Source organism: Phyllobates terribilis, unplaced genomic scaffold (genome assembly GCF_046119375.1).
Source record: "Phyllobates terribilis strain yellow unplaced genomic scaffold, ASM4611937v1 Scaffold_12__6_contigs__length_324123572, whole genome shotgun sequence".
In the NCBI taxonomy this organism is placed as follows: domain Eukaryota; kingdom Metazoa; phylum Chordata; class Amphibia; order Anura; family Dendrobatidae; genus Phyllobates; species Phyllobates terribilis.
Genome location: NW_027362772.1, coordinates 97119883 through 97264061, shown reverse-complemented (window position 1 = coordinate 97264061; position 144179 = coordinate 97119883). Strand labels below are relative to the sequence as shown.

The 144179-nt window shown below is 48.3% G+C and overlaps 2 protein-coding genes across 3 annotated transcripts; one reads left to right on the top strand and one right to left on the bottom strand.

Annotated features, from left to right (window-relative positions):
• The first annotated feature begins 80284 nt into the window (after positions 1-80284).
• On the top strand, positions 80285-92775 carry UBXN10 (UBX domain protein 10). The gene is made up of 2 exons (XM_073656217.1): positions 80285-80413; positions 89129-92775. Exon 2 carries the CDS (start codon positions 89144-89146, stop codon positions 89864-89866), a length of 723 nt encoding a protein of 240 aa, XP_073512318.1. The 5' UTR covers positions 80285-80413; positions 89129-89143; the 3' UTR covers positions 89867-92775.
• Positions 92776-95907: 3132 nt separating this feature from the next.
• LOC141172229 (ATP-dependent RNA helicase DDX19A) lies at positions 95908-113966 on the bottom strand. Of its 2 annotated transcripts, none has more exons than XM_073656215.1 (12): positions 113807-113966; positions 104499-104556; positions 104166-104240; positions 100446-100581; positions 99672-99764; positions 99466-99568; positions 97947-98061; positions 97568-97745; positions 97152-97389; positions 96785-96947; positions 96510-96701; positions 95908-96215 (listed from the first exon to the last, which is right to left on the bottom strand). In XM_073656215.1, the coding sequence occupies exons 1-12, from the start codon at positions 113861-113863 to the stop codon at positions 96154-96156; spliced, it is 1470 nt and encodes a 489-aa protein (XP_073512316.1). In that variant the 5' UTR covers positions 113864-113966; the 3' UTR covers positions 95908-96153. The 2 variants fall into 2 exon arrangements, with proteins under 2 accessions (XP_073512316.1, XP_073512317.1); XM_073656216.1 differs by lacking the exon at positions 113807-113966 and adding an exon at positions 113607-113696.
• Between the last annotated feature and the right edge of the window lie 30213 nt (positions 113967-144179).

The following is a 144179-nucleotide window of genomic DNA, read 5'->3' as shown; positions in this document are numbered from 1 at the left end:
GTTATATTCTTGTACATAGGGGCAGTATTATAGTAGTTATATTCTTGCACATAGGAGCAGTATTATAGTAGTTATATTCTTGTACATAGGGAGCAGTATTATAGTAGTTATATTCTTGTACATAGGAGCAGTATTATAGTAGTTATATTCTTGTACATAGGGGGCAGTATTATAGTAGTTACATTCTTGTACATAGGGGGCAGTATTATAGTAGTTATATTCTTATATATAGTGGTAGTATTATAGTAGTTATATTCTTGTACATAGGAGCAGTATTATAGTAGTTATATTCTTATATATAGGGGTAGTATTATAGTAGTTATATTCTTGTACATAGGAGCAGTATTATAGTAGTTATATTCTTGTTCTTAGGGGCAGTATTATAGTAGTTATATTCTTGTACATAGGGGCAGTATTATAGTAGTTATATTCTTGTACATAGGAGCAGTATTATAGTAGTTATATTCTTGTACATAGGGAGCAGTATTATAGTAGTTATATTCTTGTACATAGGGGCAGTATTATAGTAGTTATATTCTTGCACATAGGAGCAGTATTATAGTAGTTATATTCTTGTACATAGGGGCAGTATTATAGTAGTTATATTCTTGTACATAGGGGCAGTATTATAGTAGTTATATTCTTGCACATAGGAGCAGTATTATAGTAGTTATATTCTTGTACATAGGGAGCAGTATTATAGTAGTTATATTCTTGTACATAGGAGCAGTATTATAGTAGTTATATTCTTGTACATAGGGGGCAGTATTATAGTAGTTATATTCTTGTACATAGGAGCAGTATTATAGTAGTTATATTCTTATATATAGTGGTAGTATTATAGTAGTTATATTCTTGTACATAGGAGCAGTATTATAGTAGTTATATTCTTATATATAGGGGTAGTATTATAGTAGTTATATTCTTGTACATAGGAGCAGTATTATAGTAGTTATATTCTTGTTCTTAGGGGCAGTATTATAGTAGTTATATTCTTGTACATAGGGGCAGTATTATAGTAGTTATATTCTTGTACATAGGAGGCAGTATTATAGTAGTTATATTCTTGTACATAGGAGCAGTATTATAGTAGTTATATTCTTGTACATAGGGGCAGTATTATAGTAGTTATATTCTTGTACATAGGGAGCAGTATTATAGTAGTTATATTCCTGTACATAGGGGGCAGTATTATAGTAGTTATATTCTTGTACATAGTGGGCAGTATTATAGTAGTTATATTCTTGCACATAGGGGGCAGTATTATAGTAGTTATATTCTTGTACATAGGGGCAGTATTATAGTAGTTATATTCTTGCACATAGGGGGCAGTATTATAGTAGTTATATTCTTGTACATAGGAGCAGTATTATAGTAGTTATATTCTTGTACATAGTGGGCAGTATTATAGTAGTTATATTCTTGCACATAGGGGGCAGTATTATAGTAGTTATATTCTTGTACATAGGGGCAGTATTATAGTAGTTATATTCTTGTACATAGGAGCAGTATTATAGTAGTTATATTCTTGTACATAGGGGCAGTATTATAGTAGTTATATTCTTGTACATAGAAGCAGTATTATAGTAGTTATATTCTTATATATAGGGGCAGTATTATAGTAGTTATATTCTTGTACATAGGAGCAGTATTATAGTAGTTATATTCTTGTTCTTAGGGGGCAGTATTATAGTAGTTATATTCTTGTACATAGGGGGCAGTATTATAGTAGTTATATTCTTGTACATAGGAGCAGTATTATAGTAGTTATATTCTTGTACATAGGGAGCAGTATTATAGTAGTTATATTCCTGTACATAGGGGGCAGTATTATAGTAGTTATATTCTTGCACATAGGGGGCAGTATTATAGTAGTTATATTCTTGTACATAGGAGCAGTATTATAGTAGTTATATTCTTGTACATAGGGAGCAGTATTATAGTAGTTATATTCTTGTACATAGGAGCAGTATTATAGTAGTTATATTCTTGTACATAGGAGCAGTATTATAGTAGTTATATTCTTGTACATAGGGGGCAGTATTATAGTAGTTATATTCTTGTACATAGGGGCAGTATTATAGTAGTTATATTCTTGTACATAGGGAGCAGTATTATAGTAGTTATATTCTTGTTCTTAGGGGGCAGTATTATAGTAGTTATATTCTTGTACTTACGGGCAGTATTATAGTAGTTATATTCTTGTACATAGGGGCAGTATTATAGTAGTTATATTCTTGTACATAGGGAGCAGTATTATAGTAGTTATATTCTTGTTCTTAGGGGGCAGTATTGTAGTAGTTATATTCTTGTACTTACGGGCAGTATTATAGTAGTTATATTCTTGTACATAGGGACAGTATTATAGTAGTTATATTCTTGTACATAGGGGGCAGTATTATAGTAGTTATATTCTTGTACATAGGGGCAGTATTATAGTAGTTATATTCTTGTACATAGGAGCAGTATTATAGTAGTTATATTCTTGTACATAGGGGCAGTATTATAGTAGTTATATTCTTGTACATAGGGAGCAGTATTATAGTAGTTATATTCTTGTACATAGGGGCAGTATTATAGTAGTTATATTCTTGTACATAGGGAGCAGTATTATAGTAGTTATATTCCTGTACATAGGGGGCAGTATTATAGTAGTTATATTCTTGCACATAGGGGGCAGTATTATAGTAGTTATATTCTTGTACATAGGGGCAGTATTATAGTAGTTATATTCTTGCACATAGGAGCAGTATTATAGTAGTTATATTCTTGTACATAGGGAGCAGTATTATAGTAGTTATATTCTTGTACATAGGGGGCAGTATCATAGTAGTTATATTCTTGTACATAGGTGCAGTATTATAGTAGTTATATTCTTGTACATAGGAGCAGTATTATAGTAGTTATATTCTTATATATAGGGGTAGTATTATAGTAGTTATATTCTTGTACATAGGAGCAGTATTATAGTAGTTATATTCTTATATATAGGGGTAGTATTATAGTAGTTATATTCTTGTACATAGGAGCAGTATTATAGTAGTTATATTCTTGTTCTTAGGGGGCAGTATTATAGTAGTTATATTCTTGTACATAGGGGCAGTATTATAGTAGTTATATTCTTGTACATAGGAGGCAGTATTATAGTAGTTATATTCTTGTACATATGAGCAGTATTATAGTAGTTATATTCTTGTACATAGGGAGGAGTATTATAGTAGTTATATTCCTGTACATAGGGGGCAGTATTATAGTAGTTATATTCTTGTACATAGTGGGCAGTATTATAGTAGTTATATTCTTGCACATAGGGGGCAGTATTATAGTAGTTATATTCTTGTACATAGGGGCAGTATTATAGTAGTTATATTCTTGCACATAGGGGGCAGTATTATAGTAGTTATATTCTTGTACATAGGAGCAGTATTATAGTAGTTATATTCTTGTACATAGTGGGCAGTATTATAGTAGTTATATTCTTGCACATAGGGGGCAGTATTATAGTAGTTATATTCTTGTACATAGGGGCAGTATTATAGTAGTTATATTCTTGTACATAGGAGCAGTATTATAGTAGTTATATTCTTGTACATAGGGAGCAGTATTATAGTAGTTATATTCTTGTACATAGGAGCAGTATTATAGTAGTTATATTCTTGTACATAGGAGCAGTATTATAGTAGTTATATTCTTGTACATAGGGGGCAGTATTATAGTAGTTATATTCTTGCACATAGCAGCAGTATTATAGTAGTTATATTCTTGTACATAGGGGGCAGTATTATAGTAGTTATATACTTGTACATAGGTGCAGTATTATAGTAGTTATATTCTTGTACATAGGAGCAGTATTATAGTAGTTATATTCTTATATATAGGGGTAGTATTATAGTAGTTATATTCTTGTACATAGGAGCAGTATTATAGTAGTTATATTCTTGTTCTTAGGGGGCAGTATTATAGTAGTTATATTCTTGTACATAGGGGGCAGTATTATAGTAGTTCTATTCATGTACCTAGGAGCAGTATTATAGTAGTTATATTCTTGTACATAGGGGCAGTATTATAGTAGTTATATTCTTGTACATAGGGAGCAGTATTATAGTAGTTATATTCCTGTACATAGGGGGCAGTATTATAGTAGTTATATTCTTGTACATAGGGAGCAGTATTACAGTAGTTATACTCTTGTACATAGGGGGCAGTATTAAAGTAGTTATATTCTTGTACATAGGGGCAGTATTATAGTAGTTATATTCTTGTATATAGGGGCAGTATTATAGTAGTTATATTCTTGTACATAGGGGGCAGTATTATAGTAGTTATATTCTTGTACATAGGAGCAGTATTATAGCGGAAGGAGGCGACCGGCTGGCAGATGTCTCGGAACCTTGTTGCGGGCGCAGGACACACAGGCAGAAACAAAGTCTATTATGTCCTTGTGCAGGGTAGGCCACCAGTAGTGCCGGGTAATAAGCTGGAGGGTCTTTTTCTGACCGGCGTGGCCAGCTAGTTTAGACGAGTGACCCCAGTGTAGGATCTTCTCCCGATCAGGTACTGATACGAACGTCTTACCGGGAGGGAAACGATTTAGACTCACGGGAGCCACCTGCATTACTCTGGCGGGATCGATGATGTGTTTAGGCTCCTCCTCAAGATCAGACACCAGAAAGGATCGAGACAAGGCGTCCGCCTTGATGTTTTTGTCAGCCGGGCGAAAATGAAGAATAAAATCAAAGCGAGCAAAAAACAATGACCACCGAGCTTGGCGCTGGTTAAGTCTCTGGGCATGCTGGAGGTAAGCCAAGTTCTTGTGGTCAGTGTAAATTATTACCGGGTGAAGAGCCCCTTCGAGCAGGTAACGCCACTCCTCCAAAGCCAGCTTGATGGCCAATAACTCTCGATCTCCTATGGAATAGTTGCGCTCAGAAGAGGAGAAGAGTTTGGAGAAGAAGCCACAAGTTACCATTCTCCCGGAAGATGATTTTTGGGTAAGTACCGCTCCGGCTCCAGAGGAGGAGGCGTCAACCTCCAGGAAGAACTGCTTGTTGCCATCTGGGCGATGCAGCACCGGGGCGGAAGAGAAGGCCTGTTTTAAGGAAAGAAAGGCCTCCTCTGCTTCGGGCGGCCACTCTCTGGGATTAGTGCCCTTACGGGTGAGCGCGGAAATTGGGGCAGTCCGGGAAGAGAAGTGCGGAATGAAGAGGCGGTAGTAGTTGGCGAAGCCCAGGAACCGCTGAATGGCCTTCAACCCCTCCGGTCGGGGCCATTTCTCGATGGCAGACAGTTTCTCTGGATCCATTCGAAGGCCGGTCTGAGAAATAATGTAGCCCAAAAACGGAAGCGAGGTCTGCTCAAAGAGGCACTTCTCATATTTAGCGAAGAGGTGATTCTGCCTGAGCCTGAGCAGGACCTGACGAACGGTGAGTCTGGAGATCCGGAGAGAAGACCAAGATGTCGTCCAGGTACACCACTACGCAGGAGTAGAGAAGGTCCCGGAAGATGTGATTGACCAACTCTTGAAAGACGGCAGGAGTGTTACAGAGACCAAAGGGCATTACCAGATATTCATAGTGGCCGTCCCGGGTGTTGAATGCAGTCTTCCATTCATCCCCTTGACGGATACGGACCAGGTTGTACGCCCCACGGAGGTCCAGTTTGGTGAAGATTCTAGCCCCCCTCAGACGATCAAATAATTCTGGAATGAGCGGAAGGGGGTACTTATTCTTCACCGTGATCTGGTTAAGGCCTCTATAGTAGTGTTGAGCCACCCCCGTAGTGTTCGACTTCGGTTCGGTTCGTCGAACACCCGTGTGTTCGCCGAACTGTTCGTCGAACTGTTCGTCGAACACCTTCGAACACCGTTAAAACCAATGGCAGGCAAACAAAAACACATAGAAACACATAGAAAACACCTTCAAAGGTGTCCAAAAGCTGACAAACTGCTCAGAAGACACAACTAACACATGGAAAAGTGACAAGTACATATAGTCATGCGAAAATAAAAGAGGTGGAGGAGTAAAAGGAGGGGGAGACACAGATATAGGCATGTCATGCCCTTCTAAAATCCAAAAAGTGAGAAGCCGACACGGCCAGTCCGTTCCTGCCCGTGCCACCTCCGTGTCGCCGGGTTTGTGCCAGAGCCGCAGTGGACCCTGACGGCCAGCCCCCCTCTCCTAATACTGGTGCCTGTCCGCTGGTGGGTCGAGCCCTCCGCGGTGGGGGGGGAGTAACATCTGCAGAAGAAAGACCATCTTCCAGCCAAACTAACATGTCGACTTCTTTTCGTGGACAATGTGATACGATCCCTTTGTTACAGACACGCCCATCGCTACAAATTCCAGATGAGGCACAAAAACAGCAGGTGCTTCAGCGGATATCAAGTGCTCCTTTAAGTGGGCTCTCCTCCACATCAACTTCAACATCACAAATACTCCAGTCCTCAAAGGTGTCACCCCAATCGCACTTGCTTCCTCACAGCTCCCAAGTCTCCAGCTGCCCGTCTGAGTATGGCTAACACAGATGGTTGAGTCTGCCCAGCTGTTTACTCATACTATAGCCTGGGAAACGGAGGTCTGCTCCAGAGCTTCTGTTAATCCAGACGAGGAAATGATCTGCACTGATGCCCAGAATCTTTATAAGTCGGATCCAGGACCAGATGAAGAAGGTTCTGAGCATAATGTAGACCCTCATTCCCAAACTGTAACTCCTGTTGGTGGAGACAATGATGAAGACGATGATGAGACTCAAATACCTGATTGGAGCGACAACTTGACTTTTCGGTCAGGGCAGGAAGAGGTTGGCTTTGAGGACGACGGGTGTGATAACACACAGGGTGATGATGACAAGGTTGGAGATCCCACTTACTGTCAACCCACAGTCAGCCAGTCGATGAGGTCACCCGGGCCTTTGCCTGGCCTTTGGGATGTCGCGGTGGTCGGCTCCCTGGCCCGTACCCTGGGGTCACTCTTTAAAAGGGTGGATAATTGTTAATTTTATAAGAGTTTGTGACACCACCTGTGGTATCTGGTGAGAAGCACCAGCGCTGCAGCAGTCCACTGAGGCCCGTGATAAGGCAGCTCGATGGTATAGCTCCCCACAGGTGGAGCTAGGTCTCAGGGCAGCGTATGCAGGGGGAATGCAGGACAGGCGAGACCCAGCTGGGTCAGAGCAAGAACGGAAACGGACACGGTAGTCACTTCAGTACCTTTTACTGGAGGAAATTCAGGCACATCCTGGAGCACTGTAGGGTGAAGGGTGCATATCAGGATCCTCCCCAATGAGCGGGTGTAGGGCCTCCTGTTTCTTGCCTCTGCGCAGTAAGTTTCTGACCTGCCTGGAGCTAGGCCTAACTTTGTCTCTGTCCTGCGCTGGCTGACTTTGTGGTAGGGCCTTCTCTTGAAGTTCATGCTCCCAGTATGCGGGGCCTAAGCATCTCCTGGCTCTGTTACGTATCAGCACCTTAGCGATCCTGGGACTTGTAGTTCTCCAGGGATTCCGGTTATGCCTTACTGGGTCATAGAGATCCCGGTAAGCTCGGATCCGGTGTCCGGTAAATGCTTCGGGGTGAGCTGGTTAAGCTCCTCTGCCCCTTATGTACTAACTCGCCACTCGCCTTCGGCCTACTCGGGCCCTCAATAGGCTATACACACTAACGGCAGCTTGCCGCGCTTCACCGATCTTATGACGCCGGCACACCTTAAGCTCTATCTGGGCTCCCTGAATCTAGCTAGCAGGAGCCTCGTGCTCAACTGCTGAACTATTAACTGAGTTCTCTAGACTAGACTGAGCTCCACTGCAGACTGACCTCTCTTAGGCTTCTCTACTGCAGGAACTCTTCAGAGGAACTGAACTGCCTAGCTCCACCTTCTCTATTTATATCCCTAACGGGCTCCCTCTGCTGGTCTGAGGTGGAAGGTGGAGATGTGTGAATGTTTATGGGGGCCTCTTGTGGAGGATTCCATCAATACACTCTTCTAGGATCTGTGATACCAAGCGCAGCGGGGCGTCACAGATGCTATTGACGACGAGGTTAGGTTGCGCCTTCCTGGACAGAGACGGAGTACTGGAAGCACGTCAACAACTGCATCCTCAACCACAACTCCGCCTCTGACCACAAGTCGTAGTGGCTTTTCAGGTCGCATGGGCTCTAAGCCTTGCATAGCCTGGGCATTTATTCAGATCGATAAGGATGACCCAACTCGTGTTATCTGTAATATTTGTCACCAAAAGCTAAGTAGAGGCCAAAAAATCCATAGTTTGAGTACTTCATGCATGTACCGTCACATGGATATGAAGCATAAGTTGCAGTGGGAAGCTCACTGTGCTACAATGCTGCCTAGCAGGCTGGGCCAACCACCGTCTGCCCCATCTTGTGCATCCGCGGCCTCTTCATCCTCTGTGACTGGGGGGACAGCAGTCACACATGTTTTTGGACGCAGACCTGCCACCTCTTTACCTGCAACAGCCAGTGTGATTGGCAGGTCGTCAGTTCATTGGGAAGTGGAAACACCTGCTGGTGTTGAGAGCTCTCTGACATCGAGAGCACCACCTTTGGATCAAGGCAACCTAACATGTCCGCCTGCATCTTCCTCACAGACCGGCAGTTTGCCAGGGACACCCTACTCAACCCCGTCAAAGCACAACAGCCAGCCCTCGGTCCCTCAGATGTGGACAAGTAAAAGACCATTTCCTCCTAGCCATGAGAAAGCTAAGAGGTTGAATTTCACCATCTGCAAGCTGTTCGCTACAGAAATGCTGCCTTTCCGCCTGGAGGACACAGTGGATTTTTGAGACCTTATGTCCGTCCCAGTGCCCCAGTACCAGATGCCCAGTCGGCACTACTTCTCAAAGAAAGGTGTGCCTGCGCTCCACCAGCATGTCGCACACAACATCACCGCTTCTTTGAGAAACTCTGTGTGTGACAGGGTGCATTTCACCACAGACACTTGGACGAGTAGGCATAGACAGGGGCGTTACATGTCGCTGACAGGGCACTGGGTAACTATGGTGACAGCAGGACAAGGGGCTGCTGTCCAAGTCTTGCCGTCCCCGCGAGTTGTACGTCAATCCTCTTTATCTAGAAGTTCCTCCACTGCTTCTGCCTCCTCAACCTCCTCTCGGTCCTCCACCTGCACCCAAAGCCTGTCTGGTAATGCCACCTGCTTTCTAACTGCGCACCTCCTTACTATGCTGGCAGTAGGGCTCAACGGCATCAGTGTTTACTTTGAAATGTCTGGGAAATGTGAGTCACACAGCTGAGGACTTGTGGTCAGCTCTGGAGACCCAGTTTCATGAATGGTTGTCTCCACTGGACCTGCAACCAGGGAAGGCCGTGTGCGACAATGCTGCAAACCTGGGTGCGGCCCTTCGCCGGGGCAATGTTACACACGTGCCTTGTATGGCTCACGTGTTGAACCTGGTTGTCCATAAATTTTTAGCCCACTATCCCAGACTAGATGGCCTTCTGCAGAGGGCACGGTCGCTGTGTGCTCACTTCCGCCGTTCGCATCCCGCAGCTCAACGACTTACATCTCTACAGAAGTCGTTGGGCCTGCCAGTTCACCGGCTGAAATGCGATGTGCCGACACGGTGGAATTCAACTCTGCACATGTTGCAGCGACTGTGGCAGCACCGACAAGCCCTGGTGCAATACGTTCTGACGTATAGCCTGGGCCAACGAGATCCAGAGGTGGGGCAAATCACGCTGCAGGAGTGGTCTCAGATCAGGGACCTATGAAGTTGACGCGCCCCCTGGGCCGTGGGGTACCCGGAGCCGGGCCGGTAGACGCTGGGGGTTGTAGTCACTGTGGCGGTGACCCGGTCCGTGACCCAGGGCGGTCAATCCAACGGTAATTTGTATATATGGATTTTATAATGTCCGACTACGCCACCTGTGGAGTGCGGCCAAAGGGGCCGCCGCTGCGGAACAGTCCTCTGAAGCTGGTGGTTTTGCTGCAATGGTATTATTACTCACCACAGGAAGAGTGTAGCTTCAGGGCAGTGTGGGTGGATGATGGTGGTTGTAGTGCAGGGAGTCAGTAATGAACACAGAGTCCGTGTGATGCAGTCCCAAGATCTTTACTCACAGTTGTTGCAGTCCAGATTACAGGTACCAGAGCTATCTCACCCGTCGTGCTGTGCGTACTCAGTGAGGGGCTCAGTCCACCCCCAGATAGCTCCGGAGTACTTAGCAGGACCCCCTTCTGTGTGTCCTTTCTCTGGCCTTCTCCCTGCACCTCACACCCAGTGACACTTCTATCCGGTATCCTCGGGCCTTGGCGGGCGACTTGTGTTCCGTCCCCTGGGTCCTATGTGGCTACCTTCTTAGTGAGACTGGTGTGGACTTTTGCCTGCAGTACATGAAATGCAGCAGCCTCCGGTTTCTAGTTGAGCCTTGCTGCTTCTCCTCTAGTTGAGGGACCGGTTCCCCTTATCTGGCCTGATCCCTCTACCTCCTGGTAGCAGCGGGAGTACAGGTGGCCTTCTGCAAGGCCCGTAGCCCTAGGGTCCCTTCGGTTCCTGGAGCCTTCCTGCTCCCACTCCTCTCTTCTCTCCTTCAGTCCTGGGCCTCCCAGGCTAGGCCTGCCTCTGGAGCAGAGCTCATGCCGAGCCTCTGCTCCTGTCACTTTTCCTCCTCTGACTGGCTTGCTCTTTCTAAGATGGCTTCCTATTTATACTCTCCCTGTCATGTGCTCCCCTAAGCTGCTCCCCTAAGCACCCACTACATAGGATCCTCCCACTAGCTAGGGACCTGGGACTGTGCTCTCCCTTAGGAGCAATCTCGCCCTACCCCCACTGCGGGTATGTGTTGGATGCAGGTGTTAGGGTCCCGAGCCATACGCCTTCCTTACCTGAGGGTGAGATACCACACCTCTGGGTGAGATGCAGTAACTCTGTGGTGACTGCACCCTCAGGGGCGCCACACACCTTTCTGCACAGTTTTGAAATGGCGACGAAGATGTTTAGTGCTGACGACGATGCCATTATCAGCATGACTATTCCGGTGATTTACATGCTGGAGCACACATTAAACAGAATTCAGAGTCAGGTGGTCGGACAAGAGGAGGTGGAGGAAGTAGAGGAGGAGTCGTATGCGGAAGGGATAACATCTCCAAGGTCCAGACGGTTGGCAGCACCAAGGAGGCAGGCATGGGAGGGTGGGGGAGAGGGATTAAACAGGGCGCATGGTAGCAGCCAAACTGTTGAGGAAGGTGCAGGAGCCGAGGAAGAAGTGGAGGATGAACTGGCGATGGGCATGGAAGACTCATCAGATCAGGGAGACCTTGATCACATTTCTGTTGTGCGAGGTTGGGGGGAGAGGGCAGAGGAAAGAAGCATGATTCTTACCTTGCTACCAACACAACAAGGACTTGGTCCTCCTGGATGCGCAAGACACATGAGTGCCTTCTTGCTGCACTACCTGCAACATGACCCTCAGATTGCAGAATTCGAAGTAATCTCGACTACTGGGTTGCCACACTCTTAGATCCCCGGTACAAAAGTAAATTTGCCGAAATAATTCCTGCCATAAAAAGGGATTGACGCATGCAGGAGTATCTGCAGACGCTGTTGCAGAATCTTACATGTGCTTTTCCACAAAACACCAGTGGTGCACGAAGTGAATCTCACAGTTCTAACTTGCCAACCGTGGGACCGTCAAGTGTTCAGCACTCAAACCGTAACAGAACCACAGTATCTGCTGGTAACATCAATTTTGCGGAATCATTTCACCACTTTTTTAGCCCATCCTTTGCAAGGCCACAGGAGACAAGAAGTCTGACACATAGTCAATGCCTAGAGAGGATGGTGCAGGAGTATCTCCAAGTAAACATTGAAGCCACGACTGTGTCACTGGACCCTTGCTCTTTTTGGTATTCCAATCTGGATAAATGGCCGGAGCTAGCCACTTACGCCTTGGAGATCTTGTCATGCCCCGCAGCCAGCGTTCTGTCTGAACGTGTGTTCAGCGCTGCTGGTGGTGTGCTGACAGATAAGCGCACGCGGCTCTCCACTGAGAATGTAGACAGACTCACGTTCATAAAGATGAACAAATCATGGATTCGCAAGGACTTTTCTAATCCTGTGTTATCCTTGGGAGGCTAAAAGCTTGAGGATTTGGTAATATCACCTCACCAACCATTTTAAGCAACTGTGGGGCAATTGATGCCACTTAACCCTAGAACGCATGACCATAAAAATCTACACTTTCATATACCTGGGGCCTTTTAGGCCCGTGTGCAAATAACATTGAATAACTCAAACTCAAATGACAAACAACTATATACATGAAGAATACCTAGAGTTTCAAAATTCTAACTAAAGTAATCTTGCAGAAAATAGAAAACAATTAACAGGGCGGGACTGCGAGGCCCCAGGTATGCGTTCTAGGGTTAAGTGGTGTCTGTGCCACAATTTTGGGAAAAAATGGAAACTCTTTTTGGAGTCCCCTTGCTGTGTCTTACGTGACGTTGGCATCGTCAATTCCAGGTGGGTTGGGTCGCTCCCCCCCCCCTTTTAACTGTAAGAAACTACATACACTATGGCTTGGGGTAACACAGATGATTGAGTCTGAAGAGCTGTTTACTCAGAGGTCTGCTCCAAATCTTCAGTGTCTGCTAGTCAGCGTAGAATTTTTAACTGCATCTAGCCTAGGCAATACTTTGGGCGTAGTAGCCCAGCTGCGAAGCAAGCTGCACCGCCTGTGTATCTAATAAGAATTTTTAAATGCATCTAGCCTAGGCAGACTGTGGGGACCCCCAACCAAACCCAGACGCTCAGCCCCCCTACCGCCCCCCTTTCCTTGACAATACAATAATGTAACTCTTACAACTGGATGGGTGAGGATCGGTCACAGCTTTATTAACTCTTTATACTCATTCCATTAGAAAGACATTTTATTTCTAAAATAATTCAGCTTGTTGCAGCATGCCCTGGGTCTCCACTCCGGCAACTTGGCCAACAAGTGTAACTCTCCAACATGTCCTTTCTATTTCCAGGCCACGGAGGATCCTGCATACTCGTATGCAGGACTCTGACCCCCACCCATCACTCTTAACGCTTGTTCCACTCCGTCCTGGAGTCCTGACAGGAATATGTCCAGTCCAATATCCATTAAGTGAACACCATCGGGCCGTATGAGGCCTGCTTTATCTCCTTCCAGTTGTCGGTGTTGTACCACTACACCGCCTCTGTCTCTTCTAAATTTTGCCATCCGAATATTTATTACCCGCCTTGTCCGTTCGATGGCCGTGATGTCTCGCGCACCTTGCCATACCGCTATCGGCACAATCTCTGACCATACTATAGCTAGTTTTGTGAAAAATTCTCTGAAGCGCTCAGTGTCTAGTTTCATTATTGCCATTAGTTATGCGCTCTTGTGATGACCTAGGTTGTTTCCCCCGGCCTGTATAACTAAGATGACCAGACATCTTGCCTCTCTCCCTACCTTGATTACCTCCATTAGTACCTGTGGCCATAGCAGGCCTCTAATACCTCTCCAGTTGAAATATGTGTTATGAAACTCTAATTTCCTCCCGCCTGGGCGGACTTTCGCCCTTTAATCTGCCCAATATATATACGAGTGGCCTATCACCCACACTGTTGGCTTAGCGTCACCTGTAAAAGAAACAAACCACGTTAGGATAACAAGTCCGGTCTTATGTATCTTGCCAAACACGTGGATCACCATCTCTCTATCCTCTGAACTTCCGTTTCAGACAGTCCTGCTCTTGCTGCTTCTGTGGCCGCGCCTATGCGGAATGAGTGTGTCCCGTAATCTTTGGGGTGGTTCCCTGCCGATGTTATGCATTTATTAAATATAGCTTGGAACTGGTATCTTGATAATGGCGTCCCATCAATGTGTGATAGGAACAAATTACTTTGTGATCTGATGGTTAGATATGGTTTTACTATTGTTACCCGACTCAGTGTACCGTTTGTGGGTTGTAGAAGTACCCAAGTGCCCCTGCCCGCTGGAACCATTTTCGATTTGTGTATGTGACGCACCCCTGGGCCTGTGTCGCGCTGCGTTGCGCACGCGGGAGCTTACCCGGAGCCGGATCTCTTGAGGGTTGTAGTCTCGTGGCGGTGACCCGGTCCATGCCCAGGGAGTCAAACTGAGCGGCGATGTTTTAGCAGTAGATGTAGGACGACTACGCCACCCGTTGAATGCAGCTATGGAGCTGCCGCTGCAGGGCAGACCGCTGAGGCCGGTGGTAGGATAGTGCAGCGTAGATGGTATAACCCCCAACGGGAGGGGTATGGCCTCAGGGCAGCTGACGTGGATGATGGGGGTAGCAGGAACCACTCAGAGACGGTGCGGTGTAGTTCAGGGTCTTTACTGGTGACAAAGATAGACCCTCCCGGAGTACTGGCTAGCGATTGGGGCCTGGTCAGTCCTTGAGCAGATGGGATCTCCCCTGGCCAGGCGGAGTTGTAGGCCTCCCAAACTGACTGTACTCTTCTGGCTACCTTGCTAGAGGCGGGTATAAGTAGCCCACGTCCCTGAGTGTACCGTGTGGTGCTCACCCGTATGGCCGGTGACTCGGGGCCTTCGGGTTTCTGGGCCAGAGGACCTGCAATCCCCTGCCGGTCGGTTTCTGCTGCTGGGTAGGAGTTAGTCCCCACAGCCTCGGACTCCGGGTCCGGTGATATCTTCTCAGTCAGGGCGAGCTCTGCAGCTGCCAGCCCCTGACTCCTTGTAACACTGCTCCCAAGGAGCTCCTGATGTGCTTTTCCTATAGCTGCTTCTCTGTCTCTACTCTTCAACAACCTAACCCTGCCTCAGGACTAAGTTTATATAGGGGAAGTTCTTCCTCTCCCAGGACTGGGCAGGAGGTGTGGCATACACAGGATCCCTGACCAAGAGACCTCCCACCTGCTCTCAGACATAACATTGCCGTTACTGTGGAAACCAGACCCCTGGGGTGCCACATATGCGTAGACGTATTGCATTATTGGCTATGACTACGTCCTGGTGTAATAAGCCTCCACTGGTGCTAATTTTGGATTGAGGGACTAATTCGCTTATGCATAGCGCCCCGAAGAAGGCGATCACAAATGCAGTAGACAGTAGTGTTGCTTCAAATTGTGAGTGTCATGTTAATGGTGTTAGGGATATGATGTGAGAAATCAGTTTTAGTGACACGGGACGGGACGTCTACACTCCTGACTTGGCTGACCCCTTTTCCACCCTTTTATGGATTGTCTGATGATGAATCTTTGTCACATCTCCCCAATTCAGTAGTTGGAAGTGAAATGCTACTCCGGTCAGACACCGCTGCGCTGACGCCCCTGATATGCCCCTCATCATTAGCTGGTGGAGAAATTCTATGGTGACTTGTGATCTGGCTTGTTCACATTGGTCAACCCGTCTGCCTGCTACTAGTCGTGTCCACTCTTCCCATGCCTTAACGTATGCTTGCCACGTCGACGGGGCAACTGACGCTCTGATTAATGGCATCAACTATTCGCCACTAGATCCCATAGGGAAGGTGGGCAACTGTTGTCCCGATGGGTGGGCGTTGTGGAAGAGCTCTGTGAAAATCTGCCAATTGAATTGTTATAAAGCGTTAGCAGCAGCTTTAGACCCCTCAGCATAGTGGCTAGCGCGGACCCATACATTGTGTTTTAGGCAGAGGAATGCTAGCCTGGGTAGTAGGCCTAGCACTGGGAGAGACGATGATGCCATCTTATTAATGCAGTGCGCTAAGCTGGTGTTTTTTGTTATGAAGCGTATATTTTTGTAAGCCAGGAGCGCGCCCCATATTTCTATTGCTACCACTATTGGGAAGAAAAATTATTTTCAGGGCTAGATTCAGCGAAAAATTATTATTAATTGAAAAGCTGGTGGAGCTTGGTATAGATGGCCTAATACAATGAGACCCACACACTGCTAGAAGGCCAAATATTTTTTCAGAGTTAGATGCAGAAAAAAATTATATTCAGTTTGCAACCTGATGGAGGTCAGTATAGATGGATTAATAGACCAAGTCCCACACACTGCTAGAAGCCCAATATTTTTTCAGAGGTAGATGCAGAAAAAAATATATTCAGTTTGCAACCTGATGGAGGTCAGTATAGATGGACTAATACAACAAGTCCCACACACAGCTAGAAGCCCAATATTTTTTCAGAGGTAGATGCAGAAAAAAATATATTCAGTTTGCAACCTGATGGAGGTCAGTATAGATGGATTAATAGAACAAGTCCCACACACAGCTAGAAGGCCAAACATTTTTTCAGAGCTAGATGCAGAAAAATATTATATTCAATTTGCAACCTGATGGAGGTCAGTATAGATGGACTAATAGAACAAGTCCCACACACAGCTAGAAGCCCAAATATTTTTTCAGAGGTAGATGCAGAAAAAAATTATATTCAGTTTGCAACCTTATGGAGGTCAGTATAGATGGACTAATAGAACAAGTCCCACACACAGCTAGAAGCCCAAATATTTTTTCAGAGGTAGATGCAGAAAAAAATTATATTCAGTTTGCAACCTTATGGAGGTCAGTATAGATGGACTAATAGAACAAGTCCCACACACAGCTAGAAGCCCAAATATTTTTTCAGAGGTAGATGCAGAAAAAAATTATATTCAGTTTGCAACCTGATGGAGGTCTGTATAGATGGATTAATAGAACAAGTCCCACACACAGCTAGAAGCCCAAATATTTTTTCAGAGGTAGATGCAGAAAAAAATTATATTCAGTTTGCAACCTTATGGAGGTCAGTATAGATGGACTAATAGAACAAGTCCCACACACAGCTAGAAGCCCAATATTTTTTCAGAGGTAGATGCAGAAAAAAATATATTCAGTTTGCAACCTGATGGAGGTCTGTATAGATGGATTAATAGAACAAGTCCCACACACAGCTAGAAGCCCAATATTTTTTCAGAGGTAGATGCAGAAAAAAATATATTCAGTTTGCAACCTGATGGAGGTCTGTATAGATGGATTATTAGAACAAGTCCCACACACAGCTAGAAGCCCAATATTTTTTCAGAGGTAGATGCAGAAAAAAATATATTCAGTTTGCAACCTGATGGAGGTCAGTATAGATGGACTAATACAACAAGTCCCACACACAGCTAGAAGCCCAATATTTTTTCAGAGGTAGATGCAGAAAAAAATATATTCAGTTTGCAACCTGATGGAGGTCTGTATAGATGGATTAATAGAACAAGTCCCACACACAGCTAGAAGCCCAATATTTTTTCAGAGGTAGATGCAGAAAAAAATATATTCAGTTTGCAACCTGATGGAGGTCTGTATAGATGGATTAATAGAACAAGTCCCACACACAGCTAGAAGCCCAATATTTTTTCAGAGGTAGATGCAGAAAAAAATATATTCAGTTTGCAACCTGATGGAGGTCTGTATAGATGGATTAATAGAACAAGTCCCACACACAGCTAGAAGCCCAATATTTTTTCAGAGCTAGATGCAGAAAAAAATTATATTCAATTTGCAACCTGATGGAGGTCAGTATAGATGGAATAATAGAACAAGTCCCACACACTGCTAGAAGCCCAAATATTTTTTCAGAGGTAGATGCAGAAAAAAATTATATTCAGTTTGCAACCTTATGGAGGTCAGTATAGATGGACTAATAGAACAAGTCCCACACACAGCTAGAAGCCCAAATATTTTTTCAGAGGTAGATGCAGAAAAAAATTATATTCAGTTTGCAACCTGATGGAGGTCTGTATAGATGGATTAATAGAACAAGTCCCACACACAGCTAGAAGCCCAATATTTTTTCAGAGGTAGATGCAGAAAAAAATATATTCAGTTTGCAACCTGATGGAGGTCTGTATAGATGGATTAATAGAACAAGTCCCACACACAGCTAGAAGCCCAATATTTTTTCAGAGCTAGATGCAGAAAAAAATTATATTCAATTTGCAACCTGATGGAGGTCAGTATAGATGGATTAATAGAACAAGTCCCACACACTGCTAGAAGCCCAAATATTTTTTCAGAGGTAGATGCAGAAAAAAATTATATTCAGTTTGCAACCTTATGGAGGTCAGTATAGATGGACTAATAGAACAAGTCCCACACACAGCTAGAAGCCCAAATATTTTTTCAGAGGTAGATGCAGAAAAAAATTATATTCAGTTTGCAACCTGATGGAGGTCTGTATAGATGGATTAATAGAACAAGTCCCACACACAGCTAGAAGCCCAATATTTTTTCAGAGGTAGATGCAGAAAAAAATATATTCAGTTTGCAACCTGATGGAGGTCTGTATAGATGGATTAATAGAACAAGTCCCACACACAGCTAGAAGCCCAATATTTTTTCAGAGCTAGATGCAGAAAAAAATTATATTCAATTTGCAACCTGATGGAGGTCAGTATAGATGGACTAATAGAACAAGTCCCACACACTGCTAGAAGCCCAAATATTTTTTCAGAGGTAGATGCAGAAAAAAATTATATTCAGTTTGCAACCTTATGGAGGTCAGTATAGATGGACTAATAGAACAAGTCCCACACACAGCTAGAAGCCCAAATATTTTTTCAGAGGTAGATGCAGAAAAAAATTATATTCAGTTTGCAACCTGATGGAGGTCTGTATAGATGGATTAATAGAACAAGTCCCACACACAGCTAGAAGCCCAATATTTTTTCAGAGGTAGATGCAGAAAAAATTATATTCAGTTTGCAACCTGATGGAGGTCTGTATAGATGGATTAATAGAACAAGTCCCACACACAGCTAGAAGCCCAATATTTTTTCAGAGGTAGATGCAGAAAAAAATATATTCAGTTTGCAACCTGATGGAGGTCAGTATAGATGGACTAATACAACAAGTCCCACACACAGCTAGAAGCCCAATATTTTTTCAGAGGTAGATGCAGAAAAAAATATATTCAGTTTGCAACCTGATGGAGGTCTGTATAGATGGATTAATAGAACAAGTCCCACACACAGCTAGAAGCCCAATATTTTTTCAGAGGTAGATGCAGAAAAAAATTATATTCAGTTTGCAACCTGATGGAGGTCTGTATAGATGGATTAATAGAACAAGTCCCACACACAGCTAGAAGCCCAATATTTTTTCAGAGGTAGATGCAGAAAAAAATATATTCAGTTTGCAACCTGATGGAGGTCTGTATAGATGGATTAATAGAACAAGTCCCACACACAGCTAGAAGCCCAATATTTTTTCAGAGGTAGATGCAGAAAAAAATATATTCAGTTTGCAACCTGATGGAGGTCTGTATAGATGGATTAATAGAACAAGTCCCACACACAGCTAGAAGCCCAATATTTTTTCAGAGCTAGATGCAGAAAAAAATTATATTCAATTTGCAACCTGATGGAGGTCAGTATAGATGGACTAATAGAACAAGTCCCACACACTGCTAGAAGCCCAAATATTTTTTCAGAGGTAGATGCAGAAAAAAATTATATTCAGTTTGCAACCTTATGGAGGTCAGTATAGATGGACTAATAGAACAAGTCCCACACACAGCTAGAAGCCCAAATATTTTTTCAGAGGTAGATGCAGAAAAAAATTATATTCAGTTTGCAACCTGATGGAGGTCTGTATAGATGGATTAATAGAACAAGTCCCACACACAGCTAGAAGCCCAATATTTTTTCAGAGGTAGATGCAGAAAAAAATATATTCAGTTTGCAACCTGATGGAGGTCTGTATAGATGGATTAATAGAACAAGTCCCACACACAGCTAGAAGCCCAATATTTTTTCAGAGCTAGATGCAGAAAAAAATTATATTCAATTTGCAACCTGATGGAGGTCAGTATAGATGGACTAATAGAACAAGTCCCACACACTGCTAGAAGCCCAAATATTTTTTCAGAGGTAGATGCAGAAAAAAATTATATTCAGTTTGCAACCTTATGGAGGTCAGTATAGATGGACTAATAGAACAAGTCCCACACACAGCTAGAAGCCCAAATATTTTTTCAGAGGTAGATGCAGAAAAAAATTATATTCAGTTTGCAACCTGATGGAGGTCTGTATAGATGGATTAATAGAACAAGTCCCACACACAGCTAGAAGCCCAATATTTTTTCAGAGGTAGATGCAGAAAAAATTATATTCAGTTTGCAACCTGATGGAGGTCTGTATAGATGGATTAATAGAACAAGTCCCACACACAGCTAGAAGCCCAATATTTTTTCAGAGGTAGATGCAGAAAAAAATATATTCAGTTTGCAACCTGATGGAGGTCAGTATAGATGGACTAATACAACAAGTCCCACACACAGCTAGAAGCCCAATATTTTTTCAGAGGTAGATGCAGAAAAAAATATATTCAGTTTGCAACCTGATGGAGGTCTGTATAGATGGATTAATAGAACAAGTCCCACACACAGCTAGAAGCCCAATATTTTTTCAGAGGTAGATGCAGAAAAAAATTATATTCAGTTTGCAACCTGATGGAGGTCTGTATAGATGGATTAATAGAACAAGTCCCACACACAGCTAGAAGCCCAATATTTTTTCAGAGGTAGATGCAGAAAAAAATATATTCAGTTTGCAACCTGATGGAGGTCTGTATAGATGGATTAATAGAACAAGTCCCACACACAGCTAGAAGCCCAATATTTTTTCAGAGGTAGATGCAGAAAAAAATATATTCAGTTTGCAACCTGATGGAGGTCTGTATAGATGGATTAATAGAACAAGTCCCACACACAGCTAGAAGCCCAATATTTTTTCAGAGGTAGATGCAGAAAAAAATATATTCAGTTTGCAACCTGATGGAGGTCAGTATAGATGGACTAATACAACAAGTCCCACACACAGCTAGAAGCCCAATATTTTTTCAGAGGTAGATGCAGAAAAAAATATATTCAGTTTGCAACCTGATGGAGGTCTGTATAGATGGATTAATAGAACAAGTCCCACACACAGCTAGAAGCCCAATATTTTTTCAGAGGTAGATGCAGAAAAAAATTATATTCAGTTTGCAACCTGATGGAGGTCTGTATAGATGGATTAATAGAACAAGTCCCACACACAGCTAGAAGCCCAATATTTTTTCAGAGGTAGATGCAGAAAAAAATATATTCAGTTTGCAACCTGATGGAGGTCTGTATAGATGGATTAATAGAACAAGTCCCACACACAGCTAGAAGCCCAATATTTTTTCAGAGGTAGATGCAGAAAAAAATATATTCAGTTTGCAACCTGATGGAGGTCTGTATAGATGGATTAATAGAACAAGTCCCACACACAGCTAGAAGCCCAATATTTTTTCAGAGGTAGATGCAGAAAAAAATATATTCAGTTTGCAACCTGATGGAGGTCAGTATAGATGGACTAATACAACAAGTCCCACACACAGCTAGAAGCCCAATATTTTTTCAGAGGTAGATGCAGAAAAAAATATATTCAGTTTGCAACCTGATGGAGGTCTGTATAGATGGATTAATAGAACAAGTCCCACACACAGCTAGAAGCCCAATATTTTTTCAGAGCTAGATGCAGAAAAAAATATATTCAGTTTGCAACCTGATGGAGGTCTGTATAGATGGATTAATAGAACAAGTCCCACACACAGCTAGAAGCCCAATATTTTTTCAGAAGTAGATGCAGAAAAAAATATATTCAGTTTGCAACCTGATGGAGGTCTGTATAGATGGATTAATAGAACAAGTCCCACACACAGCTAGAAGCCCAATATTTTTTCAGAGCTAGATGCAGAAAAAAATTATATTCAGTTTGCAACCTTATGGAGGTCAGTATAGATGGACTAATAGAACAAGTCCCACACACAGCTAGAAGCTCAAATATTTTTTCAGAGGTAGATGCAGAAAAAAATTATATTCAGTTTGCAACCTGATGGAGGTCTGTATAGATGGATTAATAGAACAAGTCCCACACACAGCTAGAAGCCCAATATTTTTTCAGAGGTAGATGCAGAAAAAAATATATTCAGTTTGCAACCTGATGGAGGTCTGTATAGATGGATTAATAGAACAAGTCCCACACACAGCTAGAAGCCCAATATTTTTTCAGAGGTAGATGCAGAAAAAAATATATTCAGTTTGCAACCTGATGGAGGTCAGTATAGATGGACTAATACAACAAGTCCCACACACAGCTAGAAGCCCAATATTTTTTCAGAGGTAGATGCAGAAAAAAATATACTCAGTTTGCAACCTGATGGAGGTCTGTATAGATGGATTAATAGAACAAGTCCCACACACAGCTAGAAGCCCAATATTTTTTCAGAGGTAGATGCAGAAAAAAATATATTCAGTTTGCAACCTGATGGAGGTCTGTATAGATGGATTAATAGAACAAGTCCCACACACAGCTAGAAGCCCAATATTTTTTCAGAGGTAGATGCAGAAAAAAATATATTCAGTTTGCAACCTGATGGAGGTCAGTATAGATGGACTAATAGAATGATGCTATGCCCAAAAGATTTTACTTCACTAGGTGCAGTAAAAAAATTGGTATTCTATACACAGGTGGTATATCTTGCAACACAGATAGGCTACTCCACTGACTAACACACTCTGCAATAGGCCAAAAAGGATTAGCTTTGCTAGATTCAGCCAAATGCTGTGAAAAAAACTTGCACAGCACTGGCACAGACCTGCCTGGCAAAAACTGATAGGAACTGATGTAACCTAGTCCTGAAAAGGACTGCAATTACAATTAGTCTTTACTCCCACAATCTATCTATTTAAGAGCACAGACCTGCCTGATAAAAGTCGTAGGAAATGCTGTAACCTAGTCCTTAAAAGGACTGCAATCACAACTATTCCCTACTCCCAAGCTATCTGTAGATTTGTGCGAAAATTGGCTTGAAATTAACAAGGTATAGCGCACACAGCAACAGCGGTGCCGTCTAACACGCAGCTGCAGCAGTGAGAAAATGGTGGCGACGGGGAAAATGGCTTGGTCTTATAGGGCAAGGACATGTGACATACACTGCCAATGACACATGCCCTTGCTTGTGTGAAAAAAAGCACTTCGCTCCGTGTGTGCGCTGCTGATAGGCTGACAGATTGCACCTCCCCACTGTAAATGCGGGAAAGAGAAAAAAAAATGGAGATCTTCATTGTTCCTGCAGAGATCCATCCCCTGCCCCACCCCCACCCCGCTGTACACTCAAACTGCGTATTAACATTAATTTTCATCATTACTGAGAAAAAATCCAGTTATGATTTTGGTGCACGAACAGTTATCGAACATAACCTCGAACAGCCGAATTTTTCTCAAATTGTTCGTGTTCGCCGAACGGCTCGAACACCGCCCAAAACAGCTCGAATTTGAGATTGGCAAACAGTTCGAGTAGAACACCGCTCATCTCTACTCTATAGTCTATACAGGGACGGAGAGAGCCGTCCTTCTTTTTTACGAAAAAGAAGCCTGCTCCCGCCGGGGAGGTAGATTTCCGGATGAATCCCCTGGCCAAATTCTCCTCAATATATTCGGACATCGACCGGGTCTCAGCAGCGGACAATGGGTAAATACGCCCACGGGGAGGCGTAGTACCGGGTAACAGGCCGATAGGACAGTCGTATGGTCTATGAGGGGGTAATGTCTCTGCCTCCTTTTTATTAAAGACATCAGCAAATGACCAATAGGGAATCGGAAGTCCAGGTAGATTAGTTGGGGTAAGGAGAAGGACAGGCGGGATGAACAGGAACCAAACAAGTCTTATGACAGTCCTGTCCCCAGCGAAGGACCTCTCCGGTCTGCCAGTCAAGCACGGGTGCATGTCTCTGGAGCCAAGGTAGACCTAGTAAGAGGGCGTGAGAGAGTCCAGGCAGAACATGAAAAGAGATGCTCTCAGAATGCAGCATTCCCACCTGCAGAGTTACAGATTCGGTGATGAGTTGGATGGGACGTGGTAAGAGGCCCCCATCCACAGCAGCGACAGATAATGGTATAGCCAGAGGTTTGGTGGGAATGCGGTATTTTTCTACCAGGGCCTGTGAAATAAGATTCCCGGCCGCTCCAGAGTCAAGTTGGGCTAGTTCGAAATAACGATTCTCCCCGCAGATAATTGAGACTGACAGCAGCAGAGATGGAGAGGATTTATTCTTGTCTAGGTCGACCTCTCTGAGCGAACCTAGACACAGGCGTTTCCCGACCTCTCCGGGCAGGTACGGATCCGGTGCTCCTTACTGCCACAGTAGAAGCAGCTCCCCTCGGCACGGCGTAAGTCCTGACGGGTTTTGACCATCTTGGTCTGGTCGACCTGCATAGGCTCAGGAGAGTGTACCTGGGGAGAAACGGAGGGAGTGACGGATTTCTGAAAAGTAGGAGCTAGACGTGGAAACCTCCTCTCACGGGTGACTTCTTTGGCACGCTCCTGGAACCGTAGGTCAATCCGGGTGGCAAGAGTTATTAGGTCATCGAGAGTGGTAGGAATGTCTCGACCGGCAAGTTCATCTTTAATACGGCCGGACAGACCCTCTCAGAAGACGGATACCAGAGCGTCGTTATCCCAGGCCAGCTCCGAGGCAAGGGTACGGAACCGTATGGCATATTGGCCCACGGTGAGACTTCCCTGACGGAGGCGTAGCAGAGATGACGGGGATGAGGTCTTCCGTCCAGGTTCGTCGAAGACTTTCCGGAAAGCCGTGAGAAAGGCAGGCAAGTCGGATACCAGGGGGTCTCCTCTCTCCCATAGAGGATTTAGCCAGGCCAGGGCCTCCCCGGTGAGATGGGACATGATGAAGGCAATTTTGGCCCGGTCGGAGTTAAACTGGTGGGACAGGAGTTCAAAGTGCAGGGTGCACTGATTTATGAAGCCCCGAGCCTGAGCGGGGTCGCCTCCGAAGCGAGGAGGTGCGGAAAGCCGGGGTCCGGGGTAGGATACCATAGTATTGGTGGGCAGCGGAGCTGCCGGATTGCGAGTCATGGCACTAGCGGTGGTTGCTGGTGGAGCAGTCAGAGTGTCCAGGCGAGTATTGACATTCCGCAGGTGACCCAGGATGGACTCCTGTTGGGACCTCTGACGGGACAGTTCATGACACAGGTCCGAGAGTGAGGGAGCTTGGGTGCCACCGGGTTCCATGGTGCCCGAGCAAACTGTAACGGGTCTGGGAGGCGGAACCTCTGAGCTACTATACAAGGGGGCGGTCCTTGTAAGGGAGCGGGTGGCGACCAGGGAAGACGGGCAGGCAGTCACAGCAGGTGACCGGGACAGTCTCTGAGTGAACGGGCTGGAGGTCACGGCAAGTGACCGGGGCAGTCTCTGGATGAACGGGCAGGAGGTCACGGCAAGTGACAGGGGCAGTCTCTGGATGAACGGGCAGGAGGTCACGGCAAGTGACCGGGGCAATCTCTGGGTAAAGGGTAGGTACGACCTGTGATGGCAGAGCCTCCAGGTAGGCTAGCAGGCAGATGGTTGATGTGTGCTCCCAGGTGAGCAAGCGAGAGTCTCTGGAATGGCAGGTGGTCACAGCACGTGACGGCGGAGCCTCCAGGTAGGCTAGCAGACAGGTAACAGGTGTGCGCTCCCAGGTGAGCGGGCAAGCTGGTCCATAGACAGACTGACAGGAGTCGGTAGGCAGACCGAAGGACCTCAGGCTAGTAGGCAGGTAAGCGGAATATCAGGCAGGAATCAGACAGCAAACTGGCAGGAATCTGGCAGGTAACTGGCAACGGGACCTGAGGGCTGAAGCAGAGTAGTGAACAGTGCAACAACATTGCTCGGGCACCTCCATTTTGGAGGAGGTGCCTTATATATGGTGAAATCCTCCGGCCATTGGCCGGGGACTCCTTAGGACGGCGCACGCGGCCCCTTTAAGAGGGAGGGAGCGCGCGCGCCCTAAGCACAGTGACCGGTGGAGAGCGGGCGCTGCCAGCAGAGCGGGAGGAGGACGCCGGGCACGGAGCAGAGAGGTGAGGGGAACAGCGTCCCTGCCTAGCAGAGGGCAGGGACGCCGGCGCTACATATAGTAGTTCTATTCTTGTACATAGGAGCAGTATTATAGTAGTTATATTCTTGTACATAGGGGGCAGTATTATAGTAGTTATATTCTTGTACATAGGAGCAGTATTATAGTAGTTATATTCTTGTACATAGGGGGCAGTATTATAGTAGTTATATTCTTGTACATAGGGGGCAGTATTATAGTAGTTATATTCTTGTACATAGGAGGCAGTATTATAGTAGTTATATTCTTGTACATAGGAGCAGTATTATAGTAGTTATATTCTTGTACATAGGGGGCAGAATTATACTAGTTATATTCTTGTACATAGGATCAGTATTATAGTAGTTATATTCCTGTACATAGGGGGCAGTATTATAGTAGTTATATTCTTGTACATAGGAGCAGTATTATAGTAGTTATATTCCTGTACATAGGGGGCAGTATTATAGTAGTTATATTCTTGTACATATGGGCAGTATTATAGTAGTTATATTCTTGTACATAGGGGCAGTATTATAGTAGTTATATTCTTGTACATAGGAGCAGTATTATAGTAGTTATATTCTTGTACATAGGGGGCAGTATTATAGTAGTTATATTCTTGTACATAGGGGCAGTATTATAGTAGTTATATTCTTGTACATAGGAGCAGTATTATAGTAGTTATATTCTTGTACATAGGAGCAGTATTATAGTAGTTATGTTCTTGTACATAGGAGCAGTATTATAGTAGTTATATTCCTGTACATAGGGGGCAGTATTATAGTAGTTATATTCTTGTACATATGGGCAGTATTATAGTAGTTATATTCTTGTACATGGGGGTAGTATTATAGTAGTTATATTCTTGTACATAGGAGCAGTATTATAGTAGTTATATTCTTGTACATAGGGGGCAGTATTATAGTAGTTATATTCTTGTACATAGGCGCAGTATTATAGTAGTTATATTCTTGTACATAGGAGCAGTATTATAGTAGTTATATTCTTGTACATAGGGGGCAGTATTATAGTAGTTATATTCTTGTACATGGGGCAGTATTATAGTAGTTATATTCTTGTATTTAGGAGCAGTATTATAGTAGTTATATTCTTGTACATAGGGAGCAGTATTATAGAAGTTATATTCTTGTACATAGGGAGCAGTATTATAGTAGTTATATTCCTGTACATAGGAGGCAGTATTATAGTAGTTATATTCTTGTACATAGGAGCAGTATTATAGTAGTTATATACCTGTACATAGGGGGCAGTATTATAGTAGTTATATTCTTGTACATAGGAGGCAGTATTATAGTAGTTATATTCTTGTACATATGGGCAGTATTATAGTAGTTATATTCTTGTACATAGGAGCAGTATTATAGTAGTTATATTCTTGTACATAGGGGCAGTATTATAGTAGTTATATTCTTGCACATAGGGGGCAGTATTATAGTAGTTATATTCTTGTACATAGGGGGCAGTATTATAGTAGTTATTTTCTTGTACATATGGGCAGTATTATAGTAGTTATATTCTTGTACATAGGGGGCAGTATTATAGTAGTTATATTCTTGTACATAGGGGCAGTATTATAGTAGTTATATTCTTGTACATAGGAGCAGTATTATAGTAGTTATATTCTTGTACATAGGGAGCAGTATTCTAGTAGTTATATTCTTGTACATAGGAGCAGTATTATAGTAGTTATATTCTTGTACATAGGAGCAGTATTTTAGTAGTTATATTCTTGTACATAGGAGCAGTATTTTAGTAGTTATATTCTTGTACATAGGGAGCAGTATTCTAGTAGTTATATTCTTGTACATAGGAGCAGTATTATAGTAGTTATATTCTTGTACATAGGGACAGTATTATAGTAGGTATATTCTTGTACATACGGGCAGTATTATAGCAGTTATATTCTTGTACTTAGGAGCAGTATTATAGTATTTATATTCTTGTACATAGGGGCAGTATTATAATAGTTATATTCTTGTACATAGGGGCAGTAGTATAGTAGTTATATTCTTGTACATAGGGGCAGTATTATAGTAGTTATATTCTTGTACATAGGAGCAGTATTATAGTAGTTATATTCCTGTACATAGGGGGCAGTATTATAGTAGTTATATTCTTGTACATATGGGCAGTATTATAGTAGTTATATTCTTGTACATAGGAGCAGTATTATAGTAGTTATATTCTTGTACATAGGGGCAGTATTATAGTAGTTATATTCTTGTACATAGGAGCAGTATTATTGTAGTTATATTCTTGTACATAGGGAGCAGTATTATAGTAGTTATATTCTTGTACATAGGGAGCAGTATTATAGTAGTTATATTCTAGTACATAGGAGCAGTATTATAGTAGTTATATTCTTGTACATAGGAGCAGTATTATAGTAGTTATATTCTTGCACATAGGGGGCAGTATTATAGTAGTTATATTCTTCTACATAGCGGCTGTATTATAGTAGTTATATTCTTGTACATAGTGGGCAGTATTATAGTAGTTATCTTCTTGAACATAGTGGGCAGTATTATAGTAGTTATATTCTTGTACATAGGAGCAGTATTATAGTAGTTATATTCTTATACATAGAGGGCAGTATTATAGTAGTTATATTCTTGTACATAGGAGCAGTATTATAGTAGTTATATTCTTGTACATAGAGTGCAGTATTATAGTAGTTATGTTCTTGTACATAGGAGCAGTATTATAGTAGTTATATTCTTGTACATAGTGGGCAGTAATATAGTAGTTATATTCTTGTACATAGGAGCAGTATTATAGTAGTTATATTCTTGTACATAGGGGCAGTATTATAGTAGTTATATTCTTGTATATAGGAGCAGTATTATAGTAGTTATATTCTTGTACATAGGAGCAGTATTATAGTAGTTATATTCTTGTACATAGGGGCAGCATTATAGTAGTTATATTCTTGTACATAGGGGGCAGTATTATAGTAGTTATATTCTTGTACATAGGACCAGTATTATAGTAGTTATATTCTTCTACATAGGGAGCAGTATTATAGTAGTTATATTCTTGTACATAGGGGGCAGTATTATAGTAGTTATATTCTTGTACATAGGGGGCAGTATTATAGTAGTTATTTTCTTGTACATATGGGCAGTATTATAGTAGTTATATTCTTGTACATAGGGGGCAGTATTATAGTAGTTATATTCTTGTACATAGGGGCAGTATTATAGTAGTTATATTCTTGTACATAGGAGCAGTATTATAGTAGTTATATTCTTGTACATAGGGAGCAGTATTCTAGTAGTTATATTCTTGTACATAGGAGCAGTATTATAGTAGTTATATTCTTGTACATAGGAGCAGTATTTTAGTAGTTATATTCTTGTACATAGGGAGCTGTATTATAGTAGTTATATTCTTGTACATAGGGACAGTATTATAGTAGGTATATTCTTGTACATATGGGCAGTATTATAGCAGTTATCTTCTTGTACTTAGGAGCAGTATTATAGTATTTATATTCTTGTACATAGGGGCAGTATTATAATAGTTATATTCTTGTACATAGGGGCAGTAGTATAGTAGTTATATTCTTGTACATAGGGGCAGTATTATAGTAGTTATATTCTTGTACATAGGAGCAGTATTATAGTAGTTATATTCCTGTACATAGGGGGCAGTATTATAGTAGTTATATTCTTGTACATATGGGCAGTATTATAGTAGTTATATTCTTGTACATAGGAGCAGTATTATAGTAGTTATATTCTTGTACATAGGGGCAGTATCATAGTAGTTATATTCTTGTACATAGGAGCAGTATTATTGTAGTTATATTCTTGTACATAGGGAGCAGTATTATTGTAGTTATATTCTTGTACATAGGGAGCAGTATTATAGTAGTTATATTCTTGTACATAGGGGGCAGTATTATAGTAGTTATATTCTAGTACATAGGAGCAGTATTATAGTAGTTATATTCTTGTACATAGGAGCAGTATTATAGTAGTTATATTCTTGCACATAGGGGGCAGTATTATAGTAGTTATATTTTTCTACATAGCGGCTGTATTATAGTAGTTATATTCTTGTACATAGTGGGCAGTATTATAGTAGTTATCTTCTTGAACATAGTGGGCAGTATTATAGTAGTTATCTTCTTGAACATAGTGGGCAGTATTATAGTAGTTATATTCTTGTACATAGGAGCAGTATTATAGTAGTTATATTCTTATACATAGAGGGCAGTATTATAGTAGTTATATTCTTGTACATAGGAGCAGTATTATAGTAGTTATATTCTTGTACATAGAGTGCAGTATTATAGCAGTTATGTTCCTGTACATAGGAGCAGTATTATAGTAGTTATATTCTTGTACATAGTGGGCAGTATTATAGTAGTTATACTCTTGTACATAGGGGCAGTATTATAGTAGTTATATTCTTGTACATAGGAGCAGTATTATAGTAGTTATACTCTTGTACATAGGGGCAGTATTATAGTAGTTATATTCTTGTAAATAGGAGCAGTATTATAGTAGTTATATTCTTGTACATAGGAGCAGTATTATAGTAGTTATATTCTTGTACATAGGAGCAGTATTATAGTAGTTATACTCTTGTACATAGGGGCAGTATTATAGTAGTTATATTCTTGTAAATAGGAGCAGTATTATAGTAGTTATATTCTTGTACATAGGAGCAGTATTATAGTAGTTATATTCTTGTACATAGGGGCAGTATTATAGTAGTTATATTCTTGTACATAGGGGGCAGTATTATAGTAGTTATATTCTTGTACATAGGAGCAGTATTATAGTAGTTATATTCTTCTACATAGGGAGCAGTATTATAGTAGTTATATTCCTGTACATAGGGGGCAGTATTATAGTAGTTATATTCTTGTACATAGGGGGCAGTATTATAGTAGTTATATTCTTGTACATAGGGGCAGTATTATAGTAGTTATATTCTTGTATATAGGACCAGTATTATAGTAGTTATATTCTTCTACATAGGGAGCAGTATTATAGTAGTTATATTCTTGTATATAGGGGGCAGTATTATAGTAGTTATATTCTTGTACATAGGAGGCAGTATTATAGTAGTTATATTCTTGTACATAGGAGGCAGTATTATAGTAGTTATATTCTTGTACATAGGAGCAGTATTATAGTAGTTATATTCTTGTACATAGGAGGCAGTATTATAGTAGTTATATTCTTGTACATAGGGAGCAGTATTATAGTAGTTATATTCTTGTACATAGGAGCAGTATTATAGTAGTTATATTCTTGTACATAGGAGCAGTATTATAGTAGTTATATTCTTGTACATAGGGGCAGTATTATAGTAGTTATATTCTTGTACATAGGGGGCAGTATTATAGTAGTTATATTCTTGTACATAGGACCAGTATTATAGTAGTTATATTCTTCTACATAGGGAGCAGTATTATAGTAGTTATATTCTTGTACATAGGGGGCAGTATTATAGTAGTTATATTCTTGTACATAGGGGGCAGTATTATAGTAGTTATTTTCTTGTACATATGGGCAGTATTATAGTAGTTATATTCTTGTACATAGGGGGCAGTATTATAGTAGTTATATTCTTGTACATAGGGGCAGTATTATAGTAGTTATATTCTTGTACATAGGAGCAGTATTATAGTAGTTATATTCTTGTACATAGGGAGCAGTATTCTAGTAGTTATATTCTTGTACATAGGAGCAGTATTATAGTAGTTATATTCTTGTACATAGGAGCAGTATTTTAGTAGTTATATTCTTGTACATAGGGAGCTGTATTATCGTAGTTATATTCTTGTACATAGGGACAGTATTATAGTAGGTATATTCTTGTACATACGGGCAGTATTATATCAGTTATATTCTTGTACTTAGGAGCAGTATTATAGTATTAATATTCTTGTACATAGGGGCAGTATTATAATAGTTATATTCTTGTACATAGGGGCAGTAGTATAGTAGTTATATTCTTGTACATAGGGGCAGTATTATAGTAGTTATATTCTTGTACATAGGAGCAGTATTATAGTAGTTATATTCCTGTACATAGGGGGCAGTATTATAGTAGTTATATTCTTGTACATATGGGCAGTATTATAGTAGTTATATTCTTGTACATAGGAGCAGTATTATAGTAGTTATATTCTTGTACATAGGGGCAGTATTATAGTAGTTATATTCTTGTACATAGGAGCAGTATTATTGTAGTTATATTCTTGTACATAGGGAGCAGTATTATAGTAGTTATATTCTTGTACATAGGGAGCAGTATTATAGTAGTTATATTCTTGTACATAGGGGGCAGTATTATAGTAGTTATATTCTAGTACATAGGAGCAGTATTATAGTAGTTATATTCTTGTACATAGGAGCAGTATTATAGTAGTTATATTCTTGCACATAGGGGGCAGTATTATAGTAGTTATATTTTTCTACATAGCGGCTGTATTATAGTAGTTATATTCTTGTACATAGTGGGCAGTATTATAGTAGTTATCTTCTTGAACATAGTGGGCAGTATTATAGTAGTTATATTCTTGTACATAGGAGCAGTATTATAGTAGTTATATTCTTATACATAGAGGGCAGTATTATAGTAGTTATATTCTTGTACATAGGAGCAGTATTATAGTAGTTATATTCTTGTACATAGAGTGCAGTATTATAGTAGTTATGTTCTTGTACATAGGAGCAGTATTATAGTAGTTATATTCTTGTACATAGTGGGCAGTATTATAGTAGTTATATTCTTGTACATAGGAGCAGTATTATAGTAGTTATATTCTTGTACATAGGGGCAGTATTATAGTAGTTATATTCTTGTATATAGGAGCAGTATTATAGTAGTTATATTCTTGTACATAGGAGCAGTATTATAGTAGTTATATTCTTGTACATAGGGGCAGTATTATAGTAGTTATATTCTTGTACATAGGGGGCAGTATTATAGTAGTTATATTCTTGTACATAGGAGCAGTATTATAGTAGTTATATTCTTCTACATAGGGAGCAGTATTATAGTAGTTATATTCCTGTACATAGGGGGCAGTATTATAGTAGTTATATTCTTGTACATAGGGGGCAGTATTATAGTAGTTATATTCTTGTACATAGGGGCAGTATTATAGTAGTTATATTCTTGTATATAGGAGCAGTATTATAGTAGTTATATTCTTCTACATAGGGAGCAGTATTATAGTAGTTATATTCTTGTATATAGGGGGCAGTATTATAGTAGTTATATTCTTGTACATAGGAGGCAGTATTATAGTAGTTATATTCTTGTACATAGGAGGCAGTATTATAGTAGTTATATTCTTGTACATAGGAGCAGTATTATAGTAGTTATATTCTTGTACATAGGAGGCAGTATTATAGTAGTTATATTCTTGTACATAGGGAGCAGTATTATAGTAGTTATATTCTTGTACATAGGAGCAGTATTATAGTAGTTATATTCTTGTACATAGGAGCAGTATTATAGTAGTTATATTCTTGTACATAGGGAGCAGTATTATAGTAGTTATATTCTTGTACATAGGGGCAGTATTATAGTAGTTATATTCTTGTACATAGGGGCAGTATTATAGTAGTTATATTCTTGTACATAGGAGCAGTATTATAGTAGTTATATTCTTGTACATAGTGGGCAGTATTATAGTAGTTATATTCTTGTACATAGGGGCAGTATTATAGTAGTTATATTCTTGTACATAGGAGCAGTATTATAGTAGTTATATTCTTGTACATAGGGGGCAGTATTATAGTAGTTATATTCTTGTACATAGGGGCAGTATTATAGTAGTTATATTCTTGTACATAGTGGGCAGTATTATAGTAGTTATATTCTTGTACATAGGGGCAGTATTATAGTAGTTATATTCTTGTACATAGGAGCAGTATTATAGTAGTTATATTCTTGTACATAGGGGCAGTATTATAGTAGTTATATTCTTGTACATAGGGGGCAGTATTATAGTAGTTATATTCTTGTACATCGGAGCAGTATTATAATAGTTATATTCTTGTACATAGGAGCAGTATTATAGTAGTTATATTCTTGTACATAGGGAGCAGTATTATAGTAGTTATATTCTTGTACATAGGGGCAGTATTATAGTAGGTATATTCTTGTACATAGGGGCAGTATTACAGTTATATTCTTGTACATAGGAGCAGTATTATAGTATTTATATTCTTGTACATAGGGGCAGTATTATAATAGTTATATTCTTGTACATAGGGGCAGTATTATAGTAGTTATATTCTTGTACATAGGGGCAGTATTATAGTAGTTATATTCTTGTACATATGGGCAGTATTATAGTAGTTATATTCTTGTACATAGGAGCAGTATTATAGTAGTTATATTCTTGTACATAGGAGCAGTATTATAGTAGTTATATTCTTGTACATAGGGAGCAGTATTATAGTAGTTATATTCTTGTACATAGGGGGCAGTATTATAGTAGTTATATTCTAGTACATAGGAGCAGTATTATAGTAGTTATATTCTTGTACATAGGAGCAGTATTATAGTAGTTATATTCTTGCACATAGGGGGCAGTATTATAGTAGTTATATTTTTCTACATAGCGGCTGTATTATAGTAGTTATATTCTTGTACATAGTGGGCAGTATTATAGTAGTTATCTTCTTGAACATAGTGGGCAGTATTATAGTAGTTATATTCTTGTACATAGGAGCAGTATTATAGTAGTTATATTCTTATACATAGAGGGCAGCATTATAGTAGTTATATTCTTGTACATAGGAGCAGTATTATAGTAGTTATATTCTTGTACATAGAGTGCAGTATTATAGTAGTTATGTTCTTGTACATAGGAGCAGTATTATAGTAGTTATATTCTTGTACATAGTGGGCAGTATTATAGTAGTTATATTCTTGTACATAGGAGCAGTATTATAGTAGTTATATTCTTGTACATAGGGGCAGTATTATAGTAGTTATATTCTTGTATATAGGAGCAGTATTATAGTAGTTATATTCTTGTACATAGGAGCAGTATTATAGTAGTTATATTCTTGTACATAGGGGCAGTATTATAGTAGTTATATTCTTGTACATAGGGGCAGTATTATAGTAGTTATATTCTTGTACATAGGAGCAGTATTATAGTAGTTATATTCTTCTACATAGGGAGCAGTATTATAGTAGTTATATTCCTGTACATAGGGGGCAGTATTATAGTAGTTATATTCTTGTACATAGGGGGCAGTATTATAGTAGTTATATTCTTGTACATAGGGGGCAGTATTATAGTAGTTATATTCTTGTACATAGGGGCAGTATTATAGTAGTTATATTCTTGTATATAGGAGCAGTATTATAGTAGTTATATTCTTCTACATAGGGAGCAGTATTATAGTAGTTATATTCTTGTATATAGGGGGCAGTATTATAGTAGTTATATTCTTGTACATAGGAGGCAGTATTATAGTAGTTATATTCTTGTACATAGGAGGCAGTATTATAGTAGTTATATTCTTGTACATAGGAGCAGTATTATAGTAGTTATATTCTTGTACATAGGAGGCAGTATTATAGTAGTTATATTCTTGTACATAGGGAGCAGTATTATAGTAGTTATATTCTTGTACATAGGAGCAGTATTATAGTAGTTATATTCTTGTACATAGGAGCAGTATTATAGTAGTTATATTCTTGTACATAGGGAGCAGTATTATAGTAGTTATATTCTTGTACATAGGGGCAGTATTATAGTAGTTATATTCTTGTACATAGTGGGCAGTATTATAGTAGTTATATTCTTGTACATAGGAGAAGTATTATAGTAGTTATATTCTTGTACATAGGGGCAGTATTATAGTAGTTATATTCTTGTACATAGGGGGCAGTATTATAGTAGTTATATTCTTGTACATCGGAACAGTATTATAATAGTTATATTCTTGTACATAGGAGCAGTATTATAGTAGTTATATTCTTGTACATAGGGGCAGTATTATAGTAGTTATATTCTTGTACATAGGGGGCAGTATTATAGTAGTTATATTCTTGTACATCGGAGCAGTATTATAATAGTTATATTCTTGTACATAGGAGCAGTATTATAGTAGTTATATTCTTGTACATAGGGAGCAGTATTATAGTAGTTATATTCTTGTACATAGGGGCAGTATTATAGTAGGTATATTCTTGTACATAGGGGCAGTATTACAGTTATATTCTTGTACATAGGAGCAGTATTATAGTATTTATATTCTTGTACATAGGGGCAGTATTATAATAGTTATATTCTTGTACATAGGGGCAGTATTATAGTAGTTATATTCTTGTACATAGGGGCAGTATTATAGTAGTTATATTCTTGTACATATGGGCAGTATTATAGTAGTTATATTCTTGTACATAGGAGCAGTATTATAGTAGTTATATTCTTGTACATAGGAGCAGTATTATAGTAGTTATATTCTTGTACATAGGAGCAGTATTATTGTAGTTATATTCTTGCACATAGGGAGCAGTATTATAGTAGTTATATTCTTGTACATAGGGGGCAGTATTATAGTAGTTATATTCTAGTACATATCAGCAGTATTATAGTAGTTATATTCTTGTACATAGGAGCAGTATTATAGTAGTTATATTCTTGCACATAGGGGGCAGTATTATAGTAGTTATATTCTTCTACATAGCGGCTGTAATATAGTAGTTATATTCTTGTACATAGTGGGCAGTATTATAGTAGTTATATTCTTGAACATAGTGGGCAGTATTATAGTAGTTATATTCTTGTACATAGGAGCAGTATTATAGTAGTTATATTCTTATACATAGAGGGCAGTATTATAGTAGTTATATTCTTGTACATAGGAGCAGTATTATAGTAGTTATATTCTTGTACATAGAGTGCAGTATTATAGTAGTTATATTCTTGTACATAGGAGCAGTATTATAGTAGTTATATTCTTGTACATAGTGGGCAGTATTATAGTAGTTATATTCTTGTACATAGGAGCAGTATTATAGTAGTTATATTCTTGTATATAGGAGCAGTATTATAGTAGTTATATTCTTGTATATAGGAGCAGTATTATAGTAGTTATATTCTTGTACATAGGGGGCAGTATTATAGTAGTTATATTCTTCTACATAGCGGCAGTATTATAGTAGTTATATTCTTGTACATAGTGGGCAGTATTATAGTAGTTATATTCTTGTACATAGGGGCAGTATTATAGTAGTTATATTCTTGTACATAGGGGGCAGTATTATAGTAGTTATATTCTTGTACATAGGGGCAGTATTATAGTAGTTATATTCTTGTACATAGGGGGCAGTATTATAGTAGTTATATTCTTGTACATAGGAGCAGTATTATAGTAGTTATATTCTTGTACATAGGGGCAGTATTATAGTAGTTATATTCTTGTACATAGGGGGCAGTATTATAGTAGTTATATTCTTGTACATCGGAGCAGTATTATAATAGTTATATTCTTGTACATAGGAGCAGTATTATAGTAGTTATATTCTTGTACATAGGGAGCAGTATTATAGTAGTTATATTCTTGTACATAGGGGCAGTATTAGAGTAGGTATATTCTTGTACATAGGGGCAGTATTACAGTTATATTCTTGTACATAGGAGCAGTATTATAGTATTTATATTCTTGTACATAGGGGCAGTATTATAATAGTTATATTCTTGTACATAGGGGCAGTATTATAGTAGTTATATTCTTGTACATAGGGGCAGTATTATAGTAGTTATATTCTTGTACATATGGGCAGTATTATAGTAGTTATATTCTTGTACATAGGAGCAGTATTATAGTAGTTATATTCTTGTACATAGGAGCAGTATTATAGTAGTTATATTCTTGTACATAGGGAGCAGTATTATAGTAGTTATATTCTTGTACATAGGGGGCAGTATTATAGTAGTTATATTCTAGTACATAGGAGCAGTATTATAGTAGTTATATTCTTGTACATAGGAGCAGTATTATAGTAGTTATATTCTTGCACATAGGGGGCAGTATTATAGTAGTTATATTTTTCTACATAGCGGCTGTATTATAGTAGTTATATTCTTGTACATATTGGGCAGTATTATAGTAGTTATCTTCTTGAACATAGTGGGCAGTATTATAGTAGTTATATTCTTGTACATAGGAGCAGTATTATAGTAGTTATATTCTTATACATAGAGGGCAGCATTATAGTAGTTATATTCTTGTACATAGGAGCAGTATTATAGTAGTTATATTCTTGTACATAGAGTGCAGTATTATAGTAGTTATGTTCTTGTACATAGGAGCAGTATTATAGTAGTTATATTCTTGTACATAGTGGGCAGTATTATAGTAGTTATATTCTTGTACATAGGAGCAGTATTATAGTAGTTATATTCTTGTACATAGGGGCAGTATTATAGTAGTTATATTCTTGTATATAGGAGCAGTATTATAGTAGTTATATTCTTGTACATAGGAGCAGTATTATAGTAGTTATATTCTTGTACATAGGGGCAGTATTATAGTAGTTATATTCTTGTACATAGGGGGCAGTATTATAGTAGTTATATTCTTGTACATAGGAGCAGTATTATAGTAGTTATATTCTTCTACATAGGGAGCAGTATTATAGTAGTTATATTCCTGTACATAGGGGGCAGTATTATAGTAGTTATATTCTTGTACATAGGGGGCAGTATTATAGTAGTTATATTCTTGTACATAGGGGCAGTATTATAGTAGTTATATTCTTGTATATAGGAGCAGTATTATAGTAGTTATATTCTTCTACATAGGGAGCAGTATTATAGTAGTTATATTCTTGTATATAGGGGGCAGTATTATAGTAGTTATATTCTTGTACATAGGAGGCAATATTATAGTAGTTATATTCTTGTACATAGGAGGCAGTATTATAGTAGTTATATTCTTGTACATAGGAGCAGTATTATAGTAGTTATATTCTTGTACATAGGAGGCAGTATTATAGTAGTTATATTCTTGTACATAGGGAGCAGTATTATAGTAGTTATATTCTTGTACATAGGAGCAGTATTATAGTAGTTATATTCTTGTACATAGGAGCAGTATTATAGTAGTTATATTCTTGTACATAGGGAGCAGTATTATAGTAGTTATATTCTTGTACATAGGGGCAGTATTATAGTAGTTATATTCTTGTACATAGTGGGCAGTATTATAGTAGTTATATTCTTGTACATAGGAGAAGTATTATAGTAGTTATATTCTTGTACATAGCGGCAGTATTATAGTAGTTATATTCTTGTACATAGGGGGCAGTATTATAGTAGTTATATTCTTGTACATCGGAGCAGTATTATAATAGTTATATTCTTGTACATAGGAGCAGTATTATAGTAGTTATATTCTTGTACATAGGGAGCAGTATTATAGTAGTTATATTCTTGTACATAGGGGCAGTATTATAGTAGGTATATTCTTGTACATAGGGGCAGTATTACAGTTATATTCTTGTACATAGGAGCAGTATTATAGTATTTATATTCTTGTACATAGGAGCAGTATTATAATAGTTATATTCTTGTACATAGGGGCAGTATTATAGTAGTTATATTCTTGTACATAGGGGCAGTATTATAGTAGTTATATTCTTGTACATATGGGCAGTATTATAGTAGTTATATTCTTGTACATAGGAGCAGTATTATAGTAGTTATATTCTTGTACATAGGAGCAGTATTATAGTAGTTATATTCTTGTACATAGGAGCAGTATTATTGTAGTTATATTCTTGTACATAGGGAGCAGTATTATAGTAGTTATATTCTTGTACATAGGGGGCAGTATTATAGTAGTTATATTCTAGTACATAGGAGCAGTATTATAGTAGTTATATTCTTGTACATAGGAGCAGTATTATAGTAGTTATATTCTTGCACATAGGGGGCAGTATTATAGTAGTTATATTCTTCTACATAGCGGCTGTAATATAGTAGTTATATTCTTGTACATAGTGGGCAGTATTATAGTAGTTATATTCTTGAACATAGTGGGCAGTATTATAGTAGTTATATTCTTGTACATAGGAGCAGTATTATAGTAGTTATATTCTTATACATAGAGGGCAGTATTATAGTAGTTATATTCTTGTACATAGGAGCAGTATTATAGTAGTTATATTCTTGTACATAGAGTGCAGTATTATAGTAGTTATATTCTTGTACATAGGAGCAGTATTATAGTAGTTATATTCTTGTACATAGTGGGCAGTATTATAGTAGTTATATTCTTGTACATAGGAGCAGTATTATAGTAGTTATATTCTTGTATATAGGAGCAGTATTATAGTAGTTATATTCTTGTACATAGGAGGTAGTATTATAGTAGTTATATTCTTGTACATAGGGAGCAGTATTATAGTAGTTATATTCTTGTACATAGGAGCAGTATTATAGAAGTTATATTCTTGTACATAGGAGCAGTATTATAGTAGTTATATTCTTGTACATAGGGGGCAGTATTATAGTAGTTATATTCTTGTACATAGGAGCAGTATTATAGTAGTTATATTCTTGTACATAGGGGGCAGTATTATAGTAGTTATATTCTTGTACATAGGAGCAGTATTATAGTAGTTATAATCTAGTACATAGGAGCAGTATTATTGTAGTTATATTCTTGTACATAGGGCTCAGTATTATAGTAGTTATATTCTTGTACATAGGGGCAGTATTATAGTAGTTATATTCTTGTACATAGGGGCAGTATTATAGTAGTTATATTCTTGTACATAGGAGCAGTATTATAGTAGTTATATTCTTGTACATAGGAGCAGTATTATAGTAGTTATATTCTTGTACATAGGGGGCAGTATTATAGTAGTTATATTCTTGTACATAGGGGGCAGTATTATAGTAGTTATATTCTTGTACATAGGGTCAGTATTATAGTAGTTATGTTCTTGTACATAGGGTCAGTATTATAGTAGTTATATTCTTGTACATAGGGTCAGTATTATAGTAGTTATATTCTTGTACATAGGGAGCAGTATTATAGTAGTTATATTCTTGTACATAGGGGCAGTATTATAGTAGTTATATTCTTGTACATAGGGGCAGTATTATAGTAGTTATATTCTTGTACATAGGAGCAGTATTATAGTAGTTATATTCTTGTATATAGGGGGCAGTATTATAGTAGTTATATTCTTGTACATAGGAGCAGTATTATAGTACTTATATTCTTGTACATAGGGGGCAGTATTATAGTAGTTATTTTCTTGTACATAGGGGGCAGTATTATAGTAGTTATATTCTTCTACATAGCGGCAGTATTATAGTAGTTATATTCTTGTACATAGTGGGCAGTATTATAGTAGTTATATTCTTGTACATAGGGGCAGTATTATAGTACTTATATTCTTGTACATAGGGGGCAGTATTATAGTAGTTATATTCTTGTACATAGGGGGCAGTATTATAGTAGTTATATTCTTGTACATAGGGGCAGTATTATAGTAGTTATATTCTTGTACACATGAGCAGTATTATAGTAGTTATATTCTTGTACATAGGGAGCAGTATTATAGTAGTTATATTCTTGTACATAGGGGCAGTATTATAGTAGTTATATTCTTGTACATAGGAGCAGTATTATAGTAGTTATATTCCTGTTCATAGGGGGCAGTATTATAGTAGTTATATTCTTGTACATAGGGGGCAGTATTATAGTAGTTATATTCTTGTACATAGGGGGCAGTATTATAGTAGTTATATTGTTGTATATAGGAGCAGTATTATAGTAGTTATATTCTTCTACATAGGGAGCAGTATTATAGTAGTTATATTCTTGTATATAGGGGCAGTATTATAGTAGTTATATTCTTGTATATAGGGGGCAGTATTATAGTAGTTATATTCTTGTATATAGGGGGCAGTATTATAGTAGTTATATTCTTGTATATAGGGGGCAGTATTATAGTAGTTATATTCTTGTACATAGGAGGCAGTATTATAGTAGTTATATTCTTGTACATAGGAGCAGTATTATAGTAGTTATATTCTTGTACATAGGAGGCAGTATTATAGTAGTTATATTCTTGTACATAGGAGGCAGTATTATAGTAGTTATATTCTTGTACATAGGAGCTGTATTATAGTAGTTATATTCTTGTACATAGGAGGTAGTATTATAGTAGTTATATTCTTGTACATAGGGAGCAGTATTATAGTAGTTATATTCTTGTACATAGGAGCAGTATTATAGTAGTTATATTCTTGTACATAGGAGCAGTATTATAGTAGTTATATTCTTGTACATAGGGGGCAGTATTATAGTAGTTATATTCTTGTACATAGGAGCAGTATTATAGTAGTTATAATCTAGTACTTAGGAGCAGTATTATAGTAGTTATATTCTTGTACATAGGGGCAGTATTATAGTAGTTATATTGTTGTACATAGGGGCAGTATTATAGTAGTTATATTCTTGTACATAGGGGCAGTATTATAGTAGTTATATTCTTGTACATAGGAGCAGTATTATAGTAGTTATATTCTTGTACATAGGAGCAGTATTATAGTAGTTATATTCTTGTACATAGGGTCAGTATTATAGTAGTTATATTCTTGTACATAGGGTCAGTATTATAGTAGTTATATTCTTGTATATAGGGGCAGTATTATAGTAGTTATATTCTTGTACATAGGGGGCAGTATTATAGTAGTTATATTCTTGTACATAGGGGGCAGTATTATAGTAGTTATATTCTTGTACATAGGGGCAGTATTATAGTAGTTATATTCTTGTACATAGGGTCAGTATTATAGTTATATTCTTGTACATAGGGTCAGTATTATAGTAGTTATATTCTTGTACATAGGGAGCAGTATTATAGTAGTTATATTCTTGTACATAGGGGCAGTATTATAGTAGTTATATTCTTGTACATAGGGGCAGTATTATAGTAGTTATATTCTTGTACATAGGAGCAGTATTATAGTAGTTATATTCTTGTACATAGGGAGCAGTATTATAGTAGTTATAGTCTTGTATATAGGGGGCAGTATTATAGTAGTTATATTCTTGTACATAGGAGCAGTATTATAGTACTTATATTCTTGTACATAGGGGGCAGTATTATAGTAGTTATATTCTTGTACATAGGGGGCTGTATTATAGTAGTTATATTCTTGTACATAGGGGCAGTATTATAGTAGTTATATTCTTGTACACATGAGTAGTATTATAGTAGTTATATTCTTGTACATAGGGGTCAGTATTATAGTAGTTATATTCTTGTACATAGGGGGCATTATTATAGTAGTTATATTCTTGTACATAGGGGGCAGTATTATAGTAGTTATATTCTTGTACATAGGGGGCTGTATTATAGTAGTTATATTCTTGTACATAGGGGCAGTATTATAGTAGTTATATTCTTGTACACATGAGTAGTATTATAGTAGTTATATTCTTGTACATAGGGGTCAGTATTATAGTAGTTATATTCTTGTACATAGGGGGCAGTATTATAGTAGTTATATTCTTGTACATAGGGGCAGTATTATAGTAGTTATATTCTTGTAAATAGGGGCAGTATTATAGTAGTTATATTCTTGTACATAGGGGGCAGTATTATAGTAGTTATATTCTTGTACATAGGAGGCAGTATTATAGTAGTTATATTCTTGTACATAGGGGGCAGTATTATAGTAGTTATATTCTTGTACATAGGGAGCAGTATTATAGTAGTTATATTCTTGTACATAGGGGCAGTATTATAGTAGTTATATTCTTGTAAATAGGGGCAGTATTATAGTAGTTATATTCTTGTACATAGGGGGCAGTATTATAGTAGTTATATTCTTGTACATAGGGGGCAGTATTATAGTAGTTATATTCTTGTACATAGGAGGCAGTATTATAGTAGTTATATTCTTGTACATAGGGGGCAGTATTATAGTAGTTATATTCTTGTACATAGGGAGCAGTATTATAGTAGTTATATTCTTGTACATAGGGGCAGTATTATAGTAGTTATATTCTTGTACATAGGGGGCAGTATTATAGTAGTTATATTCTTGTACATAGGGAGCAGTATTATAGTAGTTATATTCTTGTAAATAGGGGCAGTATTATAGTAGTTATATTCTTGTAAATAGGGGCAGTATTATAGTAGTTATATTCTTGTACATAGAGGGCAGTATTATAGTAGTTATATTCTTGTACATAGGAGCAGTATTATAGTAGTTATAGTCCTGTACATAGGGGCAGTATTATAGTGGTTATATTCTTGTTGTAACGGGTCTGGGAGGCGGAACCTCTGGGCTACTATACAAGGGAGCGGTCCTTGTAAGGGAGCGGGTGGCGACCAGGCAGGCAGTCACAGCAGGTGACCGGGACAGTCTCTGGGTGTACGGGCAGGAGGTCACGGCAAGTGATCAGGGCAGTCTCTGGAAGAACGGGCTGGAGGTCACGGCAAGTGACCGGGGCAGTCTCTAGGTAAAGGGTAGGTATGACCTGTGATGGCTGAACCTCCAGGTAGGCTAGCAAGGCAGATGGAGGATGTGTGCTCCCAGGTGAGCAAGCGAGAGTCTCTGGAATAGCAGGTGGTCACAGCACGTGACGGCGGAGCCTCCAGGTAGGCAAGCAGGCAGGTAGCGGAGAAGCGCTCCCAGGTGAGCGGGCAAGAGTCTGGAATAGCTGGTGGTCACAGCACGTGACAGCGGAGCCCCCGGGCTGGCAAGCAGGCAGGTAGCGGAGAAGCGCTCCCAGGTGAGCGGGCAAGTTGGTCCTTAGACAGACTGACAGGAGTAGTAAGGCAGACCGTCGGACCTCAGGCAGGCAGGCAGGTAACTAACAGGAAATCAGGCAGGATTAGGACAGCAAGCTGGCAGGAATCTGGCAGGTAACTGGCAGGTAACTGGCAACGGGACCTGAGGGCTGAAGCAGAGTAGAGCGGTGCAACAACATTGCTCGGGCACCTCCATTTTGGAGAAGGTGCCTTATATATGGTAAAGTCCTCCGGCCATATATTCTTGTACATAGGGGGCAGTATTATAGTAGTTATAGTCTTGTACATAGAGGGCAGTATTATAGTAGTTATATTCTTGTACATAGGGGGCAGTATTATAGTAGTTATATTCTTCTACATAGAGGCAGTATTATAGTAGTTATATTCTTGTACATAGTGGGCAGTATTATAGTAGTTATATTCTTGTACATAGGGGCAGTATTATAGTAGTTATATTCTTGTACATAGGAGCAGTATTATAGTAGTTATATTGTTGTATATAGGAGCAGTATTATAGTAGTTATATTCTTCTACATAGGGAGCAGTATTATAGTAGTTATATTCTTGTATATAGGGGCAGTATTATAGTAGTTATATTCTTGTACATAGGGAGCAGTATTATAGTAGTTATATTCTTGTATATAGGGGGCAGTATTATAGTAGTTATATTCTTGTATATAGGGGGCAGTATTATAGTAGTTATATTCTTGTACATAGGAGGCAGTATTATAGTAGTTATATTCTTGTACATAGGAGCAGTATTATAGTAGTTATATTCTTGTACATAGGGGGCAGTATTATAGTAGTTATATTCTTGTACATAGGGGGCAGTATTATAGTAGAGATATTCTTGTACATAGGAGCAGTATTATAGTAGTTATATTCTTGTACATATGGGCAGTATTATAGTAGTTATATTCTTGTACATAGGAGCAGTATTATATTAGTTATATTCTTGTACATAGGGGGCAGTATTATAGTAGTTATAGTCTTGTACATAGAGGGCAGTATTATAGTAGTTATATTCTTGTACATAGGGGGCAGTATTATAGTAGTTATATTCTTCTACATAGAGGCAGTATTATAGTAGTTATATTCTTGTACATAGTGGGCAGTATTATAGTAGTTATATTCTTGTACATAGGGGCAGTATTATAGTAGTTATATTCTTGTACATAGGAGCAGTATTATAGTAGTTATATTCTTGTACATAGGGGCAGTATTATAGTAGTTATATTCTTGTACATAGGGGGCAGTATTATAGTAGTTATATTCTTGTACATAGGAGCAGTATTATAGTAGTTATATTCTTGTACATAGGGAGCAGTATTATAGTAGTTATATTCTTGTACATAGGGGCAGTATTATAGTAGTTATATTCATGTACATAGGAGCAGTATTATAGTAGTTATTTTCCTGTACATAGGGTGCAGTATTATAGTAGTTATATTCTTGTACATAGGGGGCAGTATTATAGTAGTTATATTCTTGTACATAGGGGGCAGTATTATAGTAGTTATATTGTTGTATATAGGAGCAGTATTATAGTAGTTATATTCTTCTACATAGGGAGCAGTATTATAGTACTTCTATTCTTGTATATAGGGGGCAGTATTATAGTAGTTATATTCTTGTATATAGGGGGCAGTATTATAGTAGTTATATTCTTGTATATAGGGGGCAGTATTATAGTAGTTATATTCTTGTATATAGTGGGCAGTATTATAGTAATTATATTCTTGTACATAGGAGGCAGTATTATAGTAGTTATATTCTTGTACATAGGAGGCAGTATTATAGTAGTTATATTCTTGTACATAGGAGCAGTATTATAGTAGTTATATTCTTGTACATAGGAGGCAGTATTATAGTAGTTATATTCTTGTACATAGGAGGCAGTATTATAGTAGTTATATTCTTGTACATAGGAGCTGTATTATAGTAGTTATATTCTTGTACATAGGAAGTAGTATTATAGTAGTTATATTCTTGTACATAGGGAGCAGTATTATAGTAGTTATGTTCTTGTACATAGGGTCAGTATTATAGTAGTTATATTCTTGTACATAGGGTCAGTATTATAGTAGTTATATTCTTGTACATAGGGAGCAGTATTATAGTAGTTATATTCTTGTACATAGGGGCAGTATTACAGTAGTTATGTTCTTGTACATAGGGGCAGTATTATAGTAGTTATATTCTTGTACATAGGAGCAGTATTATAGTAGTTATATTCTTGTATATAGGGGGCAGTATTATAGTAGTTATATTCTTGTACATAGGAGCAGTATTATAGTACTTATATTCTTGTACATAGGGGGCAGTATTATAGTAGTTATATTCTTGTACATAGGAGCAGTATTATAGTAGTTATATTCTTGTACATAGGGAGCAGTATTATAGTAGTTATATTCTTGTATATAGGGGGCAGTATTATAGTAGTTATATTCTTGTACATAGGAGCAGTATTATAGTACTTATATTCTTGTACATAGGGGGCAGTATTATAGTAGTTATATTCTTGTACATAGGGGGCAGTATTATAGTAGTTATATTCTTGAACATAGGGGCAGTATTATAGTAGTTATATTCTTGTACACATGAGCAGTATTATAGTAGTTATATTCTTGTACATAGGGGGCAGTATTATAGTAGTTATATTCTTGTACATAGGGGGCAGTATTATAGTAGTTATATTCTTGTACATAGGGGGCAGTATTATAGTAGTTATATTCTTGTAAATAGGGGCAGTATTATAGTAGTTATATTCTTGTAAATAGGGGCAGTATTATAGTAGTTATATTCTTGTACATAGAGGGCAGTATTATAGTAGTTATATTCTTGTACATAGGAGCAGTATTATAGTAGTTATAGTCCTGTACATAGGGGCAGTATTATAGTGGTTATATTCTTGTTGTAACGGGTCTGGGAGGCGGAACCTCTGGGCTACTATACAAGGGAGCGGTCCTTGTAAGGGAGCGGGTGGCGACCAGGCAGGCAGTCACAGCAGGTGACCGGGACAGTCTCTGGGTGTACGGGCAGGAGGTCACGGCAAGTGATCAGGGCAGTCTCTGGAAGAACGGGCTGGAGGTCACGGCAAGTGACCGGGGCAGTCTCTAGGTAAAGGGTAGGTATGACCTGTGATGGCTGAACCTCCAGGTAGGCTAGCAAGGCAGATGGAGGATGTGTGCTCCCAGGTGAGCAAGCGAGAGTCTCTGGAATAGCAGGTGGTCACAGCACGTGACGGCGGAGCCTCCAGGTAGGCAAGCAGGCAGGTAGCGGAGAAGCGCTCCCAGGTGAGCGGGCAAGAGTCTCTGGAATAGCTGGTGGTCCCAGCACGTGACAGCGGAACCCCCGGGCAGGCAAGCAGGCAGGTAGCGGAGAAGCGCTCCCAGGTGAGCGGGCAAGAGTCTGGAATAGCTGGTGGTCACAGCACGTGACAGCGGAGCCCCCGGGCTGGCAAGCAGGCAGGTAGCGGAGAAGCGCTCCCAGGTGAGCGGGCAAGTTGGTCCTTAGACAGACTGACAGGAGTAGTAAGGCAGACCGTCGGACCTCAGGCAGGCAGGCAGGTAACTAACAGGAAATCAGGCAGGATTAGGACAGCAAGCTGGCAGGAATCTGGCAGGTAACTGGCAGGTAACTGGCAACGGGACCTGAGGGCTGAAGCAGAGTAGAACGGTGCAACAACATTGCTCGGGCACCTCCATTTTGGAGGAGGTGCCTTATATATGGTAAAGTCCTCCGGCCATTGGCCGGGGACTCCTTAGGACGGCGCGCGCGGCCCCTTTAAGAGGGAGGGAGGGCGCGCGCGCGCCCTAAGCACAGTGGCCGGGAAGGAGCGCGCGCTGCCAGCAGAGCGGGAGAGGGACGCCGGGCAAGGAGCAGAGCGGTGAGGGGAACAGCGTCCCTGCCTAGCAGAGGGCAGGGACGCCGGCACTACACTTGTACATAGGAGCAGTATTATAGGAGTTATATTCTTGTACATAGGAGGCAGTATTATAGTAGTTATATTCTTGTACATAGGGGGCAGTATTATAGTAGTTATATTCTTGTACATAGGGGGCAGTATTATAGTAGTTATATTCTTGTACATAGGGGGCAGTATTATAGTAGTTATATTCTTGTACATAGGAGCAGTATTATAGTAGTTATATTCTTGTACATATGGGCAGTATTATAGTAGTTATATTCTTGTACATAGGAGCAGTATTATATTAGTTATATTCTTGTACATAGGGGGCAGTATTATAGTAGTTATAGTCTTGTACATAGAGGGCAGTATTATAGTAGTTATATTCTTGTACATAGGGGGCAGTATTATAGTAGTTATATTCTTCTACATAGAGGCAGTATTATAGTAGTTATATTCTTGTACATAGTGGGCAGTATTATAGTAGTTATATTCTAGTACATAGGGGCAGTATTATAGTAGTTATATTCTTGTACATAGGAGCAGTATTATAGTAGTTATATTCTTGTACATAGGGGCAGTATTATAGTAGTTATATTCTTGTACATAGGGGGCAGTATTATAGTAGTTATATTCTTGTACATAGGGAGCAGTATTATAGGAGTTATATTCTTGTACATAGGAGGCAGTATTATAGTAGTTATATTCTTGTACATAGGGGGCAGTATTATAGTAGTTATATTCTTGTACATAGGGGGCAGTATTATAGTAGTTATATTCTTGTACATAGGGGGCAGTATTATAGTAGTTATATTCTTGTACATAGGAGCAGTATTATAGTAGTTATATTCTTGTACATATGGGCAGTATTATAGTAGTTATATTCTTGTACATAGGAGCAGTATTATATTAGTTATATTCTTGTACATAGGGGGCAGTATTATAGTAGTTATAGTCTTGTACATAGAGGGCAGTATTATAGTAGTTATATTCTTGTACATAGGGGGCAGTATTATAGTAGTTATATTCTTCTACATAGAGGCAGTATTATAGTAGTTATATTCTTGTACATAGTGGGCAGTATTATAGTAGTTATATTCTAGTACATAGGGGCAGTATTATAGTAGTTATATTCTTGTACATAGGAGCAGTATTATAGTAGTTATATTCTTGTACATAGGGGCAGTATTATAGTAGTTATATTCTTGTACATAGGGGGCAGTATTATAGTAGTTATATTCTTGTACATAGGAGCAGTATTATAGTAGTTATATTCTTGTACATAGGGAGCAGTATTATAGTAGTTATATTCTTGTACATAGGGGCAGTATTATAGTAGTTATATTCATGTACATAGGAGCAGTATTATAGTAGTTATATTCCTGTACATAGGGTGCAGTATTATAGTAGTTATATTCTTGTACATAGGGGGCAGTATTATAGTAGTTATATTCTTGTACATAGGGGGCAGTATTATAGTAGTTATATTGTTGTATATAGGAGCAGTATTATAGTAGTTATATTCTTCTACATAGGGAGCAGTATTATAGTACTTCTATTCTTGTATATAGGGGGCAGTATTATAGTAGTTATATTCTTGTATATAGGGGGCAGTATTATAGTAGTTATATTCTTGTATATAGGGGGCAGTATTATAGTAATTATATTCTTGTACATAGGAGGCAGTATTATAGTAGTTATATTCTTGTACATAGGAGGCAGTATTATAGTAGTTATATTCTTGTACATAGGAGAAGTATTATAGTAGTTATATTCTTGTACATAGGAGGCAGTATTATAGTAGTTATATTCTTGTACATAGGAGGCAGTATTATAGTAGTTATATTCTTGTACATAGGAGCTGTATTATAGTAGTTATATTCTTGTACATAGGAGGTAGTATTATAGTAGTTATATTCTTGTACATAGGGAGCAGTATTATAGTAGTTATATTCTTGTACATAGGAGCAGTATTATAGAAGTTATATTCTTGTACATAGGAGCAGTATTATAGTAGTTATATTCTTGTACATAGGGGGCAGTATTATAGTAGTTATATTCTTGTACATAGGAGCAGTATTATAGTAGTTATATTCTTGTACATAGGGGGCAGTATTATAGTAGTTATATTCTTGTACATAGGAGCAGTATTATAGTAGTTATAATCTAGTACATAGGAGCAGTATTATTGTAGTTATATTCTTGTACATAGGGGGCAGTATTATAGTAGTTATATTCTTGTACATAGGGGCAGTATTATAGTAGTTATATTCTTGTACATAGGGGGCAGTATTATAGTAGTTATATTCTTGTACATAGGAGCAGTATTATAGTAGTTATATTCTTGTACATAGGAGCAGTATTATAGTAGTTATATTCTTGTACATAGGGGGCAGTATTATAGTAGTTATATTCTTGTACATAGGGGGCAGTATTATAGTAGTTATATTCTTGTACATAGGGTCAGTATTATAGTAGTTATGTTCTTGTACATAGGGTCAGTATTATAGTAGTTATATTCTTGTACATAGGGTCAGTATTATAGTAGTTATATTCTTGTACATAGGGAGCAGTATTATAGTAGTTATATTCTTGTACATAGGGGCAGTATTATAGTAGTTATATTCTTGTACATAGGGGCAGTATTATAGTAGTTATATTCTTGTACATAGGAGCAGTATTATAGTAGTTATATTCTTGTATATAGGGGGCAGTATTATAGTAGTTATATTCTTGTACATAGGAGCAGTATTATAGTACTTATATTCTTGTACATAGGGGGCAGTATTATAGTAGTTATTTTCTTGTACATAGGAGCAGTATTATAGTAGTTATATTCTTGTACATAGGGAGCAGTATTATAGTAGTTATATTCTTGTATATAGGGGGCAGTATTATAGTAGTTATATTCTTGTACATAGGAGCAGTATTATAGTACTTATATTCTTGTACATAGGGGGCAGTATTATAGTAGTTATATTCTTGTACATAGGGGGCAGTATTATAGTAGTTATATTCTTGTACATAGGGGCAGTATTATAGTAGTTATATTCTTGTACACATGAGCAGTATTATAGTAGTTATATTCTTGTACATAGGGGGCAGTATTATAGTAGTTATATTCTTGTACATAGGGGGCAGTATTATAGTAGTTATATTCTTGTACATAGGGGGCAGTATTATAGTAGTTATATTCTTGTAAATAGGGGCAGTATTATAGTAGTTATATTCTTGTAAATAGGGGCAGTATTATAGTAGTTATATTCTTGTACATAGGGGGCAGTATTATAGTAGTTATATTCTTGTACACAGGAGGCAGTATTATAGTAGTTATATTCTTGTACATAGGGGGCAGTATTATAGTAGTTCTATTCTTGTACATAGGGAGCAGTATTATAGTAGTTATATTCTTGTACATAGGGGCAGTATTATAGTAGTTATATTCTTGTAAATAGGGGCAGTATTATTGTAGTTATATTCTTGTACATAGGGGGCAGTATTATAGTAGTTATATTCTTGTACATAGGGGGCAGTATTATAGTAGTTATATTCTTGTACATAGGGGGCAGTATTATAGTAGTTATATTCTTGTACATAGGGGGCAGTATTATAGTAGAGATATTCTTGTACATAGGAGCAGTATTATAGTAGTTATATTCTTGTACATAGAAGCAGTATTATAGTAGTTATATTCTTGTACATATGGGCAGTATTATAGTAGTTATATTCTTGTACATAGGAGCAGTATTATATTAGTTATATTCTTGTACATAGGGGGCAGTATTATAGTAGTTATAGTCTTGTACATAGAGGGCAGTATTATAGTAGTTATATTCTTGTACATAGGGGGCAGTATTATAGTAGTTATATTCTTCTACATAGAGGCAGTATTATAGTAGTTATATTCTTGTACATAGTGGGCAGTATTATAGTAGTTATATTCTTGTACATAGGGGCAGTATTATAGTAGTTATATTCTTGTACATAGGAGCAGTATTATAGTAGTTATATTCTTGTACATAGGGGCAGTATTATAGTAGTTATATTCTTGTACATAGGGGGCAGTATTATAGTAGTTATATTCTTGTACATAGGAGCAGTATTATAGTAGTTATATTCTTGTACATAGGGAGCAGTATTATAGTAGTTATATTCTTGTACATAGGGGCAGTATTATAGTAGTTATATTCATGTACATAGGAGCAGTATTATAGTAGTTATTTTCCTGTACATAGGGTGCAGTATTATAGTAGTTATATTCTTGTACATAGGGGGCAGTATTATAGTAGTTATATTCTTGTACATAGGGGGCAGTATTATAGTAGTTATATTGTTGTATATAGGAGCAGTATTATAGTAGTTATATTCTTCTACATAGGGAGCAGTATTATAGTACTTCTATTCTTGTATATAGGGGGCAGTATTATAGTAGTTATATTCTTGTATATAGGGGGCAGTATTATAGTAGTTATATTCTTGTATATAGGGGGCAGTATTATAGTAGTTATATTCTTGTATATAGTGGGCAGTATTATAGTAATTATATTCTTGTACATAGGAGGCAGTATTATAGTAGTTATATTCTTGTACATAGGAGGCAGTATTATAGTAGTTATATTCTTGTACATAGGAGCAGTATTATAGTAGTTATATTCTTGTACATAGGAGGCAGTATTATAGTAGTTATATTCTTGTACATAGGAGGCAGTATTATAGTAGTTATATTCTTGTACATAGGAGCTGTATTATAGTAGTTATATTCTTGTACATAGGAAGTAGTATTATAGTAGTTATATTCTTGTACATAGGGAGCAGTATTATAGTAGTTATGTTCTTGTACATAGGGTCAGTATTATAGTAGTTATATTCTTGTACATAGGGTCAGTATTATAGTAGTTATATTCTTGTACATAGGGAGCAGTATTATAGTAGTTATATTCTTGTACATAGGGGCAGTATTATAGTAGTTATGTTCTTGTACATAGGGGCAGTATTATAGTAGTTATATTCTTGTACATAGGAGCAGTATTATAGTAGTTATATTCTTGTATATAGGGGGCAGTATTATAGTAGTTATATTCTTGTACATAGGAGCAGTATTATAGTACTTATATTCTTGTACATAGGGGGCAGTATTATAGTAGTTATATTCTTGTACATAGGAGCAGTATTATAGTAGTTATATTCTTGTACATAGGGAGCAGTATTATAGTAGTTATATTCTTGTATATAGGGGGCAGTATTATAGTAGTTATATTCTTGTACATAGGAGCAGTATTATAGTACTTATATTCTTGTACATAGGGGGCAGTATTATAGTAGTTATATTCTTGTACATAGGGGGCAGTATTATAGTAGTTATATTCTTGTACATAGGGGCAGTATTATAGTAGTTATATTCTTGTACACATGAGCAGTATTATAGTAGTTATATTCTTGTACATAGGGGGCAGTATTATAGTAGTTATATTCTTGTACATAGGGGGCAGTATTATAGTAGTTATATTCTTGTACATAGGGGGCAGTATTATAGTAGTTATATTCTTGTAAATAGGGGCAGTATTATAGTAGTTATATTCTTGTAAATAGGGGCAGTATTATAGTAGTTATATTCTTGTACATAGGGGGCAGTATTATAGTAGTTATATTCTTGTACACAGGAGGCAGTATTATAGTAGTTATATTCTTGTACATAGGGGGCAGTATTATAGTAGTTCTATTCTTGTACATAGGGAGCAGTATTATAGTAGTTATATTCTTGTACATAGGGGCAGTATTATAGTAGTTATATTCTTGTAAATAGGGGCAGTATTATAGTAGTTATATTCTTGTACATAGGGGGCAGTATTATAGTAGTTATATTCTTGTAAATAGGGGGCAGTATTATAGTAGTTATATTCTTGTACATAGGAGGCAGTATTATAGTAGTTATATTCTTGTACATAGGGGGCAGTATTATAGTAGTTATATTCTTGTACATAGGGAGCAGTATTATAGTAGTTATATTCTTGTACATAGGGGCAGTATTATAGTAGTTATATTCTTGTACATAGGAGCAGTATTATAGTAGTTATAGTCTTGTACATAGGGGCAGTATTATAGTGGTTATATTCTTGTACATAGGGGGCAGTATTATAGTAGTTATATTCTTATATATAGGGGCAGTATTATAGTAGTTATATTCTTGTACATAGGGGGCAGTATTATAGTAGTTATATTCTTGTACATAGGGGCAGTATTATAGTAGTTATATTCTTGTACATAGGGGGCAGTATTATAGTAGTTATATTCTTGTACATAGGGAGCAGTATTATAGTAGTTATATTCTTGTACATAGGGGGCAGTATTATAGTAGTTATATTCTTGTACATAGAGGGCAGTATTATAGTAGTTATATTCTTGTACATAGGGGGCAGTATTATAGTAGTTATATTCTTGTACATAGGGAGCAGTATTATAGTAGTTATATTCTTGTATATAGGGGGCAGTATTATAGTAGTTATATTCTTGTACATAGGGGCAGTATTATAGTAGTTATATTCTTGTACATAGGAGCAGTATTATAGTAGTTATATTCTTGTACATAGGGGGCAGTATTATAGTAGTTATACTCTAGTACATAGAGGGCAGTATTATAGTAGTTATATTCTTGTACATAGGAGCAGTATTATAGTAGTTATATTCTTGTACATAGGGAGCAGTATTATAGTAGTTATATTCTTGTATATAGGGGGCAGTATTATAGTAGTTATATTCTTGTACATAGGAGCAGTATTATAGTACTTATATTCTTGTACATAGGGGGCAGTATTATAGTAGTTATATTCTTGTACATAGGGGGCAGTATTATAGTAGTTATATTCTTGTACATAGGGGCAGTATTATAGTAGTTATATTCTTGTACACATGAGCAGTATTATAGTAGTTATATTCTTGTACATAGGGGGCAGTATTATAGTAGTTATATTCTTGTACATAGGGGGCAGTATTATAGTAGTTATATTCTTGTACATAGGGGGCATTATTATAGTAGTTATATTCTTGTAAATAGGGGCAGTATTATAGTAGTTATATTCTTGTACATAGGGGCAGTATTATAGTAGTTATATTCTTGTAAATAGGGGCAGTATTATAGTAGTTATATTCTTGTACATAGGGGGCAGTATTATAGTAGTTATATTCTTGTACATAGGAGGCAGTATTATAGTAGTTATATTCTTGTACATAGGGGGCAGTATTATAGTAGTTATATTCTTGTACATAGGGAGCAGTATTATAGTAGTTATATTCTTGTACATAGGGGCAGTATTATAGTAGTTATATTCTTGTAAATAGGGGCAGTATTATAGTAGTTATATTCTTGTACATAGGGGGCAGTATTATAGTAGTTATATTCTTGTACATAGGGGGCAGTATTATAGTAGTTATATTCTTGTACATAGGAGGCAGTATTATAGTAGTTATATTCTTGTACATAGGGGGCAGTATTATAGTAGTTATATTCTTGTACATAGGGAGCAGTATTATAGTAGTTATATTCTTGTACATAGGGGCAGTATTATAGTAGTTATATTCTTGTACATAGGAGCAGTATTATAGTGGTTATATTCTTGTACATAGGAACAGTATTATAGGAGTTATATTCTTGTACATAGGAGGCAGTATTATAGTAGTTATATTCTTGTACATATGGGCAGTATTATAGTAGTTATATTCTTGTACATAGGAGCAGTATTATATTAGTTATATTCTTGTACATAGGGGGCAGTATTATAGTAGTTATAGTCTTGTACATAGAGGGCAGTATTATAGTAGTTATATTCTTGTACATAGGGGGCAGTATTATAGTAGTTATATTTTTGTACATAGGGGGCAGTATTATAGTAGTTATATTCTTGTAAATAGGGGCAGTATTATAGTAGTTATATTCTTGTACATAGGGGGCAGTATTATAGTAGTTATATTCTTGTAAATAGGGGCAGTATTATAGTAGTTATATTCTTGTACATAGGGGGCAGTATTATAGTAGTTATATTCTTGTACATAGGGGGCAGTATTATAGTAGTTATATTCTTGTACATAGGAGGCAGTATTATAGTAGTTATATTCTTGTACATAGGGGGCAGTATTATAGTAGTTATATTCTTGTACATAGGGAGCAGTATTATAGTAGTTATATTCTTGTACATAGGGGCAGTATTATAGTAGTTATATTCTTGTACATAGGAGCAGTATTATAGTGGTTATATTCTTGTACATAGGAACAGTATTATAGGAGTTATATTCTTGTACATAGGAGGCAGTATTATAGTAGTTATATTCTTGTACATAGGAGCAGTATTATATTAGTTATATTCTTGTACATAGGGGGCAGTATTATAGTAGTTATAGTCTTGTACATAGAGGGCAGTATTATAGTAGTTATATTCTTATACATAGGAGGCAGTATTATAGTAGTTATATTCTTGTACATAGGAGCAGTATTATATTAGTTATATTCTTGTACATAGGGGGCAGTATTATAGTAGTTATAGTCTTGTACATAGAGGGCAGTATTATAGTAGCTATATTCTTGTACATAGGGGGCAGTATTATAGTAGTTATATTCTTGTACATAGGGAGCAGTATTATAGTAGTTATATTCTTGTACATAGGGGCAGTATTATAGTAGTTATATTCTTGTACATAGGAGCAGTATTATAGTGGTTATATTCTTGTACATAGGAACAGTATTATAGGAGTTATATTCTTGTACATAGGAGGCAGTATTATAGTAGTTATATTCTTGTACATAGGAGCAGTATTATATTAGTTATATTCTTGTACATAGGGGGCAGTATTATAGTAGTTATAGTCTTGTACATAGAGGGCAGTATTATAGTAGTTATATTCTTATACATAGGAGGCAGTATTATAGTAGTTATATTCTTGTACATAGGAGCAGTATTATATTAGTTATATTCTTGTACATAGGGGGCAGTATTATAGTAGTTATAGTCTTGTACATAGAGGGCAGTATTATAGTAGTTATAGTCTTGTATATAGAGGGCAGTATTATAGTAGTTATATTCTTGTACATAAGAGCAGTATTATAGTAGTTATATTCTTGTACACAGGGAGCAGTATTATAGTAGTTATATTCTTGTACATAGTGGGCAGTATTATAGTAGTTATATTCTTGTACATAGGAGCAGTATTATATTAGTTATATTCTTGTACATAGGGGGCAGTATTATAGTAGTTATAGTCTTGTACATAGGGAGCAGTATTATAGTAGTTATAGTCTTGTACATAGGGAGCAGTATTATAGTAGTTATAGTCTTGTACATAGGGAGCAGTATTATAGTAGAGAAAAAATGGTAATCCAGCTTAAATTCTTCCTTTTAAAAGTCTTTGTCTTTATTCAACAAAACCAACATATAAAAAGAGAAGTCGCAGCTTCAGTTCCAAAAATAGACCAAATTGTGAGCAAACGCGTTTCGGTCGTCATTGTATGGAATGTGACACAAACATAAAGTAACAAGCATTTGTGAAGTGTAAAGGAAATGATACAATGTTTTCTAATTATTTTACAAATATAAGGCTGAGTTCACACGATGCTTATTTCATGCATTAGAATTTCATGCATCTGTACTTGCGTTATTGGCGCGTTCTAATGTGCGGATGGTACCCGGGTGTAGAGGAGAGGAGACTCTCATCCACACCCAGGTATCATTAAAACAAGAATAAAATAAAAAATCTATATATATACTTACCATCTGTCGGCCCGCGCACCGCTCCTGCTTGGTTCCCGGCACTTGCAGTGAGTTGTAGGACCTGCGCTGACGTCAGAGTCATGTGACGGGTCACGTGACGCTGACGTCGGCAGGTCTTTCAATTCAAATATGCCGGCATCCGGGAGAACGGAGTGAGCAGGACAGCGCGGGCCATCGGAGGTAAGTATATACACTCTCTCTGGTCACACTATATAAATCCATGCTGTTTGCATGGATTTATACAGTGTGACCTAGTTGTCAAGCACTTTCCAGGTGATGCTCAAATTGCCTGGAAAGCGCTTGTCAATCTGCATGCGTTTTTTCTGCCAGGGAGATGCAGAAATGATGCAGAAATTTTCTGCTTCATTTCTGCATCGTGTGCACATACCCTAAATCTGACAATTGTTCCGTGCATTTGCAGTCTTTTGGGGTCTGTCTCTCCAGCTTTCTCTGCAGTCTTTTGGGGTCTGTCTCTCCAGCTTTCTCTGCAGTCTTTTGGGGTCTGTCTCTCCAGCCTTCTCTGCAGTCTTTTGGGGTCTGTCTCTCCAGCCTTCTCTGCAGTCTTTTGGGGTCTGTCTCTCCAGCTTTGCCCCCTCGCTCTCGCTCAGTGATTGGACGGAGACGTCTGTGAGCAGCGATTTTCTCGTCTTGTCGCAGATTCTCTGGGATTTGGGTTTGTTCTGTATCTGGGCCGTTCACACACATGAATATGCGCTGGTGTTGGTGGTCCCCACCTCCCGCACGGGTGTGACCAAAATTGTTACACCCCTGCGTGTCGCCATGTCCACTCACATTGAAAGAAAGGTAGTACATATAACTTTGGCCACATGAGGGCGATAAACAGCACATCTCTGTGATAATCAATTGCATATGGTTGAGGTAGTATCAAAGATTGGCCACAAGATGGCGACAAAAATGGAAAGATGATGGGAAACGGTATAAAAATTCTGCATAATATAACAAAGAATACACCATCACGTGTGAGAAAAGAATATATTTGCACCATAAATATGACAAAACTAATGCACAATCCATTGATAGTACAGTTAGTTACATACAAACATAATACCTTTGCCAATATCGTAAAAACAGACACATATGACAAAAGTCACACAAAAAAAAATAATAATGATGAATAAAGATTTATATGGAAAGAATATGAATAGATGAAAAAAAAAAGAAAATAATTTGTAGGGCTGTGCAATATAAAATATGAGAGAGCCAAAATATATCATATCTGTGTAATGATGGGGTTAGGGTTAGGAAGAAAGCACAGCAATGTACTCTGGTCATATAATGGAGCATTAAGTCCTGATATCTCTATGATTTATCATTCTCCATCTATTCGATACGTTATAACCCAATAACAAAACCTGTTTCCATTCCGTGGACAGGGAGGGACTCGCACAGGAGCAACTAATAAAGTATTCCCGTGTAATATACATTGTGTCACATTGACTTTTTCAGTCTCGCCGTTTCTCTTTTGTTTTTTCTCGTGTTTTTCCGACTTATCCCGTTTGCTGCTATTGTCCATGTGTTCGTATATCTTATACTTTTATATTTAGAAGCAGATCTGTATTTCATATACCTCCTGACATTCATAGACATTTTGCTTTTCCTTTGTTTTTTTTCGGTTTCTATTTAAGTTTGTGGGTGTAATGTGGAAAAGTTCACAGGGTATGAAAACTTTTTCAAAACAACATCAGTACTACAGCAGTTAACTGTTTATTGCCTCCCGCACATCCGCGCCGTCGTGCCCCTGCATTGTTCACCCCTGCACTTTGCATTGCATGTGATGGCTGCACCACAGGAGGATGACTGAGCACGGATTGTAGCGCTGCATCCGAAAAGTCAGGTGGAGGCAATGGAGGACGAGCACAGAAAAACTGGACGGCAGCCTGTGTGCAGCGGGCTCCCCGAAGGACAGACAGCGCTGGCATCCATGCCTGGGAGGATAGTGAAGGCAGCATACGGCTAAGTTGCATGTATGAAAGTCACAGCTGCAAGAGGTGATAAGATCCGTCTGTGCCCCCCTCTATGCACCCTCCGACCCGGCCGAATGGTTGACTCAGTGCAAAGGTGCGGGGAGATCACAAAGATAGTGAGGCGCTGAGCTCCACCTCTGCTCGCTGCAGAGTTGTAGCAGGGGATGCACCAGCTAAAAGCTGGACAGCCGAGCGGTCGAGCAATGGTGATGGGGGTCATTCATTGATGGGACGGGTGCCAAAAGCAGATGTGCTACATTGGCAACTTTGGAGTCTCCCATCCTGATGCTGAAAAACCTAAAGAAAAAGTGTCATTTCTTGTAAAATGTCGCAAGGTAATGCTGATAATGCAGAGCACAAAATTCAGAGCAGGGTCCAGATTACCTCTGGAAAAAGCTCTCGGACCCCTGCACCCAGGGATGTTTGTTGTCACCTGTTGTCACTGGTCCCGCAGGCTTCATTGTGACTGTGGACGGGGCTCTGCTTGTGGGGGAAATGTAGCAAAATGATCAGCATCTATGTCATGGGTGTGAGTATTGTTACGGGGGCTGGTGTGGAGCGGAGTAAGGGGGACAGAGGAGTCTAGGAAAGTGTGAAGAGGTCCTGAGAAGGAAAGAGGAGTCTGATGGGGCACAGGGGGGTCTGTATGGGGACAGAAGAGTGAAGGAAGGAGGGAGTCTGTATGGGCACAGAAGGATCAGTAGAATTGGACAGAAGGGTCTGGATTGGACGGAGGACAGAGGCGCATGGAGGTGTAAAGGGGAGTCTAGAGGGGAACAGAGGGGTCTGGGAAAGTGTGAAGAGGTCCTGAGAAGGAAAGAGGAGTCTGATGGAGCACAGGGGGTCTGTATGGGGACAGAAGAGTGAAGGAAGGAGGGGGTCTGTATGGGCACAGAAGGATCTGGATTGGACGGAGGAGTGCGGGGGAGGACAGAGGTGCATGGAGGTGTAAAGGGGAGTCTGGAGGGGAATAGAGGGGTCTGGATGAGGAGGACAGGAGCAGTCTGGATGAGAAGTCAGAGGATTCTTGCTTGTACAGAGGGGTCTGGATGAGTCTGGGGTTACTGTCACTGTGTCACCATTGGATCTTTTTGCTGGAGTTTGGGATTGTGCTGCTCCACTTTACATTACACACTTGTGTTGGTTCCAGGCTCCAGATGATCAGACTATTTTTTTTATACCAGATGTAACTTTTATGTTGCTCTTATGAACAAGTTCAGTTTTATCTTTGATGTTTTTTTTTTTTTCAACTTTATCACAGCAAATAGCGCCACCTTGTGGAAGCTAAACGGTACTGCTAATACTCTGTAGAAAGTCAGGACCACAGCCCTGAGGTGGCAGAACTATGGTCATCAGGGGGTCGGATGCACTGTCTGGGATATGACAATTTGCTCGTTCTTGCATTTTTCCTTCCAGGCTTCACATCGGCGTCTGACATTAAAGTGGATGAAAATGGGCGATTTGGGGTGAACGGCAGACAGTTGCTTTAGAGACCAAATACAGATTACATTACGTGCAAAACTACGAAAGGTAGTTAAAAGTTCAGAAAAAGATAGAAAATAAGGTAGAAGCTTAGAATGTCAGAATGAGCTCACTGGTGGATCCTCAGTTAACTCATTCTGCAGCCAGCGATAGACCTTGCAGCACAAAGGCAGTAGAAGGCAAACGGTGCAAAATTTTTAATGAAACCGAATTGCAAAAAAATATTTTTAGCCTCAGATACTTAAAATTCATGTAACAAAAAAAGTTCCTAAAGTTATACAACAAAACTCCAATTATAAAAGTTAATTAACCCCTTATTACTGCAGCCATATTTTGCAGATACAGTATAATTTTTTGCAGCGATGCCAAATGTGTGTATTTTTTTTTTTAATGGGGCAAAAGGAGGATTTTGCTTTTTTTTTTTCATATTTTTAGGATATATATGAGGTTCATATTTCCTGAAGGGGTTAATACTATAACTTATGGGCTAATGGACCAGGTCCCTATGAGGGTTTTAATACTAGACCTGGGGGTCAAAAATCCACCATGACTCAGAGAACGGAGGCCAGACCGAGCACGGGCGATGCTGCTGCTCAGAGAACGGAGGCCAGACCAAGCACGGGCAATGCTGCTGCTCAGAGAACGGAGGCCAGACCAAGCACGGGCGATGCTGCTGCTCAGAGAACGGAGGCCAGACCAAGCACGGGCGATGCTGCTGCTCAGAGAACGGAGGCCAGACCGAGCACGGGCAATGCTGCTGCTCAGAGAACGGAGGCCAGACCAAGCACGGGCAGTGCTGCTGCTCAGAGAACGGAGGCCAGACCAAGCACGGGCAGTGCTGCTGCTCAGAGAACGGAGGCCAGACCAAGCACGGGCAGTGCTGCTGCTCAGAGAACGGAGGCCAGACCAAGCACGGGCAGTGCTGCTGCTCAGAGAACGGAGGCCAGACCAAGCACGGGCAGTGCTGCTGCTCAGAGAACGGAGGCCAGACCAAGCACGGACGATGCTGCTCAGGGAACAGAGGCCAGACCAAGCATGGGGGCTGCTGCTAAATTTCTGTGTTGCTGTATTGTAAAATACATGGTCAGTGAGATCTTTAGGATTTATTGCAGGCCCACATGTGAGAACTTTGCGGTTTGTTGGGGAAACAATCGGCAGCAATGTGTGAACACACCCCAACACTGATCCAATGTGCAGTTACTCTTCACTAACGTCCCACCGAGATTTATAGTTATTAGAAATGAAAATTCGGCCCACATTTCTCAAAGAGTTTTATTAAAACACAAATATAAGTAATTCCAATAAAAAGGAGAATGATCAATATATTCATACATACAAATGTATAACCATGAACTTTACAGATCAATATGTAGAATTAAGCCATGAAGGAGATTAGGGCCAATGAAAGCAAAAACTTTTTGCACCCGAGTCCCCAGCGCTTTAGTTGTAAAAATTGGTATTTACCATCAAATTCCTTTCTCGTTGAATACATAGGAGGACACAAGAGTGTGAGTATAGATCCTGCCACTAGAGGGCATTCCATCTTATAACCCCCGACATATACCAGGGTCAGGTGATGTCCACATAAACCATCCAGGAGAGATGTGCCCCCAAGCTGAAATGGAGAAATGACCACAGGAGGTGACCTGCGGGGCTCCCAGTAAGATGACAAGGGGTCTGGAGGGCTCCTACTGCCAACCAGCAAAATGTGCAGGAGCTGTGGAAACCATACTGTGTTCCCAAATGGCAACAGTGACAGAAGGCACCTGGTTCTCATGTCTGAATACTTGCTTAGGAAAGGAAGAGTGCAGGACAGGAGAAAAAGGCAGCAAAGGGAAAGCAGCAGTGCAAACACAGGCTGGAGCCCAGGAGAAGAGAGGAGCAAGGGGCCGGCAGTGCAAACACAGGCTGGAGCCGAGGAGAAGAGAGGCAGCAAGGGGTCAGCAGCAGTGCAAACACAGGCTGGAGCCCAGGAGAAGAGAGGCAGCAAGGGGGCCGGTAGCAGTGCAAACACAGGCTGGAGCCCAGGAGAAGAGAGGCAGCAAGGGGCCGGCAGCAGTGCAAACACCGGCTGGAGCCAAGGAGAAGAGAGGCAACAAGGGGTCAGCAGCAGTGCAAACACAGGCTGGAGCCCAGGAGAAGAGAGGCAGCAAGGGGCCGGCAGCAGTGCAAACACCGGCTGGAGCCAAGGAGAAGAGAGGCAACAAGGGGTCAGCAGCAGTGCAAACACAGGCTGGAGCCCAGGAGAAGAGAGGCAGCAAAGGGGCCGGCAGCAGTGCAAACACAGGCTGGAGCCCAGGAGAAGAGAGGCAGCAAGGGGCCGGCAGTGCAAACACAGGCTGGAGCCGAGGAGAAGAGAGGCAGCAAGGGGTCAGCAGCAGTGCAAACACAGGCTGGAGCCGAGGAGAAGAGAGGCAGCAAGGGGTCAGCAGCAGTGCAAACACAGGCTGGAGCCCAGGAGAAGAGAGGCAGCAAGGGGCCGGCAGCAGTGCAAACACCGGCTGGAGCCAAGGAGAAGAGAGGCAACAAGGGGTCGGCAGCAGTGCAAACACAGGCTGGAGCCCAGGAGAAGAGAGGCAGCAAGGGGGCCGGCAGCAGTGCAAACACAGGCTGGAGCCCAGGAGAAGAGAGGCAGCAAGGGGCCGGCAGCAGTGCAAACACAGGCTGGAGCCCAGGAGAAGAGAGGCAGCAAGGGGCCGGCAGCAGTGCAAACACCGGCTGGAGCCAAGGAGAAGAGAGGCAACAAGGGGTCAGCAGCAGTGCAAACACAGGCTGGAGCCCAGGAGAAGAGAGGCAGCAAGGGGGCCGGCAGCAGTGCAAACACAGGCTGGAGCCCAGGAGAAGAGAGGCAACAAGGGGTCAGCAGCAGTGCAAACACAGGCTGTAGCCCAGGAGAAGAGAGGCAACAAGGGGTCAGCAGCAGTGCAAACACAGGCTGGAGCCCAGGAGAAGAGAGGCAGCAAGGGGCCGGCAGCAGTGCAAACACAGGCTGGAGCCCAGGAGAAGAGAGGCATCAAGGGGCCGGCAGCAGTGCAAACACAGTCTGGAGCCCAGGAGAAGAGAGGCAGCAAGGGGCCGGCAGCAGTGCAAACACCGGCTGGAGGCAAAGAGAAGAGAGGCATCAAGGGGGGAGGCAGCAGTGCAAACACAGGCTGGAGCCCAGGAGGAGAGAGGCAGCAAGGGGCCGGCAGCAGTGCATACACAGGCTGGAGCCAAGGAGAAGAGAGGCAGCAAGGGGGGAGGCAGCAGTGCAAACACAGGCTGGAGCCCAGGAGGAGAGAGTCAGCAAGGGGCCGGCAGCAGTGCATACACAGGCTGGAGCCAAGGAGAAGAGAGGCAGCAAGGGGCCGGCAGCAGTGCATACACAGGCTGGAGCCAAGGAGAAGAGAGGCAGCAAGGGGGGAGGCAGCAGTGCATACACAGGCTGGAGCCAAGGAGAAGAGAGGCAGCAAGGGGCCGGCAGCAGTGCATACACAGGCTGGAGCCAAGGAGAAGAGAGGCAGCAAGGGGGGAGGCAGCAGTGCATACACAGGCTGGAGCCAAGGAGAAGAGAGGCAGCAAGGGTCGGCAGCAGTGCAAACACCGGCTGGAGCCCGGGAAAGAAAACCCAGGAAAAACACTGTGAAAACTGCTTGAGGGGAGAAAAATCCTACTCTCCAATCCAGTCATCCACTGACCCCAAGCTGGTTGGGGGAGGTCGGAGTGCTACAGGCAGAACAAAATTTGCTGTCTAGTTGCAATAAAAACCTCATTTTGTGAGACTATCCGGAAACTCAGCACCTTAGAGCAGAAGCCAGAGGAGGTTGACCAGAGGCTAGAAAAAGAAGAGGCTACCGGTCAGAAGGAAGGGACCTGGGTGGGCCCAATACCACTGCTAATTCTAGGAAGGTGCAGAAAAACGCCATAAAGAAGCGTCAAGAAAGTACAGAAAGGGGCTGTAAATCAGAAGACGGGAAAGGGGGGAAAAGACTTGACCAAAAGACATAAAAAGGTGAGAGACCCCCCCAAGAGACTTAGCCTAGCAACCAATAGAATTGGAGAGGGGGAGGGGGGTTTGGAGGAATTATACACATCTGATATCAAATGCCGGCAGTGTTGCCCTTCAGTGATCTCATACGGATTGTGCGGACACCAGCGCTCCACATGGTGAAGAGACGACCAGTGAGGACATCAGCAGGGAGGAGACGACTATGGAGGCACCGGGAGAAGTGATGGGGAATCCACAATACAGAAACCATCCTGCACAGACGCGATACAAGTCGCCTGACTCCTGTGCACACCAGGCTGAAGCTGAGCAGCACAGGGTCTGAGGACAGGACATGGCCCACTATGTGGGGGCAACAGGATGGAGCCTCCTGGTGGCCGGGCGGAAAACTGCAGTTCAATACTATTAATGAGAAAAACACCTCTATGTGCAGAACAGACCTCAGCGAGCAGTGACGGCAGGGGGGAGTCATGTGAGGAATATCAGCGAGATCCCAACATCACCCCCTCACCTGATCAGCCCCCACCACACAAGAAACACTACCCCCCCCCCCCGATGCAGCACAACATCACATATGATCCTGCGCAGTACCATGTAACATTGCCCCCCTCCCCACGCAGCCCCACACAAGTAACAGCACCCCCTCCTTCCTCACACAGACCCTCCAGCACGCAGCCCCATGCAAGTAGCAGGACCCCCTCCTTCCCTCACGCAGCCCCATGCAAGTAGCAGGACCCCCTCCTTCCCTCACGCAGCCCCATGCAAGTAACAGGACCCCCTCCTTCCCTCACACAGACCCATGCAAGTAACAGGACCCCCTCCTTCCCTCACGCAGCCCCTACAAGTAACAGGACCCCCTCCTTCACTCACGCAGCCCCATACAAGTAACAGGACCCCCTCCTTCCCTCACGCAGCCCCATACAAGTAACAGAGCCCCCTCCTTCCCTCACGCAGCCCCATACAAGTAAAAGGACCCCCTCCTTCCTCATGCAGCCCCATGAAAGTAACAGCACACTCCTTTACCACGCAGCCTGAAGCCCCATACAAGTAACAGGACCCCCTCCTTCCCTCACGCAGCCCCATACAAGTAACAGGACCCCTCCTTCCCTCACGCAGCCCCATGCAAGTAACAGGACCCCCTCCTTCCCTCACGCAGCCCCATACAAGTAACAGGTCCCCCACCATCCCCACGCAGCCCCATACAACTAACAGGGCCCCCTCCTTCCTTCACGCGGCCCCATACAAGTAACAGGACCCCCTCCTTCCCTCACGCGGCCCCATGCAAGTAACAGGGCACCCTCCTTCCCTCACACAGCCCCATGCAAGTAACAGGGCCCCCTCCTTCCCTCACGCAGCCCCATGCAAGTAGCAGGACCCCCTCCTTCCCTCACGCAGCCCCATACAAGTAACAGGACCCCCTCCTTCCCTCACGCAGCCCCATACAAGTAACAGGACCCCCTCCTTCCCTCACGCAGCCCCATGCAAGTAACAGCACACTCCTATACCACGCAGCCTGAAGCCCCATACAAGTAACAGGACCCCCTCCTTCCCTCACGCAGCCCCATACAAGTAACAGGACCCCTCCTTCCCTCACGCAGCCCCATGCAAGTAACAGGACCCCCTCCTTCCCTCACGCAGCCCCATGCAAGTAACAGGACCCCCTCCTTCCCTCACGCAGCCCCATACAAGTAACAGGTCCCCCACCATCCCCACGCAGCCCCATACAAGTAACAGGGCCCCCTCCTTCCCTCACGCGGCCCCATACAAGTAACAGGACCCCCTCCTTCCCTCACGCGGCCCCATGCAAGTAACAGGGCACCCTCCTTCCCTCACACAGCCCCATGCAATTAACAGGGCCCCCTCCTTCCCTCACGCAGCCCCATGCAAGTAGCAGGACCCCCTCCTTCCCTCACGCAGGCCCATACAAGTAACAGGACCCCCTACTTCCCTCACGCAGCCCCATACAAGTAACAGGACCCCCTCCTTCCCTCAAGCAGCCACATGCAAGTAACAGCACACTCCTATACCACGCAGCCTGAAGCCCCATACAAGTAACAGGACCCCCTCCTTCCCTCACGCAGCCCCATACAAGTAACAGGACCCCTCCTTCCCTCACGCAGCCCCATGCGAGTAACAGGACCCCCTCCTTCCCTCACGCAGCCCCATGCAAGTAACAGGACCCCCTCCTTCCCTCACGCAGCCCCATACAAGTAACAGGTCCCCCACCATCCCCACGCAGCCCCATACAAGTAACAGGGCCCCCTCCTTCCCTCACGCAGGCCCCATACAAGTAACAGGACCCCCTCCTTCCCTCACGCAGGCCCCATGCAAGTAACAGGACCCCCTCCTTCCCTCACGCAGGCCCCATACAAGTAACAGGACCCCCTCCTTCCCTCACGCAGCCCCATGCAAGTAACAGGACCCCCTCCTTCCCTCACGCAGCCCTATGCAAGTAACAGGACCCCCTCCTTCCCTCACGCAGCCGCATGCAAGTAACAGGACCCCCTCCTTCCCTCACGCAGCCCCATGCAAGTAGCAGGACCCCCTCCTTCCCTCACGCAGCCCCATGCAAATAACAGGACCCCCTCCTTCCCTCACGCAGCCTCATACAAGTAACAGGGCCCCCTCCTTCCCTCACGCAGCCCCATGCAAGTAACAGGGCCCCCTCCTTCTCTCACGCAGCCCCATGCAAGTAACAGGGCCCCCTCCTTCTCTCACGCAGCCCCATACAAGTAACAGGACCCCTCCTTCCTCATGCAGCCCCATGAAAGTAACAGCACACTCCTTTACCACGCAGCCTGAAGCCCCATACAAGTAACAGGACCCCCTCCTTCCCTCACGCAGCCCCATGCAAGTAACAGGACCCCCTCCTTCCCCACACAGCCCCATACAAGTAACAGGGCCCCCTCTTTCTCTCACACAGCCCCATGCAAGTAACAGCACACTCCTTTACCACGCAGCCTGAAGCCCCATACAAGTAACAGGACCCCCTCCTTCCCTCACGCAGCCCCATGCAAGTAACAGGGCCCCCTCCTTCTCTCACACAGCCCCACGCAAGTAACAGGTTCCCCACCTTCCCCACGCAGCCCCATACAAGTAACAGGGCCCCCACCTTCCCCACACAGCCCCATACAAGTAACAGGGCCCCCACCTTCCCCACACAGCCCCATACAAGTAACAGGGCCCCCTCCTTCCCCACACAGCCCCATGCAAGTAACAGGGCCCCCACCTTCCCCACGCAGCCCCATACAAGTAACAGGACCCCCTCCTTCCCTCACGCAGCCCCATACAAGTAACAGGACCCCATACAAGTAACAGGACCCCCTCCTTCCCTCACGCAGCCCCATGCAAGTAACAGGACCCCCTCCTTCCCTCACACAGCCCCATGCAAGTAACAGGGCCCCCACCTTCCCCACACAGCCCCATACAAGTAACAGGGCCCCCTCCTTCCCCACACAGCCCCATGCAAGTAACAGGGCCCCCACCTTCCCCACGCAGCCCCATACAAGTAACAGGACCCCCTCCTTCCCTCACGCAGCCCCATACAAGTAACAGGACCCCATACAAGTAACAGGACCCCCTCCTTCCCTCAGGCAGCCCCATGCAAGTAACAGGGCCCCCTCCTTCCCTCACGCAGCCCCATGCAAGTAGCAGGACCCCCTTCTTCCCTCACGCAGCGCCATGCAAGTAACAGGGCCCCCTCCTTCCCTCACGTGGCCCCATGCAAGTAACAGGACCCCCTCCTTCCCTCACGCAGCCCCATGCAAGTAACAGGGCACCCTCCTTCCCTCACGCAAGTAGCAGGACCCCCTCCTTCCCTCACGCAGCCCCATGCAAGTAGCAGGACCCCCTCCTTCCCTCACGCAGCCCCATGCAAGTAACAGGACCCCCTCCTTCCTCATGCAGCCCCATGAAAGTAACAGCACACTCCTTTACCACGCAGCCTGAAGCCCCATACAAGTAACAGGACCCCTCCTTCCCTCACGCAGCCCCATGCAAGTAACAGGACCCCCTCCTTCCCTCACGCAGCCCCATACAAGTAACAGGTCCCCCACCATCCCTACGCAGCCCCATACAAGTAACAGGGCCCCCTCCTTCCTTCACGCGGCCCCATACAAGTAACAGGACCCGCTCCTTAGCCACACAGCCCCATGCAAGTAACAGGGCCCCCTCCTTCCCTCACGCAGCCCCATGCAAGTAGCAGGACCCCCTCCTTCCCTCACGCAGCCCCATACAAGTAACAGGACCCCCTCCTTCCCTCACGCAGCCCCATACAAGTAACAGGACCCCCTCCTTCCCTCACGCAGCCCCATACAAGTAACAGGACCCCCTCCGTCCCTCACGCAGCGCCATGCAAGTAACAGGGCCCCCTCCTTCCCTCACGTGGCCCCATGCAAGTAACAGGACCCCCTCCTTCCCTCACGCAGCCCCATGCAAGTAACAGGGCACCCTCCTTCCCTCACGCAAGTAGCAGGACCCCCTCCTTCCCTCACGCAGCCCCATGCAAGTAGCAGGACCCCCTCCTTCCCTCACGCAGCGCCATGCAAGTAACAGGACCCCCTCCTTCCCTCACACAGACCCATGCAAGTAACAGGACCCCCTCCTTCCCTCACACAGCCCCTACAAGTAACAGGACCCCCTCCTTCCCTCACGCAGCCCCATACAAGTAACAGGACCCCCTCCTTCCCCACACAGCCCCATACAAGTAACAGGGCCCCCTCCTTCTCTCACACAGCCCCATGCAAGTAACAGCACACTCCTTTACCACGCAGCCTGAAGCCCCATACAAGTAACAGGACCCCCTCCTTCCCTCACGCAGCCCCATACAAGTAACAGGACCCCTCCTTCCCTCACGCAGCCCCATGCAAGTAACAGGTCCCCCTCCTTCCCTCACGCAGCCCCATACAAGTAACAGGTCCCCCACCATCCCCACGCAGCCCCATACAAGTAACAGGGCCCCCTCCTTCCTTCACGCGGCCCCATACAAGTAACAGGACCCCCTCCTTCCCTCACGCGGCCCCATGCAAGTAACAGGGCACCCTCGTTCCCTCACACAGCCCCATGCAAGTAACAGGGCACCCTCCTTCCCTCACACAGCCCCATGCAAGTAACAGGGCACCCTCCTTCCCTCACGCAGCCCCATGCATGTAGCAGGACCCCCTCCTTCCCTCACGCAGCCCCATACAAGTAACAGGACCCCCTCCTTCCCTCACGCAGCCCCATACAAGTAACAGGACCCCCTCCTTCCCTCACGCAGCCCCATACAAGTAACAGGACCCCTCCTTCCCTCACGCAGCCCCATGCAAGTAACAGGACCCCCTCCTTCCCTCAGGCAGCCCCATGCAAGTAACAGGACCCCCTCCTTCCCTCACGCAGCCCCATACAAGTAACAGGTCCCCCACCATCCCCACGCAGCCCCATACAAGTAACAGGGCCCCCTCCTTCCTTCACGCGGCCCCATACAAGTAACAGGACCCCCTCCTTCCCTCACGCGGCCCCATGCAAGTAACAGGGCAGCCTCCTTCCCTCACACAGCCCCATGCAATTAACAGGGCCCACTCCTTCCCTCACGCAGCCCCATGCAAGTAGCAGGACCCCCTCCTTCCCTCACGCAGCCCCATACAAGTAACAGGACCCCCTCCTTCCCTCACGCAGCCACATACAAGTAACAGGACCCCCTCCTTCCCTCACGCACGCCCCATACAAGTAACAGGACCCCCTCCTTCCCTCACGCAGCCCCATGCAAGTAACAGGACCCCCTCCTTGTCTCACGCAGGCCCCATACAAGTAACAGGACCCCCTCCTTCCCTCACGCAGCCCCATGCAAGTAACAGGACCCCCTCCTTCCCTCACGCAGCCCCATGCAAGTAACAGGACCCCCTCCTTCCCTCACGCAGCCGCATGCAAGTAACAGGACCCCCTCCTTCCCTCACGCAGCCGCATGCAAGTAACAGGACCCCCTCCTTCCCTCACGCAGCCCCATGCAAGTAGCAGGACCCCCTCCTTCCCTCACGCAGGCCCATGCAAGTAACAGGACCCCCTCCTTCCCTCACGCAGCCCCATACAAGTAACAGGGCCCCCTCCTTCCCTCACGCAGCCCCATGCAAGTAACAGGGCCCCCTCCTTCCCCACACAGCCCCATACAAGTAACAGCACACTCCTTTACCACGCAGCATGAAGCCCCATACAAGTAACAGGACCCCCTCCTTCCCTCATGCAGCCCCATGCAAGTAACAGGACCCCCTCCTTCCCCACACAGCCCCATACAAGTAACAGCACACTCCTTTACCAAGCAGCATGAAGCCCCATACAAGTAACAGGACCCCCTCCTTCCCTCACGCAGCCCCATGCAAGTAACAGGGCCCCCTCCTTCTCTCACACAGCCCCACGCAAGTAACAGGGCCCCCACCTTCCCCACGCAGCCCCATACAAGTAACAGGGCCCCCACCTTCCCCACACAGCCCCATACAAGTAACAGGGCCCCCACCTTCCCCACACAGCCCCATACAAGTAACAGGGCCCCCACCTTCCCCACACAGCCCCATACAAGTAACAGGACCCCCTCCTTCCCTCACGCAGCCCCATGCAAGTAACAGCACACTCCTATACCACGCAGCCTGAAGCCCCATACAAGTAACAGGACCCCCTCCTTCCCTCACGCAGCCCCATACAAGTAACAGGACCCCTCCTTCCCTCACGCAGCCTCATGCAAGTAACAGGACCCCCTCCTTCCCTCACGCAGCCCCATGCAAGTAACAGGACCCCCTCCTTCCCTCACGCAGCCCCATACAAGTAACAGGTCCCCCACCATCCCCACGCAGCCCCATACAAGTAACAGGTCCCCCACCATCCCCACGCAGCCCCATACAAGTAACAGGGCCCCCTCCTTCCTTCACGCGGCCCCATACAAGTAACAGGACCCCCTCCTTCCCTCACGCGGCCCCATGCAAGTAACAGGGCACCCTCCTTCCCTCACGCAGCCCCATACAAGTAACAGGACCCCTCCTTCCCTCACGCAGCCCCATGCAAGTAACAGGACCCCCGCCTTCCCTCACGCAGCCCCATACAAGTAACAGGTCCCCCACGCAGCCCCATACAAGTAACAGGGCCCCGTCCTTCCTTCACGCGGCCCCATACAAGTAACAGGACCCCCTCCTTCCCTCACGCGGCCCCATGCAAGTAACAGGGCACCCTCGTTCCCTCACACAGCCCCATGCAAGTAACAGGGCACCCTCCTTCCCTCACACAGCCCCATGCAAGTAGCAGGGCACCCTCCTTCCCTCACGCAGCCCCATGCAAGTAGCAGGACCCCCTCCTTCCCTCAAGCAGCCCCATACAAGTAACAGGACCCCCTCCTTCCCTCACGCAGCCCCATACAAGTAACAGGACCCCCTCCTTCCCTCACGCAGCCCCATACAAGTAACAGGACCCCTCCTTCCCTCACGCAGCCCCATGCAAGTAACAGGACCCCCTACTTCCCTCACGCAGCCCCATACAAGTAACAGGTCCCCCACCATCCCCACGCAGCCCCATACAAGTAACAGGGCCCCCTCCTTCCTTCACGCGGCCCCATACAAGTAACAGGACCCCCTCCTTCCCTCACGCGGCCCCATGCAAGTAACAGGGCAGCCTCCTTCCCTCACACAGCCCCATGCAATTAACAGGGCCCCCTCCTTCCCTCACGCAGCCCCATGCAAGTAGCAGGACCCCCTCCTTCCCTCACGCAGCCCCATACAAGTAACAGGACCCCCTCCTTCCCTCACGCAGCCACATGCAAGTAACAGGACCCCCTCCTTCCCTCACGCAGGCCCCATACAAGTAACAGGACCCCCTCCTTCCCTCACGCAGCCGCATGCAAGTAACAGGACCCCCTCCTTCCCTCACGCAGCCGCATGCAAGTAACAGGACCCCCTCCTTCCCTCACGCAGCCCCATGCAAGTAGCAGGACCCCCTCCTTCCCTCACGCAGGCCCATGCAAGTAACAGGACCCCCTCCTTCCCTCACGCAGCCCCATACAAGTAACAGGGCCCCCTCCTTCCCTCACGCAGCCCCATGCAAGTAACAGGGCCCCCTCCTTCTCTCACGCAGCCCCATACAAGTAACAGGACCCCTCCTTCCTCATGCAGCCCCATGAAAGTAACAGCACACTCCTTTACCACGCAGCCTGAAGCCCCATACAAGTAACAGGACCCCCTCCTTCCCTCACGCAGCCCCATGCAAGTAACAGGACCCCCTCCTTCCCCACACAGACCCATACAAGTAACAGCACACTCCTTTACCACGCAGCATGAAGCCCCATACAAGTAACAGGACCCCCTCCTTCCCTCACGCAGCCCCATGCAAGTAACAGGGCCCCCTCCTTCTCTCACACAGCCCCACGCAAGTAACAGGGCCCCCACCTTCCCCACGCAGCCCCATACAAGTAACAGGGCCCCCACCTTCCCCACACAGCCCCATACAAGTAACAGGGCCCCCACCTTCCCCACACAGCCCCATACAAGTAACAGGACCCCCTCCTTCCCTCACGCAGCCCCATGCAAGTAACAGCACACTCCTATACCACGCAGCCTGAAGCCCCATACAAGTAACAGGACCCCCTCCTTCCCTCACGCAGCCCCATACAAGTAACAGGACCCCTCCTTCCCTCACGCAGCCTCATGCAAGTAACAGGACCCCCTCCTTCCCTCACGCAGCCCCATGCAAGTAACAGGACCCCCTCCTTCCCTCACGCAGCCCCATGCAAGTAACAGGACCCCCTCCTTCCCTCACGCAGCCCCATACAAGTAACAGGTCCCCCACCATCCCCACGCAGCCCCATACAAGTAACAGGGCCCCCTCCTTCCTTCACGCGGCCCCATACAAGTAACAGGACCCCCTCCTTCCCTCACGCGGCCCCATGCAAGTAACAGGGCACCCTCCTTCCCTCACACAGCCCCATGCAATTAACAGGGCCCCCTCCTTCCCTCACGCAGCCCCATGCAAGTAGCAGGACCCCCTCCTTCCCTCACGCAGCCCCATACAAGTAACAGGACCCCCTCCTTCCCTCACGTAGCCCCATACAAGTAACAGGACCCCCTCCTTCCCTCAAGCAGCCACATGCAAGTAACAGGACCCCCTCTTTCCCTCACGCAGGCCCCATACAAGTAACAGGACCCCCTCCTTCCCTCACGCAGCCCCATGCAAGTAACAGGACCCCCTCCTTCCCTCACGCAGGCCCCATACAAGTAACAGGACCCCCTCCTTCCCTCACGCAGCCCCATGCAAGTAACAGGACCCCCTCCTTCCCTCACGCAGCCCTATGCAAGTAACAGGACCCCCTCCTTCCCTCACGCAGCCGCATGCAAGTAACAGGACCCCCTCCTTCCCTCACGCAGCCCCATGCAAGTAGCAGGACCCCCTCCTTCCCTCACGCAGCCCCATGCAAGTAACAGGACCCCCTCCTTCCCTCACGCAGCCCCATACAAGTAACAGGGCCCCCTCCTTCCCTCACGTAGCCCCATGCAAGTAACAGGGCCCCCTCCTTCTCTCACGCAGCCCCATGCAAGTAACAGGGCCCCCTCCTTCTCTCACGCAGCCCCATACAAGTAACAGGACCCCTCCTTCCTCATGCAGCCCCATGAAAGTAACAGCACACTCCTTTACCACGCAGCCTGAAGCCCCATACAAGTAACAGGACCCCCTCCTTCCCTCACGCAGCCCCATGCAAGTAACAGGACCCCCTCCTTCCCCACACAGCCCCATACAAGTAACAGGGCCCCCTCCTTCTCTCACACAGCCCCATGCAAGTAACAGCACACTCCTTTACCACGCAGCCTGAAGCCCCATACAAGTAACAGGACCCCCTCCTTCCCTCACGCAGCCCCATGCAAGTAACAGGACCCCCTCCTTCCCTCACGCAGCCCCATACAAGTAACAGGACCCCCTCCTTCCCTCAAGCAGCCACATGCAAGTAACAGGACCCCCTCTTTCCCTCACGCAGGCCCCATACAAGTAACAGGACCCCCTCCTTCCCTCACGCAGCCCCATGCAAGTAACAGGACCCCCTCCTTCCCTCACGCAGGCCCCATACAAGTAACAGGACCCCCTCCTTCCCTCACGCAGCCCCATGCAAGTAACAGGACCCCCTCCTTCCCTCACGCAGCCCCATACAAGTAACAGGACCCCCTCCTTCTCTCACACAGCCCCACGCAAGTAACAGGTTCCCCACCTTCCCCACGCAGCCCCATACAAGTAACAGGGCCCCCACCTTCCCCACACAAGTAACAGGGCCCCCACCTTCCCCACACAGCCCCATACAAGTAACAGGGCCCCCTCCTTCCCCACACAGCCCCATGCAAGTAACAGGGCCCCCACCTTCCCCACGCAGCCCCATACAAGTAACAGGACCCCCTCCTTCCCTCACGCAGCCCCATACAAGTAACAGGACCCCATACAAGTAACAGGACCCCCTCCTTCCCTCACGCAGCCCCATGCAAGTAACAGGACCCCCTCCTTCCCTCACACAGCCCCATGCAAGTAACAGGGCCCCCTCCTTCCCCACACAGCCACATACAAGTAACAGGGCCCGCTCCTTCGCCACACAGCCCCATGCAAGTAACAGGGCCCCCTCCTTCCCTCACGCAGCCCCATGCAAGTAACAGGGCCCCCTCCTTCCCTCACGCAGCCCCATGCAAGTAGCAGGACCCCCTCCTTCCCTCACGCAGCCCCATACAAGTAACAGGACCCCCTCCTTCCCTCACGTAGCCCCATACAAGTAACAGGACCCCCTCCTTCCCTCAAGCAGCCACATGCAAGTAACAGGACCCCCTCTTTCCCTCACGCAGGCCCCATACAAGTAACAGGACCCCCTCCTTCCCTCACGCAGCCCCATGCAAGTAACAGGACCCCCTCCTTCCCTCACGCAGGCCCCATACAAGTAACAGGACCCCCTCCTTCCCTCACGCAGCCCCATACAAGTAACAGGACCCCCTCCTTCCCTCACGCAGCGCCATGCAAGTAACAGGGCCCCCTCCTTCCCTCACGTGGCCCCATGCAAGTAACAGGACCCCCTCCTTCCCTCACGCAGCCCCATGCAAGTAACAGGGCACCCTCCTTCCCTCACGCAAGTAGCAGGACCCCCTCCTTCCCTCACGCAGCCCCATGCAAGTAGCAGGACCCCCTCCTTCCCTCACGCAGCCCCATGCAAGTAACAGGACCCCCTCCTTCCTCACACAGACCCATGCAAGTAACAGGACCCCCTCCTTCCCTCACACAGCCCCTACAAGTAACAGGACCCCCTCCTTCCCTCACGCAGCCCCATACAAGTAACAGGACCCCCTCCTTCCCTCACGCAGCCCCATACAAGTAACAGGACCCCCTCCTTCCCTCACGCAGCCCCATACAAGTAACAGGGCCCCCTCCTTCCCTCACGCAGCCCCATACAAGTAACAGGACCCCCTCCTTCCTCATGCAGCCCCATGAAAGTAACAGCACACTCCTTTACCACGCAGCCTGAAGCCCCATACAAGTAACAGGACCCCCTCCTTTCCTCACGCAGCCCCATACAAGTAACAGGACCCCTCCTTCCCTCACGCAGCCCCATGCAAGTAACAGGACCCCCTCCTTCCCTCACGCAGCCCCATACAAGTAACAGGTCCCCCACCATCCCCACGCAGCCCCATACAAGTAACAGGGCCCCCTCCTTCCTTCACGCGGCCCCATGCAAGTAACAGGGCCCCCTCCTTCCCTCACGCGGCCCCATGCAAGTAACAGGGCACCCTCCTTCCCTCACGCGGCCCCATGCAAGTAACAGGGCACCCTCCTTCCCTCACACAGCCCCATGCAAGTAACAGGGCCCCCTCCTTCCCTCACACAGCCCCATGCAAGTAACAGGGCCCCCTCCTTCCCTCACGCAGCCCCATGCAAGTAGCAGGACCCCCTCCTTCCCTCACGCAGCCCCATACAAGTAACAGGACCCCCTCCTTCCCTCACGCAGCCCCATACAAGTAACAGGACCCCCTCCTTCCCTCACGCAGCCCCATACAAGTAACAGGACCCCTCCTTCCCTCACGCAGCCCCATGCAAGTAACAGGACCCCCTCCTTCCCTCAGGCAGCCCCATGCAAGTAACAGGACCCCCTCCTTCCCTCACGCAGCCCCATGCAAGTAACAGGGCACCCTCCTTCCCCACGCAGCCCCATACAAGTAACAGGGCCCCCTCCTTCCTTCACGCGGCCCCATACAAGTAACAGGACCCCCTCCTTCCCTCACGCGGCCCCATGCAAGTAACAGGGCACCCTCCTTCCCTCACACAGCCCCATGCAATTAACAGGGCCCCCTCCTTCCCTCACGCAGCCCCATGCAAGTAGCAGGACCCCCTCCTTCCCTCACGCAGCCCCATACAAGTAACAGGACCCCCTCCTTCCCTCACGCAGCCACATGCAAGTAACAGGACCCCCTCCTTCCCTCACGCAGGCCCCATACAAGTAACAGGACCCCCTCCTTCCCTCACGCAGCCCCATGCAAGTAACAGGACCCCCTCCTTCCCTCACGCAGGCCCCATACAAGTAACAGGACCCCCTCCTTCCCTCACGCAGCCCCATGCAAGTAACAGGACCCCCTCCTTCCCTCACGCAGCCCCATGCAAGTAACAGGACCTCCTCCTTCCCTCACGCAGCCGCATGCAAGTAACAGGACCCCCTCCTTCCCTCACGCAGCCGCATGCAAGTAACAGGACCCCCTCCTTCCCTCACGCAGCCCCATGCAAGTAGCAGGACCCCCTCCTTCCCTCACGCAGGCCCATGCAAGTAATAGGACCCCCTCCTTCCCTCACGCAGCCCCATACAAGTAACAGGGCCCCCTCCTTCCCTCACGCAGCCCCATGCAAGTAACAGGACCCCCTCCTTCCCTCACGCAGCCCCATGCAAGTAACAGGACCCCTCCTTCCTCATGCAGCCCCATGAAAGTAACAGCACACTCCTTTACCACGCAGCCTGAAGCCCCATACAAGTAACAGGACCCCCTCCTTCCCTCACGCAGCCCCATGCAAGTAACAGGACCCCCTCCTTCCCCACACAGCCCCATACAAGTAACAGGGCCCCCTCCTTCTCTCACACAGCCCCATGCAAGTAACAGCACACTCCTTTACCACGCAGCATGAAGCCCCATACAAGTAACAGGACCCCCTCCTTCCCTCACGCAGCCCCATGCAAGTAACAGGGCCCCCTCCTTCTCTCACACAGCCCCACGCAAGTAACAGGGCCCCCACCTTCCCCACGCAGCCCCATACAAGTAACAGGGCCCCCACCTTCCCCACACAGCCCCATACAAGTAACAGGGCCCCCACCTTCCCCACACAGCCCCATACAAGTAACAGGGCCCCCACCTTCCCCACACAGCCCCATACAAGTAACAGGGCCCCCTCCTTCCCCACACAGCCCCATGCAAGTAACAGGGCCCCCACCTTCCCCACGCAGCCCCATACAAGTAACAGGACCCCATACAAGTAACAGGACCCCCTCCTTCCCTCACGCAGCCCCATGCAAGTAACAGGACCCCCTCCTTCCCTCACACAGCCCCATGCAAGTAACAGGGCCCCCACCTTCCCCACACAGCCCCATGCAAGTAACAGGGCCCCCACCTTCCCCACACAGCCACATACAAGTAACAGGGCCCGCTCCTTCGCCACACAGCCCCATGCAAGTAACAGGGCCCCCACCTTCCCCACGCAGCCCCATACAAGTAACAGGACCCCCTCCTTCCCTCACGCAGCCCCATACAAGTAACAGGACCCCCTCCTTCCCTCACGCAGCCCCATACAAGTAACAGGACCCCATACAAGTAACAGGACCCCCTCCTTCCCTCACGCAGCCCCATGCAAGTAACAGGACCCCCTCCTTCCCTCACGCAGCCCCATGCAAGTAACAGGGTCCCCTCCTTCTCTCACACAGCCCTACGCAAGTAACAGGGCCCCCACCTTCCCCACGCAGCCCCATACAAGTAACAGGGCCCCCACCTTCCCCACACAGCCCCATGCAAGTATCAGGGCCCCCACCTTCCCCACACAGCCCCATGCAAGTAACAGGGCCCCCACCTTCCCCACGCAGCCCCATGCAAGTAACAGGACCCCCTCCTTCCCCACACAGCCCCATACAAGTAACAGGACCCCATACAAGTAACAGGACCCCCTCCTTCCCTCACGCAGCCCCATGCAAGTAACAGGACCCCCTCCTTCCCTGCACATACAAAGTCACCCAGCACGCTGTGCAGCCCCCGAGTAGGAACTTCCCTTATCTTTGCCCCCCCACAGCCATCAGCGCTTCTCGGTGTCATCTCTAGGCAGCAGACACAGAACTACGCTTCTCTCTGAAATCAATGGATGAGGAGGCTCCGCCCCTTCCTGTGACGACTGACCCCAACCCTTTACCCCACTTGGATTTTGCCTCTACCTTGACTGTAAACAACCAACAATATTGCCGCCTCCTGGACAGCGACATTTGTTACCAAAGGCGGAGTCCCTGTTAAGCGTGATGACGTCAGAGGTGGAAGTGACGCACGGTTGCCCCGGGAGACGGGGTTGTTTACTAGCTGCCTCTGGACGCACAGATGGCGGCGATAAGAGCGTCCGTGCACAGGTAACCCTGGGGCGGTTTGTTAGAGGGCGAATAAACTGCTTACCGGACAGGTTGCGGGTGACAGTGGCAGGTTAGAGAGCCGGTATTTACACACCCCCATTAATTAGTGGATTATTCCGATCAACCGTAGCTGATTATGCAGATTATTATCTACAGGGTGTGCGGTCATTGTGTATAACGGGGTGCTGGAGACACAGGCAGGAGGGCGCCTCCTGTGGGCGGTGCAGTGCACTGCAGGCATCAGTGTGTGCACAAGAATCTACATGAGGCGCCCGATCACATGACTGTGCGGGGGTCCCCAACTGTATGGAGTATTGGGGGCACCGACTACTCATCAGGACACCTGGGGGACATTATACGGGGAGGGGGAGGGGCACATTATAGGGGGAGGGGCACATTGTAACATTATACGGGGGGAGGGGCACATTGTAACATTATACGGGGGGAGGGGCACATTATAACATTATACGGGGGGGAGGGGCACATTGTAACATTATACGGGGGGAGGGGCACATTGTAACATTATACGGGGGGAGGGGCACATTGTAACATTATACGGGGGGAGGGGCACATTGTAACATTATACGGGGGGAGGGGCACATTATAACATTATACGGGGGGAGGGGCACATTGTAACATTATACGGGGGGAGGGGCACATTGTAACATTATACGGGGGGAGGGGCACATTGTAACATTATACGGGGGGAGGGGCACATTGTAACATTATACGGGGGGAGGGGCACATTGTAACATTATACGGGGGGAGGGGGAGGGGCACATTGTAACATTATACGGGGGGAGGGGCACATTGTAACATTATACGGGGGGAGGGGCACATTGTAACATTATACGGGGGGAGGGGCACATTGTAACATTATACGGGGAGGGGGAGGGGCACATTGTAACATTATACGGGGAGGGGGAGGGGCACATTGTAACATTATACGGGGAGGGGGAGGGGCACATTGTAACATTATACGGGGGGGAGGGGCACATTGTAACATTATACGGGGGGAGGGGCACATTGTAACATTATACGGGGGGGCACATTGTAACATTATACGGGGGGGGCACATTGTAACATTATACGGGGAGGGGGAGGGGCACATTGTAACATTATACGGGGGGGGGGCACATTGTAACATTATACGGGGGGGGGGAGGGGCACATTGTAACATTATACGGGGAGGGGGAGGGGCACATTGTAACATTATACGGGGGGGGGGAGGGGCACATTGTAACATTATACGGGGGGGGCACATTGTAACATTATACGGGGGGGGCACATTGTAACATTATACGGGGAGGGGGAGGGGCACATTGTAACATTATACGGGGAGGGGGAGGGGCACATTGTAACATTATACGGGGGGAGGGGCACATTGTAACATTATACGGGGGGAGGGGCACATTGTAACATTATACGGGGGGAGGGGCACATTGTAACATTATACGGGGGGAGGGGCACATTGTAACATTATACGGGGAGGGGGAGGGGCACATTGTAACATTATACGGGGGAGGGGCACATTGTAACATTATACGGGGAGGGGGAGGGGCACATTGTAACATTATACGGGGGGAGGGGCACATTGTAACATTATACGGGGGGGGGGCACATTGTAACATTATACGGGGGGAGGGGCACATTGTAACATTATACGGGGGGAGGGGCACATTGTAACATTATACCGGGGGAGGGGCACATTGTAACATTATACCGGGGGAGGGGCACATTGTAACATTATACGGGGGGAGGGGCACATTGTAACATTATACGGGGAGGGGGAGGGGCACATTGTAACATTATACGGGGGGAGGGGCACATTGTAACATTATACGGGGGGAGGGGCACATTGTAACATTATACGGGGGGAGGGGCACATTGTAACATTATACGGGGAGGGGGAGGGGCACATTGTAACATTATACGGGGAGGGGGAGGGGCACATTGTAACATTATACGGGGGGAGGGGCACATTGTAACATTATACGGGGGGGAGGGGCACATTGTAACATTATACGGGGGGGAGGGGCACATTGTAACATTATACGGGGAGGGGGAGGGGCACATTGTAACATTATACGGGGAGGGGGAGGGGCACATTGTAACATTATACGGGGGGAGGGGCACATTGTAACATTATACGGGGGGAGGGGCACATTGTAACATTATACGGGGGGAGGGGCACATTGTAACATTATACGGGGGGGAGGGGCACATTGTAACATTATACGGGGGGAGGGGCACATTGTAACATTATACGGGGGGGAGGGGCACATTGTAACATTATACGGGGGGGAGGGGCACATTGTAACATTATACGGGGGGAGGGGCACATTGTAACATTATACGGGGGGAGGGGCACATTGTAACATTATACGGGGGGGAGGGGCACATTGTAACATTATACGGGGGGAGGTGCACATTGTAACATTATACGGGGGGAGGGGCACATTGTAACATTATACGGGGGGAGGGGCACATTGTAACATTATACGGGGGGAGGGGCACATTGTAACATTATACGGGGGGAGGGGCACATTGTAACATTATACGGGGGGAGGGGCACATTGTAACATTATACGGGGGGAGGGGCACATTGTAACATTATACGGGGGGGAGGGGCACATTGTAACATTATACGGGGGGAGGGGCACATTGTAACATTATACGGGGGGAGGGGCACATTGTAACATTATACGGGGGGAGGGGCACATTGTAACATTATACGGGGGGAGGGGCACATTGTAACATACGGGGGGAGGGGCACATTGTAACATTATACGGGGAGGGGCACATTGTAACATTATACGGGGGGAGGGGCACATTGTAACATTATACGGGGGGAGGGGCACATTGTAACATACGGGGGGAGGGGCACATTGTAACATTATACGGGGAGGGGGAGGGGCACATTGTAACATTATACGGGGAGGGGGAGGGGCACATTGTAACATACGGGGGGAGGGGCACATTGTAACATTATACGGGGAGGGGGAGGGGCACATTGTAACATTATACGGGGGGAGGGCACATTCTAACATTATACAGGGGGAGGGGGAGGGGCACATTGTAACATTATAGGGGGAGGGGCACATTGTAACATTATACGGGGAGGGGGAGGGGCACATTGTAACATTATACGGGGAGGGGGAGGGGCACATTGTAACATTATACGGGGAGGGGGAGGGGCACATTGTAACATTATACGGGGGGGAGGGGCACATTGTAACATTATACGGGGGGGAGGGGCACATTGTAACATTATACGGGGGGAGGGGCACATTGTAACATTATACGGGGGGAGGGGCACATTGTAACATTATACGGGGGGAGGGGCACATTGTAACATTATACGGGGGGAGGGGCACATTGTAACATTATACGGGGGGAGGGGCACATTGTAACATTATACGGGGGGAGGGCACATTGTAACATTATACGGGGGGAGGGCACATTGTAACATTATACGGGGGGAGGGCACATTGTAACATTATACGGGGAGGGGGAGGGGCACATTGTAACATTATACGGGGAGGGGGAGGGGCACATTGTAACATTATACGGGGGAGGGGCACATTGCAACATTATACGGGGAGGGGCACATTGTAACATTATACGGGGAGGGGGAGGGGCACATTGTAACATTATACGGGGAGGGGGAGGGGCACATTATAACATTATACGGGGAGGGGCACATTATACGGGGAGGGGGAGGGGCACATTATAACATTATACGGGGAGGGGCACATTATACGGGGAGGGGGAGGGGCACATTGTAACATTATACGGGAAGGGGGAGGGGCACATTGTAACATTATACGGGGGGAGGAGCACATTGTAACATTATACGGGGAGGGGGAGGGGCACATTATACGGGGAGGGGCACATTGTAACATTATACGGGGGGAGGGGCACATTATAACATTATACGGGGAGGGGCACATTATACGGGGAGGGGGAGGGGCACATTGTAACATTATACGGGGAGGGGGAGGGGCACATTGTAACATTATACGGGGGGAGGGGCACATTGTAACATTATACGGGGAGGGGGAGGGGCACATTATACGGGGAGGGGGAGGGGCACATTGTAACATTATACGGGGGGAGGGGCACATTGTAACATTATACGGGGAGGGGGAGGGGCACATTGTAACATTATACGGGGAGGGGGAGGGGCACATTATACGGGGGGAGGGGCACATTGTAACATTATACAGGGGAAGGGGCACATTGTAACATTATACGGGGGGAGGGGCACATTGTAACATTATACGGGGGGAGGGGCACATTGTAACATTATAGGGGGGAGGGGCACATTGTAACATTATACGGGGGAGGGGCACATTGTAACATTATACAGGGGGGAGGGGCACATTGTAACATTATACGGGGGGGAGGGGCACATTGTAACATTATACGGGGGGAGGGGCACATTGTAACATTATACGGGGGAGGGGCACATTGTAACATTATACGGGGGGAGGGGCACATTGTAACATTATACAGGGGGAGGGGCACATTGTAACATTATACAGGGGGAGGGGCACATTGTAACATTATACAGGGGGAAGGGCACATTGTAACATTATACGGGGAGGGGGAGGGGCACATTGTAACATTATACGGGGAGGGGGAGGGGCACATTGTAACATTATACGGGGGGAGGGGCACATTGTAACATTATACGGGTGGAGGGGCACATTGTAACATTATACGGGGGGAGGGGCACATTGTAACATTATACGGGGAGGGGGAGGGGCACATTGTAACATTATACGGGGAGGGGGAGGGGCACATTGTAACATTATACGGGGGGAGGGGCACATTGTAACATTATACAGGGGGAGGGGCACATTGTAACATTATACGGGGAGGGGGAGGGGCACATTATACGGGGGGAGGGGCACATTGTAACATTATACAGGGGGAGGGGCACATTGTAACATTATACGGGGAGGGGGAGGGGCACATTATACGGGGGGAGGGGCACATTGTAACATTATACAGGGGGAGGGGCACATTGTAACATTATACAGGGGGAGGGGCACATTGTAACATTATACAGGGAGGGGGAGGGGCACATTGTAACATTATACGGGGAGGGGGAGGGGCACATTGTAACATTATACGGGGAGGGGGAGGGGCACATTGTACCATTATACGGGGAGGGGGAGGGGCACATTGTACCATTATACGGGGGGAGGGGCACATTGTAACATTATACGGGGAGGGGGAGGGGCACATTGTAACATTATACGGGGAGGGGCACATTGTAACATTATACGGGGGGAGGGGCACATTGTAACATTATACGAGGAGGGGGAGGGGCACATTGTAACATTATACGGGGAGGGGGAGGGGCACATTGTAACATTATACGGGGAGGGGGAGGGGCACATTGTAACATTATACGGGGGGAGGGGCACATTGTAACATTATACGGGGGGAGGGGCACATTGTAACATTATACGGGGGAGGGGCACATTGTAACATTATACGGGGGGAGGGGCACATTGTAACATTATACGGGGGGAGGGGCACATTGTAAAATTATACGGGGGGAGAGGCACATTGTAACATTATACGGGGGGAGGGGCACATTGTAACATTATACGGGGGGAGGGGCACATTATAACATTATACAGGGAGGGGGAGGGGCACATTGTAAAATTATACGGGGAGGGGGAGGGGCACATTGTAACATTATACGGGGAGGGGGAGGGGCACATTGTAACATTATACGGGGAGGGGGAGGGGCACATTGTAACATTATACGGGGAGGGGCACATTGTAACATTATACGGGGGGAGGGGCACATTGTAACATTATACGGGGGGAGGGGCACATTATAACATTATACGGGGGGAGGGGCACATTATAACATTATACGGGGGGAGGGGCACATTGTAACATTATACGGGGGGAGGGGCACATTGTAACATTATACGGGGGGAGGGGCACATTGTAACATTATACGGGGGGAGGGGCACATTGTAACATTATACGGGGGGAGGGGCACATTGTAACATTATACGGGGGGAGGGGCACATTGTAACATTATACGGGGGGAGGGGCACATTGTAACATTATACGGGGAGGGGGAGGGGCACATTATAACATTATACGGGTGGAGGGGCACATTGTAACATTATACGGGGGGAGGGGCACATTGTAACATTATACGGGGAGGGGGAGGGGCACATTGTAACATTATACGGGGAGGGGGAGGGGCACATTGTAACATTATACGGGGGAGGGGCACATTGTAACATTATACGGGGGAGGGGCACATTGTAACATTATACGGGGAGGGGGAGGGGCACATTGTAACATTATACGGGGAGGGGGAGGGGCACATTGTAACATTATACGGGGAGGGGGAGGGGCACATTGTAACATTATACGGGGAGGGGGAGGGGCACATTGTAACATTATACGGGGAGGGGGAGGGGCACATTGTAACATTATACGGGGAGGGGAGGGGCACATTGTAACATTATACGGGGAGGGGGAGGGGCACATTGTAACATACGGGGAGGGGGAGGGGCACATTGTAACATTATACGGGGGAAGGGGCACATTATAACATTATACGGGGGAGGGGCACATTGTAACATTATACGGGGGAGGGGCACATTGTAACATTATACTGGGGGAGGGGCACATTGTAACATTATACGGGGGGAGGGGCACATTGTAACATTATACGGGGGGAGGGGCACATTGTAACATTATACGGGGAGGGGGAGGGGCACATTGTATCATTATACGGGGGGAGGGGCACATTGTAACATTATACGGGTAGGGGGAGGGGCACATTGTTAAATTATAGGGGGGAGGGGCACATTGTAACATTATACGGGGGGGGCACATTGTAACATTATACGGGGGGGAAGGGCACATTATCCGGGACGAGGGTGAGGGGCACATTATAACATTATACGGGGGGAGGGCACATTATAACATTATACGGGGGGAGGGCACATTATGACATTATACGTGGAGGGGGAGGGGCACATTATAACATTATACGGGGGGAGGGCACATTATAACATTATACGGGGAGGGGGAGGGGCACATTGTAACATTATACGGGGGAGGGGCACATTATAACATTATACGGGGAGGGGGAGGGGCACATTGTAACATTATACGGGGGGGAGGGGCACATTATAACATTATACGGGGAGGGGGAGGGGCACATTGTAACATACGGGGAGGGGGAGGGGCACATTGTAACATTATAGGGAGAGGGGGAGGGGCACATTGTAACATTATGGGGGGGAGGGGCACATTATACGGGGAGGGGAAGGGGCACATTATAACATTATACGGGGAGGGGGAGGGGCACATTGTAACATTATACGGGGAGGGGGAGGGGCACATTGTAATATTATAGGGGGGAGGGGCACATTATAACTATACGGGGAGGGGGAGGGGCACATTATAACATTATACGGGGGAGGGCACATTGTAACATTATATGGGGAGGGGGAGGGGCACATTGTAACATTATAGGGGGGAGGGGCACATTATACCATTATACGGGGAGGGGGAGGGGCACATTGTAACATTATACGGGGGGAGGGCACATTGTAACATTATACGGGGAGGGGCATATTATAACATACGGGGAGGGGGAGGGGCACATTATAACATTATACGGGGAGGGGCACATTATAACATTATACGGGGGAAGGGCACATTGTAACATTATACGGGGAGGGGGAGGGGCACATTGTAACATTATAGGGGGAGGGGCACATTATAACATTATACGGGGAGGGGGAGGGGCACATTGTAACATTATACGGGGGGAGGGGCACATTATAACATTATACGGGGGGAGGGCACATTGTAACATTATACGGGGAGGGGGAGGGGCACATTGTAACATTATACGGGGAGGGGGAGGGGCACATTGTAACATTATAGGGGGGAGGGGAACATTATAACATTATACGGGGAGGGGGAGGGGCACATTGTAACATTATACGGGGGGAGGGGCACATTGTAACATTATACGGGGGGAGGGGCACATTGTAACATTATACGGGGAGGGGGAGGGGGAGGGGCACATTGTAACATTATACGGGGAGGGGGAGGGGCACATTGTAACATTATACGGGGGGGGAGGGGCACATTGTAACATTATACGGGGGGGGCACATTGTAACATTATACGGGGGGGGAAGGGCACATTATCCGGGACGAGGGTGAGGGGCACATTATAACATTATACAGGGGGGGGAGGGGTAGATTATCTGGGACTGGGGAGGGGCATATTAACCGGGACGGGAAGGGGAGAGGTACATTATCCGGGAGGGGGGAGGGGTACATTATCTGGGATGGGGGAGGGGCACATTATACGGAGAGAGGGGCACATTATGTGGGACAAGGGAGGGGCACATTATACGGGTAGGGGCACATTATGCGGTGCAGGGGTGGGGTACATTGGATGGGACGGGGGAGGGGAATATTATACAGTTAGGCCTTCTCTCAAGTTCACTATATTGGTGGAGAAGGTGCGGGGTAGATTCAGGGAGCACTGACGACACCTGGGGGGCAGATTATATAGGGGAGGCGCAGACGGCACATTATACAGGGGTCACTTCTCAGGTTTTCTATATTGGGGAGAACATGTGGGGTAGATTCTGGGGGCACTTTGCTTTGGAGGACACTGACTTGGCTCCGCTTCTTCCAGGTCCGGTGAATAGAGATGGCATCCGCTCCAACCGGCGTCAATTCTCGTGGCGCAGGGGAGCCGCTCCGGAGGATGCACGTCACGAGACCCAAATCTGCCAAAGGTCGCACCAGGACCACCCCACAGGGCTCCACCCACTACATGGAGGCTTCCCCCTGCCGCTCTTCGCCCATCCCCAGGGTGTCTTCAGCACGAGCGTTGTCTAGTCCCAGGGACAATATCCCAGAGCTTCTCCATCAGCTTCCGCACAGACCCCCGTCCTCCAGCCTCAACCGCTACCAAGTCCTCCCCTCCATTGGAGCAGCGGGCAGTGGAGACAGTGCCGAGGATGAACTGGTGCATCGAGCCAGCGCCATGAGGCTGGCCTCCAAGGTCCGCGATCGCCACAGCACCAAGACTCTGTATCGGCAGCAAAGTGGAGAAGCGGATAGCGGCCAAACCAACATGGAGGACTCTACGGTGAAAGTGCAGGAGCCGCCATCTGCACAGGAGCCCCGGCTGCTTCTGGCCGTCAGGTCCCACTCCGGGCAGAGGTTTGAGCGATTCTTCCGCCCCTCGGACACATTGTTCACCGTTCTGGCAGCGGTGGAGGAGAAGACAGGGACCTCATGTAAGGACTGTAGTGTGGAGTCAATGGAGGTGCCGAGGAGAAGCTTTATCGATCTCAGCCGGACAATTCAGGAGTGCGGGATCCCCAACAAGTCTGTACTGTGTATCCACCGGCTTGAGAGAGACTGAACCTGACTGTATATATCATAGTCTGGCGGTGGGACCCTGCAACCATGACCCCAAATGCCAGTCCATAACCAAGCAGTGTAGCGTCGTTCCCACTCCCCAAAAATAGAAAATCCCCTACAAGTCCTGACAAAACCAATGTGTTCCAGGCATTGGGTTCTACTCAAAAATTCCAGGAGGTTCCAGACCCTCCAGGAGGTCGGTGCCATTCTGTAGTTAGAGGAGGCCACAGACCCTTCTAATTATGGGGGGCACCCATCATCTTCAAGCCACAGACACTCCTAATTGGGGGTGCCACCCATCTTCTTCAGGAGGCCCCAGACCCTCCAGGAGGTTGGTGCCATTCAGGAGTTAGAAGGCCACAGACCCTTCTAATTCGCATCGTCCTCCTAATTGGGGGGCCTCATTGTCTTCTGCTATTTGGGGGTGCCACAGATCATCTTTAAATCATAGATCTTCCAGGTGCCACCAGTCATCTTAAACAAGTCACTGAGCCTCCAGGTAGGGGGGTGCCACCCATTCTTATTAAGGTCACAGTCTCCCCAAATGATAGGTATTACCCGGCATCTTCAGGAGGTTACAGACCCTCCATATGTTGGGTGCCATTTATCAAAATAAGAAGGCCACAGACCCACCAGGAGGGGGTGCTACCCATCATCTTTGGGAGGTCACTGACCCTCCAGGCAATCCATGTCATTCAGTAGTTTGAGAAGACCGCAGACCCACCTAATGGGGGGCCACCCATCATCTTCAGATCAAAGATCCTCCAGCTGCCACCCATCATCTTAAACAGGTCACAGACCCTCCAGGAGGTCACAGACGCTCCAGGGGTGGGTGCCACCCATTGTCTTCAGGGGGTCACGGATCCTCCAGGTGGTGGGTGCCACCCATCGCCTTCAGGTCACAGACCCTCCAGGTGGTGGGTGCCACCCATCGTCTTTGGGAGGTCACAGACCCTCCAGGTGGTGGGTGCCACCCATCGTCTTTGGGAGGTCACAGACCCTCCAGGTGGTGGGTGCCACCCATCGTCTTTGGGAGGTCACAGACCCTCCAGGTGGTGGGTGCCATCCATCGTCTTTGGGAGGTCACAGACCTTCCAGGTGGTGGGTGCCACCCATTGTCTTCAGGAGGTCACAGACCTTCCAGGTTTTGGTGCCACCCATCGTCTTCGGGAGGTCACAGACCCTCCAGGTGGTGGGTGCCACCCATCTTCTTCGGGAAGTCACAGACCCTCCAGGTGGTGGGTGCCATCCATTTTCTTTGGGAAGTCATAGACCCTCCAGGTGGTGGGTGCCACCCACTGTCTTCAGGAGATCACAGACCCTCCAGGTGGTGGGTGCCATCCATTTTCTTCGGGAAGTCATAGACCCTCCAGGTGGTGGGTGCCACCCATTGTCTTCGGCAGGTCACGGATCCTCCAGGTGGTGGGCGCCAGCCATTTTCTTCGGGAGGCCATGGACCCTCCAGGTGGTGGTGCCACACATCATCTTCGGGAGGTCATGGACCCTCCAGGTGGTGGTGCCACACATCGTCTTCGGGAGGTCACGGACCCTCCAGGTGTGCTCTGCCAGTCAGTCTTCAGGAGGTCATGGACCCTCCTCGTGGCAGATGCCATCCTGCCATCCATCGTCTTCAGGAGGTCTCGGACCCTCCAGATGGCAAGTGCCATCCAGCTTATCTACTTAGTACCACATTGCGGTGGGGCCCTTTCGTAGACATTTTGCACCCCTGAGTGTCACTTATAACCCAGCTTTTCCATCATTAGCCAGATTCTCTTTTCTGTGCTCTGGGAAAGCTAAGTGCACGTCCACTAACCGTTGTACTGATACGGGAGTTCGGCTCGGGGACTTTCTGCTGTGACGCCACGATCTTTTTTTTTTGTTTCTAAAGTGCGGCGGTCAAACCCCCAGAAAAGATGGCGACTCCGCATGGCTTTGTGTTACACTTGATGAGTATTAGACGCACCGCCGCGGGTGACGATCCCAGTACGTGCTGCAGTCATGCACATCTTCATGATTCCCCGTGAGGAGCCCAAAATATCCCGGCCATTGTATTATTACCGGCCAACGTCCAGTTTGCTACCTGCAGCTTCGTCCCGTGTGTGTGACCCCAATCTCATCCTTTTTAAAAGCCTGCGACCCCCGCCTCCTGTCCGTATACTTACTCAAGACTTGATATGATTGATAATGAAAAGGTTTTGCAACTTTTAATATTTCTGCTTCCTGTCGGTGAATGGAACGATGAGGGGTTGCAGACTGCGGGTGAGGGTACAATCGCAGGTGGCACAGTCGCTGCAGACTTGTCAGTTCCTTGTGCAGAATTCATGGCGGATTTTACCCTCTGCAGTAAATCCGTCACATGTGAACAGCGACACTCACGGATGACGCAGCTGCTGGTATGGTTGGGTCTAGACAATCATTTGTAAGGTTGACTGATACATTGTGACGTAGCTTGTGCTGTGTAAGCAGGACTAGGTCCAGGTGAGCGATGGTCCTGTTCACGGACAGGAAGCAGCGAAGTGAAACAAAGTTCATTAGAAAGTCACAAAACTTTTTCTATTAGAGAAGATTGGACACCGACCCTTTAAATGTTGGACCTGTGGGGGTGCAGAGAATCCCTGACACCCAAGTACAGCAAAATATTGACCGGACCCCTATCTACTCAACGGAAAGAACTGAATTACAAGGTGGTGGGAGCTGCCACATATGATGTGGCAAAACTACAACTCCCAGCATGTGGCCGGAGCAAACACTCCACACACCGCCACGTTCTGGGGCTGAAGGAGGTTCTCCAGCGTCACCCCAGCCCACATGGTGCAGCACAGGCGCCGCTTTTCTCCGTTGATCCTGTCCTGTGTGTTTGCCGTGAGCGCATTACTTCTGCTAATCGCACCTAATAAACAGATTGGAGGAGTTCGGTCTCCAGCATCCGATCATTTATGTATAGAAAGTATATTCTGCCACCCAAGAGGTGGAAGCGATAAAAGGGATCATCCCATCAATAAAGGGAAGTCAGAGTACAGCAGCACCTGCTGTGCAACACATGCCGGCGGACTCGCGCTCTCTGTCCCCCTCCGCCCGACGAGCCGAGCGCCGGAGGACACGCGCTCTCGGTCCCCCTCCGCCCGACGAGCCGAGCGCCGGAGGACGCGCGCTCTCGGTCCCCCTCCGCCCGACGAGCCGAGCGCCGGAGGTCGCGCGCTCTCGGTCCCCCTCCGCCCGACGAGCCAAGCGCCGGAGGACGCGCGCTCTCGGTCCCCCTCCGCCCGACGAGCCGAGAATCGGAGGCCACGCGCTTTCGGTCCTCTCCGCCCGACGAGCCGAGCGCCGGAGGACGCCCGCTCTCGGTCCCCTCCGCCCGACGAGCCGAGCGCCGGAGGACGCCCGCTCTCGGTCCCCTCCGCCCGACGAGCCGAGCGCCGGAGGACGCCCGCTCTCGGTCCCCTCCGCCCGACGAGCCGAACGCCGCGCGCTCTCGGTCCCCTCCGCCCGACGAGCCGAGCGCCGGAGGACGCGTGCTCTCGGTCCCCTCCGCCCGACGAGCCGAGCGCCGGAGGACGCGCACGATCGGTCCCCTCCACCTAAAGCCTCTTTCACAGGTCAGTGCCTCCACTACATGTGGTGTCCTTTTTCACAATTACTAGAGACACTGACACATTCAAACGAATGGATCTGTGCACGTCAGTGTTTTTCCACAGACCGTGTGTCCGTTTTTTTACATACAGTACGGGCCGCAAAAACGCCCCGCACATTGAGGACAACCATGTATTAGTGTGACATGTACCGGCGCCTGGGAATCAGCGGTACATCATTGTCCCCTGCTAGTGCTGCAATCAGTGTGAGCAAGGGACAATGTTGAGAGTTGTATTCAGCTGCCACTGTCTCAGTGTAAAAATAAAAATCATTATACTTACCTGTCCTAAAATTAAATAAGCGTCCCACGCTGTAATACCTCTTGACCGCCATTTCATCAGTGTGCACAGTGGCTTGTTTCGACCACACACGCTGAAGAATAGAGGCGAATGACTCGCTGCAGGAAGTGGGTTTCTGATCTGCGCTGAGCTCAGCGAGTGACAGGATGCCGCTCAGTGAGTTCAGCGCAGGCCAGGGGCCCGCTAGCTGCAGAGAGTCATTCTCCTCTGCTCCTCAGCGTGTGCGGTCTCCTCAAGCCACCACAGAAGCGGATGAAGAAACGTCTGTCAGATGGATTATAGCGAGGGACACTGGATTATTTCAACTTTGGACAGGTGAGTATAATGATTTTTTTTTTCAATTTTCACACTTTTTGGAGACAGCGGGAGCAAAACACTACTCTCAACATTGTCCCTTGCTTGCACTGATCGCAGCGCAAATGGGACAATGATGACAGACTGAGAGGTTGTTTTTTTGTTTTTTTTTTACTGGCAGGATCACTTTTTTGGAAACTGCTTTTATGACTTACGGTATTTTTCGGACTGTAAGACGCACTTTTTTCCTCCAAAATTTTGGAGGAAAGTGGGGGGTGTATCTTATAGTCCGAATACTATATACATACATGTCTGTGCGTGGTGATGGGTGTAGGAGCGGTAGCAGGGGATCAGCGTGGCACAGGAGGCAGCAGCCGCCTACGCTGTGCCCGATGCTGAAGAAAATGAATATTCCCTGCTCCCCACGCCCATGGGCGTGGTGAGCAATGAGTGTTCATTTTCCTTAATAGTCGGCACACTGTAGCTCCAGCGCGGCTCCTGCTGCCGCTCTGCGGTCTGTGTGCCCGCTATTAAAGCTCACGAATATTCCCTACAACCCACTCCCATGGGTTGTAGTGAATATCCATGGTCTTTAATAGCAAGCACACTGACCACAGAGCGGCAGCAGGAGCCGCGCTGCAGCTACAGTGTGCCGGCTATTGAACAGACTGAATGGTTACTGCTCCCCACGCACAGAGTCCCGACGTGGGGAGCAGTGACTCCCCACGTCGCATGGCAGGGACGCCATGCTCAGCTCACACAGTGAGAGTGTCGGCAGCAGAGCGGGACAGCGCTGGAGGAGAGAGGAGGTATGAGTGTTTATTTTTTTTTTGTAGGCAGTGTGATGGGGGGAATCAAGGGGTGCCATGCCTACCAGGATGGGGGTGAAGGCCAGGTATACCAGGATGGAGGGGCCATACATACCAGGATGGAGAATATTAACAGACTTGGACAATGGACGCTGCCGCGCGCACGGTGTCAGCACATTCTTTATTCAAACATAACATCGGAGCCGCAGGAATCCGTCCCTCCCCAGCGAACATCGGATTATTCCTGCTAATTTTTCCCATCGTCAAATTTAAATCGTCCATTTTTTTTTTTTTCCTAAAACTTTAGGTACAAATTTCTATTATTTTTTTTTTACCTTTATATTTTACTTTGTAAAAGAATTTCCTGCTTCTGTTCCGAAGCGATTTGTTTTTTTTTTCTGCTAAAAAAAGGAAATAGGTGGAAGAGGGGGCAGAAGATAATTCATGGATTTTCTGTCCTTGGTCATCCCGGCTTGCAGCAGGAGGAGCAGACCTAAGCACTGTGGATCATGATCCGCTTACAGGGGTTGTCTGACGCCATTCACTTCCGCATCAGGAGGCGAACGGCACCGTCTACATGCAACGTCGCTCGCCTCCTGATGCGGAAGTGATGGCATCTGATAAACCCTTTTAAAAAGGAAAGTGTTTTGGGGTTTTTTTTTCGCCTGGTTTCCTATAATTTGATCTCTGCATGATCCAAGATATCCCAGCATGTCGTACCCACCGAGCAGGAAATGCTGGGACTCCCATCGACAAGAGTCACTTGATAATAATACTAAAAAGGGTAATTAAGTCCATGGTGAAGTATAGAAAATAAATAGTAGTGCCCCCCCACCTGGGAGGTCAGTGCAGGGGAGAGAGGGAGTTATTAAAAAATGGAAAGAGAAAAGTAATTTTGTGTGACCGGCGTCCCTGGCGGACCCAGGCGGCAGACACCCTCCTCCAGCGCCCGGGCTGCGCAGGCAAAATCTCATAGTGAAGTACAGTCCCAAATGGAGGGAGGGGGGGGGGGGGGGGGAGTCTGAGAAGTGCAATTGATTAACCCCCAATTTAAGAGGAAGCAAAATAAGGGTTAATCTCTGGTCCAGAAAAAGTAGGGGAAAAAAAATTCTTGAATTTCTTTAACGCTAGCCTAAAAACAAATGATGTCACACATCCCGCACGGTGTCCTGGGTCGGAGGTAGTCTGACGTGTGACATACGCCGTAACAATCCTGGAGGTCGGGAGGCGGCGGACGGCAGCAGCCGGAGATCTGTTCACTTATTGATCTTCTCGATGTCGTCAATGTCGTCCGTGTTCAACTTCTCGATGGTTTTATCTACGAGAGACAGAAATGACGTGATCAGCACCGAGGCGGCACCATCTGATCGCAAAGTTTCTGTTTAGGGGTAACATAACGGCCCTATTTAGCTACTAAATTACGGGGTTTTTTTAGTTTCTCTCTGTAACCAGGACATCCATAGAAGCCCTAGTTACAGGGAACACTTCCTCCTGGTGGCAGAGTTGATGTGGGTCTACAGTAATCATTTGATCGCCGGGATCAATAGCAGCATCGGCGGCCCGTCACACTTTCCTCAGTGCTCCCTGGGCGCCATGTCGCGCCGTTACTTACTGAAGTGCTGCTCGATCTGTTTCAGGATGTTCATGCTGTGTTTGCTGTCCACCATGTTGATGGCGAGGCCTCTCTTGCCAAAGCGCCCGGTGCGTCCGATTCTATGCAGATACGTTTCGTTGTCTGGATTTCCATCTTTATCCACGGGAAGATCGAAGTTTATGACTACCGAGACCTGCTCCACGTCGATACCTGGAGGAAGAGGAGGAAGAAGAGTCACGCACACACAAGACCTGGCGCCAGGATCGCCATGGCGGTAGTGGGGCTGTACCCACCTCTGGCGCACACGTTGGTGGTGACCAGAACTTTTTCTTTGCCGTCCCGGAATCGGTCGATCACGGCTGCTCTCTGCTCCACCATCATCTCGCCGCTCAGTACCGCCACCTGGTGGCCTTCTTTTGATAGCTCACCCGCGAGCCAGGACGCAGTTTTCCGGGTCTGCGGAGAATATATACGGCGTTATCAGTGTTTTGTGACGAGGAGACATTTCTCTCCATCGTCTAACCACCTGGCTCTGGACCTCGGCATCTAAGGGGGTTACACAGCCCGGATCAGAGTCATCTCTAATCCCGGCTGGGATCTGTGTTACAGGCGCAGCTCCGATGCAAGAAAGTAATTAACCATTTCCATCCAAACACTCACGTGGCAGAAGATCATGGCCTGTGCGATGGTTATGGACCCGTAGATGTTGCAGACGGATTCGAACTTCTCTTCCCGGCTATTGCAGAGCACGTAGTACTGCTTTATGGTGTCCAGAGTCTCCTCCTCTCGCTTCAGTTTGATGATGTTGGGCTCGGGGACGACCTTCTGAGCAAATCGCCAAACCGAGTCTTCAAAAGTGGCGGAGAAGAGCAGCATCTGGCAGTCCTTCGGCACCATCCTGCAACATACAAGGTCCCGTCACCCCTCTGTGCAGTCCCCAGGATGCCCCTCTACATACCCCATACCCCTCTGTGCAGTTCCCGGTACAGCAGCCCTCAGGATGCCCCTCTACATACCCCATACCCCTCTGCAGTCCCCGGTACAGCAGCCGGTACGTGGCGGTGCCCCGCGCTCACCTCTGGATGCGGATGCTCTGGTCCTGGTGGCCCTGCGTGGCGATCATGACGTCGGCCTCGTCCAGCACAAACACTTTAATCTTCTTGGGGTCTATGAACCGCAGCTTGGAGCACCAGTCCAGCACGGTCCCGGGGGTCCCGATAACTATCTGCTCTGCCAGCTTGTGGCCGCGCTCCACTGCCGAGACAAGAAACACCGGTCACACAATGCCGGGAGCTGCAACAGGCAGCACAAGTATAGCGAGCGCCATTAACCCTTTATGGCAAGATTAATAAGAGGGAAGGGACAATAAAGCAGAAAGATTTTCCTGCAGACCCAATGACAAAGGGACCTGGTCTGAACACCGACCTATCCTGCCATTTATGACAATGGACTCACATTTGTTCCCTCGCACAGCGTACGCCAACTTCAGCTCTGGATGGAACTTGCCCATCTGTTCAATGACTTTTCCAGTTTGCAGAGCGAGTTCATATGTGGGGGAAAGACACAGGCACTGCGGAGACACAGGACAGGGTGACATGTGAGCAAAAGCAATCTACTCCAGAGCTGCACTCACTATTCTGCTGGTGCAGTCACTGTGTACATACATTACTGATCCTGAGTTACATCCTGTATTATACTCCAGAGCTGCACTCACTATTCTGCTGGTGGAGTCACTGTGTACATACATTACATTACTGATCCTGAGTTACATCCTGTATTATACTCCAGAGCTGCACTCACTATTCTGCTGGTGCAGTCACTGTGTACATACATTACTGATCCTGAGTTACATCCTGTATTATACTCCAGAGCTGCACTCACTATTCTGCTGGTGCAGTCACTGTGTACAAACATTACATTACTGATCCCGAGTTACATCCTGCATTATACTCCAGAGCTGCACTCATTATTCTGCTGGTGCAGTCACTATGTACATAGATTACTGAATCTGTACTTGTCCTGAGTTACATTATTTATACATATTGAATGTACACAGTGACTGCACCAGCAGAATAGTGAGTGCAGCTCTGGAGTATAACACAAGAGGTAACTCAGGATCAGTAATGTATGTACACAGTGACTGCACCAGTAGAATAGTGAGTGCAGCTCTGGAGTATAATACAGGATGTAACTCAGGATCAGTAATGTAATGTATGTACACAGTGACTGCACCAGCAGAATAGTGAGTGCAGCTCTGGAGTATAATACAGGATGTAACTCAGGATCAGTAATGTAATGTATGTACACAGTGACTGCAGCAGCAGAATAGTGAGTGCAGCTCTGGAGTATAATACAGGATGTAACTCAGGATCAGTAATGTAATGTATGTACACAGTGACTGCAGCAGCAGAATAGTGAGTGCAGCTCTGGAGTATAATACAGGATGTAACTCAGGATCAGTAATGTATGTACACAGTGACTGCACCAGTAGAATAGTGAGTGCAGCTCTGGAGTATAATACAGGATGTAACTCAGGATCAGTAATGTAATGTATGTACACAGTGACTGCACCAGCAGAATAGTGAGTGCAGCTGTGGAGTATAATGCAGGATGTAACTCAGGATCAGTAATGTAATGTATGTACACAGTGACTGCAGCAGCAGAATAGTGAGTGCAGCTCTGGAGTATAATACAGGATGTAACTCAGGATCAGTAATGTAATGTATGTACACAGTGACTGCACCAGCAGAATAGTGAGTGCAGCTCTGGAGTATAATACAGGATGTAACTCAGGATCAGTAATATAATGTATGTACACAGTGACTGCACCAGTAGAATAGTGAGTGCAGCTCTGGAGTATAATACAGGATGTAACTCAGGATCAGTAATGTAATGTATGTACACAGTGACTGCACCAGCAGAATAGTGAGTGCAGCTCTGGAGTATAATGCAGGATGTGTACGCACACACTTACCTGTGGATACTGATTGGCAGGGTTGATCCTGGACAGCATGGCGAGTACGAAGGCGGCCGTTTTCCCTGTGCCAGACTGTGACTGAGCAATCAGATTCTGAGGTCTATAAGACACAACCAGACGAGCCCCTTTTAGAAACCTTTGTACTCCGTGTGACCGTTAACCCCAGTGCAGAAGTTCTCACACCCTGGGGGTTGGACACTTACGGCTCGGCCAGCATCATGGGCAGTGCGGTTTCCTGGATTTTGGAAGGTCTGTTGAACCCCATGGCGTAGACTCCTTGGAGAAGTTGGGGCTTCCTGGAAAGACCAAACTGAAGCGTCAAACTACTAGGAACATCCGAGCGGAGGAGGGGGGACGATAGCGCCGAGCCAGACCCTTAATGAGCAATTAATATTTCTGCTCCCCAGCTGAACCCTCCCATGCAACACGAGACCCCGGCCGCTGCTTAGATTGATGTCAGAATACGTTTTATTTCTATAGGAGAGATCGTGCACATTAATAAACCCGTCACACCGCGCTCCTCCGGCGCCGGGGAATCACATCTGTGCAGGAGGCCGACGCCATCATTAAGGAGAAGCAGCTATTACAGGCCCCAGTGCCTCCACGCAGGGGTGGGGGGCTCGCTCGGAGACGGTTACCATGGAGACCCCGGCCAGAGATTTGGCTCCGTAATGTAATTAGCGCGCCTCCTTCACGTTACCGAGCGAGAAAAAGACACGAGGAGAAGATCTAGAAGCATCTGCCGACGCTGCGGGGCATTGCTGATAGCACTGTAATAAATGCTAATAATCAAAATGCAATGCAAGACTAAATGTGCTTTTAACAGCCCTTGTCGAAAAAACTACAACTCCCAGCATGCCTTAATAACCTCTGGCTATTGGGGCATGCTGGGAGTTGTAGTTTTGCAGCAGCCGGAGTCATAAATGTTTTTTGATTGACCCGACCCCCCCCCCCATTTCCAGGTCAGGACCACTTACAGCCTGAGCTCCTCGAAGGACTTGACGGAGTAGAGGGGGGAGTTGGGGTCTCGCTGCAGGACCTCCACTTGGTTGGTCGTGTTCACCAGGTTGTTTCGGATGAGTTTGTTCAGCAGAGACTGAGCGGCTTTATCCTCTGGGGGGAGACGGGGACAATAGATGGAGTAAGAATCGTAAAGGACAGGGACACACCGGGGGTCCGTCAGCTGGATCCCCCCCTTCTTAAATGCTGTAGACCCCCACCATGTAAAAACCTTACACCTGTATCCCACACCGACGCGATTTCAGGCTCAGGTGACATTGTTATACAAAGTTTCCTCCTAGAGAAGCGACAGCGCTGCAGCCAATCAGCAGGCACTGACTGGATGCAGCGCTGCCATGGTATAACCATGTGACCAAGCGCCGACATCGGATGGCCCAGCTTCTATCGAGACCCTCCACAGCCCCCCGGACTCCTACCCACCCTGGTAGACGGTTAATGGCTTTACCCCAGTGGATCATCTCTACATACGGAGGATTCATCATTCCCAATAATTACTCGCAACCAAGTACCCCTGAAGAATGGCCTAAACCCCCCTTCTGTTTTTTTGGGATCCAATATTTTTGTTTCATTCATCCCCACAGTCTTACCTGAAGTTATTCTATTAATGGAGAAATAGTTACATCTATTCAAAATGGAGTCACAGAAAGCGGAAGGCAATGGATGGGGTGTTGGAGATTTTTTTTTAAAAGAGGAGTTGGAGGAGAAGGGCGAGCGGCCCCGGGCGGCAGGGAGGAAGGAGAAGGGGGAGCCGTCCCCGGGCGGCAGGGAGGAAGGAGAAGGGGGGAGCGGCAGGGAGGAAGGAGAAGGGCGAGCGGCCCCGGGCGGCAGGGAGGAAGGAGAAGGGGAGCGGCAGGGAGGAAGGAGAAGGGCGAGCGGCAGGGAGGAAGGAGAAGGGCGAGCGGCAGGGAGGAAGGAGAAGGGCGAGCGGCAGGGAGGAAGGAGAAGGGCGAGCGGCAGGGAGGAAGGAGAAGGGCGAGCGGCAGGGAGGAAGGAGAAGGGCGAGCGGCAGGGAGGAAGGAGAAGGGCGAGCGGCAGGGAGGAAGGAGAAGGGCGAGCGGCAGGGAGGAAGGAGAAGGGCGAGCGGCCCCGGGCGGCAGGGAGGAAGGAGAAGGGGAGCGGCAGGGAGGAAGGAGAAGGGGGAGCCGTCCCCGGGCGGCAGGGAGGAAGGAGAAGGGGGGAGCGGCAGGGAGGAAGGAGAAGGGTGAGCGTCCCCGGACGGCAGGGAGGAAGGAGAAGGGGGGGAGCGGCAGGGAGGAAGGAGAAGGGGGGAGCGGCAGGGAGGAAGGAGAAGGGGGGAGAGGCAGGGAAGAAGGAGAAGGGGGGAGAGGCAGGGAGGAAGGAGAAGGGGGGAGCGGCCCCGGGTGGCAGGAGAAGGGGGGAGCGGCCCCGGGTGGCAGGAGAAGGGGGGAGCGGCCCCGGGTGGCAGGGAGGAAGGAGAAGGGGAGCGGCAGGGAGGAAGGAGAAGGGGGGAGCGGCCCCGGGCGGCAGGGAGGAAGGAGAAGAAGGGGGAAGCGGCAGGGAGGAAGGAGAAGGGTGAGCGGCCCCGGGTGGCAGGGAGGAAGGAGAAGGGGGGAGCGGCCCCGGGTGGCAGGGAGGAAGGAGAAGGGGGGAGCGGCCCCGGGCGGCAGGGAGGAAGGAGAAGGGGGGGAGCGGCAGGGAGGAAGGAGAAGGGGGGGGGAGCGGCAGGGAGGAAGGAGAAGGGGGGGAGCGGCAGGGAGGAAGGAGAAGGGGGGAGCGGCCCCGGGCGGCAGGGAGGAAGGGGAAGCGGCCCCGGGCGGCAGGGAGGAAGGGGAAGGGGAAGCGGCCCCGGGCGGCAGGGAGGAAGGGGAAGGGGAAGCGGCCCCGGGCGGCAGGGAGGAAGGGGAAGGGGAAGCGGCCCCGGGCGGCAGGGAGGAAGGGGAAGGGGAAGCGGCCCCGGGCGGCAGGGAGGAAGGAGAAGGGGATTCTGGAGGAGCGGCGGCCCCAGGCAGGGAGGGGGATTCTGGAGGAGCGGCGGCCCCAGGCAGGGAGGAAGGGGAGGGGGATTCAGGAGGAACGGTGGCCCCAAGCAGGGAGGAAGGGGAGGGGGATTCAGGAGGAGCGGCGGCCCCAGGCAGGGAGGAAGGGGACGGGGATTCAGGAGGAGCGGCGGCCCCAGGCAGGGAGGAAGGGGAGGGGAGGGGAATTCAGGAGGAGCGGCGGCCCCAGGCAGGGAGGAAGGGGAGGGGGATTCAGGAGGAGCGGCGGCCCCAGTCAGGGAGGAAGGGGAGGGGGATTCAGGAGGAGCGGCGGCCCCAGGCAGGGCGGAAGGGGAGGGGAGGGGGATTCAGGAGGAGCGGCGGCCCCAGGCAGGGCGGAAGGGGAGGGGAGGGGGATTCAGGAGGAGCGGCGGCCCCAGGCAGGGCGGAAGGGGAGGGGAGGGGGAGCGGCGGCCCCAGGCAGGGCAGAAGGGGATGGGGATTCAGGAGAAGGGGCTTTCGACATCTGTCATGGGGAGCTCTTTCTTCATGAAATAAAGCAGAGCAGCAGCCCTTGCCGCAGGTCACTAATAGTCAATTTTGAATGAATTATTGCGGCCCCTCCTCGCCTTCGGTGGGATCGGTGCTCTGAATCTACCAGAGAGCCTTTATAGCGTTCATTTTACATAACCTCAGCTAGGTCCTTTAGCGCCACCGCTGCCCTCTCATTCTTTCTTTTCCCCCATAATTTTCTCATCTCCCCCCGTACTGCAGAGATTTCTTCCCGAACCTCCATCTGTTGTGTAAGACGAGCAATGGATTTTCCAACTGCCAAAACTGCCAATACGGTTTCCATGAGCTTTTCTCCATCACCTTTTCTGCGGCCTCTTCCAGACCCTCTATTCGCCCCCCCCCCACACCTTATTCTAGAATTTTTAAGGGGATTGACAATTGCACAGGATTTCTCCCCTCCAGAATCAAATACACTGAAATATCGACTGCAGCCACAATCTCAGGAGAAAGAGAGCAGGAGAGTGGAGCATAAATGACGAAAAATTGGCCAGATGGCGCCAGTCTGGAAGCTTTCTCCTTTAAGGAATGTGTGTGGTCAACAGTAACGGAGATGGTGGACAGCAATGGGATCTCCAGTCCAGACAGGGCTCCTAGCCCACTGAGGCCGCCGGCAGAAGCCCCACCGCAGGTGAACAGGAGGCCGGGAGGATCAGGTGAAGACCCAGTGGTGAAGAAAAAACAGCAGACAAGGGAGCAAAAGCTGGAAACCGAGGAGAAGGGAAAAATGACCCCAGTAGAGTCAGGAACGCACTGCGCACCACTGCAAGACCGGTCATAGTGGGAGAGCGGCAGAGGAGGGCGGGAGCGCAGCACACGTCGTCATACCTGAACTGCTGCATTCTTACAGCTTTGTTATCGTGTAATTTGCATCTTGCCTTATACTTTGCATTTTGAAGAGAATCTGTCATCAGGTTGTTGCTCCCCCATCTGACAGCAGCATGAAGCCGTCAATCAGTGGTGGGTGCAGGGCTGTACAGAGCTCAGCATTCAGAGCACTGCTAGATCTGCAGCAACAGTGATTTCATCACAACTGCAGCAAGCAGCCTGATAAGCGACATCGCTGGAATCAGGGACTCAGGTGAGAGAGCAAAAACCTGCTGACAGATCCCCTTTAATTCATCACCAATGTAATGACCTCTGCTAATGGTGGAGGACCCGGCCGCTCACCTTTGTCGTCATCCTCAGCTTTCTCTGCTGCGCTGCTCGTCTTCTCTGTTTCTTCGTTGTCTACTGGAGCGGTGCCTGTGATAATGGGAGCGGCGCAGATGTCAGTACACGTAGGGCAGTGCGTCAGATCAGTAAAATCTCGCTGACGCTCACCACACGTCCCAGGAGCATCAGAGACAACCCACATCTTGTATCAATGCACAAAAAACGCTTCCCACATCTTCTACCAGGTGCAGTGTATACTGGAGGCCGACGCAGACTCGGCAGCCCCCCCGACGCGCACTCGGCAGCCCCCCCGACGCGCACTCGGCAGCCCCCCCGACGCGCACTCACCGTTATTCTCAGGTTTAGGAGCTTGGACTTTATCATCTTTCAGCTGCAGCTTATTGAACTGCGGAAGAAGAGAAAGAACCATCAGAATAAATAACTTTCTTTTATTCAGTCTGTGGAGTCTTGAAGCCGCCGGGAGGACGGTCGGCCATTTCTTAACCTCTGCCATCAGTGATTCAAGACATTCACAAACTTCTCCTGTCCTACAGCTGTGATTTGTTACAATGTATCAATAGATGCAATCAAATGGTCACACAGATCAACTGAAGCTGAGAAGACTACATTGTAACAAACCCTCAGCTGTAACTGTACCGTGTCTCATCCTCCCAATGTAAATATTTGCTCCATTCATCCTAAACAAGTAAAAATTGTGAGGAAAGAACCAGAAAAGACACAAGAAAGTTCCAACACTAAATCCGAGCACAAACATCACAGCCCGAAATACAGAGGACGCTCTAAGAGGGCAGAACCCCAACCACAAGGGAGAGATGAAGGCTCCTATTCACTGCGGGACGATCCCGGCGTCATCTACATTCATGGAATTATTGTCTTTTGATCGTCCCATCAGTTATAAGTATCATATCCACCAGCTCCAGTGTGAGGAGAGGTTTATAGAGGGCGAAAACCAGGAACACAGGGGGATTAAAGAGAAATATAAAGAGGGGTACAGGAACGCCTGCACATTGGATACTTTACATCCTGTATTATACTCCAGAGCTGCACTCACTATTCTGCTGGTGCAGTCACTGTGTACATACATTACATTACTGATCCTGAGTTACATCCTGTATTATACTCCAGAGCTGCACTCACTATTCTGCTGGTACAGTCACTGTGTACATACATTACATTAGTAATTCTGAGTTACATCCTGTATTATACTCCAGAGCTGCACTCACTATTCTGCTGGTGCAGTCACTGTGTACATACATTACTGATCCTGAGTTACATCCTGTATTATACTCCAGAGCTGCACTCACTATTCTGCTGGTGCAGTCACTGTGTACATACATTACATTACTGATCCTGAGTTACCTGCTGTATTATACTCCAGAGCTGCGCTCACTATTCTGCTGGTGAAGTCACTGTGTACATACATTACATTACTGATCCTGAGTTACCTGCTGTATTATACTCCAGAGCTGCACTCACTATTCTGCTGGTGCAGTCACTGTGTACATACATTACATTACTGATCCCGAGTTACCTCCTGTATTATACTCCAGAGCTGCACTCACTATTCTGCTGGTGCAGTCACTGTGTACATACATTACTTATCCTGAGTTACATCCTGTATTATACTCCAGAGCTGCACTCACTATTCTGCTGGTGCAATCACTGTGTACATACATTATATTACTGATCCTGAGTTACCTCCTGTATTATACTCCAGAGCTGCACTCACTATTCTGCTGCTGCAGTCACTGTGTACATATATTACATTACTGATCCTGAGTTACATCCTGTATTATACCCCAGAGCTGCACTCACTATTCTGCTGGTGCAATCACTGTGTACATACATTACATTACTGATCCTGAGTTACATCCTGTATTATACTCCAGAGCTGCACTCACTATTCTGCTGGTGCAGTCACTGTGTACATACATTACTGATCCTGAGTTACATCCTGTATTATACTCCAGAGCTGCACTCACTATTCTGCTGGTGCAGTCACTGTGTACATACATTACTGATCCTGAGTTACATCCTGTATTATACTCCAGAGCTGCACTCACTATTCTGCTGGTGCAGTCACTGTGTATATACATTACATTACTGATCCTGAGTTACATCCTATATTATACTCCAGAGCTGCACTCACTATTCTGCTGGTGCAGTCACTGTGTATATACATTACATTACTGATCCTGAGTTACATCCTGTATTATACTCCAGAGCTGCACTCACTATTCTGCTGGTGCAGTCACTGTGTGCTTACATTACATTACTGATCCTGAGTTACATCCTGTATTATACTCCAGAGCTGCACTCACTATTCTGCTGGTGCAGTCACTGTGTGCTTACATTACATTACTGATCCTGAGTTACATCCTGTATTATACTCCAGAGCTGCACTCACTATTCTGCTGGTGCAATCACTGTGTACATACATTACATTACTGATCCTGAGTTACATCCTGTATTATACTCAAGAGCTGCACTCACTATTCTGCTGCTGCAGTCACTGTGTACAGACATTACATTACTGATCCTGAGTTACATCCTGTATTATACTCCAGAGCTGCACTCACTATTCTGCTGGTGCAGTCACTGTGTACATACATTACATTACTGATCCTGAGTTACATCCTGTATTATACTCGAGAGCTGCACTCACTATTCTGCTGGTGCAGTCACTGTGTACATACATTATATTACTGATCCTGAGTTACCTCCTGTATTATACTCCAGAGCTGCACTCACTATTCTGCTGCTGCAGTCACTGTGTACATACATTACATTACTGATCCTGAGTTACATCCTGTATTATACTCCACAGCTGCACTCACTATCTGCTGGTGCAATCACTGTGTACATACATTACATTACTGATCCTGAGTTACCTCCTGTATTATACTCCAGAGCTGCACTCAGTATTCTGCTGGTGCAGTCGCTGTGTACATACATTACATTACTGATCCTGAGTTACCTCCTGTATTATACTCCAGAGCTGCGCTCACTATTCTGCTGGTGCAGTCACTGTGTATATACATTACATTACTGATCCTGAGTTACCTCCTGTATTAAACTCCAGAGCTGCGCTCACTATTCTGCTGGTGCAGTCACTGTGTACATACATTACATTACTGATCCTGAGTTACATCCTGTATTATACTCCAGAGCTGCACTCACTATTCTGCTGGTGCAGTCACTGTGTACATACATTACATTACTGATCCTGAGTTACATCCTGTATTATACTCCAGAGCTGCACTCACTATTCTGCTGGTGCAGTCACTGTGTACATACATTACATTACTGATCCTGGGTTACATCCTGTATTATACTCCAGAGCTGCACTCACTATTCTGCTGGTGCAGTCACTGTGTACATACATTACTGATCCTGAGTTACATCCTGTATTATACTCCAGAGCTGCACTCACTATTCTGCTGGTGCAGTCACTGTGTACATACATTACATTACTGATCCTGGGTTACATCCTGTATTATACTCCAGAGCTGCGCTCACTATTCTGCTGGTGCAGTCACTGTGTACATACATTACATTACTGATCCTGAATTACCACCTGAATTATACTCCAGAGCTGCACTCACTATTCTGCTGGTGCAATCACTGTGTACATACATTACATTACTGATCCCGAGTTACATCCTGTATTATACGCCAGAGCTGCACTCACTATTCTGCTGGTGCAGTCACTGTGTACATACATTACATTACTGATCCTGAGTTACATCCTGTATTATACTCCAGAGCTGCACTCACTATTCTGCTGGTGCAGTCACTGTGCACATACATTACATTACTGATCCTGAGTTACATCCTGTATTATCCTCCAGAGCTGCACTCACTATTCTGCTGGTGCAGTCACTGCGTACATACATTACTGATCCTGAGTTACATCGTGTATTATACGCCAGAGCTGCACTCACTATTCTGCTGGTGCAGTCACTGTGTACATACATTATATTACTGATCCTGAGTTACATCCTGTATTATACTCCAGAGCTGCACTCACTATTCTGCTGGTGCAGTCACTGTGTACATACATTACATTACTGATCCTGAGTTACATCGTGTATTATACTCCAGAGCTGCGCTCACTATTCTGCTGGTGCAGTCACTGTGTACATACATTACATTACTGATCCTGAGTTACCTCCTGTATTATACTCCAGAGCTGCACTCACTATTCTGTTGGTGCAGTCACTGTGTACATACATTACATTACTGATCCTGAGTTACATCCTGTATTATACTCCAGAGCTGCACTCACTATTCTGCTGGTGCAGTCACTGTGTACATACATTACATTACTGATCCTGAGTTACATCCTGTATTATACGCCAGAGCTGCACTCACTATTCTGCTGGTGCAGTCACTGTGTACATACATTACATTACTGATCCTGAGTTACATCCTGTATTATACTCCAGAGCTGCACTCACTATTCTGCTGGTGCAGTCACTGTGTACATACATTACATTACTGATCCTGAGTTACATCCTGTATTATACTCCAGAGCTGCACTCACTATTCTGCTGGTACAGTCACTGTGTACATACATTACATTAGTAATTCTGAGTTACATCCTGTATTATACTCCAGAGCTGCACTCACTATTCTGCTGGTGCAGTCACTGTGTACATACATTACTGATCCTGAGTTACATCCTGTATTATACTCCAGAGCTGCACTCACTATTCTGCTGGTGCAGTCACTGTGTACATACATTACATTACTGATCCTGAGTTACCTGCTGTATTATACTCCAGAGCTGCGCTCACTATTCTGCTGGTGAAGTCACTGTGTACATACATTACATTACTGATCCTGAGTTACCTGCTGTATTATACTCCAGAGCTGCACTCACTATTCTGCTGGTGCAGTCACTGTGTACATACATTACATTACTGATCCCGAGTTACCTCCTGTATTATACTCCAGAGCTGCACTCACTATTCTGCTGGTGCAGTCACTGTGTACATACATTACTTATCCTGAGTTACATCCTGTATTATACTCCAGAGCTGCACTCACTATTCTGCTGGTGCAATCACTGTGTACATACATTATATTACTGATCCTGAGTTACCTCCTGTATTATACTCCAGAGCTGCACTCACTATTCTGCTGCTGCAGTCACTGTGTACATATATTACATTACTGATCCTGAGTTACATCCTGTATTATACCCCAGAGCTGCACTCACTATTCTGCTGGTGCAATCACTGTGTACATACATTACATTACTGATCCTGAGTTACATCCTGTATTATACTCCAGAGCTGCACTCACTATTCTGCTGGTGCAGTCACTGTGTACATACATTACTGATCCTGAGTTACATCCTGTATTATACTCCAGAGCTGCACTCACTATTCTGCTGGTGCAGTCACTGTGTACATACATTACTGATCCTGAGTTACATCCTGTATTATACTCCAGAGCTGCACTCACTATTCTGCTGGTGCAGTCACTGTGTATATACATTACATTACTGATCCTGAGTTACATCCTATATTATACTCCAGAGCTGCACTCACTATTCTGCTGGTGCAGTCACTGTGTATATACATTACATTACTGATCCTGAGTTACATCCTGTATTATACTCCAGAGCTGCACTCACTATTCTGCTGGTGCAGTCACTGTGTGCTTACATTACATTACTGATCCTGAGTTACATCCTGTATTATACTCCAGAGCTGCACTCACTATTCTGCTGGTGCAGTCACTGTGTGCTTACATTACATTACTGATCCTGAGTTACATCCTGTATTATACTCCAGAGCTGCACTCACTATTCTGCTGGTGCAATCACTGTGTACATACATTACATTACTGATCCTGAGTTACATCCTGTATTATACTCAAGAGCTGCACTCACTATTCTGCTGCTGCAGTCACTGTGTACAGACATTACATTACTGATCCTGAGTTACATCCTGTATTATACTCCAGAGCTGCACTCACTATTCTGCTGGTGCAGTCACTGTGTACATACATTACATTACTGATCCTGAGTTACATCCTGTATTATACTCGAGAGCTGCACTCACTATTCTGCTGGTGCAGTCACTGTGTACATACATTATATTACTGATCCTGAGTTACCTCCTGTATTATACTCCAGAGCTGCACTCACTATTCTGCTGCTGCAGTCACTGTGTACATACATTACATTACTGATCCTGAGTTACATCCTGTATTATACTCCACAGCTGCACTCACTATCTGCTGGTGCAATCACTGTGTACATACATTACATTACTGATCCTGAGTTACCTCCTGTATTATACTCCAGAGCTGCACTCAGTATTCTGCTGGTGCAGTCGCTGTGTACATACATTACATTACTGATCCTGAGTTACCTCCTGTATTATACTCCAGAGCTGCGCTCACTATTCTGCTGGTGCAGTCACTGTGTATATACATTACATTACTGATCCTGAGTTACCTCCTGTATTAAACTCCAGAGCTGCGCTCACTATTCTGCTGGTGCAGTCACTGTGTACATACATTACATTACTGATCCTGAGTTACATCCTGTATTATACTCCAGAGCTGCACTCACTATTCTGCTGGTGCAGTCACTGTGTACATACATTACATTACTGATCCTGGGTTACATCCTGTATTATACTCCAGAGCTGCACTCACTATTCTGCTGGTGCAGTCACTGTGTACATACATTACATTACTGATCCTGGGTTACATCCTGTATTATACTCCAGAGCTGCACTCACTATTCTGCTGGTGCAGTCACTGTGTACATACATTACTGATCCTGAGTTACATCCTGTATTATACTCCAGAGCTGCACTCACTATTCTGCTGGTGCAGTCACTGTGTACATACATTACATTACTGATCCTGGGTTACATCCTGTATTATACTCCAGAGCTGCGCTCACTATTCTGCTGGTGCAGTCACTGTGTACATACATTACATTACTGATCCTGAATTACCACCTGAATTATACTCCAGAGCTGCACTCACTATTCTGCTGGTGCAATCACTGTGTACATACATTACATTACTGATCCCGAGTTACATCCTGTATTATACGCCAGAGCTGCACTCACTATTCTGCTGGTGCAGTCACTGTGTACATACATTACATTACTGATCCTGAGTTACATCCTGTATTATACTCCAGAGCTGCACTCACTATTCTGCTGGTGCAGTCACTGTGCACATACATTACATTACTGATCCTGAGTTACATCCTGTATTATCCTCCAGAGCTGCACTCACTATTCTGCTGGTGCAGTCACTGCGTACATACATTACTGATCCTGAGTTACATCGTGTATTATACGCCAGAGCTGCACTCACTATTCTGCTGGTGCAGTCACTGTGTACATACATTATATTACTGATCCTGAGTTACATCCTGTATTATACTCCAGAGCTGCACTCACTATTCTGCTGGTGCAGTCACTGTGTACATACATTACATTACTGATCCTGAGTTACATCGTGTATTATACTCCAGAGCTGCGCTCACTATTCTGCTGGTGCAGTCACTGTGTACATACATTACATTACTGATCCTGAGTTACCTCCTGTATTATACTCCAGAGCTGCACTCACTATTCTGTTGGTGCAGTCACTGTGTACATACATTACATTACTGATCCTGAGTTACATCCTGTATTATACTCCAGAGCTGCACTCACTATTCTGCTGGTGCAGTCACTGTGTACATACATTACATTACTGATCCTGAGTTACATCCTGTATTATACGCCAGAGCTGCACTCACTATTCTGCTGGTGCAGTCACTGTGTACATACATTACATTACTGATCCTGAGTTACATCCTGTATTATACTCCAGAGCTGCACTCACTATTCTGCTGGTGCAGTCACTGTGTACATACATTACATTACTGATCCTGAGTTACATCCTGTATTATACTCCAGAGCTGCGCTCACTATTCTGCTGGTGCAGTCACTGTGTACATACATTACATTACTGATCCTGAGTTACATCCTGTATTATACGCCAGAGCTGCACTCACTATTCTGCTGGTGCAGTCACTGTGTACATACATTACATTACTGATCCTGAGTTACATCCTGTATTATACGCCAGAGCTGCACTCACTATTCTGCTGGTGCAGTCACTGTGTACATACATTACATTACTGATCCTGAGTTACATCCTGTATTATACGCCAGAGCTGCACTCACTATTCTGCTGGTGCAGTCACTGTGTACATACATTACATTACTGATCCTGAGTTACATCCTGTATTATACTCCAGAGCTGCACTCACTATTCTGCTGGTGCAGTCACTGTGTACATACATTACATTACTGATCCTGAGTTACATCCTGTATTATACACCAGAGCTGCACTCACTATTCTGCTGGTGCAGTCACTGTGTACATACATTACATTACTGATCCTGAGTTACATCCTGTATTATACTCCAGAGCTGCACTCACTATTCTGCTGGTGCAGTCACTGTGTACATACATTACATTACTGATCCTGAGTTACATCCTGTTTTATACTCCAGAGCTGCGCTCACTATTCTGCTGGTGCAGTCACTGTGTACATACATTACATTACTGATCCTGAATTACCACCTGAATTATACTCCAGAGCTGCACTCACTATTCTGCTGGTGCAGTCACTGTGTACATACATTACATTACTGATCCTGAATTACCACCTGAATTATACGCCAGAGCTGCACTCACTATTCTGCTGGTGCAGTCACTGTGCACATACATTACATTACTGATCCTGAGTTACATCCTGTATTATACTCCAGAGCTGCACTCACTATTCTGCTGGTGCAGTCACTGTGTACATACATTACATTACTGATCCTGAGTTACATCCTGTATTATACTCCAGAGCTGCACTCACTATTCTGCTGGTGTAGTCACTGTGTATATACATTACATTACTGATCCTGAGTTACATCCTGTACTATACTCCAGAGCTGCACTCACTATTCTGCTGGTGCAGTCACTGTGTACATACATTACATTACTGATTCTGAGTTACCTCCTGTATTATCCTCCAGAGCTGCACTCACTATTCTGCTGGTGCAGTCACTGTGTACATACATTACATTACTGATCCTGAGTTACATCGTGTATTATACTCCAGAGCTGCACTCACTATTCTGCTGGTGCAGTCACTGTGTACATACATTACATTACTGATCCTGAGTTACCTCCTGTATTATACCCCAGAGCTGCACTCACTATTCTGCTGGTGCAGTCACTGTGTACATACATTACATTACTGATTCTGAGTTACATCCTGTATTACACTCCAGAGCTGCACTCACTATTCTGCTGGTGCAGTCACTGTGTACATACATTACATTACTGATCCTGAGTTACATCGTGTATTATACTCCAGAGCTGCACTCAGCATTCTGTGAATACATACGATAGTTGCCATCACGGCTATGTTTGTGGGGTCTCCAGGAGTCAGTGTGGGGCCTGGCGGCCGCTCTCGTGCATTGCGGGGGTCCGGTATTGCGGCCCTGCTGATCACACACGTGGCTCCGGTGCACACTGCAGGGACCTCGGGTGTGATGTCGGAGGCTGCGGTTAGAGCAGACACTACAGTGACCTGCCATCTCTCACCGACTCAGCGGCCGCCTCCTGCTCGTCCACCGCCGCTGCCCAGGAGTTAGTCGCCATCGTGGTTCAGCTTCTAACACCGGAACCTCCACAAGCACACACCGCCGCATCCGCCCGCATCCAGCTAATAGGAATGAAGCTCCGCCCCCCTGGTGTTACTAGATGTCCTCCCGGCCAGAAGAAAAGAAGCAGAACTTCCGTTCCGAATAACGGACGTTCCATTCTCCACCACTCCTTTGAGGCGAGACATGTCGCTTGACCATCACGTGATAGGACAATGCGGAGAGCTGTGTTACCATGGAGACACCAGATGGTCCGAGCTTCTTTGCGCGGTGCGCTCTCAGCCAAGGAAAGAGTCGGGAACTCGGTGCTGAGGAGGCAAGGAGCAAGTGATTGAGGAGGAGAGGAGCAGGCGCGGGAGAGGAGAAGACTCTGAGGAGGATAGGAGCAAGTGGTTGAGGAGGAGAGGAGCAGGCGCGGGAGAGGAGAAGACTCTGAGGAGGATAGGAGCAAGTGGTTGAGGAGGAGAGGAGCAGGCGCGGGAGAGGAGAAGACTGAGGAGGAGAGGAGCAAGGGGCTGAGGAGCAGGAACTGAGGAGGAGAGGAGCAGGCGCTGGAGAAGAGAAGACTCTGAGGAGGAGAAGACTCAGGAGGAGGAGAGTATCAAGGGGCTGAGGAGAAGACTCTGAGGAGGAAGAGAGGAGCAGGCGCTGAGGAGGAGAAGGATCTTGAGAGAAGCAGGCTCTGAGGTGCAGAGGAGCAAGGGGCTGAGGACTAGACTCTGAGAAGAAGAAGAGCCGGAAATGAGGAGAGGAGAAGACGGAGGAGGAGATGAGCAGGCGCTGGAGAGGAGAAGACTCTGAGGAGGAGGAGAGGAGCAAGGGGCTGAGGTGGAGAGGATCAGGCGCTGAGGTGAAGAGGATCAGGCGCTGAGGTGGAGAGGATCAGGCGCTGAGGTGGAGAGGATCAGGCGCTGAGGTGGAGAGGATCAGGCGCTGAGGTGAAGAGGATCAGGCGCTGAGGTGGAGCGGATCAGGCGCTGAGGTGGAGAGGATGAGGCGCTGAGGTGGAGAGGATGAGGCGCTGAGGTGGAGAGGATGAGGCGCTGAGGTGGAGCGGATCAGGCGCTGAGGTGGAGCGGATCAGGCGCTGAGGTGGAGAGGATGAGGCGCTGAGGTGGAGAGGATGAGGCGCTGAGGTGAAGAGAAGCAGGCGCTGAGGTGGAGAGGAGCAGGCTCTGAGGTGAAGAGGAGGAAGAGCTGGAGAGGAGCAGGCGCTGAGGTGGAGAGTAGCAGGCGCTGTGGTGGGGCTGAAGTAGAGAGAAGCAAGCACTGGAGAGGAGAGGAGCAGGCTCTGAGGTGAAGAGGAGCAAGAGCTAGAGAGGAGCATGCGCTGAGGCGGAGAGGAGCAAAAGCTGGAGAGGATCAGTCGCTGAGGTGGAGAGGAGCAGGCTCTGAGGTGAGGAGCAGGCGCTGAGGTGAAGAGGAGCAGGAGCTGGAGAGGAACAGGCGCTTAGTTGAAGAGGAGCTGGAGAGAATCAGGCGCTGAGGTGGAGAGGAGCAAAAGCTGGGGAGGATCAGTCGCCGAGGTGGAGAGGATCAGTCGCCGAGGTGGAGAGGATCAGTCGCCGAGGTGGAGAGGATCAGTCGCCGAGGTGGAGAGGAGCAGGCGCCGAGGTGAAGAAGAGGAAGAGCTGGTGAGGATCAGTCACTGAGGTGGAGAGGAGCAGGCACTGAGGTGGGGCTGAGGCAGAGAGGAGCAAGCGCTGGAGAGGAGAGGATCAGGCGCTGAGGAGGTGGAGAGGAGCAGGCGCTGAGGTAGGCTGGAGGTGGAGAGGTGCAGGCGCTGGAGAGGAGCAGGCTGTGATGAACCTGTAGCCGCCATCTTGGTAATGATAAATCATATCCAGGGATGGCCACACTTCAGCAGCCCCCACCGTTGGGACCTTCTGTTAAAACGTCAACTAGATAGTTTCCCCCCATCCAGGCTCCTGTAAGATAAGAAGCCTACTTAACACTTGAATGCTAGGAGCTTCAAAGACTTCGAGAGGAAACACAGCCAGCAGGGGGGGGTGCTTCGTCTATCTGTACCTGACCATTTGTCCCATAGGACTAGTTTCTTTGTCTGTCACAAGCATGGAGGCATAAGATATAGAAACATGAATAGTACACGCATGTTGCGTGGGATGGGCCAATAAAAAAATATCACGGCGTCCCGGAGCCATTGCGCACACAAGCCTCCGCGGTAGACGTTTGTACGTGCTCTGGAAGCCAAGATATAGCGCGGAGCCATTCCTGAGGACCGTATGGTATCATAATTGATATCAAAAGGTCGGTTACGGCGGCCCGAATCCATGGGAACCCCTGGGGGTATCATGAGACCATCCCAGAAGAAGTTATTGGGTTCCATAGAATTTGGGCTTCTGATCGAAGTTAGACCTGAGGGTGGAGACTGAGCCAGCTGACCTCACCAGCAGTGGGCGGGACGGGGCAGGTAAGATAGCAGGACAGACAAGAGACAAGTCAGTTTTTGACCCAAGAGTGGTGTGCTGAACATCTGAGCACCAGCTGAGGCCACCAAGGGGAGGAGCAGTTTGACCATGCGGTGGTAGGCCTCAGCCTGTAACAAAGAACCGTGCCTGCGACCGCAGAATCCTCTCCCTGCGTCACAAGAAAATCAAGAAACCGGTAACTGATATGCTGTGGTGATTCTGTGTGTTGTATTCCATTGTTGTATAGTTTAGCCTGACCTTATACCTGTGTATATTTAGTTGTATATCGTGTATCTAGTGTATTATTATAATCAATTACCTCAAGTAATTGTGGGCCTGCCTTTTATTCTGCATAACGAACGCACGTCCGTGTGAGCTCGGCTCAAGCCAAAAACGCTACCCAGGGTTGGTTCCTGACCCGATATAGGCCCATTCACGGACTGGGCGTATATCTAAAATAGGGACTGGTGGCAGCATACCAACTGGGGATTGGGGAAGGCTGGTAGTGACGGTCGGAGGTTCAGATATATATATTCCTGGCGCGGCCAAGGAAGATATATATACCGCCCTCACTACAGAGGGCCCCGATACCCAGTAGGTTACAGGACAGTCTCCCTGGCGACCGCTTATCCTAGGTGCAGTTCCTTGACTGACCTGAGGCTAAGAGGGCGCTAGCGAGTTGTGCTGTGTAGTGACGTTACGGTTTAGTGACGTTGAAGGGATAACACACTACCGTGTTCCCTGCGCTGGTTGCAGCTTCCTGGCACTACTTTCTCTAGGTGCAGTACCTTGACTGACCTGAGAGGTAAGGGGGCGCCAGAGAGCTGCACCCACCGGCCGGCTTTCATCACATTGGTGGCAGAGCGGTGGGATTGCAGAATAATAGTGTTGTGGGACCCCTACTCCCAGGCACTAAAGACTGCCAGTGGTAACTTCCACTGCTGGAGTCTTAAGGTCAGCCCAACGTTAGACGGTCAGGCTAAAAGTATAACAAGGTGTGTGCAAACTCAGGGTTGCAGCGGTGTCGGTTACCAAGATGGCAGACGGCACCAGGAGCAAGACCCTGCAGGAGGCTAATGCTACGGTCCGTGTGGCAGGAGGGGAGGACATTGTTACTCATGGCGAGGAGGAGTCCAGCCCGGGCACCTCAGGGAGCCAGTCCCCAGTATACGGTCCCGCAGTGGGCTGCCCACCACCTACCCAGCCCAGCCTGTCCAGATCACAAGCCCTTTTACAAGCGGCTATGGCAAGTCTCCAGTCTCATGGCGATGCCGTCTACAAAACCCTCCTGGCAGCATCAGAGAAGGCAGCGGAGGAGGAGCGCGAAGCTGCGGAGCGCCGGGAGGCTGCGGAGCGTGAAGCTGCAGAGCGCCGGGAGGCTGCGGAGCGTGCAGAGCGAGCTGCGGAGCGCCAGCACCAACTGGACCTGGCCCAGCGGGGGCTTCCGCTAGAGCAACCAACCCATCAGGAGACCAAGTCGTCCAAAGTCCGAGCTGAGGACTTCCCTCTACTGGAGAAGGATGGGGACCTGGACTCCTTTCTGGTGGCATTTGAACGGACCTGTCTTCAGCACCATCTGGCCCGGGATCAGTGGGCCAGATACCTGACCCCCCGTTTGAGGGGTAAGTCCCTGGATGCCTTGGGGGACTTACCTGCCGGGGAGGTACAGAACTACGACTGCATCAAGCGGGCCCTGATCCGGCAGTACAACCTCACTCCCGAGTCGTACCGCCAGAAGTTCCGGAGCCTGCTGCGTGGCCCCAAGGACACCTGGACCGATCATATGCGGGCGCTGTTGAGAGCCGCAGAGCACTGGACCTCGGGTCTAGCGCTTACTACCCGCCAGGAGGTCCAGGAACTGTTCGTCACGGAGCAGTTTTTGTGGAACTGCCCAGAGGACCTCCGACAGTTCCTCCGTGACCGAAAACCAACAGGGGCTTCTGCTACAGCCGCCCTGGCAGACGAGTATGCCAATAACAGGGCGCCTGAGCTGAAGAAGTCTGCCAGCAGCACCTGGAGAGGGGGTAAGCCCAGTCATGCCCCTGTTTCCCCGGCCCCTAGAACACAAGGGGTGTATCCCCCTGTTGCCCTCTCCAGGCAAGGACCAGACGTAAGACGTTGTCATCTATGCAACAAACCAGGACACTTTAGGGCTGAGTGTCCCCAGCGCCAAAAGACCCCATCCCAGTCCCAGAGAGCGCCCAATGTTTTGTGTGTGGGAGGGGGTGGTGGTAGGTCCCTGGACAACATCCAACCCGTCACCATAGGCCGTTCTGCGGTCATGGGACTGCGGGACACGGGCGCTGAACGAACACTGGTACGGCCTGAGGTGGTGTCCCCCCAGGACTTGGTACCAGGAAAGACTCTTTCCGTCTCCGGGGTTGGAGGCGTGGAGCCGGCACTTCCCGTTGCCATGGTGTATTTGGACTGGGGTGCCGGAAGGGGGATGCGGGAGGTGGGAGTAACGCCAAATATTCCCGCAAATGTTTTATTAGGGACCGACTTGGGGCGTCTAGTATCGCAGTATGTACCCTCTGAACCCCCAAGTTCGGCCCCCCAAGAGTGTATTGATTTGTCTGCTGCTAATGCCAACCATGTTGTATGTAGTGTGTGTCCTGCTGAGGAGGAGGGAGTGAAACCTGAGGGTAACACCTGCACAGACACAACACAAACAGGGTTAGTGAAAGCAGGTGGGGAGTGTGGGGATGCCCGCAGAGGTGCTCAGCCGGCGTGCCGTGACCTCTTGTCCTCCGGTGAGGGAGGGGGCGGGCAGGATTCTGTAGAGGGAAGCTCAGGGATGGAGAGGGGGGCAGCTACCGGCAGTGTAGGGCTCCCAGGGGTATCCAGGCTGCTGAGTATAGGCCCACTGCAGGGGGAGGAACAGGCCATGGGAGGTGGGGGTGTCCCAAGAGAGGAGCCGCCAGGTAAGACCCCAGGGCAGGAGTTCCCCACATCCGAGATGTCCAAAGGCCTAGGAAGCCTGCCTGATCGGGCGGCTTGGTCAGAAACAGAGGGGAAGCAGGCACTACCCACGGTCACAGCGGTCATAGCCGCTGTCACCAGGAGTGGGAGCGCCGGAGCCCAAGGAGCCTTGCAGAGGTCCGACGGCTTCCCCACTTCTGACCAAGTGTCTGCCGGGTCAGACAGCGGCCAGGTGACATGCCCGGAGGGGCTGACAGAGGATGTGGCAGTTTCGTCGATTCTGGCCACATCAAGTCAGGAGTTTCAGGCTGCGTTGGAAGCAGACGACAGCCTGAAAGCTCTCAAGGAACAGGCGGCACAGCCTCCCATGGAGTCAGACTGCGAGCGTGTGGTCTGGGACCAGGGACGGCTGTACCGGGTAACGGTCCAGCAGGGTTCACCGGAGGCGTGGCCCAGGGACCGACAGTTAGTGGTACCCTATCCGTTCAGGGCGGAATTGTTGCGGATCGCACACGAGATTCCGATGGCCGGACACCTAGGGATCGCTAAAACCAAGGCCAGGATAGCTCAGCATTTCTACTGGCCTGGGATGGGAGCCGCGGTGGGTGCCTACTGCCGTTCGTGTGACACCTGTCAGAGGGTGGGGAAGGCGGGGCCGCGCCCCAAAGCCCCACTGGTAACTCTGCCAATCATCGAAGAGCCTTTCTCGAGGGTCGCTGTGGATCTTATTGGACCTCTGTCCACTCCCAGCCACTCCGGGAAATGCTTCATACTCACGGTAGTGGACTATGCCACCCGGTACCCGGAAGCGGTAGCTTTGTCGTCCATTCGGGCCGACAAGGTGGCTACCACCTTACTGGAGATCTTCTCCAGAGTGGGTTTCCCCCAAGAAATGCTCACCGACCGAGGGACCCAGTTCATGTCGCGGCTGATGGAGTCCCTCTGTAAGCAAATGCAGGTGCAACATCTGGTGGCCAGCCCGTATCACCCACAGACTAATGGCCTGTGTGAGCGGTTCAATGGCACCTTAAAGCAGATGCTTAAGATGTTGGTCGACTCCCACGGGAGAGACTGGGAGCGTTACCTCCCACACCTCCTATTTGCTTACCGGGAGGTTCCGCAGGCCTCAACGGGGTTCTCCCCCTTTGAGCTCCTGTACGGGCGACGGGTACGGGGCCCCCTGGCTCTGGTGAAGGAAGCATGGGAAGGGGATTTGGCCACCCCCGAGGTGTCGGTCATCGAGTATGTCGTGCGCCACCGGGACAGGATGATGGCCTTGGCAAAGCTGGTGCAGGACAATATGGCCCAGGCCCAGGCCGACCAGAAGCGGTGGTACGACCAGAATGCTTGTGAGAGGACCTACCAGGTGGGTCAAAAGGTGTGGGTACTGGTCCCCGTACCACAGAACAAGCTTCAGGCAGCCTGGGAAGGTCCCTACTTCGTGCACCAGAAACTCAACGCCGTCACCTATCTGGTCACCCTGGATCACGCCCGTGGAAGGAGGAAGGCCTTCCACGTGAACATGATGAAGGCTCATCATGAGCGGGAAGCGACTGCCCACCCAGTGTGCAACCTTCCCGAGGAAGGAGAGGTAGAAACCCTCCTGGATCTGCTCACCCAAGCCAAGGCGGGTGGGTCCATCGAGGATGTGGGGGTTGGCCACCAGCTCACGGAGGACCAACGGTCCCAGCTGGGGACCACCCTGCACCCCTTCCGGGGGCTGTTCAGCAGCCTGCCCGGAAGGACTGAGATGGCTGTCCACGACGTGGACACTGGCGATCACCCGCCGATCCGGCGTTCAGCATATCGGGTCTCTTTCGAGGTGCAGGGAAACATGCGCCAAGAGATAGACGAGATGCTGAAGCTGGGGGTGATCCAGGCATCCAGCAGCGCGTGGGCCTCGCCTGTAGTCCTCGTACCAAAGAAGGACCGAACTACACGGTTCTGCGTGGACTACCGGGGGCTCAACGCTGTAACGGCCACCGATGCGTTCCCCATACCACGCATCGATGACCTGCTCGATCGGATGGCCGGGGCTAAGTACCTGACCATCATGGATCTGAGCCGGGGGTACTGGCAGATTCCTCTGACCCCCGCGGCAAGGGAACGCTCTGCCTTTATCACCCCTTTTGGACTGTACGAGTCCACAGTGATGCCATTCGGCATGAAGAATGCCCCTGCCACTTTTCAGCGGATGGTCAATACGCTGCTTGAGGGACTTGAAGGGTACGCGGCTGCGTACTTGGACGATATTGCAGTCTTCAGTCCCACTTGGGAGGATCACCTAGAGCACCTGCGGCAGGTGCTCGGTCGGATCCACCGGGCAGGCTTGACCATCAAGCCGGAAAAGTGCCAGCTGGGCATGAGTGAGGTCCTCTACCTGGGTCACCGGGTAGGCGGGGGGGTTCTGAAGCCAGAACCGGGGAAAGTGGATGCCATCGCATCCTGGCCCACTCCTAGGACCAAAAAGCAGGTGATGTCCTTCTTGGGGACCGCCGGGTACTATAGGAGGTTCGTCCCACACTATAGCACCCTGGCCAAGCCCCTGACGGACCTCACCAAGAAGAAGCTGCCCGTCGCAGTCGACTGGACAGTCGCCTGCGAGACAGCTTTCGGGGCACTCAAGGCCGCCCTAAGTAGCTCCCCTGTACTGCAAGCTGCCGACTTCGACCGGCCGTTTGTGGTACAGACCGACGCCAGTGACTTTGGCCTCGGTGCTGTGCTAAGTCAGGTCAACACGACAGGCCAGGCCTACTCTTGTCTTGTACCTGAGCAGGAAGCTACTGCCCCGGGAGGTGGCTTACTCCACGGTGGAAAAAGAATGCCTGGCAATTGTATGGGCCCTGCAGCGTCTGCAGCCCTACTTGTACGGGAGCCATTTCACCGTGGAGACGGACCACAACCCCCTCAGCTGGTTACACACGGTCTCTGGGTCGAATGGCAGGTTGCTACGCTGGAGCCTCGCTCTCCAGCAGTACCACTTCTCCATTCGCCACAGAAGAGGCCGTGACCACGGTAACGCTGACGGGTTATCCCGGCAAGGGGAGGGTGCAGAAGGACGCACGGGGGAACACAGGAATGTGCTACCCCCTCGCGCCCTCGTATAGGGGGAGGTGTGATGAACCTGTAGCCGCCATCTTGGTAATGATAAATCATATCCAGGGATGGCCACACTTCAGCAGCCCCCACCGTTGGGACCTTCTGTTAAAACGTCAACTAGATAGTTTCCCCCCATCCAGGCTCCTGTAAGATAAGAAGCCTACTTAACACTTGAATGCTAGGAGCTTCAAAGACTTCGAGAGGAAACACAGCCAGCAGGGGGGGGTGCTTCGTCTATCTGTACCTGACCATTTGTCCCATAGGACTAGTTTCTTTGTCTGTCACAAGCATGGAGGCATAAGATATAGAAACATGAATAGTACACGCATGTTGCGTGGGATGGGCCAATAAAAAAATATCACGGCGTCCCGGAGCCATTGCGCACACAAGCCTCCGCGGTAGACGTTTGTACGTGCTCTGGAAGCCAAGATATAGCGCGGAGCCATTCCTGAGGACCGTATGGTATCATAATTGATATCAAAAGGTCGGTTACGGCGGCCCGAATCCATGGGAACCCCTGGGGGTATCATGAGACCATCCCAGAAGAAGTTATTGGGTTCCATAGAATTTGGGCTTCTGATCGAAGTTAGACCTGAGGGTGGAGACTGAGCCAGCTGACCTCACCAGCAGTGGGCGGGACGGGGCAGGTAAGATAGCAGGACAGACAAGAGACAAGTCAGTTTTTGACCCAAGAGTGGTGTGCTGAACATCTGAGCACCAGCTGAGGCCACCAAGGGGAGGAGCAGTTTGACCATGCGGTGGTAGGCCTCAGCCTGTAACAAAGAACCGTGCCTGCGACCGCAGAATCCTCTCCCTGCGTCACAAGAAAATCAAGAAACCGGTAACTGATATGCTGTGGTGATTCTGTGTGTTGTATTCCATTGTTGTATAGTTTAGCCTGACCTTATACCTGTGTATATTTAGTTGTATATCGTGTATCTAGTGTATTATTATAATCAATTACCTCAAGTAATTGTGGGCCTGCCTTTTATTCTGCATAACGAACGCACGTCCGTGTGAGCTCGGCTCAAGCCAAAAACGCTACCCAGGGTTGGTTCCTGACCCGATATAGGCCCATTCACGGACTGGGCGTATATCTAAAATAGGGACTGGTGGCAGCATACCAACTGGGGATTGGGGAAGGCTGGTAGTGACGGTCGGAGGTTCAGATATATATATTCCTGGCGCGGCCAAGGAAGATATATATACCGCCCTCACTACAGAGGGCCCCGATACCCAGTAGGTTACAGGACAGTCTCCCTGGCGACCGCTTATCCTAGGTGCAGTTCCTTGACTGACCTGAGGCTAAGAGGGCGCTAGCGAGTTGTGCTGTGTAGTGACGTTACGGTTTAGTGACGTTGAAGGGATAACACACTACCGTGTTCCCTGCGCTGGTTGCAGCTTCCTGGCACTACTTTCTCTAGGTGCAGTACCTTGACTGACCTGAGAGGTAAGGGGGCGCCAGAGAGCTGCACCCACCGGCCGGCTTTCATCACACAGGCGCTGAGGTGGGGAGGAGGTGGAGAGGAGCCGGCGCTGAGCTGAAGAGGTGCAAGAGCTGAAGAGGAGCAAGAGCTGTAGAGGAGCAGGCGGTGGAGAGGATCAGGCTCTGAGGTGGAGAGGTGCAAGCGCTGGATAGTAGAGGCGCAGGCGCTGAGGAGGTGGAGAGGAGCAAGCGCTGGAGAGCAGGCGCTGAGATGGAGAGGAGCAAGCGCTGGAGAGGATCAGTCGCTGAGGTGGAGAGGAGCAAGTGCTGAGAGGAGCTGGTGCTGAGGTGGAGGGATTCAGTCGCTGAGGTGGAGAGGAGCAAGCTCTGGAAAGGAGAGGATCAGTCGCTGAGGTGGGGAGGAGGTGGAGAAGAGCAAGCGCTGCAGAGGATCAGCACTTGCTCCTCTTCACAACAGCGCTTGAAGTGGAGCAAGAGCTGTAGAGGAGCAGGAGCTGGAGAGGATCAGTCGCTGTAGTGGAGAGGATCAGTCGCTCTGAGATGGGGAGGAGGTGGAGAGTATCAGGCGCTGAGTTGGAGAGGAGCAAGCGCTGGAGAGGAGCAGGCGCTGAGGTGGAAAGGATCAGGCGCTGAGGTGGAGAGGAGCAGGCGCTGAGGTGAAGAGGAGCAGGAGCTGAGGTGGAGGGGAGCAGGCGCTGAGGTGGAGGGGAGCAAGAGCTGGAGAGGAGCAGGCTTTTAGGTGGAGGGGAGCAAGAGCTGGAGAGGAGCGGGCGCTGAGGTGGAGAGGAGCGAGCGCTGAGGTGGGGAGGCGCAGGCACTGAGGTGGAGATGAGCAAACGCTGGAGAGGAGCAGGCGATGAGGTGGAGAGGAGCAAGCGCTGGAGAGGAGGAGGCTCTGAGGTAGAGAGGTTCAAGCGCTGGAGAGGAGCAGGCGCTGAGGTGGAGAGGAACGGGCGCTGGAAAGGAGGAGGCGCTGAGGTGGAGAGGAGCAAGCGCTGGAAAGGAGGAGGCGCTGAGGTGGAGAGGAGCAAGCGTTGGAGAGGAGCGGGCGCTGAGGTGGAGAGGAGCAGGCGCTGAGGTGAAGAGGAGCAGGCGCTGAGGTGAAGAGGAGCAGGCGCTGAGGTGAAGAGGAGCAGGCGCCAAGGTGGAGATGAGCAAACGCTGGAGTGGAGAAGGCGCTGAGGTGGAGGAGCAAGCGCTGGAGAGGAGCAGGCGCTGAGATTGAGAGGAGCAAGAGCTGGAGAGGAGCAGTCGCTGAGGTGGAGAGGAGCAGTCGCTGAGGTGGAGAGGAGCAGGCGCTGAGGTGGAGATGAGCAGGCGCTGAGGAGAGGAGCGTAGCAGGTGCTGAAGAGTATAGTCGGCATCGGAGAGGATCAGGCGCTGAAGTGGAGAGGAGCAAACGCTGGAGAGGAGCAGGCGCTGTGATGGAGAGGGGCAAACGCTGGAGAGGAGCAAGAGCTGGAGAGGATCAGTCGTTGAGGTGGAGAGGAGCAGGTTCTGAGGTGGAGAGGAGCAGGTGCTGAGGTGGAGAGGATCAGGCGCTGAGGTGGGGAGGAGGTGGAGTGGAGCAGGCACTGAGGTGTAGGGGAGCAGGCCCTGATGTGGAATGGAGCTGGAGAGGAGCAGACGTTTAGGTGGAGGGGAGCAAGAGCTGGAGAGGAGCAGGCGCTGAGGTGGAGATGAGCAGGCGCTGAGGAGAGGAGCATAGCAGTTGCTGAAGAGTATGGCAGGCATCAGAGAGGAGCAGGCGCTGAGGTGGAGAGGAGCAAACGCTGGAGAGGAGCAGGCGCTGAGGTGGAGAGGAGCAAGCGCTGGAGAGGAGCAGGTGCTGAGGTGGAAAGGAGCAAGCGCTGGAGAAGATCAGTCGCTGAGGTGGAGAGGAGCAAGCGCTGGAGAGGAGCAGGCGTTGAGGTGGAGAGGAGCAGGCGCTGAGGTGGAGAGGAGCAGGCGCTGAGGTGGAGAGGAGCAGGCGCTGAGGTGGAGACGAGCAGGCGCTGAGGTGGAGATGAGCAGGCGCTGAGGTGGAGAGGAGCAGGCGCTGAGGTGGGAAGGAGCTGGGGAGGAGCAGGTGCTGAGGTGAAGAGGAGCAAGCGCTGGAGAGTAGCAGTCGCTGAGGTGGAGAGGAGCAGGCTCTGAGGTGAAAAGGAGCAGGCGCTGAGGTGAAGAGCAGGAGCTGGAGAGGAGCAGGCGCTGAGGTGAAGAGGAGCTGGAGAGAAGCAGGTGCTGAGGCGGAGAGTAGCAAAAGCTGGGGAGGATCAGTCGCTGAGGTGGAGAGGATCAGTCACTGAGGTGGAGAGGATCAGTCACTGAGGTGGAGAGGAGCAGGCACTGAGGTGGAGAGGAGCAGGCACTGAGGTGGAGAGGAGCAGGCTCTGAGGTGGAGAGGAGGAAGTGCTGGTGAGGATCTGTCGCTGAGGTGGAGAGGAGCAGGCGCTGAGGTGGGGCTGAGGTAGAGAGGAGCAAGCACTGGAGAGGAGCTGGCGCTGAGGAGGATCAGGCGCTGAGGTGGAGTGGATCAAGCGCTGGAGAGCAGCAGGCGCTGAGGTGGAGAGGAGCAAGCGCTGGAGAGGAGCAGGCACTGAGCTGGAGAGGATCAGTCGCTGAGGTGGCGAGAAGGTGGAGAGGAGCAAGAGCTGTAGAGGATCAGTCGCTGAGGTGGAGAGTAGCAGGCGGTGAGTTGAAAAGGAGCAAGTGCTGAGAGGATCAGGCGCTGAGGTGAAGAGGATCAGTCGCTGAGGTGGGGCTGAGGTGGAGAGGAGCAAGCGCTGGAAAGGAGAGGATCAGTCGCTGAGGTGGAGAGGAGCAAGTGTTGGAGAGGAGCAGGAGCTGAGGTGAAGTGGAGCAAGGGCTGTAGAGGAGCAGGAGCTGGAGAGGATCAGTCGCTTTAGTGGAGAGGATCAGTCGCTTTAGTGGAGAGGATCAGTCGCTGAGGTGGAGAGGATCATGCGCTGAGGTGGAGAGGATCAGGCGCTGAGGTGGGGAGGAGTTGGAGAGGAGCAGGCGCTGAGGTGGAGAGGAGCAGGCGCTGAGGTGGAGAGTAGCAGGAGCTGATGTGGAGGGGAGCAGGCGCTGAAGTGGAGGGGAGCAAGAGCTGGGGAGCAGCAGTCATTTAGGTGGAGGGAAGCAAGAGCTGGAGAGGAGCGGGCGCTGAAGTGGGGAGGAGCAGGCACTGAGGTGGAGAGGAGCAAATGCTGGAGAGGAGCAGGCGGTTACAGATCCGGGTGGTGGAACCTCTGTGCTGCGGTGCAAGGAGGGACCAGAGGGGCTTAACTAGGTATCAACTCGGACCGACCAAGGTCGTACGGCGGCTCAATCGACTCCGTGACCAGGGAAGGACCAAGCAGAGGGACCAGGTGCTACTCTGGGGACCGACCTTGTATGAGAGCAGGTGACTCCCACGGGTCAGAAGGCAGAGACTGACCGGTACAGCAGATGAGCACGGCAGGCAGACTGACGGGTGATCCGGGCAGACGGACTGGCAGGCACGGCAGGTAACAGGCAGGAGCCTCCAGGTAGGCTAGCTGGCAGGCACGGCAGGTAACAGGCAGGAGCCTCCAGGTAGGCTGGCTGGTAGTAACAGGCAGGTGCTTCTAGGTAAGCGGGCTGGCAGGTAACAGGCAGGAGCCTCCAGGTAGGCAGGCACGGCAGGTAACGGGCAGGTGCTTCTAGGTAAGCAGGCAGGCAGAGGTCATAGACTGGCGGACTGGCAGTAGGCAGACTGTCGGGCTGGAGAGTAGACAAGCAGACGGACTGGACTAGTAGTCCGAATGGCGGACTGGACTTGTAGTCTGGCTGGCGGGCTGGACTTGTAGTCTGGCTGGCGGGCTGGACTTGTAGTCTGGCTGGCGGCCTGGACTGGTAGTCAGGCTAGCAGAGGGACCTGAGGGCTGAAGCAGAGTATCACACACAAAGCTACAACCTTGCACAGGCACCTCCATATTGGATGAGGTGCCTTTTATAGGGGAAGTCTTCCGGCCACTGGCCGGGGACTTTTTAGGATGGCGCGCACGGCCCCTTTAAGAGGGCGGGAGCGCGCACGTGCCCTAAGCACAGGGCCAGTGAAGCTGAGTGCAGCAGCTGCAGGGAGGCCAGAAGACGCCGGAGCAGGACCGCGGCGGTAAGGGGGACGGCATCTCTGCCGGGCAGGAGGCAGAGACGCCGATGCTACACAGGCGCTGAGGTGGAGAAGAGCAAGCGCTAGAGAGGATCAGTCGCTGAGGTGGAAAAGAGCTAGCGCTGGAGAGGAGCAGGCGCTGAGGTGGAGAGGAGCAAGCGCTGGAGAGGATCAGTTGCTGAGGTGGAGAGGAGCAGTCACTGAGGTGGAGAGGAGCAGTCGCTGAGGTGGAGAGGAGCAGTCGCTGAGGTGGAGAGGAGCAGGTGCTGAGGTGGAGAGGAGCAGGTGCTGAGGTGGAGAGGAGCAGGCGCTGAGGTGGAGAGGAGCAGGCGCTGAGGTGGAGAGGAGCGGGCGCTGAGGTGGAGAGGAGCAGGCTCTGAAGTGGAGAGGGGCGGGCGCTAAGGTGGAGAGGAGCGGGCTCTGAGGTGGAGAGGAGCAAGTGGTGGAGAGGATCAGGCACTGAGGTGGAGATGATCAGGCGCTGAGGGGAGAGGAGCAGGCGCTGAGATGGAGAGGAGCAAACGCTGGAGAGGAGCAGGCGCTGAGATGGAGATGAGCAAGAGCTGGAGAGGATCAGTCGCTGAGGTGGAGAGGATCAGTCGCTGAGGTGGAGAGAATCAGGCGCTGAGGTGGGGAGGAGGTGGAGAGGATCAGGCGCTGAGGTGAATAGGATCAGGCGCTGAGGTGAATAGGATCAGGCGCTGAGGTGAATAGGATCAGGCGCTGAGGTGAATAGGAGCAGGCGCTGAGGTGGAGAGGAGCTGGCGCTGAGGTGGGGAGGAGGTGGAGAGGAGCAGGCGCTGAGGTGGAGGGGATCAGTCGCTGAGGTGGAGAGGAGCAAGCACTTGAGAGGATCAGGCGCTGAGGTTGAGAGGAGCAGGCGCTGAGGTGGAGAGGATCAGTCGCTGAGGTGAAGAGGATCAGGCGCTGAGGTGGGGAGGAGGTGGAGAGGATCAGTCACTGAGGTGGAGATGAGCAGGCGTTGAGGTGGAGAGGAGCAGGCGCTGAGGTGGAGAGGAGCAGGCGCTGAGGTGGAGAGGAGCAGGCGCTGAGGTGGAGAGGAGCAGGCGCTGAGGTGGAGAGGAGCAGGCGCTGAGGTGGAGAGGAACAGGCGCTGAGGTGGAGAGGAGCAGGATCAGTTGCTGAGGTTGAGAGGAGCAAGCGCTGAGGAGAGGAGCGTAGCAAGTGCTGAAGAGGAGTATAGCAGGCATAGGATAGGAGCAAGCGCTTGAGAGGATCAGTCGCTGAGGTTGAGAGGAGCATGCGCTGAGGAGAGGAGCGTAGCAGGTGATGAAGAGGAGTATAGCAGGCATCGGAGAGGAGCAAGCACTTGAGGGGATTAGTTTCTGAGGTTGAGAGGAGCACGCGCTGCGGAGAGGAGCGTAGCAGGTGCTGAAGAGGAGTATAGCAGGCATCGGAGAGGAGCAGGCGCTAAGGTGGAGAGGAGCGGGAACTGAGCTGGGGAGGAGCAGGCGCTGAGGTGGGGAGGAGGTGAAGAGGCGCAAACACTGGAGAGGAGCAGGCGCTGAGGTGGAGAGGAGCAAGCGTTGGAGAGGAGCAAGAGCTGGACAGGATCAGTCGCTGAGGTGGAGAGGAGCGGGTGCTGAGGTGGAAAGGAGCAAGCGCTGGAGAGGAGCAGGTGCTGAGTTGGAGAGGAGCAAGCGCTGGAGAGGATCAGTCGCTGAGGTGTAGAGGAGCAAGCGCTGGAGAGGAGCAGGCGCTGAGGTGGAGAGGAGCAGGCGCTAAGGTGGAGAGGATCAGGCGCTGAGGTGGAGAGGAGTGGGCACTGAGGTGGAGAGGAGCAAGTGGTGGAGAGGATCAGGCACTGAGGTGGAGATGATCAGGCGCTGAGGTGGAAAGGAGCAGGCACTGAGATGGAGAGGAGCTGGTGCTGAGGTGGAGAGGTAGCGGGCACTGAGGTGGAGAGGAGCAAGTGGTGGAGAGGATCAGGCACTGAGGTGGAGAAGAGCAGGCGCTGAGATGGAGATGAGCAAGAGCTGGAGAGGATCAGTCGCTGAGGTGGAGAGGAGCAGGTGCTGAGGTGGAGAGGAGCAAGATCTGGAGAGGATCAGTCGCTGAGGTGGAGAGGAGCAAGCGCTTGAAAGGATCAGTCGCTGAGGTTGAGAGGAGCACGCGCTGAGGTTTAAAAGAGCAGGTGCTGAGGTGGAGAGGAGCAGGCGCTGAGGTGGAGAGGAGCAGGCGCTGAGGTGGAGAGGAGCAGGCGCTGAGGTGGAGAGGAGCAGGCGTTGAGGTGGAGAGGAGCAGGCGTTGAGGTGGAGAGGAGCAGGCGTTGAGGTGGAGAGGAGCAGGCGCTGAGGTGGAGAGGAGCGGGCGCAAATGTGGAGAGGAGCAGGCTCTGAGGTGGAGAGGGGCGGGCGCTAAGGTGGAGAGGAGCGGGCTCTGAGGTGGAGAGGAGCAAGTGGTGGAGAGGATCAGGCGCTGAGGGGAGAGGAGCAGGCGCTGAGATGGAGAGGAGCAAACGCTGGAGAGGAGCAGGCGCTGAGATGGAGATGAGCAAGAGCTGGAGAGGATCAGTCGCTGAGGTGGAGAGAATCAGGCGCTGAGGTGGGGAGGAGGTGGAGAGGAGCAGGTGCTGAGGTGAATAGGATCAGGCTCTGAGGTGAATAGGATCAGGCGCTGAGGTGAATAGGATCAGGCGCTGAGGTGGAGAGCAGGCGCTGAGGTGGAGAGGAGCAGGTGCTGAGGTGTAGAGGAGGTGGAGAGGAGCAGGCGCTGAGGTGGAGAGGAGCAAGCACTTGAGAGGATCAGTCACTGAGGTTGAGAGGAGCATGCGCTGAGGTGGAGAGGATCAGGCGCTGAGGTGGAGAGGAGCAGGTGCTGAGGTGGAGAGGAGCAAGATCTGGAGAGGATCAGTCGCTGAGGTGGAGAGGAGCAGGTGCTGAGGTGGAGAGGAGCATGCACTTGAAAGGATCAGTCGCTGAGGTTGAGAGGAGCACGCGCTGAGGTTTAAAAGAGCAGGTGCTGAGGTGGAGAGGAACAGGCACTGAGGTGGAGAGGAGCAGGCGCTGAGGTGAAGAGGAGCAGGCGCTGAGGTGGAGATGAGCTAGCGCTGGAGAGGAGCAGGCACTGAGGTGGAGAGGAGCAAGCGCTGGAGATGAGCAGGCGCTGAGGTGGAGAGGAGCAGGCGCTGAGGTGGGGAGGAACAGGCGCTGAGGTGGAGAGGAGCAGGCTCTGAGGTGGAGATGATCAGGCGCTGAGGTGGAGATGATCAGGCGCTGAGGTGGGGAGGAACAGGCGCTGAGGTGGAGAGGAGCAGGTGCTGAGGTGGAAAGGAGCAAGCGCTGGAGAGGATAGGAGCAGACGCTGAGATGGAGAGGAGCAAGAGCTGGAGAGGATCAGTCGCTGAGGTGGAGAGGAGCAGGCGCTGAGGTGGAAAAGAGCTAGCGCTGGAGAGGAGCAGGTTCTGAGATGGAGAGGAGCAAGCACTTGAGAGGATCAGTCGCTGAGGTGGAGAGGATCAGTCGCTGAGGTGGAGCGGATCAGTCGCTGAGGTGGGGAGGATCAGTCGCTGAGGTGGGGAGGAGGTGGAGAGGAGCAGGCGCTGAGGTGGAGAGGAGCAAGATCTGGAGGGGATCTGTCGCTGAGGTGGAGAGGAGCAAGCACTTGAGAGGAGCAGGCGCTGAGGTGGAGAGGAGCAGGCGCTGAGGTGGAGAGGAGCAGGCGCTGAGGTGGTGAGTAGCAGGCGCTGAGGTGGTGAGGAGCAGGCGCTGAGGTGGGGAGGAGGTGGAGAGGATCAGTCGCTGAGGTGGAGAAGAGCAGGCGCTGAGATGGAGATGAGCAAGAGCTGGAGAGGATCAGTCGCTGAGGTGGAGAGGAGCAGGTGCTGAGGTGGAGAGGAGCAAGATCTGGAGAGGATCAGTCGCTGAGGTGGAGAGGAGCAAGCGCTTGAAAGGATCAGTCGCTGAAGTTGAGAGGAGCACGCGCTGAGGTTTAAAAGAGCAGGCGCTGAGGTGGAGAGGAACAGGCACTGAGGTGGAGAGGAGCAGGCGCTGAGGTGGAGAGGAGCAGGCGCTGAGGTGGAGAGGAGCAGGCGCTGAGGTGGGGAGGAGCGGGCGCAAATGTGGAGAGGAGCAGGCTCTGAGGTGGAGAGGGGCGGGCGCTAAGGTGGAGAGGAGCGGGCTCTGAGGTGGAGAGGAGCAAGTGGTGGAGAGGATCAGGCGCTGAGGGGAGAGGAGCAGGCGCTGAGATGGAGAGGAGCAAACGCTGGAGAGGAGCAGGCGCTGAGATGGAGATGAGCAAGAGCTGGAGAGGATCAGTCGCTGAGGTGGAGAGAATCAGGCGCTGAGGTGGGGAGGAGGTGGAGAGGAGCAGGTGCTGAGGTGAATAGGATCAGGCGCTGAGGTGAATAGGATCAGGCGCTGAGGTGAATAGGATCAGGCGCTGAGGTGGAGAGCAGGCGCTGAGGTGGAGAGGAGCAGGCGCTGAGGTGGAGAGGAGGTGGAGAGGAGCAGGCGCTGAGGTGGAGAGGAGCAAGCACTTGAGAGGATCAGTCACTGAGGTTGAGAGGAGCATGCGCTGAGGTGGAGAGGATCAGGCGCTGAGGTGGAGAGGAGCGGGCACTGAGGTGGAGAGGAGCAAGTGGTGGAGAGGATCAGGCACTGAGGTGGAGAAGAGCAGGCGCTGAGATGGAGATGAGCTGGAGAGGAGCAGTCGCTGAGGTGGAGAGGAGCAGGTGCTGAGGTGGAGAGGAGCAAGATCTGGAGAGGATCAGTCGCTGAGGTGGAGAGGAGCATGCGCTTGAAAGGATCAGTCGCTGAGGTTGAGAGGAGCACGCGCTGAGGTTTAAAAGAGCAGGTGCTGAGGTGGAGAGGAACAGGCACTGAGGTGGAGAGGAGCAGGTGCTGAGGTGAAGAGGAGCAGGCGCTGAGGTGGAGATGAGCTAGCGCTGGAGAGGAGCAGGCACTGAGGTGGAGAGGAGCAAGCGCTGGAGATGAGCAGGCGCTGAGGTGGAGAGGATCAGGCACTGAGGTGGGGAGGAACAGGCGCTGAGGTGGAGAGGAGCAGGCTCTGAGGTGGAGATGATCAGGCGCTGAGGTGGGGAGGAACAGGCGCTGAGGTGGAGAGGAGCAGGCGCTGAGGTGGAGAGGAGCAGGTGCTGAGGTGGAAAGGAGTTAGCGCTGGAGAGGATAGGAGCAGACGCTGAGATGGAGAGGAGCAAGAGCTGGAGAGGATCAGTCGCTGAGGTGGAGAGGAGCAGGCGCTGAGGTGGAAAAGAGCTAGCGCTGGAGAGGAGCAGGTTCTGAGATGGAGAGGAGCAAGCACTTGAGAGGATCAGTCGCTGAGGTGGAGAGGATCAGTCGCTGAGGTGGAGAGGATCAGTCGCTGAGGTGGGGAGGATCAGTCGCTGAGGTGGGGAGGAGGTGGAGAGGAGCAGGCGCTGAGGTGGAGAGGAGCAAGATCTGGAGGGGATCTGTCGCTGAGGTGGAGAGGAGAAAGCACTTGAGAGGATCAGTCGCTGAGGTGGAGAGGAGCAGGCGCTGAGGTGGAGAGGAGCAGGCGCTGAGGTGGAGAGGAGCAGGCGCTGAGGTGGAGAGGAGCAGTCGCTGAGGTGGAGAGGAGCAGGCGCTGAGGTGGAGAGGAGCAGGCGCTGAGGTGGAGAGTAGCAGGCGCTGAGGTGGTGAGGAGCAGGCGCTGAGGTGGGGAGGAGGTGGAGAGGATCAGTCGCTGAGGTGGAGAGGATCAGTCGCTGAGGTGGAGATGAGCAGGTGCTGAGGTGGAGATGAGCAGGTGCTGAGGTGGAGATGAGCAGGCGCTGAGGTGGAGAGGAGCAGGCGCTGAGGTGGAGAGGAGCAGGCGCTGAGGTGGAGAGGAGCAGGCGCTGAGGAGAGTTGCGTAGCAGGTGCTGAAGAGGAGTATAGCAGGCATCGGAGAGGAGCTGGCACTGAGGTGAAGAGGAGCAGGCGCTGAGGTGGAGATGAGCAAGCGCTGGAGAGGAGCAAGCACTGAGGTGGAGAGGAGCAAGCGCTGGACGCTGGAGATGAGCAGGCGCTGAGGTGGAGAGGATCAGGCGCTGAGGTGAGGAGGATCAGGCGCTGAGGTGGAGAGGAGCAGGCTCTGAGGTGGGGGGGAACAGGCGCTGAGGTGGGGAGGAACAGGCGCTGAGGTGGAGAGGAGCAGGCGCTGAGGTGGAGAGGAGCAGGTGCTGAGGTGGAAAGGAGCAAGCGCTGGAGAGGATAGGAGCAGACGCTGAGATGGAGAGGAGCAAGAGCTGGAGAGGATCAGTCGCTGAGGTGGAGAGGAGCAGGCGCTGAGGTGGAAAAGAGCTAGCGCTGGAGAGGAGCAGACGCTGAGGTGGAGAGGAGCAAGCACTTGAGAGGATCAGTCGCTGAGGTGGAGAAGATCAGTCGCTGAGGTGGGGAGGAGGTGAAGAGGCTCAAACACTGGAGTGGAGCAGGCGCAAGCGTTGGAGAGGAGCAAGAGCTGGACAGGATCAATCGCTGAGGTGGAGAGGAGCGGGCGCTGAGGTGGAAAGGAGCAAGCGCTGGAGAGGAGCAGGTGCTGAGGTGGAGAGGAGCAAGCGCTGGAGAGGATCAGTCGCTGAGGTGGAGAGGGTCAGTCGCTGAGGTGGAGAGGAGCAAGTGCTGGAGAGGAGCAGGCGCTGAGGTGGAGATGATCAGGCGCTAAGGTGGAAAGGCGCTGAGGTGGAGAGGAGCGGGCACTGAGGTGGAGAGGAGCAAGTGGTGGAGAGGATCAGGCACTGAGGTGGAGATGATCAGGCGCTGAGGTGGAGAAGAGCTGGCGCTGAGATGGAGATGAGCAAGAGCTGAAGAGGATCAGTCGCTGAGGTGGAGAGGAGCAGGTGCTGAGGTGGAGAGGAGCAAGATCTGGAGAGGATCAGTCGCTGAGGTTGAGAGGAGCACGCGCTGAGGTTTAAAAGAGCAGGTGCTGAGGTGGAGAGGAACAGGCACTGAGGTGGAGAGGAGCAGGCGCTGAGGTGGAGAGGAGCAGGCGCTGAGGTGGAGAGGATCAGGCGCTGAGGTGGAGAGGATCAGGCGCTGAGGTGGAGAGGAGCAGAAGCTGAGATGGAGAGGAGCTGGAGAGGATCAGTCGCTGAGGTGGAGAGGAGCAGGCGCTGAGGTGGAAAAGAGCTAGCGCTGGAGAGGAGCAGGCGCTGATGTGGAGAGGAGCAAGCACTTGAGAGGATCAGTCGCTGAGGTGGAGAGGATCAGTCGCTGAGGTGGAGAGGCTGAGGTGGGGAGGAGGTGGAGAGGAGCAGGCGCTGAGGTGGAGAGGAGCAAGATCTGGAGGGGAGCAGTCGCTGAGGTGGGGAGGAGGTGGAGAGGAGCAGGCGCTGAGGTAGAGGGGAGCAAGATCTGGAGGGGATCAGTTGCTGAGGTGGAGAGGAGCAAGCACTTGAGAGGATCAGTCGCTGAGGTTGAGAGGAGCAGGCGCTGAGGTGGAGAGGATCAGTCGCTGAGGTGAAGAGGATCAGGCGCTGAGGTGGGGAGGAGGTGGAGAGGATCAGTCGCTGAGGTGGAGATGAGCAGGCGCTGGGGTTGAGAGGAACAGGCGCTGAGGTGGAGAGGAGCAGGATCAGTTGCTGAGGTTGAGAGGAGCACGCGCTGAGGAGAGGAGCGTAGCAGGTGCTGAAGAGGAATATAGCAGGCATCGGAGAGGAGCAAGCGTTTGAGAGGATCAGTCGCTGAGGTTGAGAGAAGCACGCGCTGAGGAGAGAAGCGTAGCAGGTGATGAAGAGGAGTATAGCAGGCATCGGAGAGGAGCTGGCAATGAGGTGAAGAGGAGCAGGCACTGAGGTGGAGATGAGCAAGCGCTGGAGAGGAGCAGGCACTGAGGTGGGGAGGAGCAAGCGCTGTAGAGGAGCAGGCGCTGAGGTGGACAGGATCAGGCGCTGAGGTGGGGAGGAACCGGCGCTGAGGTGAAGAGAAGCAGGCTCTGAGGTGAAGAGGAGCAGGCTCTGAGGTGGAGATGATCAGGCGCTGTGGTGGGGAGGAGCAGGCGCTGAGGTGGAGAGGAGCAGGCGCTGAGGTGGAGAGGAGCAGGCACTGAGGTGGAGATGATCAGGCGCTGAGGTGGGGAGGAGCAGGCGCTGAGGTGGAGAGGAGCAGGCGCTGAGGTGGAGAGGATCAGTCGCTGAGGTGGAGAGGATCAGTCGCTAAGGTGGAGAGGCTGAGGTGTTGAGGAGGTGGAGAGGAGCAGGCTCTGAGGTGGAGAGGAGCAAGATCTGGAGGGGATAGGAGCAGACGCTGAGATGGAGAGGAGCAGTCGCTGAGGTGGAGAAGAGCAGGCGCTGAGGTGGAGAAGAGCAGGCGCTGAGGTGGAAAAGAGCTAGCGCTGGAGAGGAGCAGGTGAGAGGTGGAGAGGAGCAAGCACTTGAGAGGATCAGTCGCTGAGGTGGAGAGGCTGAGGTGTTGAGGAGGTGGAGAGGAGCAGGCTCTGAGGTGGAGAGGAGCAAGATCTGGAGGGGATCTGTCGCTGAGGTGGAGAGGAGCAAGCACTTGAGAGGATCAGTCGCTGAGGTGGAGAGGATCAGTCGCTGAGGTGGAGAGGATCAGTCGCTGAGGTGGAGAGGATCAGTCGCTGAGGTGGGGAGGATCAGTCGCTGAGGTGGGGAGGAGGTGGAGAGGAGCAGGCGCTGAGGTGGAGAGGAGCAAGATCTGGAGGGGATCTGTCGCTGAGGTGGAGAGGAGCAAGCACTTGAGAGGATCAGTCGCTGAGGTGGAGAGGAGCAGGCGCTGAGGTGGAGAGGAGCAGGCGCTGAGGTGGAGAGGAGCAGTCGCTGAGGTGGAGAGGAGCAGGCGCTGAGGTGGAAAGGAGCAGGCGCTGAGGTGGAGAGTAGCAGGCGCTGAGGTGGTGAGGAGCAGGCGCTGAGGTGGGGAGGAGGTGGAGATGAGCAGGCCCTGAGGTGGAGATGAGCAGGCCCTGAGGTGGAGAGGAGCAGGCGCTGAGGTGGAGAGGAGCAGGCGCTGAGGTGGAGAGGAGCAGGCGCTGAGGAGAGTTGCGTAGCAGGTGCTGAAGAGGAGTATAGCAGGCATCGGAGAGGAGCTGGCACTGAGGTGAAGAGGAGCAGGCGCTGAGGTGGAGATGAGCAAGCGCTGGAGAGGAGCAAGCACTGAGGTGGAGAGGAGCAAGCGCTGGACGCTGGAGATGAGCAGGCGCTGAGGTGGAGAGGATCAGGCGCTGAGGTGAGGAGGATCAGGCGCTGAGGTGGAGAGGAGCAGGCTCTGAGGTGGGGGGGAACAGGCGCTGAGGTGGGGAGGAACAGGCGCTGAGGTGGAGAGGAGCAGGCGCTGAGGTGGAGAGGAGCAGGTGCTGAGGTGGAAAGGAGCAAGCGCTGGAGAGGATAGGAGCAGACGCTGAGATGGAGAGGAGCAAGAGCTGGAGAGGATCAGTCGCTGAGGTGGAGAGGAGCAGGCGCTGAGGTGGAAAAGAGCTAGCGCTGGAGAGGAGCAGACGCTGAGGTGGAGAGGAGCAAGCGCTGAGGTGGAGAGGAGCAGGTGCTGAGGTGGAAAGGAGCAAGCGCTGGAGAGGATAGGAGCAGGCGCTGAGGTGGAAAAGAGCTAGCGCTGGAGAGGATCAGTCGCTGAGGTGGAGAGGATCAGTCGCTGAGGTGGGGAGGAGGTGAAGAGGCTCAAACACTGGAGTGGAGCAGGCGCAAGCGTTGGAGAGGAGCAAGAGCTGGACAGGATCAATCGCTGAGGTGGAGAGGAGCGGGCGCTGAGGTGGAAAGGTGCAAGCGCTGGAGAGGAGCAGGTGCTGAGGTGGAGAGGAGCAAGCGCTGGAGAGGATCAGTCGCTGAGGTGTAGAGGAGCAAGTGCTGGAGAGGAGCAGGCGCTGAGGTGGAGAGGATCAGGCGCTAAGGTGGAAAGGCGCTGAGGTGGAGAGGAGCGGGCACTGAGGTGGAGAGGAGCAAGTGGTGGAGAGGATCAGGCACTGAGGTGGAGATGATCAGGCGCTGAGGTGGAGAAGAGCTGGCGCTGAGATGGAGATGAGCAAGAGCTGGAGAGGATCAGTCGCTGAGGTGGAGAGGAGCAGGTGCTGAGGTGGAGAGGAGCAAGATCTGGAGAGGATCAGTCGCTGAGGTGTAGAGGAGCAAGCGCTTGAAAGGATCAGTCGCTGAGGTTGAGAGGAGCACGCGCTGAGGTTTAAAAGAGCAGGTGCTGAGGTGGAGAGGAACAAGCACTGAGGTGGAGAGGATCAGGCGCTGAGGTGGAGAGGATCAGGCGCTGAGGTGGAGAGGATCAGGCGCTGAGGTGGAGAGGATCAGGCGCTGAGGTGGAGAGGAACAGGCGCTGAGGTGGAGAGGAGCAGAAGCTGAGATGGAGAGGAGCAAGAGCTGGAGAGGATCAGTCGCTGAGGTGGAGAGGAGCAGGCGCTGAGGTGGAAAAGAGCTAGCGCTGGAGAGGAGCAGGCGCTGATGTGGAGAGGAGCAAGCACTTGAGAGGATCAGTCGCTGAGGTGGAGAGGATCAGTCGCTGAGGTGGAGAGGCTGAGGTGGGGAGGAGGTGGAGAGGAGCAGGCGCTGAGGTGGAGAGGAGCAAGATCTGGAGGGGAGCAGTCGCTGAGGTGGGGAGGAGGTGGAGAGGAGCAGGCGCTGAGGTAGAGGGGAGCAAGATCTGGAGGGGATCAGTTGCTGAGGTGGAGAGGAGCAAGCACTTGAGAGGATCAGTCGCTGAGGTTGAGAGGAGCAGGCGCTGAGGTGGAGAGGATCAGTCGCTGAGGTGAAGAGGATCAGGCGCTGAGGTGGGGAGGAGGTGGAGAGGATCAGTCGCTGAGGTGGAGATGAGCAGGCGCTGGGGTTGAGAGGAACAGGCGCTGAGGTGGAGAGGAGCAGGATCAGTTGCTGAGGTTGAGAGGAGCACGCGCTGAGGAGAGGAGCATAGCAGGTGCTGAAGAGGAGTATAGCAGGCATCGGAGAGGAGCAAGCGTTTGAGAGGATCAGTCGCTGAGGTTGAGAGAAGCACGCGCTGAGGAGAGAAGCGTAGCAGGTGATGAAGAGGAGTATAGCAGGCATCGGAGAGGAGCTGGCACTGAGGTGAAGAGGAGCAGGCACTGAGGTGGAGATGAGCAAGCGCTGGAGAGGAGCAGGCACTGAGGTGGAGAGGAGCAAGCGCTGTAGAGGAGCAGGCGCTGAGGTGGACAGGATCAGGCGCTGAGGTGGGGAGGAACCGGCGCTGAGGTGAAGAGAAGCAGGCTCTGAGGTGAAGAGGAGCAGGCTCTGAGGTGGAGATGATCAGGCGCTGTGGTGGGGAGGAACAGGCGCTGAGGTGGGGAGGAACAGGCGCTGAGGTGGAGAGGAGCAGGCTCTGAGGTGGAGATGATCAGGCGCTGAGGTGGGGAGGAGCAGGCGCTGAGGTGGAGAGGAGCAGGCGCTGAGGTGGAGAGGAGCAGGCGCTGAGGTGGAGAGGAGCAGGCGCTGAGGTGGAGAGGATCAGTCGCTAAGGTGGAGAGGCTGAGGTGTTGAGGAGGTGGAGAGGAGCAGGCTCTGAGGTGGAGAGGAGCAAGATCTGGAGGGGATAGGAGCAGACGCTGAGATGGAGAGGAGCAGTCGCTGAGGTGGAGAAGAGCAGGCGCTGAGGTGGAGAACAGCAGGCGCTGAGGTGGAAAAGAGCTAGCGCTGGAGAGGAGCAGGTGAGAGGTGGAGAGGAGCAAGCACTTGAGAGGATCAGTCGCTGAGGTGGAGAGGCTGAGGTGTTGAGAAGGTGGAGAGGAGCAGGCTCTGAGGTGGAGAGGAGCAAGATCTGGAGGGGATCTGTCGCTGAGGTGGAGAGGAGCAAGCCCTTGAGAGGATCAGTCGCTGAGGGGGAGAGGAGCAGTCGCTGAGGTGGAGAGGAGCAGTCGCTGAGGTGGAGAGGAGCAGGCGCTGAGGTGGTGAGGAGCAGGCGCTGAGGTGGGGAGGAGGTGGAGAGGATCAGTCGCTGAGGTGGAGAGGAGTAGGCGCTGAGGTGGAGAGGAGCAGGCGCTGAGGTGGAGAGGAGCAGGCGCTGAGGTGGAGAGGAGCAGGCGCTGAGGAGAGTTGCGTAGCAGGTGCTGAGGAGGAGTATAGCAGGCATCGGAGAGGAGCAGGCGCTGAGGTGGAGAGGAGCGGGAACTGAGGTGGGGAGGAGTTGGAGAGGAGCAAACGCTGGAGAGGAGCAGGCGCTGAGGTGGAAAGGAGCAAGCGTTGGAGAGGAGAGGAGCAAGAGCTGGACAGGATTTGTCGCTGAGGTGGAGAGGAGTAGGCGCTGAGGTGGAGAGGAGCAGGCGCTAAGGTGGAGAGGATCAGGCGCTAAGGTGGAAAGGAGCAGGCACTGAGATGGAGAGGAGCTGGCGCTGAGGTGGAGAGGAGCAGGCACTGAGGTGGAGAGGAGCCAGTGGTGGAGAGGATCCTGCACTGAGGTGGAGATGATCAGGCGCTGAGGTGGAAAGGAGCAGGCGCTGAGGTGGAGAGGAGCTGGTGCTGAGGTGGAGAGGAGCGGGCACTGAGGTGTAGAGGAGCAAGTGGTGGAGAGGATCAGGATTAGTCACTGAGGTGGATAGGAGCAGGCGCTGAGGTGGAGAGGAGCAAGCGCTGGAGAGGAGCAGGCGCTGAGGTGGAGAGGATCAGGCGCTGAGGTGGAAAGGAGCAAGCGCTGGAGAGGATCAGGTGCTGAGGTGGAGAGGATCAGTCGCTGAGGTGGAGAGGAGCAAGCGCTGGAGAGGAGCAGGCGCTGAGGTGGAGAGGAGCAGGTGCTAAGGTGTAAGGGGGAAGACCGGTGTGTAAGTACTTTCAGAACAAGGGATCCGAAACTGCCGGGGCCGTGCCTCTGGTTTCAGTTGGAAGACAGACTGCGAGCACAGGAGCCAGGTGACCGGAAAGCTGGGGGCGTGTCCAGAGCTCAGGGGTCAGGTGCCTGGGGAGCTGGAAGCATGTCTAGGAAGAGGGAGAAAAAGGAGTTTTGCACAGGAAAGCAGGCAGTTGACAGTGGGGGTCAAGCCCGTCTAGAGGGATAAGAAACGCAGGTTCCATGGAGCCGAGCAAGTGAGGTGCAGTGTTATGGACTAGGGGCTCAGCGGGTCAAACCGGAGACCGTCCGCTACCGCCAGAAGACGGAGCATTGTTTAGGCGGGGACTCTGCTACATCTTGCCAAACTGTGAATTGTCGTTTATAGTCTGTTACCTGCTACTCCCCTTGTTGTCCATATTTCCCCTGTTACTCCCTGCGTGGAGATTGACCCTGTTACAGTAAATCCCCCCTTGTTTATTAACCCTGTACTGGCTGCTCTGTGTTTCTGTGTCACTGCATCTAAAGTACCTGTGTTACATTTGGCGTAGTCGGCAGGATGCAGGCTTAGACACAGACACTGCAGATTAGTCCCTCCTGGGAGCCCCTGGATCTAGCTTGCCGCTGGGGGCCATGCTCAGCAATCTACCAAATTTCACCGGGGAAAACATGATGCTGTGGGACTGGGTTGAGAGACTTAGGAGTATGTTACGTATGCATCCGATGACCCCAGCTATGCAAGCCGAAATAGCCCTACTGGCCCTAGACTGTGAGGCCCGGCACTCCGTGATGTACCGCCCTCCTCATGACCGGGATACTGTAGAAAAAGTGGTGCGGATATTTGAGGAGATGCATGGGGATCCCACCAATGTAGGAGAGTTGAAGATACGGCTGTTTCACCAAGTGCAGCAGGAGGGGGAGACTGTGACACAGTATGCTAATGCATTACAGAGGGTGCATGACTATATCACTAGAAAAGACGACATGGGGAATTTGGGAATGGGCCCCCCTGACGTGATCTTAAGGGACCAATTTGTGGCAAGCCTCAGAGATGTGCAGCTGAAGCAGGCCTTGCGGGAGCGCCTGTGCGCTAACCCATGTATGACTTTTCTAGAAGTGGGGCCGGAGGCACGTGTGAGAGAGCAGGAGATGGGGGTGACGGCCCTGGCATGGATGGTTCGGAGTAATGAGGTACCCACCATGGCTGCAGCTGAACAGGAATGGGCTCGAGAGATGCGAAAGGAGATACAGGAAATGCGGGGTGAATGGTCCAGTCTCAAGAAGACCCCTGCTCCGACACCAGAGATACCCGGATCGATTGCCCCAGTTATGGAAAGAATTGAATTCAGGCCCCTCCCTGCAGAGGAGTTCCAGAAGTGAGGCAGCCCTACACAGACAGAGACACGACCTGCTGGAAGTGTGGAGGCGCAGGACTTTACGCCAGGGGCTGTGCTAGCCGAGGGCGGCCCCTGTCGCGGCAGCCATTAAACTAACAGGCTCCTTGTTTGGGGGACACAGCCCGGAGCCTAAGGAAGGGGAAAGTAAAAGAGGAAGTCCCAAAGACCTAGTTTCCACCAGCCCGACTGTCTGGGCCGAAATAAGCGGTCGGACTATTCACTGCCTGATTGACACGGGATCCCAGGTGACTACGATGACAGAAGCCTACTTTCAACACCAATTTCCAGAGATAGTGCACCTGAATGGGGACCAGTAATTAGACTCACGGCAGCTAATCAATTACCCATCCCGGTCGCAGGGGTGGTATGGATGAAGATCCGAGTGTAGGGAAAAAAAGGGGTCGTCTTGGTCGCAGGGGAAACCGGAAGTGGACCCCCGATGACCCTCGGAATGAATGTGCTGAAAGAGATCGGGCAAATCCTGATTAGTGAGCCAAAGGAGATTCCTCTAGACCAGTGGGACCCACGAACCCCCCAAAGGAGGATTTTTCAACAATTAATCCGAGCCGCCCAGGCTTAGGAGACGTCGAGTGAAGGGAAGGTCCTGGGGAAAATAATAGTACCAGCAGCTACGGCGCTCACCTTACCGCCAGGACAAACTGTACTCACGTTACCCACACGGGCCTGCACACCTTTTGAGGGGGTCGAAGTTCAGATAGAACCAACATCGATGGTCAAAGTACCCCCCGGACTCCTGGTGGCTCGGACACTGGCCACCGTCCAGGGTGGCAATGTTATAGTGCGGTGCTATAATCTGGGCGAAAGTGATCTCACACTCTCTTCCAGGGCGGAAATAGCCCAGATTCTGGGAATGCCAGAGAAGTTGGTGCAACCTGATGTGGTACAGCAGTCCGCTGTACGAGGAGACCCCTGGACTCTGACGGTCACCGTGCCGCCGGAATCCCACCGTGCTAGTGCGAAGGGGGGACGAAGAATCCTAGAACAAATGCCGGCTGAATTCACGGGACTTTCACCTCGACAGGTGCAGCAGGTTGAGGAGGTACTGGAGCGGTACCAGGAAGTCTTTTGCTCGCCATGAGGATGATTTTGGTTGCACCGAAGCCATTACCCACGAGATTCCCATGGGGAGCGCTGCCCCAGTGCGGGAGAGATACCGGCAGATACCTCCCCAGATGTATAAAGAGGTCAAGGAAATGCTAGCCCATATGTTACAGAATGGTGTGATACGGGAGAGTCAGAGTCCGTGGGCAGCCCTGATTGTCCTGGTCAGAAAGAAAGATGTGACCCTGCGGTTCTGTGTGAACTATAGACGACTGAATGCCTGTACAGTATGAGACTCTTACCCACTACCCCGAATCGAAGAGTCCCTATCGGCCTTAGGAAAGGCAAGATACTTCTCCTCCTTGGATATGGCCAGCGAGTATTGGCAAGTGCCCGTGGCCGAACATGACCGTGCGAAGACGGCGTTCATATTACCCATGGGACTATTCGAGTTCAATCGGATGCCCTTCGGCCTGACTAACGCCCCCTGGACATTTCAGCGTCTGATGGAGAGGTGCCTGGGCGATTTGAACTTCGAGGTGACACTGATTTATCTTGACAACATAATTGTTTATGCCGCCACCTTCGAGGAGCACCTCCAGCAACTGGAGCAAGTACTGAGTCGCCTACAGAGTCATGGCATAAAAGTGAAGCCCCAGAAGTGCCACCTGTTCCACAAACAGATCGAATATCTCGGTCATACTGTGTCCGGTAAAGGAGTCAGGCCCACCCGAGAAAAGGTGGCCGCCGTACAGGAGTGGCCTACCCCGAAGACAGTGAAGGACGTTCGGGCCTTCCTGGGACTTGCTGGGTACTACCGAAGATTCATGAAGAACTTCACCCGCATAGCCAACCCATTGCTGGAGCTACTTAAGGGAGTGCCGGCAGGCTCCAAGAATCAGGCGATTCAGTGGGGAAGCACAGCCAGGAAGAGGCCTTCTGTGCCCCAAAAATGGCCCTGACCAAGGCCCTAATACTTGCCTATGCGGATTTCTCCCAACCATTCATACGCCACACTGATGGGAGCCTACATGGTCTGGAAGCCGTGTTACCCCAAGTACAGGAGGAGAAAGAACGCGTGATTGCGTACACTAGTCGCTCCCTTCACGACTCTGAGAGGAA

Coding starts and splice junctions, on each gene's coding strand:
- UBXN10 (XM_073656217.1), top strand. CDS start 89,144: ATGGCATCCGCTCCAACCGGCGTCAATTCTCGTGGCGCAGGGGAGCCG.
- LOC141172229 (XM_073656215.1), bottom strand. CDS start 113,863: ATGGCGACTAACTCCTGGGCAGCGGCGGTGGACGAGCAGGAGGCGGCC. Junction 98,062..99,465: donor CTGCCAATCAGTATCCACAG/GTAAGTGTGTGC, acceptor GTGTCTCCGCAG/TGCCTGTGTCTTTCCCCCAC. Junction 97,390..97,567: donor CAGAGCATCCGCATCCAGAG/GTGAGCGCGGGG, acceptor TGTATGTTGCAG/GATGGTGCCGAAGGACTGCC.